The sequence below is a fragment of the Achroia grisella genome, unplaced genomic scaffold (genome assembly GCF_030625045.1).
Source record: "Achroia grisella isolate CSIRO2021 unplaced genomic scaffold, CSIRO_AGI_Agris_v1 utg241, whole genome shotgun sequence".
Lineage (NCBI taxonomy): Eukaryota > Metazoa > Arthropoda > Insecta > Lepidoptera > Pyralidae > Achroia > Achroia grisella.
Genome location: NW_026712734.1, coordinates 2875880 through 3020058, shown reverse-complemented (window position 1 = coordinate 3020058; position 144179 = coordinate 2875880). Strand labels below are relative to the sequence as shown.

At 30.4% G+C, this 144179-nt stretch overlaps 1 protein-coding gene across 1 annotated transcript; it reads left to right on the top strand.

The window, feature by feature from the left end:
• The first annotated feature begins 46004 nt into the window (after positions 1-46004).
• LOC131842643 (voltage-dependent T-type calcium channel subunit alpha-1G-like) lies at positions 46005-103247 on the top strand. The gene is made up of 35 exons (XM_059191214.1): positions 46005-46219; positions 64382-64493; positions 65126-65259; positions 65915-66012; positions 72163-72334; positions 75082-75358; positions 76153-76245; positions 77062-77294; positions 78101-78215; positions 79014-79118; positions 79819-79972; positions 81202-81398; positions 81633-81816; positions 82281-82491; positions 82867-83076; positions 84139-84256; positions 85888-86022; positions 86706-86861; positions 87038-87172; positions 88091-88261; positions 89233-89430; positions 89656-89945; positions 90917-91089; positions 91599-91768; positions 92458-92575; positions 93696-93847; positions 94238-94386; positions 95070-95262; positions 96600-96749; positions 96838-96999; positions 97390-97608; positions 98201-98393; positions 99221-99790; positions 99938-100167; positions 100331-103247. The coding sequence occupies exons 1-35, from the start codon at positions 46005-46007 to the stop codon at positions 101105-101107; spliced, it is 6969 nt and encodes a 2322-aa protein (XP_059047197.1). The 3' UTR covers positions 101108-103247.
• Positions 103248-144179: the final 40932 nt, after the last annotated feature.

Sequence of the window (144179 nt, the reverse complement as noted above, 5' to 3'; positions counted from 1 at the left end):
CCCTTAGGCCTCAAACTTTCATGAGGTACTTTATATGACGTCAAATTACTACATTAAGGACAGTACAAAAAATAAATTTGCTTTATTCTACTAGATACGTAAAATTTTATGACGGATTTCTGCATTCTCTTGAATTTACACCTACATATCTTGGTATTAAACTCCTTATGACACCTGAGACATCTCTACATATATTTTACTAGACGAGTAGACTGCTTCCATCATATTTACAATATAGTTTAGTAGCGGTAAACAAAACATCTGTTAAGTCATATTACTGAGCAAACTCATACTAAATCATATTACTTAGTAAGTAAAACGATTACTTGAATGACAAGCGTGCATGGCGATAGTTGCTCATGCACGGGAATTTCATTTAATGTTAAAATAACTGGCTTTTAAAAATAAATTATATTGTGTATCTTGCCAGTTCTTCTCAATTAGAATCTCAATCAGAATTTGTATACTGAACTGGACGGTAGGAAAAAAATTATAATATAAAAAAATACATTCATAGGCGGCTAAAATGTCCTACATGAATAAATTATTTTTGAATTTGAATTTGTAACAGTTAGAGCACCTAGAAAAGCCAAGAAAAGAACCACAAGCTTTTCTAATTATATCAGTATACTTATCATTTATTAATTCATAATTTAAGAGCTGCGCTATTGTTGGTTTATCTGGAGTCACAATCCCGTAGAAACTGTACCACTTTCAGCAAGTGGTAAAAAGTAATTTGAAAAGTAATACTTATGTTATTTATTCTTTTGTTTCAGATTTGTTTCGTCCCGGTTTTTTGTGAAATATTGAATAAGTTCCAATAAGTGTAGTGTTTGAAAACAATTTTAACATAGAAGACTTTCAAACCACTTAATTTTAAAAGGTAAGATAAATGTAATTTTTTTTTCTTAATTATGAACACTAATTATTAAGTATTATGACTATTTAACAAGTTATTTAAAACTTAATCCATCACATAAATTTAAAGAGTATGTTATGGAAAAGAATTTCATCCTTATATCAGCCAATATATAATATATTGTGTATCAAGAGCTTATAAATAATATTATAGTAAATATCCCGTTTATAGACTGTATTAACCGTAAACCGTCAAATATGTTAAAATGAATATTTCAGTTTACTTTACACTGTAAATACTCGTACATAAATATATTAAGCTATCAATTTATAAATTTGATATTTTCGTATCTGTATTCTTATTTTTATAATCGTGTGTGTTGTTTTTTAATATTGTACTATATTACTTTTATATTTAAAACTGTGAATTCCGTAATCCTTTTGTAATACTTGAAAGTATATTATCACAATTTAAAATAAGCACTTATCAGCAATTATCGCTCGAAGTGACCTTTTAAGTCTTCAACCTAAGATCCATTATCGAGGCTCACCATGGCAACGGAATATAAACAAAAGTCTATTGTTAACAATATAATTGTCAGCGAGATAAGACCCCATCTGTATAGCGACTCTGCCCTAGTTTACACCCTACGTTCCAACAGTATTGTACAATGGTTCTGTCTTGACTAAAATGGCGTTTTAAACATTATGCTTATTTGCAGTGGCTTCAGAGCTAAGTGAAATTTCTTGGAGCAATAAAAATTTCTCCAGTTCTTAACAATGTTGTTAAAAGATGTAGTATGAATTAAGTAATGGTCGCTCATGACTTTGCACTTTCTGTATACTTCTTCCTTAATTTGCTCCTTATAAATAAATATAAATAATAAGCTTGACACGATTATTATTTATAATTATTTATTAAGAATTACAAACAGTTTTACAATGTTTTCCATTGTCACTATTTTACGTAAATATTGATTTCTATTGTGAGCCCAACATAGATAACCACACATTACATTATTAGTTTTACAAATATTTTATATTATAATTTAAATACAGATGTGTATTAAGTACCATTTATTCAAAATACTTCCGATAACATGCAACGTAATCAATAAAGCGCGATGATTATTTGAACTAAAATGTTACTAATGGTAGAAGTATGGGTGTTCAGTTGATTAGAAAAAAAAAGAGTATGAAATCGCAATAGACATGGATAGTAAGAAAAGACTTCACTGTTCTGTGTTACTCATTATTTTATTGTTACTCATACACTCTGTATGAATACCCAGAGAACTCTTTTCTAACTCCTCATATCAGTTTACATGTAATATTAAAGCATCTTCTAGCGTTTAATTCATACTTGTTTTAGTCACATGTTATCAGTGATCCCAGTTAAACTGAAAACAACAGTTGGATAGTACATTATTCTTCACTCTTCTGGAGATGGAACTTAATGGATGATCTGTCGAAGATAATAAAAAATAACTGTAGCCAGTAGAACTTTATTGAAAAGAACTAGTAAGAAACTCAGCTGGTATATCATATTATTATTTTTTTATTATTTTGAATACTACTATATATTAAATTTTATTATGAAAAGATCCGGACCCTAGTAAGTGTTTTGCTGCAACTATAGATATATGATTGTAGACAGATTTTTGTTATTCAGTATTTTTGTTATTTATGCGACTAATTTATAAGGTCATGGCTGAAATGTGGTCTTTAAGTTTGTTTTCAATTGTATATCTTCAAATATATAATGAATAATCCTCAAACCATTCTAAGTAATCCTTATTAATATAGTTAGAGTTGAGTAAACCGATCAATAATAGTCAATAACTTTGAATATACTCATATACGTATAGAGACTGAAACAAACACATATGTCACAGATGTTTGTTCCACGTCCAAAGTTCAAAGCTCGAGTATAGACAGCCGTTCAAAAAATATAGAAAGAAGAAAAACAAGTACACCAATCGAGTGAGTAAATCTGAACGTTTCCGTATATCTGAGTGATAACAAATCGCCAGTGGTGTGTGACCGGAAAGAGTAATCACTATTTGGAATTCTATTTCAGTATCTTTGCTATACGACGCAATGCAAAATATACTACCATATCGATATGCTTCTCATTCTTATGCTACGAATATAAGGAATATTTTCATTCTGCATATTTGTAATGGATGGTATATGCCTTTTATTACATTATTGAAAGTTCATTTTATATAATTCAATAACATACCAGCTGATTCGCCCAACTTTATCTGCATCACACTTTCTTGACATTTAATACTATATTTTACCCAATTTACATTATATTTTTTATAAATTATAGACGCATATAACGCATAGTTATTTTAATGTATAAGCTATATTACTCTGAAGTTTTATCAAAATTTGTTCAGTAGTTTTTGCGCGAAAGAGTAATAAACATCCCCCCATCAATTCATCCATCCATTTATAATACTAATAAAATTAGATTGAATCAATCGCATTCAAGATTTTCTATTTCTAACAAATGTCACTTAAATAATCATCGTGAACAACCATCACAAATGATAGATAGATGAACGATTTATTTGTTTCTTCAGCAAACACAGAATAACAGATTTCAAACAAAAGTCAATAAAACAACAACGAAAAAATAAGGAGCCGGAGTTAACACAAAATATTTAATGGCAAGCAATAAGATTTGCCTTAAAAAGGCAAAACACTGATATTCTGCCATAACTACATAATTAAAATCTTCGGACGTTGCCTAAAGGGACCCCTTTTAATAATATATTTTTTATTTTTTTCATATTATATTTTTTAAGCTTATTAAAATTCAAATCAGATGAGACTACATCGCAAAAGTATTATAAAATTCTTAAAAGACACCAGTCTTAGTTAAGTCTTTTGGATCAGTTCAGTCCTTTTGTTGTGAAGATAGATTGACAGGCAGATTTTTGTATTTGTAATTAAGATTAACATTATCTAAAACATAATAATATTTAGCAACATTGTTCATAAGTACGTAGTAAATATCTTAATCTAAATTATGAAAATTAAACTAATAGACATTTTTCCATTACGCAATAAAACAACGATTTCAATTATTATTGCATTCTAACCCATAATATATATGAACCGTCAATAGAGATGTAATATTTAGTTTATTTTTACAGTAAAAAGCACCATTCTGATATATTTATGGAAGTTTCAACACAATAAATCTAATGATAAGCATGATTCTAAATCGAATCTTTCATTGTTGCATCTAAAAGCTTACGAAACCCAATTGGAGTTAAAATGCTTTTACCGATATTTCGTTTTGGAATCATTGTTATGTCAAATTGAAACATTACAAGTGGTTCATATTGTACATGGTAAAGATATGAAAATAGCTCTTGTATGGTAGGATTTGTACTCGTATATCATGCGATCTGCGCAGTAACAATGTACAGAAAATCTACCCTACAAGTTTCACTAAATATAAGTTTGTTAATGTCATTTGCTGCAAAAATAAATACCTACATAAAAAATATACATTTGTGTTTTATATATATGTAGAATAGTGTAATCGATGTGAAATAGGTGGAATATAAAATATAGACCAAAGGATTATGAAAGATTTCCTGATTTATCCATTATAAAGCAAAAAGAAAATACAATATAGACTTAATTATATTCAATATAATATACTATGAAGTGTTTCATGTGTACATTATGTAACTTGTGTACGTTACCTTCCTTTCTTTACAAATAAATGAAGTAAAGTAAAGTAAAGCAAAGTTCAAAGTTACACAATAGTGTGTGTATAAATTAATTTGTCAACGATCTTTGTCATAAAAGGTTTCATTGTATAGCGCTATCAAAATGTGGTAACATTTACGTTTAATCCAAAAAAGGAAAGATACTGAAAGGAATTATAAAAGGAAGATACACTAAAAATTACATAAATTCTGCTCACCTACGGATGCATCCGCTTGTTATAAAATAATAATACTTTCATACATACCGTTCCGTTTTTCAGATTTTTCTATTCATTATAGCTATAACTCGTGATAAAGGATCTCTGCAGACAATGTGAAACATTTGGAATAAAGCGAAAAGTACTTTTTTCTGGACGCAAAGTGGTCATGAATAAAATTTATTTATAGGATAGAACAGTACCACAGAATATACCTAAAATGCTACCCTGGTAGGTCGAATTACAACGTAAACCAGTACAATAAACTCATTTTATCATACCTACTAGAAATTCAGTTTGCGCCATTATTGTGGTTTTACGTTTGTACATAAAAAAAGACATTGTTTTCTATCTAGTACAATGTCCGGATCACTGACCTGTAAACTAGATTTGGTCTAGACTTCTACTTATTAGTATGTAATATTCTATTTTCTGTGGTATTAAACACCATAAAATCTAAGAAAACGTTACTTTTTATCTTATTTATCTTGATCGATTGACTGAACTATCAATCTAATAAGTAATCCAAAGAAGAATAATCCAAGAAAAATGAATACAAAGGCATCTCGTCCTCACCTAAACTTAGAAGAACTTGAGCTATGGTTATTAGAGTTTATAATGTTTTACAAGAGTCGTCATATGTAACTAAATCTACTGAAGATTGAATCACTGTCACGAAATAAAAATAGATCATTATAGTTTTAGTAGCTATTGTTAGAGACAAAAAACATTCAATGCAGATAACTAACCATCAATTGTAACTGGCTATGTACATTTCCTTATAAGAGATCAAACTGTCTGTATCAATATATGTATATGATAGATGTCTCGCTCTATAAAATTATCATCATTGTATTCTATTGTATTGCATACCAATTTAGACGTATCAATGAAAGCATTAAAATGATTATGCTCTATAAAAAACTGACGTTAATTATGACGAACCTAGCATAAGATCATAACAGGAGTAAAATATATTGTAAGTACAAAACAGAGTAACTTACCAGAGTAAGGATCGTGCTGTAAAAGGTATTTAACATAAAAGTAAATCGATAAATAAGAGAAGTCGACCAAATAAAATACACTAGAAGAGTTACATTCGGCTCAATGACGATATTAGTCAGCCACGATATACGTATTTACAATTAATGTTTATACATAAGTAACTCAGTACCTTACATATTTTTTTTTTAAATATTTTTTTAACTCCGATAGTGGATCTTTAATAATATATTTAGAATAAATTAAAACACAGTATAGTGTAAAATGTATGCTGTAAAGATACGAGAGCTCAAATTGTATACTAAATTATAGTATTTTTTTAAATAAGTCTATAACAGGCAATGTTGAAAATAAAAAAGAATGCGGTTGAATACCCTTTCAAGTCTGCGATGAACGAAGCACCGATGCGTGGTAGTCGATAGAGCGCGAGACGTTTTAATATAGTTATATGTCAAGCAGGACATTGGCGTAACTAGAAAATTTCCTTTCTTTATCGGAAACTTTCGATATCAGAAAATAGGATGATAGTAGGATAATATACTTTTGCGGCAAATAAGCTAATAGTGAACGGTCACAGTTGCCTATATAAATGAAAAACACCATAGAAATTTCGTCGTTATATGACTAACATGACAACGCTCATGCTACTTCATGTCACTTTTAAGCACGCGTTCATAAACAACTACAATGTCCAACATGAATAAATGATATTTGATTTACATTCGTAGCCTATAAATTTGTTTGATATCTCACCATTCTAAGCAGTACATAGCATAGCTTACGAAACAAGTTGCTTGACGGTCGATATAGGTAGGATAAGGGTTAGAGCCTGTTAAATCACCAGTTTTAAAATCTAAAAACTCAGAAACTTCATCTGTTTTGATTTTTCTATTATCTTGTAAGTTTAGTCGAAAATAATAGTCCAAATCGAATTATTCTGAGAGGAAAACATAAACGGACAGACAGGTTCACATTTACAATTGTAATATAAGTAAGAATGGTTCACGCACAATAAAATCAGAAAAGATATTCAACGAGAAGGCGACGACGGAAAACGCATTGTAGCGTTCAAACGTTACACGTGTAATCACGTTTTATGGAGTTGAGACTTCATGCTTGAAATATTTAAATTTAATTTTAAATATCATCATCACATCGAAGTAGACTTTATACAAAGTGGTCTACTTGGTAGGTGGACGTGGTAGCATTCTGTCATATCAAAATAACTTATATTTCTATCACTAAGAAGCTTGCTTTCTTCTGCTTCTTTTTAAGCCGTAAACTGGTTTTTAGATTTGTTTGTTATATAATTTTTATAAAAAAAAATCATTACAGCCCTTTAATGGTTATATTTGCTTGCGTGCTTCCTACCATAAAAAAAAATTACCTACACGACTGAATAAATATTGCAAGATCTTTAAAGATAAATTTTGCTATTTTATCTTCTATATAAATATTATAAAAGTATACAAGGTTAGAAAGCATAATAAACTATAAAATATATGTTTCATAACGCTTGCTATTGAAGCAATTTCAGTAAAAGAATTAGTTTCCTGGAAAGTTGCCATATTATCGACAAATAAATGGGCTGCCTTGCTTCCTAGATTAGTTTGGGAATGTTACATCGTCCTTGTCATAAAAAAGTAACAAAATATGGCTATACTAATAGTAATAAAGTGAAACTTTTCTAATATTTTGTGGGAAATAAACTAGAGAATATTATGACGCCCTTAATTGTTATCATCTTGTAAATTGCATTCCAAATATAAATAATTGCATTCAAGGATGCTTTTTTCAGATATATCTGTTTACCATACTGCCTAATCAGCTGTTGATGGAATGTTCGTTAAATTCTTCTCTTTTTTATTTGATATCAATTTATTCGATATCACCATTAATATGAATAACTATATTACCATGTTCATACATGAAAAATTAATGAACCACAAAGCAAAACATACAGGCACTAAAATTATACAATAGTAATATCTCTTCAACGTTTCGTACTATCGACTGTGTTTGTTATAATTTTGATCTCTATATCCAGTTATTAAAACAAATATTATGAACTGAGTACAGTCCGGGACCTACATAAGTTGAACCCTCGTAGCCTGTAATTTCCATCGTAGAAAAGGTCAGTTAATATACGATAGTGAATGTTTGCATCGACGTAAGCCAAACGGGTATGCATCAATGAATCATTAACTCAGAATAAAATGGACGTAGCATCCGCTATATAGGTGCTACATGACTCGTGAACTTTTGGAACATTATGAAAAATAATTAGGCAGAATAGGCAATATTTTGACAGTCATAGTACATCAGATTTTTTCCAAACATGACTAATTTTAGTATAAAATTTTGCTAATTTACTTATTTACTTATGTTTATACTGTGGAAGTTGAATGCCATTGTCTGCCACATGGCAGTTATAATTATAACGATACCATTTAGACGCATAATATATTGTATATTATTGAACTTTTTCTAAATTTTATTTATATGCTTTAGAATTGAATTAAAGCTATTATAAATATACGAGTGTACATGACAATTTATACCATTAATTGTTTCAAAAACTAAAAACAAATGGATTGAAAGTAGTAAAAAGCATTACCTAGTTATTTCATCATGTTAGAGAGAACTGTATCGTATTATTTTGTGATTAGGTGAAATAACAGAAAATGGGAATATTACGGCCTCACATTTCGATGTGATATGTTTGGTACTCATTATTTATATCGACAGTGATTACCACTTACTATTAGGTCGGCCATTTACTTGTTTGACATTAGTTTTATAAACAAATATATAGGATTAGTACCTATTTTTTCCATATTGTAAGAAAAACATGTCGTACATAATATATGTAACATATATTGCTATGTATACGAGAATAGTACAACGTATTTAGCAGTATCTATGAAAGACTAAAAATAAAATAGACTGGAAAATCTGAAACGTTTGCAAGGAGGGAAACAAAACACGATAAACTGTGGCTACGAGCGGCCGGACTACGGAAACGGTGTAGATAACAGAGCAACCTCTGTTTCTGTCTTAATTGACCTACACGAACAGATAGTGTTTACGTTCAAGCTCAGCAGAGCACATGAGTTTACGTAAACAGGTTAAGCTAAATCTAGCATGCAGCTTAGTATACAAACTAAATTGTATACATAATGTTGATACAGCAATTGACATATAATCTTTATTGTCATAATTTTCACGAAGGTAATTTTGTCAAAACACCTCACCTACATGACAGGCAATTTGCGATAGGCGATGGATTACCACTTCCTTTCAGATAAACTGGTAATCTGACCATCAAAAACCTTTGCTGAATTGCATTATACTAATTTAATTTAGTTACTCTACTATTCATGATGCTTTTCTTGAGAATAGATTTTATATTGATGTACTTTTGTTAAATGTCTGTTTGTCAGATGTTTAATACATGTACGTATTGTACGTATCTTATATTATAATTTTGAATGGTTAATACACTACCTTAAATCTGGTCGCGGGTTAGATTCTTCACATGGTACAAATTTTTGTTATCATGAGTATTATTATATCTATTTATTTATATCAGTCTTAGTACCCATAACATAAGCTAACATAAGCTTGTTTGAGATTAGATAACGCTGTGTGAATTGAGATATTATTATTACTATAATCACACAAATAAACTGTCAACAATTACTTTTTATTTAATTATTTTTTCTTTAGAAATAGTCAGAATTATTGAATTTCAATCACGCATCATGCGTATAGCAAAATTCAAGCTCAATTATAAAAACAATAAATACACACATCACACAGACTTTAATCGATATTTGTCGGAAAATATTTTATTAAGAAATTCATGTACTGATATGTACATCTCTTCTATTTCTTGATTATGTGCACATTTTTATAGAATATACCGTCATTTTCCAGTGGCAAAGTAGACAACGGTGTCATTAGAGAACCAGCAGACATATAAAAGGCGCATACGAGAGGTATGGCCTCATTTCTATGTGCAACTAGAATGATACTTGTATCCCCGCATTAAAAATACATTCTTTATAAAATATATCAAAGAAACGAATAAAATTTGTTGTTAATATATCATATATTTACATACGTAAGAGTTCGAGAACAAATAGTGATGAATTTATATAGAGAATAATATTGGAATCGTGAGAGCGAATTTCAATATGTTGGAAAGTAACGCTGGAACCATTGCACTGATTTAATATATTTTACTGTTTTAAAGGTAGGTATATAACTCCAGAGACATGTAGGTTATATATTATGTTAATATAAACAAAACTTACTAATATGAGTACTCCATCGAATATGGGACGGGTCACTACTATAAAATAGAAATTAGTTAAAAATAATTCTTGACTGTGTTATATTGGATTGAACATGGTCATAAAATTAATATATCTTTTACAAGAAACCAAATCCACCTAAATTAAATAAAATAGCAACAAATAAACAATTAACTTAAGATCATTATTCACAAATTATTCATTAACTATGAATAGCGGACCTAAATGAAACCTCAAGCAATTATACTAAGTTGAAATTCGATTGACGTGGCCACTAAACGTTTAACGAGTTGGGTCATATTCGAGATTCTAGACAACATTGTAAAATTATCTCTACTGAATAGAAGTTATCGGAAACACCTCATCATTTTAGCAATGTTAATTGTCTGTAAATACCAACTGAGATTGTTCCAGCTGTAATAATTTCTATGTCGTCATTTCTGAAAAGCGACATTGTAATAACATTGTAGTTATTACAAATTATGCTATTTGTGTTATATATAATGGAATAATCAATTTTACCATAGTAAGCATGATATAAATTATTGTTTACCTATTGTAATGATAATACGCCCCACAAAAAATATTAGAAACGAAAAAGTCTAATGCAAGTCTCTTGACCAACGTAATTGATTGAACTCGAATCTCCACTTGTTAGACCAAGACATGCTTCATACAAAGTCGTCTATATGTCTTGTACTGTTATACCCCTGTTTCTTCTATATCTGCTATCAACCATTATATTTTGTAAGTTGTGTTAAAATTTGAATGGTGAAGGAGAAGTAAAATTATAAGTTATTGAGATGCCACTGTGTAGCTACATCGAAATCGCAACATATATAGTGAACTACAGGATTTGTCATGACGACTTTATGTCCTGGAGCTGTTAATGTATCTATATACATTAACTATTGAGTTTCATTCAGATGGACCGATGGTTTGAATATACAAGAATTTGAAAGAAAACCCATTATCGTACCTAAAAATGGAACGATAATGGGTCTTAATATTAGATTATTCTATAATATTATGATGCAGGAAACAAAATTGTAATTTATGAATTCTATCACATTGTTTCACCAAATAATTTTAACGATGCCACCGATAGCATCTGTGGACTAAAATATACAGTGAAAGGCCCGAATCCATTAGGCATTTTCCTTGATTATGATTGATTTCATTTCCTTTTAAACTATAATAAGCTGCCACAGCTTTGTCTGTTGACTGCAAAGGTAACCACTTATTTATATTGTTAACTGCATCTTAACACGAATAATTTTATATAGGTATTTAACTCTCTCGACATTTCGACTAAGTTGCATTAGGCATAGTCACGAGCTGACTGGAGTAACAGCAGTCAGTTTTCTTCTACTACCATCACTAGTTGGTCCAATAAAAAATCGCGACTCACAACACTCCGGTATCCATACTCACCTATGGAGTGATGATAGCGAACTTTGTTTGAATACATTTATCACTGTATTCCAAAGATATTATAATTTTTCGGTTGACATTGGATATTTTTTTAATTTTAATCGACCCTGTATCATTTATGGATAATGTTGGCGATTACTAGAGAGAACTATAGACATATATAACCACTTATAATTTTTTTTCTTACATTACAATTTTCGTAATTAATAACGATTACGAAAATATTGATCCCGTCCATATTTGGTCAAAATTATATTCAGTTTTTCTTTTTTGAAACAAAATGCTTCTAATAAATTTGATTGCACCAGTCTAACACTTACTTACAAGTTCATATAATGTTTCGAATATGAGACATGGGTTCAGATTTTATTGTTTGTTTTTCAGCATATAAGAAAAAGTTTTTTAATATTAGTGTACACCAGACTAAAGCAACTCTCTTGAATATAAGACGTTCAATAGTCTGAGTCGGTCCGACTTGTATATTGAAAAATATTTTTGTACAAATATCTAGTATATTTGTTTATTTTTGCTATTCTTTTCAATACTGAAACTCAATAAAACATGAATGTATACCCTTTAAAGCGATTCATTAAGAACCCCATTGAATATAATCATCCATCACTATTTGAAAATACATGAATACAAAGGAAAATAGAAGGTTTGTGATTCCTTTCATGTTTATTCTCAACGGATATCAAGCTCCAATATGGATTAGATTTATTTATTCCCAATTCCCTTTAAGTTTTGTAGAATATTTCGAGTTGTTTTTGATGAAATGATCTCTGATTTGTTTTGTCAGCGTGAACCAAGAATCATTTGGTTATATATTGGCATATTGCTGATAGTTAATAGTTTTTGTTGATTGGCATCAAGCAATAAAGTTACATAATACATAATACCATTTTCTGTTAGATGGGTAATCAGATATCTATAGCTACAAATAATGTTTATATAGTGGTGTACATCATTAATATAACAAATATATTGATAAACTAAGGCAAATAAAAAGTTTTATAAATGCTTATACAATAATTTTGTGAATATATAAATTAGAAAAGTTTTATTTATTATACATTTTGATAAAATCTACAAAAGAAACAATCACAAAAACTTTAGAAAAATATAAAGAGCTGTCTAATCAAGGCAGTGACTGTATATCTAAAATTTTCCAGTACAAGATGCAACGTACAGTTGTAACTGAACGTAAAACGCAATAACTGCCAGTCCTGACTTCTCTCTCTGCTCTGATTGTTGTTTCATTGTCTATGATTTATATAGATTCCGCTTTGCGTCAAGCTTTCATCGAGGCAAAATGTGCACGCAATAAATCAAGCATCATAACAATGGTGGAAGTAGATGATTGTATTAGAAAAAACTACGGCCTTGTCTTGAAATTCCTGTTGGGCTATTTCGATAGTATGATACGAGGTCATACATACAAGACATACATGTATATTCACTGTCATCGTTTGAACACAACTTATTCACCCACCACTGATTTCCAAAGAAGGAGGTTCTCAATTTTACTAATTAAATTTCTTATAAGTATATTGCGTATTTATTGTTTAATTTCAATAATTATTTTGCAATCGATAACTTCATAATTTAACTCATGCTAATTAAACGATTGATGAACGATTCTTTTATTATATTATTACAGATGACATCATTACGAGATACACTTGTAGAACAATTATAAAAATAATAATATAATAAATATTCATACAATAATTGATAATCCGTTATTCCTATATCTGTATATATCTTGATCGATTCGTTAATTCGTATTTCTTAATTTGTAAAAAGCGCAAAGCATTGTATTCTAATTTTAAACATATAACAAACAATTCGGTAATAGTAGATATGTAACTACCGGAAAAACCGTGGCATTCCAAATACAAATGAAAAAACTTCGAATGGCATGAAATTTAATTAGAAAAGTCATTATTTCACTGCTATTTTATTCAAACACAATATCTTGTATAATCCAAGATAATTGATATGTTTAATCTGCCTCTGTCAAACTTGTGTCAGATCATAAGCGTAGAGATGATTTGTATGGCATATAGTAGAACAATACAAACAGGAATATCAAAGTGAACTCCGCTTTAGAACGTATACACCTTCTGTAACTAATGTTTAACCATGAATTTATAATATATACAGGATTTCAATTCTTTTGTGAAGGTTAACACGTGTAGCAAGAAATTGTTCAATGTTACTTTTGATATAATGTCTACTTGTCAACTGACTACAGGAATGCGAGGTTCTCAATATAATAACAATTCATGAACGTGTATATCACGGTATGGGTCTTTCGTTTTCTCTTTAATCATAGTGTTCTTTAGTCAAAAAACTGGTGACATTTATGTTTTAGTACGTGAGTTATGGCAGTGATTTGCCAAGAGGCCGTCGATTGAAATACCGCATCACCAGCAGAATAAATAATTAGAAAAGACTATAGCAAATTTCTTAGGGCGCTTTTTCTGCGCGCAACGAAATCGCGTAGGCGCGGTCGATCGCCCGTAGACTCTGCGGTCAGGGTCATCCGCCAGCAGTTCCCGCGGGCTATTTTATAACTCTATTAGCAACCCGCTAAAGCGATTTTAATTAGCGCCGCTGGTCCAGAACTACAATTACTACGAAATTTACAAATAGAAAGTACTGTATAAAAATTTAAGGTAGCGCTTTTTCTATATACCTACACCGATATGAATCGCGTAGACTTGATAAATCGCTATCATGCTCTGCGGTTAAGGTCAATCGCAAGTAGAGGTATTAGAGATTTACTACAGTTGTACAATCACGGACTCTATTCCTATAAAAAATATATAAAATACTTATGTCACAATGTTAGTGACCATACTCCTTCGAAACGGCTTGACCGATTTTTATATGCATATTCAGTAGATCTCAAAATCGGCTACTACCTGTTTTTCATACCCCTAAATGGTAAGGGTTGTCCACCCATACATTTTAGTTTTTATATTTTTTTTACAAAATTTTATTTTTTTATAATGTGGCATTAAAAAATATATGCAACCCCTAAATTTTGACCCTTCCATCACCAACCCCTATTTTTCAATAGAGATTTTAATTTATATGGCAAAACAACATTTGTGGGTTCAGGTAGTACATAAATAAAAAATGTTTTGTAGCTCTTTTTTCTATGTAATGACGAGAATCGTGTGGGCATGGTCGATCACACGCAGACTCTGCGGCCGGGAGATCCGGGACTGTTTATTAGATTTATAGGGTGGCCCCACCGTTTTACGGATGCAACTATTGTGTTAGTCTGTAATTTAGTTGAAAATAAAATAAATCCTGTAAGTATGATAATCTATCTATAAGTAATGTTTTAAATGGATTAGGTATTTTTTGAGTTTATTCAATACAAAATAAAGGATTTGTTTAATTTGATATCTCTTTGCTAGCTCCTTATGTTATAATTTGGTATTTCAAATAGAAGATAGATTTAACCATAAAATTTTGAAAGCAAATCCAAAACAATATTACATTTAGTACAATTGAATTAAATTATTAATTTACTATAAATATCCTATTATATAGAATCTGGTATAAAGATACGTTTGGTACTATAGAAATAATGGTATTATACAACAAAAGTGGTCAAAAGTAAAATCAAACAATATGAATACCATTGTGCAGATAATCAACAAAGAGCTTTACGGTGAGTGGTTTTATCGAGTTTATCTAAATTCCTTTTATCTATAAAGGAATTAAATTGCACATTGGTTGTAAATATACGTACGATGCAGTTATTGAACTATATACAATATAATAACATAAACTTATGAATATCTATAAATATATCTAGACACATTTTTGCATACATATACATATGATATATGTGACAAGAAAGAAGGGGTTTATAGAAGATTTGATAGAGCGAGGCTGCTGTAAATGAGTAATTAACCAAATCTTTAACATTTTCTTTTTAAATTAAAAAAATAAAAAAACTAAATAAAAGTAGTTAAGTTGCTCGTGACTTTGAAATAGGTAACCTTTTATTAATACTAATATAATAGCGTGTGTACACTAATAATAATAGACCCAATTAAAACATAGACCGTATAAGGAAGTGAATAGTATAATTGCAGAACCATTATCATTTTAGATATATGGAAGGCAAGGGGATGGTAAAATTGTATTACAAAACTATTATTATTAGGTAAGTGTATGGAACTCCCCAATTTAAACGATTGGACAAGTAAATAAAGCTAAAAATTTGTCTCGGGAAGATACCGCTGAGACCATTGCCGTAGTCGAAAAAAAAAATACGATACACCCTCATGTAATGTCTGTGGTACTTCATGTGTTACCATCAAGGGGACTGAGATGTCACGTGCACTCTGTAATTTCACTGCCATAATCTTTGGATTCAACCGAAACCTTCTCAGCCTAAGCCTACAAGCTACTATTAAGATGATTGATGGCTAAATAGGTGAGAGATGTAGACGTAGTACACGATGTTGTAGTGTGAAATGTATATGTCAACTGATTAATTCAGTAATAAGTATGAGATATACTAATTTACAAATGCAAAATAATATTGTATTTTGGATTTACAAATTAGTGTATTTTGGATTTACAAATTAGTTGATACGCACCGAAAACGTTGCAATACGCTTTCACAAACAAATGACATTTCGGTAGCAGATTGTAGGCACAAAGCGAGTGGTACGAACGTCTATTAACTAGCACCACCGCTACACGGCATATTGCCAAATGTGCCGAAACCGTCCAAAGCTACGAAACTTATTTACCATAACTTAAACTGCATTTATTCGTAAAATGTGAGTGCAGTTTTAGTTTGAAATTTGTCCATTGGTATCTGGCTCGCAAAGGGAATGAGTTATACAACTAAAATTCATATGCATTTTGTTTTTTTACAAGCTATCCACCCTGGCTTCGCCCGGGTGTATATATTTTATACATATAAACCTTCCTCTTGAATCACTCTATCTATTAAAAAACGCTTTAAAATCCGTTGCGTAGTTTTAAAGATTTAAGCATACATAGGTACAGACAGCGACAGCGACTTTGTTTTATACTATGTAATGATGATGATAATGAATGCATTACTAATAAATTGCTAATCGATTTTTTTATAAACTGGGGACTTAACACGCCATTATCAGCTACATAATTAAGCAACTAAGTCATCTATATTGAATTAGAATATTATCTAATCAACTCTGAGCTAGCTATAAAAAAAACTTCACAAAATTATTATCAGATATAGAATGTAGGAAATCGTCAATTCTCGGGAATGATAGCTCATGAGACTTATCACTTTCTTATAGAAACCGCATAGCACATTTTTCTTTTTCATAATATATCGCGCCTTGGTCACTCTTTTTCCAGTGGACCACATAAATGTTCTTATTATAAATAATTATTCTTACCAATCAAAACATTTCTTATTTAGTTTCACTTGTGGGTAATTTAAGTAATAAAAAATTTAAATACATATTTTAGTAAGTAGCTTTGATTTGTAGATTGGAAAGCACTCTACGAATCTAATCTAAATATTGAAATATACAAAAATATCGGCAAACAAATGCAAAAATGTCTATCGTAACGAACGTGTTAACGCTAGTCTAGATTCGACCCACGTCTATTTTCGTGTTCTCTCAAACCACTTCATTGATACGTACAGATTATATTCATTTCACTCAGGCATGCAATGCGATTATGTGTTTATAGAATTCCCATCCTGTACAGTTTATAATAAGCTCAAAACATAAACTCTATTTTTGCATGGCGACGATGAAATCATAATTCCATTACATGACAGTGTTGATATTCGCATAACGATTAAATATAATTCTGTATATTGAAAGACAGATAATGTTGCGTAATTACTAATTAAAAAAATGTGTTGATGTGTAGGTATGTTATATAAACAAGAACCAATTAGTTAATTTTAATTTAATCTCTGAAGTGACGCATGCAAATAAATTCCAAGAATCAATTTTAATATTAATTTTGTTTATTTTATTTTATTCAGTAGATTGGTAAACTAAACAAATTTAGATTATATAGGAATCATCAGTATTATAAGTATTCGATTGTCAAATACATTAGAGCATCTACAGATGATTATATTATTATGTTTTACAGTTGAACATGTAGTGTTGAACTAAATTTACTTCCCTATCTACTATATTAGATATCAACTCATAAATATAATGTCTTTTTCTCTAAATGATTAATTTCTTACAGACTTGTAGTAGGGTCGGTAGATATTATTATAAGTAAACAATGAAAACACTAAATAATAATTCAGTATATTATCAATACGCTAACAAAGAAAAAGGAAATATTAATATAATAAGAAAGCGCAGTCAAGATCTTGTACTTTTTGTTGAGTATAATATGATAAATAAAAATATATATTTAAATAGAAATATATAATGCCTATCTCATCTGTAAGCGGCCAGTTTTAATTAAATTCCATTTTATTTTGCCTTATCAATCAAACAAAGAGTTAGTATTTATTAATATTATTATATTATTTACCAAAACATAATAATTTATATTTGAATGATTAACGTGTTTCTAAAATTTTTATTTAATCAAGAATTATAATATGTAAAGCTACTTAACAAAACCGGTTTACAGATAATATTAACAAATATTTTGAAAAGAAAAAAATTAACTCATTTTCTACTTAACCTACAGATTATATAATTGTAATGTAATTTAAATATAAATTAAATGTCTACAATAAAGCAACGCATCTGTGATAAGTCGGGATAGGTTTCCAGTGCAAAATAAACCTCTTTAGGTAACTCGATGTATATAATATTTATATGCATAGAAAACAGTTCCGTTACTGAATATATTGCTGCTATAATAGGCGTTTTTACAAAAGGCAAGCAAGACCGCCACAGAACTGTTCCCGGATCGGTCCATTCGCACCGCGCTGTAAACATTCGTTAACAATGCCCAGATGATGGACAACGAAAATAGAACGTAACGTAAACAATTGCGGACAAAGCGTTGCGGAGTCGGCGCGGTGAGATTAACCAACTCCGAGCGGGCTTTTGATATCCAATGGCAGGGATGGCGGACCCATGTTACGTGTGCTATGAAACCATTGTTGTGGTGAATGATCATTACATCAGTTTAATGAAATCGTATTTCTATTCCGATTTACAGCTGACTTTTTGTTTTAAAGAATGACTTACCGATATTATCGTTAGATTTTACATTCAGTATCCGTATTTGGTTCATAGGATATTTAAAAGTGCCTTCATAGAGTAAATAGCTCTTCGTCTTCTTTTAAAACAATGTTTTCAACTCAAGCGTGAAATCTAAGCCTAAACCTGTAAGGCTGTATAAAAGATGATTATGCGATAAAGAAATTTCCGTTTAGGAAACGAAATTTCATATTTAGACCATAGTTCCCACTAATTCCCGCATTGTCCATCCTACAACAATAAAGCGCCCAATGAATACCACACTAAAGACTAATCTGATAACAGCGGCAGCCACATACGCACCACCTATTGGGAGGTGAATCGATATACTATATCAATACGGGCGTATTGATATAGTATATCGATATCCTTTGTCACTTCTACAAGGAGACTAGAAGTCTAATGCCTTAATAAGCAGTATGTTACATGTAGTGTAAAACATAACAATATAGTCCAGAACATTTTACATAACGCAATCTAATCTCCAACTAAGCAAAGGGGGTACTAAACAAATAGATATGATATAAACATATGAATAGTTTTATCTATTCATGCCTATCTTAATAATATAATAATAATAATATCCCTGCGCAATTCATACAGCGCCATCTAATGCCAAGCTATGCAGAGCAGTTTGTGTTATAAATACTAGACAACTGATACAAAAACTTATATACATTCTTTCTATAAATATATACACAGAAACTACCCAGACCGATACAAACTATCGTACTTATATATACAAATACATATTTGTACCGTGTGAGGCATCGAACCCGCAACCATCTGAAGTAAAGCGGTGTGCTAAATAATAATTGATAAATCCGCTAGATAACCAAGACCATCATTTAAATCATAATTATTATAAAGAATCGCGAATATAAAATCAAATAAATTATAAAAATATATTAACTAAGATGACGAAACATTCTAGCCTTAGTCATTGTTAATTTGAGATAATCAGTCATCTAGCAAACAATGTAGAGTGATTACATACTGCAACTGTCAATTGCAATATACAAGACAGCAGTCATAAACGAAAACTAAGTATGAATCGGCAGTTCGCAGATGGTCAATGTGTAAATATTATGACGGCCATGTTTAAATCCTGACAAGCGAATAATGTTGATGAATCAACAGTCATTGCACTTAGAATGTTCATTCGGTGCATATAAATTTGGTAAATATACAAGATATATTACTGACTCTATTTCGGTAGAGTGTGAATAGAATTGAACTTACTACTTATTGAATATATAAGAATGTCGTGTCGCACTATTCGTTGTAGAACTTCTCTGAAATGGCTTAACCGACTTTTACGAAATATTTTGAAAGTATTTAGTAGGTCTGACAATAGGTAGGGGTAGGGATAGGGATGCTATTTATTAATTCGCAGGTGATAAGGGTGGCGCTGTCTAGAAAATAATTTATATGACAAAACAAGGTTTGCTGGGTCACCTGTTATTAGTATAAGTGTCAAAAAATATGTTTACTTGTAAAGTTTTTGTATATATAAATACTTTACGCTTTTCGTTAGACTTAATTAAGATAGACGAAGAAAATATTATACGCACTTTAGATTAGGATTTTTCTCGTCAATAGATGACTAGTTAGAGTAAATTTGCTAACGGAAATTTATACCCTAGTTATAGACATGACAAACTTAAAATTAGCTTCCCTTTTCGGTTCTGCCTCAATTCCGTTCCATCCACAAAAACCATAAATCTAACACGGATACTTCACACACAATAATTTAGTGAAAAAGAAAGTTCAGGAAACTGGGACACCTTACAAACTTTAAATTTGTTTTCTTACATATCCTGAATTTTTTTTTTAACTGGAATAAAATAAGAATATCAGTACCTACTATTATTATTTATTGCCTTGAAAACTAATTTTTATGACAATGACTATTTTATTAAAAACGGAATAATAGTATTGTTTATGTTTTTATTATTTCTCACAGAGAATTAGTAGTCAAAAGTTGTTACTTATCAAACAGATATGAAAATAATATAAAATTTATTATACAAGTATTAACAAATTATAACTTTAAATAAAACGTATATATATATATATATATATATATACATTTTAGTTTATTTTATATATAAATATATATATAATAAACTAAAAAAATCAACCTGAGATTGTTCTTTTTAATAATGTATCTATCTATAAATAAAATGTAATCTGTGTAATTTTAATTTTCTCAAAATAGGTGCTCACTTATATTTAATGGCTTTGTCTTCTTGTCTGTAATGAGGCAAACAGAGATCAGTAACAATGAGTCCGAAATTCTATTCAGCATTTCGATTAAATTGAAGATTTCAATTTGGAGTAAATGAAAAGTCATCCGGTGTCTAAATTTAAATAATCATTATCTTGATTCTTTTTTTTCTCATTAATTCACAAGATTTTTTACTTTTTTCAACCTATATTTTTAAACAGACATAATTAAGTTTAACAAAATAGTTAATGTGAATATGAATTATTGATAAATTAATTTTCTAATGATTTGATAAATCAGATTTATATATGTATATGTCCTTATTTTATTGTATCTAACAGATGCGCCACCATTATCTCTATTTTTTTAAAAGTTGCGGTGTTAAGGACAACGATACAAAATATGTACTTATGCGTAATTTTGTGATATATTATCATGCTATTACAAGTACCAAAGTTTCTGTTTCAAATTAAACAATTTTAACAGACCAAAAGATAATATGTCGCTAGGTCTAAGTACAGTTTAATTAAGCAAAATTTCTTAAGTCTTAACTCGTGGTCGTACGCAGTCATAAAATATTACTAGTAGTCTATTTTCAAAACTATTATTTCTATGCCTACATATATATACATATATCTAGGTATCCGTAACGCAAACTGTCGCAAATTATACCGCCACTATAGATACTTCCGAAGACCACATTGTCCAATTGAAAACGATGACTTGCACTTTATTATTGTTTCAAAGTACTTTAATTGTTTGTGTCACAAAAGAAGAAGATAAATATCACCGCTGGGAATTTAGGTTGTTTCGCCTAAATTATAGTCGGCGTAAAAGTTTAAAAATAAATAAATTCTCATTACCTTTATACCTGGTCGTTGAAAGGGTGATGTCATTAGCATTATCGTTATATTGTACAAAAAACTTATCTTCCTCGCGTTTTGTCCCAAATCATATTATCCAAAGTTAAAAATATATAAATAATAAATAAATAACCCTGGACAATTGACACAGCGCCATCTGCCCCACCGTAAGCAGAGCTTGTCTTATGGGTACTAAACAACTGATATAAATATTTAGATATTTTTTACATGTAACACTACATACATCATATACATAGAATACACCCAGCTCGATACAAACAATCATACTTATGAATACAAATGCTTGCATCGTGCGAGGAATCGAACCCGGTTCCATATGAAGTAATGCAGTGTGCTAAACATCTAAACCACCGAGGTCATAAAAAAGAAATTATGTTACACCTTAATATAGTTTATCTTTGATGGGGTAGTCAGAGGTATTATCGTATAACGATGTCTTGGTGAATACAACACTTGACATGCCCGCACATCAGTGCATATGTTTGAATATGATTTGGTAGACCTGTTCATGCAGGGATCCTACCACTAACTCTAACAATTATTTAATTTGTTACTGGATATCGTAACCTTTTTCTTCTAAGTTTTATCTATGAACAATCGCAGAATAACATAAAAAAATACATGTCGGGTTAGCTCAGTCACACATTTATTAATAAAAGACCAATTAAGTATATTTAAACTTTTAATGATTATTAGATTAGATATTATTCGTTGTAATATAACTCATTGAAATAATTGTGAAATCTCCCTTTAACAACCGAAGAATGCTTGTAATTATCTTTTATCACGATTACATTACTCAAAGACTTAACGTTTTGTTCCACAAAATAAGTAGACGTTAATGGTGTAAACTTTTCTATACAGTATATTCTAAATTTAAGAAAGGATTAACATAATAATAAATAACAAACAAGTGCATAATCTGTTGGCAAAGATGTTTACAACATTAGAATAGAAAGTACTCTACATCTGTGTCATCATTTTAGCTATTTAAATTTGGAATCGGTAAAGAACTCGAACCTACAAGGGGTTTCATATATATAACTGCTTTCTTTCTAAAAAATCTGTCTATGATTAAAATCTTTTAAAATATATAAATAGTTTTCTCATTCATAGATTAGAATAAATCGACTGGTAAAGCACAGTCTATAAAAGTTACGATGAATATATCGTTTCATTGCTTTAGCAAGATGTCCTAAGTACCCAGTATACTTTATGGTTGTATATACAAATAATAAACTGTTAATATGTCAAGAGTCCGTAAATATAATAATAAAGATGTCTTGATGTTAAGTGTTTACCGGATTCATTCATCAAGGTGGTATACTATTATGTGATTTTTTTTTGGGATAAAATAAACAACAACGCGCAAACGTGATACCGTTAGCGTAGAGGGTGCATAATTTCATCATTGTCCATGAAATAAAACTTCTATTAAGTATAGCAATCACGAGAAGGCTGTGACGTTGAATTTTAATTTCTGCATTATTGCCAGTTCTACTTGTAAACAAACTTATCGTTATTATCAGTCGACCCCTGACCAGGATTTGACGAAACTACACACAAAAAGATAGTCATTCTTCATTAAAACTTGCATTTAACATAACTGCGTTGTATGTTTAAAAGTACTCTATAATATAGTCGATCGCAGTGATGGCTAGCCCATCTGTCATACTCGTGAATGATTGCTGCTTGTGGGGACTGGTCTGCTCTACGTCTACGATATTTAGCTATTTTACATATGTATGTACTTAGCTAGTTTCTTCATTTTATATTTTGACTTTAATGGATTTGTACTAGTCGGTAATTTGCGTATAAATTTACACATTTTAACTTAAAAATGTAAATTAAAACAATTGTTGCTCTTCCCGAAGTTTCCTTCTAGTTCTTCTTGTGTTGAGACAGCTTCCTGATTTAGAGTTAGATTAAAAAAATAATTCACCTACATTTTTTTTTTATTTAAATATACATATATGCATGTAAATAAGTGTAAACAATAGATGTACATACAAAAAAAATTGGTTAGAGTGAATCCAAACCCCAAATATATAATATAAGTAGCCCATCGAAGGAAAAGCACTATCGTGTATTATCTTAATGTACATCTATATATATCTATGTATAATATTCTTATCTAATCTTTCATTCTATAAATATTGAATATTAAAGGAGCACTTCAAGAATATGAGTTTGATATTTCTTGTGCAATATATTGGGTACTTAATACTTAGATAAGTTCGGATCGATTCAAATCCGTTATTACAATACCCGCCCCCTTGATCTTGCTGCCAAGAAGCATTATCTTTATTCCGTCGCCATGCTCCACCTAAAGGCGGAGTTCACTCTGAATCGATATTATATCGGTTCACAACGATCTTAATAAGGGTCAGTGAGATCTTAAAGCTTATTGGTAAGTGGCCTTTGTCTGGGGATTAACTCGACGTCAAAATGTTCAACTTCAATCAATAACTTGCACTGTCGCCGTCGCTACAAATGTATATATACAGTTCCGTGTCACATGGTGGTTTGTTATCGACTTAGCAACAGCGATATCGTGCAGCAGTCGCTTCGATTTTATGTTATAATCATTGTAGTCGGTATATCCAAATGCTATATAGAAATTTACATAAACAAAAAGCACTAACTTGTGCTGTGGTAGTACTAAAAACATCGTCAAACACGAAGCCGTATAAAACAGAGACACGTCTGTCTTTGCTTATTTTTAAACCATTGAATGGATTTTAATACAGGTATTTTACTATAGTTACGTTACTTTTTGGATCTTGTATTTAATTATTATTAATAAGACATATTCTGAAAGTCATATAATCATTAGGAAGTTTGTAATTCAACCCTGGATGAATAAAATAAATATATTCACAATAAAAAAGGCATTAAAAAATTATAATAGTAAAATAATTTTACAATTAATAATAATAAGGTAGATAGTACGTATCTATTATTTTATTATTAGTGTTTAACTTTCAAGATTATCTAATTAATATTATACTTTTGTAAGTTTGCAAAATGTTGGGAAGTTTGAAATTTAGTCTAGCTGAAATGAATTCCAACTAAAGTTTCTACCTTTAGCAGCTGAACACTGTTACCAGGCATAGGCGGGTCGCTATAGATATTGTGGAGTTTTATTATATACCTACCTATAAAAATACAATATATACTACTAAATCTAGTACATAGTTAACATATATGAAACAAAATGGAATTTATTAGATTCACAGATAAGATTATAATAAATAAAATATATACAAAACAAAAAACTTAAAACATTGCAATAATAGCCAAAAAAAAATAGGAGCAATACTGTTACCATTTCGTTTATAGTATTTAAAGTTAAGTACATGCGTGTGTATGTCCCGTGGGCCCGTGTGCGTGGGCGAGTTTGTGTGTGTGTGTGTGTGTGTGTGTGTCAGTATCAAAGCATCCACTAAATAGGTCCGTGCATAATGTTAATACATAGATGATAATAGTAAATCGACATTACAATAAATACGTTAACATTGATAATACCGTCATAACAGCCTATTATCGTCCTACTACTGAGAGCGGATCTCTCTTCGAAAGAGGAAGATTTAGTCCATTATTGGTACAATAAGAAGGCGGTATTAGATGTAATTTGGAGGTTTCCTTCTCTTGGGCTTATGAACTTGTGCTTTGTTCCATTAATCGCTTATTATGAGATCCTTGAAACTAAAACGAGTAATGACGTATGAAACTGTTACTTTGTCCAAACAAATCAAAATACAGAAAATGTGAACACTCTACGTTGAAACATTTTTACTTACTATATATTTTAAAACTTGCACCAACACGTAATTAAAGAGACAGTGAGTCTTTTTCTTTTTATTAATATTCATACATAGTAGAACTACAATAATCTATGAATTGTTTTTTAACATTCTGTGAAAAGCTGATCATCTGAAATTACAAACAGACACTTAAATTATATTTATTTGTACAGATTAACACATACAGATATATTTTTTACCGTTAATAAATTATAAATTATAACGAATTCATTGGAAACCAATTCTACAATATCCAGCAAAAACGATAATAAACCGGAAAAATTCAGATTATAAATTAAAAATAAATAATTAACGCTTACAATGTCTGCTAAGAATAAAATGTTATGTATGTTTATTGTGGATAGGATATGTTTATTCCAAAACTAGTGGTATCCGCGTCATCGTACAATTATTATAATAATTTATATTTGTTAAAGCCATGTTTTAATGTGTAATGGTTATCAAACATCAACAATTAATAAAACATCTACACGACGCTATCTGTGCCATTTGAAACAATAAAAGACAAACAGAGATGAAACTTATAGCCTATGTATTATTCTGATGTATAAGATATATCACTGCAAAGTTTCCTCAAAATCCCTTCGCATTTTTGCGTGAAAGAGTAACAAATATCCATTCATCCAACTATCCACACATATTAACAAAATCTTCCGTTTGTAATATTAGTAAGTTAAAAAATAAAGAAAGAAGAGAAAGAAAATACCACGGCTAAAGGAAGTAAGAACGTGAACATCTATAGTTAAGAAATTATGTTATTAAAAGTGTTACAATAGAGAAAGTACCTAAAATTCATATTACACGGGCATGTTTCCGCACTGAAATGTAACATCTTAATGTAGTTACTGATGTAATGTTCGTTTGAGACATTACACGCAAAAGCTCTCGACGATGGGTACCTTATTTCTTATTTATCAAATCTAAAATTTGACTCAGCAACTAAATTTTGCGTTAATAATATTAGTAAGATAAGAATAAAGATAGAAGATAAAGAAAATACTACGGCAAAAAGTAAGTTAGAACTTGAACGTCTATAGTTAAGAAATTAAATATATTATTAAAAGTCTTATAATAGAGAGAGTACCTAAAATTCGAATAATAGCTAATGTTACAAACATTTTCATATTACACGGGCATGTTCCCGCAATGAAATGTAACATCTTAATGTAGTCACTGATGTAAAGTTCATTTCTGACATTACATGCGAATGCTCTCGCGAAGGGCACCTTATTTCATATTTATCAAATCTAAAATTTGACCCAGCAACATTAATAAAATCTTAAAGATTTAGAAATAGACAAATTCAATTTAAATTGCTATTAAAAACAAAACAGTTTACTGTTGTAAATTATGGATGAAGTATCTAATCATTTTACATAGTTCTTACTACAATTTTTCGACTACAGTCGTTTAAGAAAATAAAAAACTGACCGTTACATGTCACAATTTTATGATAGCTTATAGGGCAGCTTGTTTAGTCGTCTGGTCTGTAAGCCAATTTCAATACAATGAAATTAAAATACGCCGTTTCCCTCGTCTAGGTATATACTCTTGAACTATACATTAGCAACGTTATTAGACGTTATTCCATAATTCGTGGTTCTAGGTATGGCATTGATATTTATTTATTCAGTTAACTGCACGATTATATTTTGAAAGAACAGTACTTAAATAATTTGGATTAAAATGGAGATTACAATCCACAATAGACCTACAACAGATCTATAAATAAATAAAGACATAGAGATTAGTTCGAACACTATCTTTATATAAATTAAAGCTATTATTCCATAAATGTGTGACTTAGAACATTGACTGATGACATCTTAATTTATTTCAGTTTATATTATATCAACATCCAAGAATTTGTAATGAGATGGTAGAATGTAATAAAAACTACCATTTTCTTTGAATTAATTATGTTTTATATACTGTATCTCGTTTTCTATTTTTGTAATTTTGCGCTCTGAATAATGTCGTCTCTCGGTTCTTGTTCGTAGTGCTTGCTACATATATTTTGTACTGTAGCTATACAGTTAACGATTACTGTCACAATAAAGACAGTCATTACCTTCTACTCTAATTACGACCCCAACAACCCTTTCGTACTGCAAGTTGCCTTAAAGATTCGAAAATAATAACGCACTATTTGGTTTCAAACTAGAACTCTATTTACTTCAATACATTTTTACATAGAAACTCAGATCAATATTCATAATTTGATATTAATATCTCACAACGTGATCTGATGAAGGCGGTGTGTTAAACCTATTGGTTGGTGGCGAACCACCAAACCGTCAAATGTCAAAAAATATCTTATATGTGTTTGATATTTCATACACCAATGTATACAGGCAATAGTTACAATCAGCTACATATCTACATATGTATATGAACATGTCAGCTCCTCTAGATATTAAATTCGGCAAATAAAATTGAGCAATTTCAGTTGTATCCCTGAGCATGTATGTGTTACTTCCAACCGAGTTTGCAAATACTCCACTCCGAGAACTGTTAGCATGGCTTGGCAATTAAACTCAGTCGCGTGACAACCGACTAATTTCGCATCGAACCACCGCAATTGTTTATGGTGATTTGCGAATTGTTTACACATTACTCCGTTAATCAAGGACAGCTTTCATTATTTCAGTAATCTTTACTTAATACTTAATTATACATATACCTCGGTATGTACTTTACTACACTTTATTATCTTCACACCTTTGCTCAAGATAAATTATTATTTTGTCTGTTTCCTTAATTATATAATAAAAGAAGTAATAATTAAACTCTATACTGCATGTAGAGATCAAACAGAATAGTTTATTATATTAAAAAATATTTACAGACAGAAAAACGAGAAGTGAAACATTTCATTCAACACTCTTTTCTGAATACGCAAATAAACATATATATAATAAATATTATGATTTTAAAACCACGACACATTTACGATTTCTTAATGCTTATATATTGTTACATAGAGCTCAATTTTCCCTGTATCATACTTTCTGTTCTGCAAAATTAATAATCTCAATATTCCGTTCTTGATGAATATTCTAGAACTCTAAATTCAGAAATGGAGACGGAGATAAATTGCACGAAACCGAAAGTTTTGTTCTCGGAACCCGTATAGCCCGTCTAGTAAGGAAACTGTCGGTGTTTTGGCTATGAAAATAAACTCGACAACTTTGTTATGTTGCAATAACGTCGGGCAAAATTACTGTTTATTCAAAACGTTTGCCGGAAATTAATAAACTTATTTGTAAGGAATTAGCTGTACTTATTTGTACACAAAGAACGATCTCTCATTATGATTTGAACTAATCTTTTGTTTTTGGCAATGTAATTGGTGTAATATTTTTATGAAAGAGTACTCAGACAATATTTAAATATATAACAATGTTAGGGCACACGACAAGACGAACTTATGAATAATATTATAGGTGGAATAATTGTGGTAAAGAGGGGAAGGAGAAGACGACGACACAGCTATATCACAGATAACATAATATTGAATAATCAAGCAGATTAAAGAAAAGTTGGAGTTCATTCGTATCAACAACTAAAGAGATTGTGGAAGATCGTGGAAAATGGCAAGAAGGTCTACCTGCAAATCGTGGCTCTTGAATTATAAATGAATACATACTATATATACATATTCCTATTACTACTCACAAACCGCCATCTAAGCTCAACGACAGCTATTAGTATGAGCTAAGTACTTAACAAAGTAAGAAATACCCCCACATTTTAATAATAACAATAACCCTGGATAATTCACGCCATCTAGTCCTAACCTAAGCAGAGGCTGTTTTATTAGGAGTAATAGACAACTGATAGAAATATTTAATATTATACGGCTATACAGAATTGAATTAAGGGAAGTATCATTGAAAGTGTGTAATATAAGAACTAACATTGGCTGCCTTCTATATCAGAAAAGCAGATGAAGACACGAGTAACAGTCGGTACCTAAAATATGCAGAAAAAGAACACCTAATAACACGAAAAATAGACAAAAATGACCTAGACATTATCCAGTTTAAACCCAGCTATCTTCAGCACTGAAATCCGTCTAATAAAAGCTGACACATGCAAGCTTTAACATGATCACATATATGTAGACCGAAAGATTCTAACGTTTCATTTCCATCAAATCTAACGTCATCTAACCGACAATACTAATATCTAAATTGTTTATTTCTAATGGACTATGAATGAGACACTGAATCCGACAGTACGTACTGAGATTTGTAATCTCTTGTTTTTTTAAGTTTTGTATGGTTATTTTATGCATCCATGCATGAAAACATTACACTTATTAAAAATATAGCTTTATATAGATAATAGAACAGTAATTGCAAAGAAAAGACTTTCTATTAATAATTAAGTGTACAAGCTAAGACTAGAATAGTCTAGAAGTCACAGACGAACAAAAATAACTAACCTATTGTATCCTTTCAATACCACATTGGCATGCAAACAGGGCTGCCACGTCTGAAATTTATTTGTGACAAATATTTCGTTTATGTCTCTAGAGCAGCGAACGTTTGTCGAATAGAGTTTAGAAATGTATAAAATTGATAGAAAAATGGCAGTTACTGATTTTTTCCACGCAATGTTTAATCTTTTATAGTTTAAGAATTTGTTTACATGGTTTTTATTGTGATATTGATATGAACGAGTGACTACAAAAAATAGATGGAGCGTATTAAAGTAGATATGCATGAAAAAATACTAAATTCTAATATCATTACAAATAAAGAACAGCAACACAAACATATATAAGATCACTGATCCCAAACACTACAATAAAGACAAAATACAAATTGAAACTAATAATTAATGAGTTTTACAAATAAAACTATTTACTTTATTATAAATTTATTTATTAAAATCAGTTTCGAATGAAAGAGATTATTGAAAATATTGCCGCATAAAGATACATAGACTGGACATTAGAAATTAGAGATACAATAATCAATAAATAATATCAATCTGTTGCTAATTTATTTTCTGCATTAGTTTTTCTATTATTGAATTTAAAAATATGCAAAAGTACCGTTGACATCCTTGCACAATTCTTTGATCTGATTGCCCTTTACGATCGGTCATCAACAGCATTCTGTCGGTAGGTTTGTGTCTACAATACATCCGCAATTACAATAAAAAAAATTCTCGGAAATGCTTTTCAACTGTTTTGGACGCCCACCTATAGTTTAAGGTCACGAACGATCAAACAAAATTATGTAATTCTGTACATTTCGATAGATTTTACTTCTTGCATTATTTATGAACGTTTCAATTACCATGATATCTTTCTTTCTTTTTCAGAAATAAAAATTCTTTTCATATTCTGTCATTATTTACACTTATATTAAAGAAAAAAGAATAACGGTAAATTGAAAGGTTAACTTTGAATTCCAGATATTTCAAATCTGTAAAAGTATGTTCTCTCAAACACATGAAAACTTAAGTAGAACTGAAAAATATGTTTAAAGCGCAACGATATCTCGTTTTAAATATTAATATTTTTAGAGTTTATTTTTGTGTAGTAAATGAAATAATAATACGAAATATCTTTTAAACGGAACTATGATTAACAATCCTAGTAGTATGAGTAAAAAGTAATTATATAAAAACACTGCTAAAATTAATTTAAAACTATTTTTGGTACAGAGAAAGAATCCAATAATGGTTCACATGAAATAATTAAATGTCTCAGACATACCACAATTTAGAAGTGCTTGCGGACAGGCTTATTTAAATAAATTAAAATGATAAATATTAATAGGATTTTTACCTTCAATATCATTATGATAATTTATTTCTGTTTTCTAATCACAACGACAAATTTATTCAATTATATAATTTCTTTTATGTATAAATAATTTTTTTACAGAATAAAATTGTATTTTGTTTCGAAGTTATAAAAAACATTTCAGAAGTACCTGTGAACAGGCTAATTTTAATATATTATAATAGCAATATTTATTTGACTTTCACCTTTGATGTAATTATGAAAATATTGTTTTGAAATGACAGCGATAAAAAAAGCTTAATATTTTAATTACTTTTTATTAGATTCCGTTATGAATTTTCGTTGCTAAAATTCCTTTGGAGATAAACGACTTTAGCAATTAAGGATGAGACGAACATTTTATGTCTGTCTGACTGAATGCTTGAGAGTAATCGAATGTACTTGATGTGATAATATAGTTAGTATACTCTAGTGTACAGTTCATCATATATTCCTCTATAATTGTTATATATGTATTCTAATTAATTTTATAAAGAGGTAAGATTAATTTAACTGGAAGGATTTACTAAGAGAAACAATATATATATTTTTTAACAATATATAACTAAGAAGATACACCATCAATTTATAATTCTTTTACCTACTGAAAGCTACTTTACCTACCAGTCAATAACATAGGCTCTATTTCACGCTGATAAATTGTTACAGCTTGTCTAAAATAAGTACAAATACCCAAAAAGTATTCCTACACCACTAACATTTTGTCGTAAATGAAATAGTGAATATACTATGAGTACTAGACAACTGATAGACATATTTAAAAATATAAATTGTTTCTCTTAGTAAATACTTAATATATGTACTCATACGAAAGCCATGCTTTTCAATATAAATATTCGTATTGCGTAGGTATAAATTTCGAGACCATTACAAGTTAATGCACTGTTCTGAATTGCAAGGCCACATAATTATATTTATAAAACATAAAATGGTCGATAGTAAGCGAAGGTATTTTTTGTATTTCTTTATATTTATTATATATATTAAAAAGAAAAAGATAACATGTGAAATAAAAACCCGTTATTAGTAGAAATAAAATGGAACAATGTTTGGATTTGTTCAACGTTGAGGATTGTTTATGCCTCAATAGAGATCACAATAAAAACAAGTTGCCATGTCAGTAATGGAATTACAGTAGGGGAAACACTGCGAGTACCTATTACCACAGAAATCTTACTCGTGTGTTGAGTATTACGACATAAAAATCTCACATCCGAATTTATACGTTCACAACAAGATACAAAGTACATTTTTATACTGGAAACAAAACTTTTATTTAAATCTTAGTTATAACCTATTTAGATGTATGGTATAGAAAATAAATTAATTTCTGAATACAAGATGACTAAATGTCTTCTTGTATTCTTAATTTAATCTATGTTTAACTAGACGAACTCAAAATGCAGACAGATTATAAATATAAAAATGTGAGTGGAACTCTACTACTCGTGGAACTCGTCTAGTTATAGATAAATTTATTAAATTTTATAAATTTATCTATAAGTAGATGTATCACACGGCACTGCCTGCATTAAATGTAGGCTGTTACTTGCAAATAATATATATAGTATAGATAATATATATTTAAAAGAACATTTCAATCTATCTTTACTTAACTAACAAATCCATTGCTAACAAACAACCAATAAATTGAACATTTCATCTTTATAATATTGGTATAAATAGCTACATTAGTCAATATCAGTATATGGAATAGTTATTACGGATTCCATAACATGCGTTTAAATATGTACTTTGAAGTGGCTTTTATATTCGCCTTATGATTAGGGTGACATTTATATAGAAACAAACAGTAACAAAACATTTCATTACGCTGTCACACCCATAGGACGAGGTCCCATGAGTTTGATAGACATTATAGACATAGCATATATAACAATACCAGTCATTATCGGTAAGCTAGATGATTCATGTTAAGATTGAGTATGAAATCGTAATAGCGTGTTATTTGCTACTTAAAAACTGGATCTTTCGCGGCTGCGTAGTGAACAAAAAAGTATTTTTACATGTTGAGAAAAAAGTAAGCTCTGTATACTAAATTTCATTCGAATTAATCCAGATATTTCTACTATCGAATTTTATCTAATATTTACAGATGTAAACGCAAATATTATTAAAATTTTAAATAAATAATACTTCTTCTTTTTTTTTGCAGCTTTCGAAACTTTACAAGTAACATATTTCCTGCCAAAGAATTAAAAAGATATTTCATTCAATCAAGAACATACAGCGTTATAATTAAATGTGTATAAACTCCAAAATGATTAAAGAGAAATCTATATCTGCATTAATTTTAAGTTGTTCATTACGCGCTTTCAAAAACTCATAACATTATTAAACTGTACCTACGTTGATTGTATGTATTTATTTTATGGTATGTTATAATTATCTGACGACGACAAAACTTATGTTTTATAATATTGCTATAGAGGATTTATGGGGTTTTTAATAACGGAAATATTAATCCCATTGCCAGCAATTCATCATCATCATGTTCAATCGACTTCCAAGAGCCCTCCTAAAAATATCGTGCTTAAATCTAACTGAATTCATCACAATGAGTTAATTGATCAAACTTCATGATCATCCTATCCTCTATCATCCTTCACTCCTCTGCATATCGTAGTCGGATACACCATACCATTATTATCCATTGAAAAACATATTACTACCTACCTTAATTAAACAATATAACTTATTTATCGTTAATATTCGCATTCCAATTACTAATTTCAAAACATCATGCAGTTTTATTTCACTATTGACTGATTAATATTGGCACATTACCTAGACTATAACTTGTGATTTACAATTCGAACATAAAGCCGCCTCTTTGATGAAGTTGTTCGTTTGTGATAGCTCTAATATAACACAAAGCTATTTATAACAGCACGAATATTAATGAAGGAAACACCTAAATGGCACTTTGGGATAACAGTTTGAGACAATGCGTAGCAGTAAGCTTACGAAGAAATCCATGCATACTTTAGATGTTTTATACAAAGGTCAAGGTAAATACGAGATTGCGAATTTATGTTAAGGAAATTGGAAGTAATTAGTGTTTTTTTATAACACAAGTGAACATCAAGCCTGTGATCTGCAGAATACTATGTAGTCATCACAGTCAACTCGCTAGCATAAGAGGAAGAAAGAAAGCTAGCACGGTAGCAGATGTAACAACTCATGTAAGAAACACCAGAAGAATAGAAGAGAGAGTTGCGTACTGCTTGAGCGATAAGCATATGTTGAAGTTACTAGGCACAGTACTTAAACTTACACGGCACGGCACTTAAATCCATATAATCCAATGTAAACTGAATTACACTCTGAGACTCTTCAGACTATATTATAGAGCTGCAGTATTGATAAATAAATGACGAGTATCCTAATAACAACTTTGTAAGAAGTCGTTATGCAAATTATTAATAACATCAACAATTTAAAAGCTATATCTAAAATAAATTTGTTGCTATATTACGAAAGATTGTATGTATATTTCTTGAAGTTATTTGGAATTAAGTTTTAGAAATATTTCATTTCTGGTGCCTGACGATTCGTCTTCGTGACGTTTACTACAATACTAATAACAATGAATGGCATTTTGCATAATTCGTCCTTGCTTTCATTCGAAGCCTTTTTGTCTAGGTACGTTTCTTAGTTCAAAATTGTTATTCAAAATTGTTTATGGCCTTCTTCAAATACAAAAAGAATACTTATGCCTTTTATTGAAGTCGTGAGTACTTTTATAAATAACTCTTAAATGCAAAACTTCTATTAAAGAAAACTGGTGTAAGTTATAACAAAATCAATGTCCAACCAATACAGAAAATTCATTTATAAATTACAAAAATATTGACCATTATTTGTAACAGCAAACATCATTATGCAGTCGGAACAACATTGTAAACTTCAAACACTGTTTAAAGAGTGAAGCTAAATATGCTCCAAAAATTTGAAATGATGCAGTAAGCATGTTGTTGTGACTGTCAAGTGTTTTCCAGTAGTAATCGTGAAAAAAAGACTAATAAATCGACTAGACAGATTTGTCTGCTCGTAATATTTGTTTACATCCACGGTCATCTTCAATCGACCCGTGACCAAGACGTACAAACATGAGCGTCAGCGTCGAAACATCGAGAACTCATAAACAATATTATCATGGTAAATATGCCGTTTATATCTTCAATATAAAGCACTATACATAAACAATTTTAAGAAGATTTTCTTTTCATATAATTATTAGGTTTAAGAACCCGCCTCATTATTCAGCGTCGCGGCCAGTACATAGCCAAAGCCTTGATATAACAACGCACCGTTTCTCGTTACGCGAAGTGCTTTTGGCAAACACCGTAAAGGTATCGCAATTAACGTTACGGCGCCACTTCCAAGCTAGAAGGCGCCTGGGGTAATACGATCACTTCAATGGCCACCATAAACGTTCGTGCACGAGAGCTCACATGCAAGCATATGCTGTAAAAGTAAGTTTTTTAATTTGAAAGTAAGCCTTTGATAGGTTACTGGTTTATAACTGGTTAAATCTTTAATTATCTTTTTAATTTTTGTGTTATTATTATTTTTTAAGTGCGATGCTATTCACGCAATACTCATATATGTATATGTAGTTTATTACATAAGTTGCATTTCAAGAAGCAATAAGTTCTCAAGTTTGTCGTTGTTCATATGTTTTATATCATTAACAAATCTAAATCCATCTTGATAAGTTTTTGAAATTTAAAGCGTGTTACAGCGTGTAACAGTTATAAATATAATCAAAGTTTATTTCTTCTTCTTAATCTGACTTCAATGAGAACTAGTATGTTAATTACGATAGCAACTACTATTAATGGAATAATTGGTTAATGATTTAATTTATCTTAATCAGTTATTTAATTATTAAAATTTTTATCGTCATAGACAATCCTTGGTAAACATTCGATATACTATATAAAATATTTTAAAACCTCATATGACTTAAATCTCATGTTGGGTGGAATATAGAAAGTTCGAAGTATAACTTAGCCGAGTGTAAATCTCTCAAATCCAGCTTTTGGTGTAGTTGAAAGTACAGTCTAGTAGATACTCGTACTACTATAAACAACATCTTGGTAAATAGTTACGGCTCTGGTTGTGGCATGCTCGAGGCTGTTATAACTTAAATAACAACCTACATTCCAATAAGAAGAAAATATTACTTTATCAAAAATCGTCGTATTGCAATCATTTGCGAAGAATTTGTGTGCATGAAGAGATTGATTCTCATATAAACGAGACATTTTGTAAATTTTTGGTTGAAAACCAAAAATAAACAAAATGTCTCGTTTGTGTCAAAAATAAACAAAATGTTAAATGATATTACAAAGTTCAGTTATAATTGTAGACTGAAACCTGAAATAATATTTTACCCAGATTACACTGTCAGTTTAATGGAAAAGTATATAAATATACATATATACATACTTACATACTTTATTTATGTTATTTAAATTTAAAATTATATACATACTTCATGACACAAGAAATTAACTAATAAAATCCCATTAATATAAATGTTCATAGTGTAAGGCACGAATCTGCAACCAAATGTAAGGCCAAGCCTTCGGTGTTAAATGTGTGGTTCTTTGAACATTAACTATCCATATGTATATTTGAAGGACGAACGTTCAAAAAGAAACCGTGGTTGAACAGCAAGCCAGAATTAATCAATCAATATCATTAATGTACACCTATAAATCATAAATAGTTTTTATATGAATTTTAATGGCAAATATGTCAGCTGCTAATCAAAAAATATTAACCATATCTAGGAATAAGACCATGGAGATCACACAAAATATTGTAATACCTATGTGTTATTTATTAATTATTTAACTAAAAAGGTATACCATTTTTCTAAACAATGATTGAATGAAATAATGATTAATCCTGGCTGACCTACTGTAAATAATTCAAGTGTATGATGATGAAAGAAGGACGAATGTGGAGGAAATAAAATCATGTAGGCCATAATTACATATAATTTATTATATGAGCTTTATTAGAATTTTAATATTTTTTCTATAACTACTGTAATGTGTTATTATTGTAATGTACAACTATTGAGAAAATTTTAAAATATTATACCATTAATTTAAAATAGGTTTAAGAAACGTCTTTTTATTTATTCATATCAAAATTACATGATTAGTGTTGTAAAAACCAGGTACATATTAATTGCAAATAAATAGCCATTCTTTTAATCAACTATCATTTTTAAAGATATATATATATTAGATATATTTTTAAAGATATATATATAAAGGCTTAATATATAATGTAAAAATATTAGTTGAATGTTCTTCAGTGAAATATATCAGAATTTTTGAGTTATAGCCGTAGTTACTGAGAATTATGTGCAGACATCCTCTTAACGCATACCGTAAGTTCACCATACAAAACATTTTTTAAACCAAAATATAAGTGAGAATAAAGTAAACTTAGATATTTTACTTTATTGTCAATACTGCCGGCACATCCCTTCATACTCTCTTTTTACACCTTAATGTACATTATTAGTTTTTATTGTTCAAAACTTCTGTCTTTCCAGGTCTGGCTAGGTAGTCTGTATAAGATTGCTTTAAGCGATAATGCCGGCTTTATAACCTATTGCTAAGCACATCTATGCAGTATTCTTTTGTACTTACATTTTCTGAGTACAATAAAGAGTTGTATATATATAATATATACTTTCAAAGGCTTTCAAAGAGGTTGTGTAAAATCCTGAACGTGTCTCATTTTTTAATAAATTGAATGGTCTCCTGTGATGATTCTATAGTAATTATATTAATATTTAGATTACTTTAATACTTCCTTTATTATCTAGCTACTTATATCTCACATATTATTGAGAAGTATAAAAAAAGCAAAGATACAGTCCTATTCGTGAAGCCAATTTCGTAGTGAGCTCTTGATCTGCGATAACAAATGAATTAATCAAACACGCAAGGAAAACTCATTACGTTAAAAGTATCTTTCATGAATAGGCACATAATTCTTAAAAAGTTGGAAATCCTATTCATTTGTAGGTACGGCAATACTTAAAGTACTTCTTCAGTGTGGAAATAACGAACTTTCTAAAAAAAATATTCGCATTCGTTACTCAGTTTTAACAGGAAATGAACTTAATTGGTTTGAAATTAAAAATATATTCTTTGCTGTATAATACTGTAATTATTATAAAAAAGAAGAAAAGAAGTATTATATTTAGTGATAGGTCATAATTAAGAAGTTTGTACGCTGAATATATTTTCAAAACACTGATTTTAAACATCAGTTAGAAACATTTCTTTATTAAAACTAATACTTTCTTTTTCAAATTAAAAGCATTGCTTTATTTGGTGCCAGAAGTAGTGTGATAGTACAATATTGTGTTATCTGTGATAGTACCCATACCGAGAATTTTGAATAGAGTCTCTTTTAAGTCTGAATCTCATTGGTAGTTGGTGATATCTTCCTACTGTAATGCTTTATGCTTAAATGATACTATTACTTAACATGAACAGTACAGTACAGAATTAAAGCGGAGTAGTATATGGTTTTAAATTCAATTGTTCAATATTCTAATACCTATATTAGGATTGTGAAGTATATAGTTGAAACTCTAACGCGAGTATCAATAAACATTATTCGTATAAGTACGAATATGTCTATTCGTATTCACAAACAAATAAATTTGTAACTTTTCTAAATATCCCCAACAGACTATGAAATATAAGAGAACACTTACGAGTGACAATCGATTCCCAGGGACAAACGGTCCTCTATTGCCTCCGGACGTTTCGCGGTATCCAACTATTTCTATCAACGTAACATAAGGAAAGTATTCCTTCAAAGATATTGAATTCTTGACATTTCATCCGTTTATTCCACACGTTTTTGTTGGAAATGAAATAAATGTGGCATTCATTCAACCGAGGAGAGATGATTTTGTATAGAATATGACAGTGTGATGACATACAAGTTTTACATAAGTAACTACGTATCTGAGTGAGACAAGTTACGACAAATCTTATGAAAAACTTTTTATAAATTATACACGTTCACTTGGCAAATTTTATGACAAATTACTAAAATAAAAATATCTTATAATTACAGTATAGTAAATGATAACGTAATTAAAAAAAGAATTAGACCTGTAATGAAAAAAATTTGAGTTTCGCACGAATTTTTATCAACTTAAATTAGGGAACAACAGATATTAGGGAATGTAGTAAATGTAGTAGTGCAAGCCCATTATTAAAAAAGAAAAAAAAAACTTTTTTATATTTTTATAAGTGAATCTTATCATTAATTTATTTTTCAAACTGTCAGAATCAATATGCAGCACTTATTTGTGACATTATTTTAAGCATTGTATGTACACAGTGGTACACAGAAAACATATTTTCGTTACATTTCACGTAAACGTCGTATATCTCCATTCGGGTCAAGTCATAAGGATCGCCATCTATCACTGAAACTCATGGCAAAAGTGGACACTAAACATTACGTACCAGTTATTGACGGTAATATCTTTATGATCATTAGTATTTTGTTATGATTTTCACCAATAACAAAAGGAAATAGTGGTAACATCTATTACTATGAGGTGGTTACAATACACAGTGTAACAATAATACATTTTAAATGTATTTAGACACTTAATTTGATATTGATTTAATTATTGTATGACTAAATTCAAAATTTTATAAACATGTAATAAGTTGGTGAATTTTTTCGTCAATTTGAATGTAAAATTATATTCTTAAAACGCTACATCAAATTTTCATAAATTATTTCTAAAAGCAATTTCTGTTGTATCTGCATTCAAACAAAAAAAAATGTATTTAAGTCCACCATTTATTTGAAGCTATGCTGTTACAAATAGATACAGATAGGCATACAATGTTTAACACACCTTAAAAACAGCATTCTAACATGTTTCGAAATGTTGCTGTAACACACGTAGGAAAAACAACTTTACGTGAATCAAATAGGATTAATTTTCTTTAGCCTTCCATTGCAGTTTTCACTATGCTCTTATATTAATAAACTAGTATCAGTTTCATAGGCGCGTTCTATAAAACAAATCCCATTATGAATCGTAGATGTTTTTCTTCTCCCGAAGGACGCTTGTAACAACATCAAAATATCTCTTCCCATTCCGTAACCTGAAGATAAATGTATATCTATCTATCTTCAGAAAGGTTGGAAAAAGATTCCCTTTCATAATTCGTCTCAATATGCATTTTGGTTCAGAGAAAGGTTAGATACACGATCATCGGTCGATTTTCTATGTCATCATCGAAGGTTATAGTTCAATATTCCGTTATCTACATTTTCCCGTTTGCATTGTTATAATTATAGTAAATCGAAATTTTTGATTGATGAGGGCTATATCCAATATGTTACTCTGTTAGGTACTAATGAAATGATTGCCGCCATATATATATATATGGTATATATGTACACCATATATACATAATAATATACAGAGTATCCTTATTGACAGAAATAGATAAAATTGTTCAACCAAGATTATTAAAAGAGACTCTAAAGTTTTCATAAATTAATATGTTAATTGTTCTATAATGGATGGATGGAGTGTCATAAGATGTATATCTTATATTAAAAAAAATATTCACTCGGCCTTTTTACAATTATAAATATATATACAAATTGTAAGCAGTAGCTTAATAATTAACAAGATATCTGAGAACACTGTAAATTAACACAACAATTACGGTTTTAAATTATTTAATTTGTAATTACGAGTCATGAGCGAAATAAGCTTTAAATATTTCATTCAAAATGGACGTCGCTTGGGTCATATTTTCGTATTGTCATCGCCGAATTGAATTTCCTACAATTCCGCTTTATTCCCCATCCAACTTGCCGCTATAACTTTTTATTACCGCCATTTTTGTTGTCAATGACTCACAGTTGCTTTCGAGAACACAATTCTATAAAAAACTACAGGCACCAGAAAAAAAAGGTAGTTCAAGACAATTACAATAATATGCAACTAGTAATAAACAACTAATAATTAACATTATCAATATAAAGAAAATAAATATATATACACTACATGAAAAATATAAAAAAAAACAATGAAAGGTAATTTCTATTTTCAGAATTAGTATATAGCATACGCAAAATTCTTATCATTTTTGCATTTTACTCTACTATTGTAGCAGCAACCAACATTCAGTATTTGAACATAGGGCACGATTTACGGATTATTACACGGATCTAGATGCAATTCAACCAATAGTAAATATACATCGTACATAAATACAATGTACCACCACTATATACTATATTAACATTCACAGATCGTTATAGCAGACGTAGATACGTAATAAAGAAAGTCGAGTATATCTATGACGGAGAAGGAAAACTTGAAAGCATACCAATCTTAAGCCCTCTGCCAGACAGTAACTTTAATTTTATATTATTTCTTTAATTACTTATGTGCTGTATTCGAATAACGTAATTTCTCGCGATGAAGGTGTAGGAATACTACCATCACTGTTTTATTTAACCAGGCTATCATAAAATAAAGAAAATTTAACAATAGCAGTAAAATCCCTGTCTATCACAGTAAATTACGTTATTACAGTTTACATATTCTGCATTATATCTTGTTGACCAAAAATATAATGAAATTATATCATATATATTTTTACTTCCCTATGGTTGATTTTCCATCCTGCTATTACAGTAACGTATTCTATTTGAAGGATCGTACTTATATAAAAAAATTGTTTTATGAGGGTCGGCTTCCACTGACGACGGGTACAAATGCTTGAGAGAACCCCGAAAAGCAGGAAATGAGATATGCATAAAAGATAACGCGACATAAATATGGGGTAACACAGAGTTCTGTAATACGACCAAATATCACACCGGGAATTGCTAGTATTCGTAACCCCGGTAAAAACATGATGTATTAAATTTTGAAAATATAGGTACCTGCCTATTACAGTCATTTCTGTCGTTTCAACGTTATATTACCAGACTGTAATAAGTAATGATATTTTGTGGACTGTTAGCCGTAAGTGAAATACAAATTCTACTTTGAAGGTTTGAGTGTTGATTTATGCTAAAAGTACCCTGTTATTTATGTATTGAAATAGCTGGAAATATATATTATAGTTTAGAGTATCTACGCAAGATGACATAAAAATATTTTACATTATAATATTATATATATTAAAACAAAAAATATAGTTTTTTGTCGATTTACTAGTAGAAGTAGGCTTAGTGTAAAGTCTTTCTTTAATTTTAAGCCAATATTTTACACATTACGACATGCTTTGTAAGATATATTTTAGTTGAAGAGTGAAAAAAAAAAGATAAAATAAAATAATCAAACGTACCTATTGTAATCGCACTCAATTGTTGTTCTTGGCATAACTGACAATGAAAATAATAATGTAACCTCTTTACTATTTTTGCATCGATAATACAATATTTACGTACAACTTCCTTCAATCTCCCAAATATACTCTGTTAAGTCTCATTTTGCATACATAAAATATATCTCATTATAGCGTTTTATCGTTTTAGCCACCAGTTTTGTAATTCATAAAATTCGTAATGCGTCGCAATAAACTGGAAACATCAATAAAATGCATGACCGCATATCCTCATAGCGTTTACGGTATTTTAAAGGTCCATAAGAGAAAACCGTAGTAACCGCAATAGACATTTCGCCTATCAGACGATGATATAAACGATCTAATAAGCTCTCAACATCGTTTTAATGAAGATGAAGCGGTAAAGTTTCATGAGCAGCTATTGGCAAAGTTAGAACTCCTGTAAAAGAGACAACTCCATAAGAAAAATGTTATTATGGCGCGGTTTTAATAAAATTTCGCTAACATTTCTTAGAAACATTATAACGTCGAAGTATCGGATTTAAATTTTGTGTACTTTAATTAAGAATGTCTATTTTTAACGTAGCTCTCTCTATATTTTTTTATCTTGTTTTCTATATTTAGCAGCGCCTTTTATAACTTAATGTCCTATATATCTATTTCGTTGCATATGGATGTACTTACATATATAATAATATGCTAATTATTGTACTATGTATCTTTGAAAAAATAAATAAAATGAATACGTAATCATCATTAAATTTTTGTCCTGCCATATGGTGGCAAATAGTATTTAGTTTATTATGCGGAATGAAGAACAGTTTACCATCTTTTACATATTGTTATTATTATAACGTAAAATAAATAAACAAAAGTCTAAATTTTGATAGTATTTTATATTTACTTATTTAAAAGTAACATAATAAGTTTAAAGAAATTATAAACGTGTATTGCTATTATTTACATCATAATTATTTGATAGAGACGTGTTTGAACTTAATTAATTGCCAGTCATAAAAAATTTGTTTGTATCCTTGTACGATTTTGGAATCGTTCAACATCCGTTGCGAGTTTATATTGCATTCTACTGCAAATATTTCACCTCTCTGCATTTTATTTTTCAGCTTGATATTTCAAGGTTTCAGCTACAAAGCTAACCTCGATGTTAAATCAGGCAGTTGACTTTTGCACGCGATCAAATCGAAATCAAATCAAACATCGAAAACGTCAAACGGACTTCTTGAATAGTGTCGATTCATGCTGAAATGTCACAGAAATATAAATAAAGTGTAGAATAGAAAATACTGCAAAATAATGTTATATATTACATGTTATTACAACTTATTTGATTAAAAATAGATCTACGGATTATTTTAATGTGCTTTTTTTTTCGTTAAATGAATTTCTGGTATATTTATATGGCCCATATTAACATATAAATATATGCCCAAATAAATAACAAGATTCTTTATTGTAGCTGTAAAATAATAGTTGTAATTAGAGAGAATGTCTGCAAAGGTAGAAAAGAGATCCCTCTTAAATCCCTTCCATCAACTATGATATTTTAAAGAATACTGATGACCAAACAAAACCCTCTAAAATGAATTACAAGAATCTTTATTGTTGTTCAAAATAATAAAAGTATTTAAATCAATATCTGTAAAGGTAGAAAAGAGATCCTACTTACATCTCTTCCAATCGTCATAGGACAGCGAGATATAGAAAGTAACGAGCAAACAATAATGTAGACAAAAAATAACAGTAAGCAATAGCCTTCATATTGACCTACTGAGAAAAGAAAATCCAACTGGATATCGTTTAGTAAATAGATTCGTATTTTCAGTTCAATTTTGTCACCTACTTAAATACGTAATGCGGATGATTCGGATCATAGTATATAACTACATTATTCGTATATATGAAACAGAGAGTATAAATATATTTAAAATGGAACTATTTAAATACGGTAATGGAATGTCGTTACTATTTTAAGGGTAATGATTTATTTTAATATATTGTTATTTTAGTTTAATTTTTTTTTTCATCCTTTAATTTCCTCATGAAATTTAATGTACCTAACTAGAACCCGGGCATTATTTCTAGGATTAATATTTTCTACAATAATGCAAAATCAAACCTCCTTACATAAGGCATATTTATTTTACACCTATACCTACTTAAAAAGTTCCAACAGTATATCTCACAATATTATTTTTATATTAGATATATTGCTCAGCATAACTCGCGTTGAATACCAACATAGACAAAAAAATTAAAAACTGTCGAGTATTTTCTAACTTTATCTATTACAAACAAATCTATGCTGTTCATAATCTTAGTTAACTATACCAACAGATTTTTACGCAATATAAATATCTAGTTGTAGTACTTGCTATTCTAATATACAAATAAATCACTTCCAATTCATCTAGGCCAAAGCTATTGTTGAGTGTTACGTACACGCGAGAATTCCATGAATATTTTATTATTTCCTTTACACGGCAGGCTTAGGTAATTTTTCTAATAACTACAACATTCTTTCAGAATGTATTCAGCAATTTACTCACGCTTACGGTCATATTTGAAAGAGTGGCAAATGTTTTTTTGATTAATGTTCGTGTTACACTAATGTGATTCTTTTTTAGAAAGTAATTGATTAATTTAGTCTAATGTTTTTTATTAGATTGAGATATGATTTATTTAATTGCATTTGTTTATTTTAATGTACATTATTACTAACAAATTGTGAATAAATACCAGATTAATGATAGTAGACGACACTTGTATATTTCAAACAATTTTATTAACGAAATTGTATTTCGTTGTTTCAGACAAAACGCAGTATTTCAACATTCCTAAATCATGGAGATGCCTTCAAAACTTCTAACACAGTCTAAGCACTGCCAACGAATACAAAGCGATAGCTATGTATACAGTTGAACCAAAGATGGTTAAATAGAATTAAAGACTGTTAAGTGATAAAATGAGCTTATAAGTTAAGTTGATGTCAACAGATAGGGAGAGGATGCCTTACTACGGGTACCGGGAAGGGGACGGGTCGGACTCAAGTGGGGGGTGTTCAGAGTCCGATGGGGGCGAGTCGGACTCTGAAGGGGGGTTGAGTACCGAGAGTACGGCGGGGCAAGGTCTGCCGTACCCCGGGTTCACCCCCGTCGCCCTTCGGTATCTGACGCAAGAGACAAGGCCAAGAAGTTGGTGCTTGAAACTCATCACCAATCCATATCCTTTTCAATACATTGTACATTTTCCGGTATGTATGTATAATTTAAAATAATTGGCAGGTATTCATTACCATTTCTATCATTTAAATTATTATTAATTAAATATTATGCCTTTTTAACTCTTCGTGGCACTGAATTAGTACGAATTAAACACAATAGTTTTTAGTAGGAAAACTCCTTGGAGTCAATAGGAAACATTACGGGCAATGTGGTAGAAGTTCCCATTATTAATCAAATTTATTATTATAAATAATTTTATTATATAATTATTTTAGATATCTCTACCATAATTTTTTGGCAGATAAGATACTCGTAGTATGTGGCATGTCTAATATAAACTATAAATATACTAGAAATTAAGTGCATGGCCTTAAAAGTCATCAAGGAAAAAAAAATATTCCTCTATAGTTAATGTTTTAGGTGTTAATAAATTAATTTCATCTCCATCAGTAGTCATACCATTGTTTTAATTAAACAGTAAACTTTAAAGCAACAATGTACAAGTAACGTTTTGATGACATTCAAATCCGTACTAGAATTTAGACCACGTATCTCTCTACGAAACTGCATCAAGATCTCTCAACATTACGTTTAAAATGTAACGTAAGAGACAGATTTGCATTAATATAGGTAAAGTTTAATTAAGTTTCGACTTCAGACCGATTCTTATCAAAATTAAGGTTATAAGATAATAATAACTGGAAATAACTTAGTAACGTAATATCTTATACCATCTCATTATATAAAGACAACCCAATAGTCTAGTCACTAAGGCATTACGGAATCCATTACTTATTTCACCTACCACATTATTCACGTTGTTACACAAACTCTACCGTGGATAAAAATGTTTTATTTTTTATTCGCAGTTGGAATTTGTATTTATTTATTATTTATGAAATTATACCAACTGCCTGTTTCATAAATTTGTATTACAATATTATAAATTACAGAATACACTTATGATACGGTATTTTTAAAGTATTAAATTGGTAAAACTTTAAATTAAAGTACCCATTAGTTTACGAGAATACTTAGCGGTATCTATGAAGTGGAAAGGTTTTATAAACAATATTTATTGGAATGTATAGTTCATGTTTATATGTTTGTCCAATAACAAGACATGTAGAAAGAGTTTTAGTTAAAATTACGAATATAACGAGTTATTATCATCCTTAGTAAGGTAATGGGTCACACTGGCGATACTTAGATTAGAAATGATATCCACTACTATTTACCGTACTATGATTATTTACATTATGCAACTGACCACATCACTCGATTCCTATTAAATAATTATATACAATTCTGCTCTTACTGAATCAAAGACTAAAAGTAAGCTTATAAATAATTAAATACCTACACGAGTGATGTTGTGTACAACGTACATGCACAGACGATGTTATTTTATTTATGTTTACGTCGGCTAGCTAAAATTATCTTTCAAACTATTTACATAAAATCTGAATGCAAGTCAATCATAGTGTTGATAAATAAATATACTCCTGTGATGTTGAGTCGCGTAGACATTTTTATATTTCGAGATTATGAGCTGACGGTAATTAAAGTAGATATATTAACATAATAATTATTTATTTTATAGTTTGCATTCACGATTACGTCTATCCTAAAGATCATTTAACCATTGGGGAATTTATGTATAATAGAGCGACACTTTTGATAATAGTAATTAGACATAAAAATTCACAAATTGCCATCTACCACCATTTGGTATGGATGGATCTAAAGAAGAGATGCATTTACAAACAGTTACCACACTCACCAGGTAGTATCGAAGCACTTAATTCTGCTTTGTTCCTCAAGTTCCTCTGTTCTCTCTTAAAAACTCACTGTATTTTTAATCTGTTTCTATAGCACTCACGCCTTACTAGAACCGCTAAATTCTATTTGTTATAAAGGAATTAACTAAAGCATGGCCCATTATCTCATTTCCACATGTCTAAGAAAATTTAACACTCATTATGATATTGAAATTACATTGAAATGTGAAACATCTTATCCATGAGTACCATCAAAAATTTTAAGTGAACAACTTGTTCTTTAAGGTAGAAATTAATAAACGTGGAACGAGAATTTCAAATATATCTATACTGCCTGTTATTCTAAGAGAGCCTTTGAAAATTACAATACATTAACATATTTTTTTATTATACCATTTTTATTGCCTTTCTTTATTTTCTCACCCTAAATTCAGTCCACGTTAATATTATAGATAGAAAGGTACATTTCTTATAGTGTACTGAATTTTTCAGAAAATGTATATACCTACATATATATATATATAGTAGTAAGGAAATATGAATACTCAGAATTGTAAATAACTAATAGTGTTTATAATGTTAAAAACGCAAATAGTTTTTGTAAAATCTTACAAAAATGTAATTTTCCGTTGGATTCACGTCCTGGGAAATATTATTCTATGTAGATATTGTAAACCTTTTTACGGTAGGAATAAATCTATCAAAGACTCCACACACACCGAGGCACAGGGTAGGATGTGAGGTATTTTTACCAACAAAAAACCAAACGGTATTCTCGGCGCCTCAGCCGAAGTAAAGCAATCGCGTTAGCATTCTGTCTTATGCGATATTGTAAGCATATTCTTTATTTGTAATTATTTTTACAAATTATCATGGCAGTCATATCAATGTGACAAAGATTGAGTTTGTACGACATGTGAATAATTGAAACTGCAGGCATCAAAGCTTTGACGCTTCTATCAATATGGCATCACTGCGCAGGTCTCTAAATTGCACATGTAAATTTATTAATAGACACCCGCATAATCTGTGTGAATCCAGCAAAGCACAATATTAGAGCTGAAGGCTGGTTTATGATAGTTTAACCTGTAGAATTATGCAAGTATCTTGTGCATACACAGAATTCGATGCTAATATCTGGTTGTACAGTTCATATAGAAGTTTGAGAGTTTCGTCAAATCTAACTTTACCAAGACCAATGTTTTACTTTGTATTATTACTAACATAAATACAAATACTTACATCAGGGTTTATGTATCCAATTTACTAAGTGCCATATATAGTCTGGAATAAAATTATTTTAAAACTCTTGCTACATACTAGCGTCGTAACTCTTCCAGCTATAACCACCATTTCAAGGACTCTCCTAACATTTATAATTTCGTCACATGACTAACATTGCATGCCTTATTCACAAAGAGTCATGCATTATAAACACAAATATTTTTTATATAATTATACTCTGAACTATATTATAAAAATATAGAAAACAAGATTAGCAAACCTCATATGTTCGTATAGAACATGTCTTTATTGCATGAGTGTGACTGAGTACAACCATTTTAATCATATTTGTTACAACATTCTTGTACTTTATATCAAAATAAAACAATCTTTCAAGACAATCAGCTTAAAGCTTACACCATCCATCAGTTTATTGTAATTATGCATCTTACGTTTCACTGTCGTTTGTTTAAATGTTTATCACACTCCGGCAGTAAATTAACAAGATTTACTCCATTTGCACTCCATAAACACATAATTATGCAAATTGAAATGTATAAACGGTCGACAGCACGCGACGTCAACACTGGGATCTAATTTCGTGCAATCTTTACTGTAACAAGAGAAAACTTAGTAAATTGAATGAGGCCTGAAATCGGATTACTTCAATTAAATGCGGCTCCATGACATTTCGCTTCTGGGACAATTATATTTCGTTTAACCAAATTCTGGCATTTATCAATTTAACTTTTATTCGATTACCAGCTATTACTCGCAATTTCGTCTACAATTTTGAAATGACAGATAGACCGTATATATGATAGGACAGATATGCCCGTTGTCGTTATACATACTATATTTTTTTTATTTAATTTCGAATTGATATTAAGCGGAAGCCGTCGCCTATATACATGAACAGCACTACAGATGTCTTGTTATCATGTTAGACTCATTATTTGGCATTCTAGAGGACTAAAATGTTATGCCCCTTATACAACTAAACGTCAAATTTAACGTATACGTAAAATTACGTTATTGTCCATTATAGAATTTAATAATCATCAGGTAATCGACAGGAAGACATACGTACACACTTTTTAATTTATTGTATGGGTATGTATTTGTTTTAACAAATACATTTTTAAAAACAAGGCATTTTTATCATGTATCGGGAGCACTTACATATATCAACTAAGTGATATTCTCACGATAGAAATGTCGAGACCTAGTAGATCTACTACTATCTTCATTTATGAGGATTGAAGTTTATTCGATTATAAATACTCTGGTTTAAATTGAAATATTATGAACATTAAATACTTTTTATCTTAACTACTAAAACTTGTAATTCTCTAATTATGAAAAATATCATGTATGTATATATAGCATTAGGGTAACTGATCACGTTAGACTCGAGTATTCCCGATGATATATAGGCATGTTCAGTGGTATACACCACATTGTAAACAATCAACTAAATAACATCTAATTCTTATTATTAATCTACCTAGTTCACTAGTACATATTATCAGGAGATATTTGAGTATAATTGTAATATAATTTTCATTAGTTATATCAGGTAGAAATACGATAGTATGATATAATATAGCGAAACATGTCTAATTTTCTCCGGATTACAGAATTCTAAACATGCAACATGAACGTCTAATCAAAACCACGTATCGTGATACCATACAATCTTTATTGAGCAATCGAGTCTAGATTACACTCCCACTTCTACTGAAATTGGAAACCGAGGAAGATACGACTATAATGTAGTACATATTTGTATATATGCTCTACACGATCACGTTTCTAATATGTTAGGAGATATGCATGTGGGGATGTGAAAATAGGATTGCTAAAAACATACAATTGAAATTGACTTTTTATACAATACAACCTGTATTCAATAAAGTCTGTCTACAAAGGTAGTCCATATATTCTTCTTGTGGCAATCTGTGTAAACCATTGTAATCATTTTAATACTTTTGAAAGTGGAGTAACTTGAGGTATAAAATATTTATAAATACTATTAAATATAATGAAAACCGAAAGTTGTTCCGAACCCAAAAATAAAGATCAGTTCCTATTATAAATCAAAGGAATTAAAATGCAAACATAACCGGCATAAATTATTTGAATAAAAATTATTGTAAAAATAATATTATATTAAAATTACGATTTTTGACATTCATGTAAGTCTCTGAAATAACAGTGTTACAAATCTACAAAACTTAATTAATACCTCAACAAAAAATTTGCTTAATCAAATATGATATTGACCTTCAAAGAACATAATTATAAATAATATTGTCTACGCCCTTGTCACTTCTTCTAACATCAAACTTCTTTTAACAACTTGTTATAACAAACAAGACACAAAGCGAAATAAGTAGAGGAATGAATGAAGCGTCAACGGTTTATTTAATTTAATTGTAGCAAGTAACTTATGATAAAAATAGAAATACTTGCCAATGTAACAAGCCAGCTGCGACTCGTTAGTATGAAATGGTACTTACTCCGTGAAATAAAATTATATGCGGATTTACCCGTCTCTATCGAAACTCTGGTATGTGTCGAAGCGGTCTACTGATGTGTATATTTTCAATCTTTATATAAGAAACGTTTAAATCTATACATATAAAACATAGTCCTCCGTCGCGTCTGTCTATATGTTTGCGATAATCTTAACGACTACAGATCGATATTAATATGCTTTTTATCTATCAATATAGAACAGCCTGAGAATGGTTTAAATTAATTCAGAAAGATTGTATGTATTATTTTAAATACTCGAGCAAATCCGGGGAAGGGCGCTATTTAATAATATAAAACAAAACGTGTAAGTTAATAATAAAGAACAAAACGCTAGCGGTTCCTTCCTATCATATAAATTATGAAGAGCAACCTGGTTAACATCATCTGACTAACATGTGTGCAATGAAACTAAATTATTTTATACGTTACACCGGTCCAAACGACAAAATATAAGCGGATAATATAATTGGAAACTCCGATAGCTCGTTATCTACTTTTGCTAATAATATCATCTCTATAATCAAATGCACTATATTATGTTACAGAATCACTTCTTTTTCTTCGGTTAGTACAATGAACTGTGACTCAAAAATTTTAGCTACTAACAAATAAATCAATAAAATAATAATAAAAGCTAATTTCAGTAGTTTATAACATTTTTATATTTGTTGTAAATTTATGTAAATTGTACTAACAAGCTGATTGTCCACATAATGAGAAGAGACAACCGTCGCCTGGAGACATGATTCGCACCACATAGTTCCCTTACCCTGTAATTTTCTTTTCTTTTTTTCTTCAGCCGTATAGAAGAATAATATATTTACAAACCCCAGTAATTTCTGCCAATAAATAAATATAGCCACCAATACATGAAATACAAATTTAACTAAAATTTCACAAAAATTAAAGTTTGTAATATAACGGTATTTTCGCATGCATTAATTGATTGTGATATTTTCAGAGAAATGTGGGTGTTTCTAGAATTATCAATATATCATTATATTATCTACTATCTCGAAAGTGATGTGGCGCGGTGTTATTAATATACTATTGTCTAATAACTTAGATAGTAACTCGAAAGTGATATTATACCCGCCAATTCGTCCGCGTGTACATTTGTAGACGACACCAGCATATACAAAACCATCTGTATTTTTTCAATAAATTAATTACCAATTGTAGATGACATTTTTAAGGTATGAAAAAAATCTGAATTATTCTTTCTGTCTATTTTTCTAGTTTCTTATATTGGCCATTAACTATAACAATTTGACCATTTTATTATGTATATGTATACGAAAAATGTATGTAACGCGTGTTACTTATACCACCAACCTTTACTCACCAGCGAAAAAACTAAATCTGTAACCGCATACCTACCACTGATCTGCACACGATAACAAAACAATGTAGTATACCTATACAGTTCAAAGTTTTCTAAAACATACAGTAATATTAAGTGTTACGTAGTTTCACAACTAAAAGAAATCTTATACCATATTTCTTCCCGTCTCAAAATCACATTTTATTTATTTAGCAAATTTAAATTCAATGGAAAACATTTCGGAGTACCTAATAGCTTATTATCATTTTTGTAACATTGCTAAGCTCGTATATTTGTCTCTTGTTGATTATACTATCATTTATTTAATCTAGGTTTTTTAGTGAAAGCATCAACTTAAGTAAATGAACTTGAAACACGAAACATTAATAAAATACAAAATATCACCCAAATATATATTAAATACAAGTTTAATTTTACCAAAAGCAGAATATTTTATCGAACTGTATTAGAATTTTATGATAGATTGTTTAAAATTATTGTAGGATAGGTGGCGTTCCTGCAATATATATAAAAAATAGTGGCTCTCCCAACATAAATTATGTGGCATTAATAACCCAACTATGCAACAAAAACATAAAAAAACGATTATCAACTTAGTCAACAAAGCACATTGGATATAAATAATAAAGTTACAATAAACATTATTTGATAACTTCTAAATCGGCATTGTACGACTATTCTACCTTCTGGCACCATAACATGATAATAAACACGGAACGATTAAATATTATTATCAATAACAACGTCCATAAAATATCTTCGACGAATAAAAATTATATAACGGAAATATCCCTAATATTTTCTACTAAAACATATATAGACGAAATTAAACTAGTGGAAGAACGCAAGAACAGAGAATTCGACAATAGTGTTGATCTAACAAATAAAATATAACAAAAAATAACTCAAAATATTATAGTTAATATACACAAAGGAATAAAGTAGAACAGTATCCTACATCTTCATATTTACTTTTATCAAGCTTACGAAGAGAACAGTTTCATCATTCCTTGAATAAGCTATTAATGAAAAGATCTGACTAAAAACTAAATCGTTTTTATTTGAATTAACTTAATCATAATCAATAAAATTTGAATACTTTGCATTATAAACCACAAATACACTCTCCAGAAAAATTACATAAATATTTGCGATAAACAGCAATCCAAATGAACTGATTTTTATGAATTAAGCATAAAACACGATATATAACTCTTACACGATATATATCTTTAAATAATGTTAAGGCACTAAAAAAGTAATAAAAGTGAAAAATGTACAATCATTGCAATCACTGTAACAAAATAATTTGAAATATGTAGTTTCTATGTGATTAATCAAATGCCAATGTCAACAATCGCATTTTATAATGTATACGCTTTGATTTATGTCTTACTTTATTTTTACACGTCTGGTCTGTCTATAAAATTGTCCATAACAAATAAACACAAACGCCATTGGACGGTGTCCAAGAAAAATCGCCTAACCCTGGCGGGTATCGTTGACGTATTCATAACAATGCCTTCATAGCTTTTATATTGACGTCATTAATGACGTATCCTTCGTTAGCTACCAACATCATCACTGACGTCAGGTGATACAATTTGTATTCGAATTAGATTGCTATTTTATTCATTTGATTAACTCAGCAGCTGTGTTTATTAGAACGGTGAACACAGCTCATTAGAATTTCCAATTTTTTATTCTATGTGTATTCTGACAAAATTTTCCACAGTTTTTAAATAGAGTTTTAATTGATATAGGTATCGAAATAGGTACAGTTGCTCTCACGTGAGGCATGTATAAACAAAAATACGAACAAAAATGTCTAAAACATCATAACGTAACGTCCATTACAATTGTATTGTTCATATTATTCTTTATGTTTACAAGCATTATTTAACAATTTTCATTTAGGTATATTAGTAAATTCTTTGATTATCTTTATGCGATGAATATGTTTTTTGTAATTCAATATTAAATTCAGTTATACGTTATTTTTTACGTTACGTTAAATTCTACAATTGTTGCTCATCCTTATATATTTCCCGTTTGTTTTTATTTCGCAATGAAAAACTTTTTAAACGTTTTATCCTTTATTTGATATACGTAACTAAACTTAGCCAACTCGCTTATCCCCTGACCTGAATTTAAGCTCATATTTCTTGCCAATTCTAAGTTCAACATTAATATTGTTGTCTCAAAACTTGTGTAACAGCTATAAAGTAAAAGTCTACCTATATCCACTATTCGAAACACAAATATGGAAAGTAGTAATAAATTAAATACGTTGGATCTCGGCCATATAGATGATTTGGCGCTTCGGGCAGGTAAATAACAGGTAGGTTAGGTAGTAATAACGACATTGAATAATTCCAAAAAAGCGAAAATATTCGAAGATGAAAACATTAGAATTCAGGACAGTTTTCAATTGAAAACTGAAAACTGGGGAGATGAGGTGAAACTGGGGGAGAGTACAAACAATCATATTCATGAATACAAATGTTGTACTACGAAGAATCGAAACTGTCCCCCTCGGAAGTAAATCCATACCACTAGGTCACCGTCATCAGGTACCTAGATACATATTTTCTTTGATCATAGGAATCAAATCGTCAGTAGATGTTCTTTTATAGTTTGACTAACAAATAATTTCAATGACTGGCTTCTGAGAACGAGTCCCTGCATATAAGAGGCAAATATAGCCTACTAGTAGGCTACTAGTAGGCTATATTGCACTGAAGTGTTTACATATGTCCCGTGTAGGTTTTGAGGCATACATCAAAGGGTTCAAAGTTCAAATATATACATACCGTTCAAATATATCCAGTTTCCACTTAAGCAAGACCAGAATGAGCGAGTACCTTTACTTTAAGCGCACGTGTTTGTAAATCATGTTTGGTAAGGACACTTTCGTTTACCCAACATGTTAAATGTGTGTTATGAAAGTCAATATGTCCAATAACAGTTATCGATCAATCAGGAACCCACTATTTCTTACAACTTTCAAATTATTTTTTTACATAATAGTTAAGCCACTTATGTAAGTAATTTTATTTAATCCTAACAACAAATTCAGTACTTAGCATGGGTTATATAAACCCATGCTATTCCTTCGAATTTCATTTAGTTTGACTCGACATAAATGTTTTTTGTATTGAAGTATATTTTTTAAATCTATCCGATATTTTCGTCTACTGCACTGGATTTGAATTATTAGTTTTGCAATCGACTGTGTTCTATCCAGTATGTTCAACGTACAAACTTTATTCCGATTGAAGTTGGTTATTTTACAGCACAAAATATACGCGTTTACTCTTTTTCAAATATAGCAGTCATATATAAAGAAAAAACTAACATTAAAAGTCCCTTTTAGAACCCTCTTTTATGTAAAAACTCGTATAATGATCCGCACAATTGAAAAGGACTCTTCATTAAAATGTAGGGACAATCCCGGAATAATGTTTTAAAAAAGGTGATCTTATATAGCAAATACATTGTTGTCATTTAACTTTGACATAAGCTTTGACAAAAAAAAATTCCGGTACTATTTATCTGTGCGAAATTTCAGCATTGAAATAATAAATTAAGTATATAATTGCTGTAAAGTACACGGTACCATATCAATTAAAAGATATTCTGAATTTTAAGTAAAACTTTAAACTGTAAAGTTATACAAACCAAAATATATGGAACGTAATATTAGTAACGTAACGGTGAACAACTAATTATCCTTAAACATCTGAAAACACTATGTCATATAATCACAGATGACAACCTCGTTTTAAAACTGTTTATTTCCTTACTGTCTACTATCAACAGCAACATAAATAAAAATTAACCGAAAAGAGCATACCGTGAATAAATAAATTCAGTTATAGCGTTTTCCTTCAAAGCGAACAAAAAACATTTTATTTGAAAGCACTACACGGTTACTAAAATTTTATGTCAACGGATTAAAGTTTATTTTTGTTTGTTATAATATGTAGACAAAGCGTAGAAAGCTCTAGTTCAGTTTGAAAACACGTATGCACAAAGCGTGTCTGGTTGCGAGGTAGTCTGGGCTTTGATATGCTACGAGGAAAATCAAGGTTTTGCTATAGAGGCTTTATTGTTGATTTGTTCTCGTACAGCAACTAATGAGCGGCACCTACTGATGATAATTTTGTAACATTCTCCTAATATTTATATAGTGTATATACAGTTTATACAAAACCAATTACCTTAAAATAATATTGCTTATAATTTGTGTCACTTTTCTCATTAATTTGTAATATGAAAAGTAATTACATTAAATATTAATAAAAAATATTAATTACTTTTAATATTAACATTTCAGCCTACGGAGCCGCCAATTAAATTGATATCTTGTAATCCTTAATAGAAAATTTTATCACTTGTTTTAAATTCATTTTCTACAAGTACGAAATATCTACCGCCCGTTATTGCTTATTTTCATCGCCGTTTTCACTCGAAAAGCTTAAAATTAATTTATTCCGTTATTGCGGTGTACACCATTTGTCAAAGGCATATCTACCTTAAAATGACAAGAGAGAATATTAAAATAATTGTCTCTATCCAATGTTAGCACGCTATTATTGGATTTATTTAAATTTCGTTATAAAAATAAACCTAGCTAGGATTTACTGCTTAATATACAATAAGTGATAAAAATAATGGTGTTGACTTTCCGTTTTTCATTTGAAAAGTATTCATCCAAATGTCAAGCCATTTGTAAAGAATGAAATATTAAAGCTAGAGGCTCGATGATTTGAAATCAGAGACGCTATCGCGATTCTTTCCTTCAAGATAATGCTCCGTTTGAACAATTCTCCTGCTTTCTTTAAAAATATCAAATTATAATATTAAATAATTGCAAATTGTCATAGTGAAATAAAATTGTAACTTAATAAAGATGTATGCTGTAAGAAATAATAATATATATAATAAAGTCGTATATTATAAAAAAAGACCTTTAGATTGTTTATTTAAACTTTTCATAAATCCTTTGTTTCTTTCTCGGTTTCAGTGAAACAAAAAGTAGCCTAAGTAGTCTTAACCTTTGTCAAGCGTTAGCGGTAAAATTCAAGCCCTACAATTATACCTACGGTACAGTTATACAAACATGTATATGTCCACTTTTAATTCGTACTGGATTTAAACAAAACTGTGTTATAATCTGATTGATAAGTTTTCATTGTTTACTTTGCCACAAAGGGTAGTTGTAAGTTCTTAAACCGAGTAACAATCCCTAAGTTGTTTTACTGCATTTAGTATCATGATTGCTATTAGCTTATTTGCCATTTGCAGGAGCATAAAAATATGTACTGCACAATATTATATAGGTTTCTGTTTCAAACCGTATCAAACATTTACAAAATAGCTGAAATATACACACACATTATAAATATATACACACCAGTGAATACTAGTTATAAAAGAAATTTTACATTTCGTACGCTACGTTTTTCTATAGAACTTTTAAGTATCTCGTGTAAAAACATTGAAAACCGCAACGAACAGTTTGAAAATAGATCAAGTAAACAGACGAGTGAATACTGGCGTTTACTATGGGAATGTTTTAAACGAGGCTCCAATGTCGTTCGGTGGAACAATAGATAGCAGCCGGCTGTCTCCCTCGAAATACAAACCTTTTGTAATAACAGACCAGTCCATAATTCTATAAGATTATTCGTTATAATCAGAGAATATCATGATGATGCTCAATAGGTCGTAACGAAATTCAAAGGTCTATTTTCTAAAATTGGAATGACAATAATGGTTCATAAAATTAGTTAATAATATCATAATTGCCTTACCCTTATCTCATTATTTGGTTTTGGCGCACTATGTCATGTTAGTAAAAATTATGTTCAAAAATAATAATCATGTAATATTCTGTTGTCCGATGTAGAATATATATATACACTACAAACATGTATACACACTATGGCAGAAAATCCTGTTATTCCTACAGAATAAAACAATTATATGTTCGACGTAGGACAAGCCGCGGCAAACACTTATAGTTCACCTATAAACCGTCGGAATCATTAACTTTACCACTTATTTAACCACGACAGTAGCTCTACGAGAAACTGCCAATACGTTACCGAATGTATGCACACGCGATTCCAGATATTTTAACGACACTTTTATAGGCGACTGGAGCCGAGGAAACTCAATGTCGGAATCGGTGCACGCCCAACGCAGCCTGATCTCTATATTATAACGTTATTCCTCTGCGTATACCGACTAGTGGGGGTCTTATCGACTGGTTACTAATCACAGGAAAGAGTGGTCGTAAATAACCGATATGCGTTAAACTGTGACCAGTGGAATGGTTAGTATTCAAAAATAAACATTCTGGAACGCTTTTCCAGTATTTTTGATATATCAATACATACATAATCGATAAATAAAATTGAAGTATAAAAGGCTTTTTACCGTAGAATTTCCGTAATGTTACCATTTGAATTATAAAAAATAATTATATACCTAATAATTTAAATAATCTAGGAGTCAAGTTGAAATATACGTATTTTCATTACTCTAGATTATAGGTAGAAACACGACATATTTAAGTTATTAAGTAAAAAAATAGGGCAATCTTTTATAAATGCACGAGAACTGAAAACAGACTGAAACGTAACAAACCCTCACTTTACATACATATTAAATAAAATAATTGTAACTAAGTCACTTATGAATCATATCCTTGATCACGAGCAGTGTTGCATAGTAGAGCAAGCGAAAAATAAAATGTAACATCGCTACATATAATATAATCAATTATAATAAGTACACGTATTCAGCCTTATTACAAATATAGTAACTCACAGATAAAGTTTACAGATTGTCTCGTAAATTACAGAATAGAAATTAAAGAAAATCTTTCAATCAGACCTTTAATAACTTAGCAATTAATAATATCAAATTTTCGACACTTAGACAACTTTACTTCAAGACTGTTTTCTAAATAAATTCTTGGAAATTATAGAATATCTATTTTACTTGGGATTTTATATAATTTAAACATAATTGTAATTTATTCAATTACTTTCCCAATAAGATCTTCAAAACAGATCTAATAATCCGATAACTAATTAAGTAACATTGAAATGCTTTTCTGAATATCTATAATATATTTATAAATTATATTTTCTAAATAAATGAAATTAAATTCATATTATTATTACTATACGACATGTTGACTTGTAAATGTGTATGTTGTACCTGTAACATAATCGCATTTTCTTTCTCCCATTACTTAGCTATCGCGTTATTTATTTTCCAGTTTCTTTTTCCATTGATCCTTATTATCAGCCATCATACCCGAGTTCACTCTTCAAGTATAAATACTTATCATTATTCACACAGTCTATCCATCATTGTTCCCCGTCCTTTATATATTCTTTCATATGTAATACCTGTAAAACATAAGGCCTTCGTGGCTTAGTTGTTTACACACAGACAGCACAACTTTAGACTCCACCACTCATACCTTCGAATATTGTTAAGAGCAAAAATATATAATTCGACTGGTATATATCTGAATAACAAAATAATATTAGTTTGTAAGAAAAGATGGTTTCACTTTCATGTTAAATATAAATGTGAACACGTCAAGTAATGTGATCATCTCACGTCTTCTAGCATTACAGTCGTGAAGGTATATTTAATTTATTTAAAGAAAGCTTTTATGCCCTGTGTAGTTAAAAAAATTCGAATTTACCGCCGCGCCGTATTAGTCAATATGTAGCGCGCTGATTTAAAAACGTAAACCAGTGAGAAAGCAACAGTATAGGTACATCACAGTTGTATCAAAATAAAGTATGTTGAAAAACGTCATATGACATACATGCGTATTTAACACACTCGACTCTAGTAAACCGCATATTATTATGCTGTCGGAACAGATCATTATTCCCAATTTATATACTAATAGCATATATACGAATACAAACATACCGTCATATCATTCAATGTTTTCCCGTGGGTACAATCAATTATTATCAACCTACCTACAAATACATGTATTTATAGCTGCCATACGTATTTGTAGAGCCATACAGAATGTATGTACCATGCTAATTCCCTCGTGTAGAATTTATAAGCATTAGGTACTTATTTTTACTACGCCTACTCGGAAAACGAGTTATTGCTTCTTCGACAACAGAACTCAAGGTAGCATTACTGCCTTTAAGAGACAGAAATGTATGCAAATCCATTATTCCCCCGTTTTGTTTTGCATAATATAATGGAAATGATTACCAAAATTGATATTTTTTTGGATTCTTGAATGTTATTTCTAGGTAGTGAATCAACCCAGCTTGGTTCGAATGCTCTTAACTGTGTGATTTTTTATATATTAACCAAATATACACTCTACAGATAATATACCTTTCAAATAGTAAATAGATTTTTCAATGCTTGTGGTGTTTACTTTCATGGTTTCAAATAATTCGGTCTTTTTTATAATTCCGTTATCGTGCCACGGCAAAACGACTTTAATCGCATTATGAAGATTAATACAGAAAGTACTACTTAGATCTTAATAAGATTTACGATTTATATTTATAATATAATGAAATTGACTATCAAATGTTTTCAATAATATTATTGAAAACATTTGATAGTCAATTTCATTGTTTAATTCTTTCATCAAATGTTTTCATTAATAATTCTTAGTTAATATATGAAAACTATATTGCTATATATGTATGCATATATATGCAATTTAATCACATGCAGATTACCTGATATAAGCCTTATTATCTCTCATTAATTGTATTCCTGAAACCAAACAACTTCCATCACGGGTCGTGGACTGTAATATGAAAATTATTTTCAAAAGCAATATATAACGCCGATAGAGTACATAATTGTGGCAACTGATTAATAGCTTGATCATTTGCAAAGTACAGTTTAAGCTGTATTAAATTGCTAGGGTCATTAGTTCAAAGTCCTCGGATAGTAATTACTAATAGCCTCGATTAGAATTAACAAGCTGTCTTGTGAATACTAATATCTTATTATGGCGAAGATCACCGCTCCTATTCATTCACAGTTTATCGATAAAGCTAATTACGGAAATACACTAAACGGTAGTTGAGTAAAGAAAATTGGATATGAAAGATTATGGAACATTGCCTGGCTAACATAATGGATTACTAAAAGTTAAAATATTATTATTATGTTTATTCATAAAGGTATCCACAGAATACTGGCGTAGTGACACTTTGTCCCGGTATGTGCCGAGTGAAGACCTATTTGATATAACCAACATATTAGTGTTCCAAATTATGTAACAACTTTTATTTTTGTTGGTTGTAGGTGTTGTCAATTACACATATTTCCTTTTTTTGTCTTTCTAAACCAGGTTGTACCATGGGGTAGTCCGAGACATTGTCACTTGCCGACATTGAGGTGTACGTAGCATTGGACATGCTCACATTTTGATTTGTCTATTTTAATCTGATATGCCAGGAGCGAATTTTAACGGCATTTTCTGTACCGGAAAGTTAGTCATAGTTATTTCTAATGAATTAGTCATAATATGCTAAATGAACTAACTTCATCATCATCTTATCGTCGTTCACGAATGCCCCATCACCGTATACCGTTAGTGAATGTTATCATTGTCGTGATATTATTAAGATTGATTTTATAATAAGTCTTCTGGCTATTTGAATTTCAGGCTATTTTTGTAGGTAGATTAGGCAATAAAATTAAGGGATAAGAGGCATGACATCTTTGTCGTCATGAGTGGCAACACAGGAGTATCAAAGGCGTTACATATGGTTACGGTACATATGGCGTATATAAGGTTATACGCATACCATTAAGCACGGACCGTCAACTAGTATGCTATTCCAATTCATTAAAATACATTGTTCATATATCTCTGTAATACATAATTGTATCATTCATTGATAGATATATAAATTTTCTGGAGATACTCAGTGGATATACAGCAATAAGTATAATTTACTGTTGTTTTCCTCATTATCAAGTCACAGTTATATCTTACGTGGAACTGTAAGATGTAACTGTTACTTAGCAACAAGAACACTAATTTCAAAATGAATTATACTTTTTATTCTGCAATCAATGTGCTTAATACAATTATGTAAAAAAGAAACCAAGTACAACATTTCTGTCGTAAAATACAATATATTTTTTATTAATTTTAAAAAGGTTACGAAGCAAAATAAAACCAAGTTAAGTCAGTTTGATTTATGGTATGAACGTATTAATCTCACTCTAAGCTGTGCGTATAAGCAAGTCACGGTATGGTGATTCATAATTAGGTAAATGCATAAATTATTTTAAATATTGTTCTCCGGAATAGCCACGCATAAGAGGTAGGTACTACGGGCATCACATGATGCCATGGTATTCGTAATGCTGTTCAGGCCATTCCATCAAGTGGACCGACAGCTTTTATCCATTCCAGTTATATAAAACAATATACAAATATAGTAATTACCCTAATATTCAGAATAGGTAATGAATATTGCCATATTAAACTGATGTGACAATGATTCCAAGAATTAAGCCGCCTATTATTTCAGGTAGAATAAAAGCGAATCGTTTAGTAAGGCTATTATTTAAAGACCGATGAATACGCTACTTTCTAGCCATTGTTGGTGCAAAATAATATAGTTCTTTTTTATTTGTTCCCCGTGGTTCCTTCATTCATTTTATATTTTCCTGATGTTGGAATCTGAAGTATGAAAACTTTTGTAAGAAAATTTTTATTAACATTATTTATTGTTACTTTTATAAAATAGAAGTCACAATATGAACTAATATAAATAAAAGTAACGCTATTATTTACCAATATTTATTTAAAAACTCGCCTTTCCATAATCTACTAATATTTGTCATTTTGCTAAGATCTCTAGAGTTATTTCCGAAAGAAATGTTAAGCTATTTGTGAAGTATTGAAGACCCTTAAAAGTGAAATAAGAACTGAAAATGAATTCCATCTAAGACCATAAATAAAATGACTGATTTTCACCTAAATGAAACATTAATTAACTGTTTGCTAAATTATTGTTTATAATATCTCATATTCGTATACTAAATTTTCTTTCGAATATTGTTAAAAATGGATCTACGCTAAATATTTTAAACGACTATATATAGAAATTACAACCACGGTTAAATGTATTAGTATATTATGTCTTTTGATAGTATTTGCTTTTTTATTGTTTATTTTTATAAATTTATATGTCAATAATATCCTTAATTATCAGTATACATGGTTCGAGAGGATATCTATGCTGGTAATCCTTCTGAACTGCGTTACCCTAGGCATGTACCAGCCCTGCGTCGACGACCAGTGTGTAACAAACAGATGTAAAATTCTCCAGGTAAGAAATTTTCATTACAACATCAATGTATCATTTTCGGCAGACATATTAATGAAATATGATCGGTCCCAAAAATATCAAATACAATGTTTAATTTCTACACGGATATTCCGAAGGTTCTGTTATATGTATACCTTTCATTATATTAGATACAACAAATTTAAGTTGAGCGCCATTTTGATATCACGTGACCTGCGCAGAAATAATTTCACGTCTACTGCGCAAGTTTCTTTGTCTATGATTTTTATCGAGTAGTTTGCCATGTCATTATAATTAGATATTAATTAATTTATTTTCGTTTATGTAATTATTTAAATATGTTATATGTATTGTATATGTATATTGTAATATATTTCCATTATTTATTGAGTAATAATTTTTCTTTATTATTTAAATTAAATTCAGAATTATTTTGTTTAATTACGACCTCCTTTTAATTGGCACATTACCGGTACTAGCACTTTAAAAATGAAATAGGACTTAAATTCTGGGCGCTAACAATTTTATAGCGTCATAAAAAGTATGTTTGACATTCTTTTGTTTTTAAGCGCCAAAATTTACCACTTACGGTCATTTATTTTTAATTTGTGTACTCAGTTATTTGTTTAATTAATAGATGTTTTCATTTTTAGGTGTTTGATGACATAATATTTGCATTTTTTACACTGGAGATGACAATTAAAATGGTAGCAATGGGTGTGTATGGACATGGCACTTATTTAGCGGATTCATGGAATAGATTAGATTTTTTCATCGTGATGGCTGGGTAAGAAATTATTAAATATAAGCTTAGTCTTACCTATACTAAAGAGAAATGTTTATACATAATAAATAAAAATACAATTAATATTTTTAGTAAATACTACGTTTTTAGGGTTTGAATTTACACATATAAAATTAAAACAGATAGAAATACCACAGACAAATATGTCTGTAGTATTTCTTTCTTTCTTTTTGTTAATTATTATCACATCTACAGAACTTTATAAAGTTCTGTAGATGTAATAATTATGTATTTGTGTAGGTTTTTTAGCGCTGGAGAGCAATACCATTAATTTACCTACTTAATCTAAATTTAATCTTACAATTTGTTTCGTAAAATATAAAATAAAAGAAACTTAATTAAACAATAAGAACTTAATGTACTTTTTATCCAGAAAATTAAATTTTATTCCAACGGGATAATTAAATTCTACGTAAGCCGGTACAAGGATGCCCCGGATGTGTAAAACGTACACTTCTTGAAACTTTTAAACAATTCATTCTATTAATGTAGAATCAGTACTTATAAAAAGAATTGTCTCCATTGACAGTCACTACAAAAGATTTCTTGAAAACTAAATGGGAACTAAAGATGTCGGTTCAGCAGGGATTAAGTCGCAACGAGTATAATAAGTACTTACTTATATATTTTTTCTCAGGGCTTTGGAGTATTCGTTGAACGTGGAAAATATCAACCTATCAGCGATACGGACAATCCGAGTATTACGACCTCTCCGAGCGATCAACAGGATACCTAGTGAGTAACTAATATGCCTTTGCCACAGATAAACACAATATTCTATATATCTCATAAATAAGATTACAATAAACACCATACAAATGTATAATAAATAACACAGAAGAAGAAATAGATAAAAGAGAGAGAGATAACGGATTTTCTTATGGAGAAAGTAAACTCTGCGACGACTACATGAATTTAAGAAAATACTTCGTTTTTTAAAGGATTTTTTAATTTATATGCATATACAAAACTCACGAAATTATGATTGAATAGTCTTTTACTAACTAATATTCTTTAAATATATACGTTCTCAATAAGAACTGAAACGTTTGAAAGGAACTAATATAAAATTCTCTTACTAAATTAGAACACACATAACAATAAAAGTTTAAAACTAGCAATAAAAGTTTGTAAAATATTTATGTTTCGTAACCTTAGTAGTGACTAAGATAAGTGTAAGAAGACATTAGGTGCTGCGCCAATTCCACATGAACAATTTTGCTGGAACAAACAAGTTGCACTGTTGACGCAAACTTTCTCCATTTGCAATGAACTCTGTTGCCTAAAGTCCTAAAACCTTATACATATAACCGTAATGTTTTAGGCCATGAATTTGAACCAACCTAATATAAATGCTAAACAAACCATAAGAAGGTTTGTCATTTTAATATTCAACCTTTTTAGTGATAAGACAGGATTTATGAAAGACAATACCTTCATGATCGTTTTTTCTATTGAAAGTTCTCTTTATATATATTGAATTATATGAGAAATTTACCATATCCGTATCTAAGAACAACTTGTAATTTGAAGCACAAATAAGATATCTACATGAAACATTTCTATAAAGCAACACGGCCAAGTAGTAGTTTAATAAATAACAGTAGAAATAATAATAGCTTAGGACAACAGGCGACCATCGAAAGTAAAGAAATGCAGCGGTATACTAGATCGTTTGGCCACCGAGGCGATGTTTAATATATAAATTAATAATTTATGTAAATGTTTACAACTTCTATCTTTACTACTATTTGCCATAGATAAATAATTATAGGGTATGATTTAAGGCCAAGTATGTTTTGAACCAACAATTATTCTTTTTTTACCTTGAAAGAATGGCAAAATTTAAAATTAAATTCAAGTTTTAATTCAAAATATAACGCAGTATTATGACAAAATTTAATAAAAATATATAAATAGATAAACTAATATATAATCCCTAACATTTTGAACTAAACGAGAATGCATGCTTTAGAGAAATAAGCATTATCCATGTGGCACTTATAAAATGTACATGAAGTAGAATGGAGTGCGGCCGTGGGAGGCCGATCGATCGGAGCAACAAGTGAGCCCGGCCGAGCTCGTTTGCTATATCGTCAGCCGGTTCCCACCCAGTAGGTGCTTCACTGAGATTTGTTTTGACATCCTCTCTCACATTACAAATAACGTGACACACAAATTACTAAAATTAATATCATATGCTAATTTCTTTGATGATGAGAAATGCAAAGACTAGTGTTTTAATCAGTTGAGATTCTTGCCATTTCTTTTCAATTGAAACTATTTAATGAACTATAGGTAGGGAAAAATTAATAACAAATAAAACATGATGTTCCTAAGTGGCTAAAATAACCTATATCAATTAATGATATTGATTTTAGAAATTAACTTTATAATATCACAAAGACATTTAGTTAAAATCTGGCTTTCACCAGAAAGAATTTCATGTTAATACATATTTCTGATTGACTTTCATTGCATGTACCAATAATAGATCAAAATGGATCTAAGAGTGGGCGAAAGGCCTAACCCTTGCCACGTAAAAAGAAAATTACGTGCATTGACAATGCATCTAACTATCCCATTTCTGATAATAGTCCAGAAAATGTATTATTAGTATCGCACATAATATCTAAGTGTGCTATAGAAATACACAAATCTCTATATATGCATAGGATATACAGATTATAATTCAACAATAGAAGGAAAAGACGCGGGTTTGTTCGCTCGAAACTAGTTTTCTCTGGTTTTGGTTGGTATAGTATGAAACTTTTCTAGTGACTGCACACGCCACGTAAGAAATCTTATACAAACTTTCAAGTCTGTTGAATTTATGATTCTGCAAAGTTCATAGCCGCTCCGTAAATGCTGTTTTAGACTTCGTATACAGATGTAAGTTAAAAATACTTTTTTTTACATAAAAACAGAAGAAGCTTCTCATCTATACTACTATGACATTGTCAATACTGTTAGAATGAACAAATACTTTTCGCTAGAACAAAATATTATCAAAGTACAAATTTTCGTATCGTTAATTAAATTCGTCTTCGACACTACATACAGACTATATAACATAAACATATACATAAAATACATGCTTGGATGCATAATATATATTATGCATCCAAGACCCAAACAACTACTACAATTACCTGTTCCGAAACTGTCAACATTAACAGACTAGATAGGTCTTTGTTAATCTCGACATTCAGGGTACACATATTTAAGTTCCTCAAGTCCCATCTAACTCTATTATTAATATAAAATATCTATATATAAAAGAAAATTATATTAATTGATTATGTAAATACTAAATTATAATAATTGTAACTTCTTAGATGAATAGATATCATATAACGTAGGTATAAGATATTATATACTGCTGGAATGAATTACTTACTAGAACATCCTAGAAATGCGTAGGATTTTTAATTTCGAATATTATATTTTTTATCTTTAATGCCTGGTTAAAAATAGCTTGTAAATTATTATTCCCATCCTCTTACGAGGAGTAATATAGTCATAATAATTTTATTCATTGTATTTCTGTCAGAAGTAAATTGCCAAAATTATATCAACAGAATTGTGCTGTATGCATATGATACAAACATTGAAAGTAATAACTACAAGTGACACAGATTTTTATGCACAATGTTAGCTCTTGTACTGCCAAAGGTAGGTCATGGCCACTTATCCCGGAACGATCATTTAATCTTCATTCGCCACGCAGTCTCAGTACGAAGATGGATTGTTGAATTATTTGTGAGGCGTATTAAACACATAGTATACTTTTAAGAGAAAAACTTTATTGTCAATGCAATAAGGTCTATATCAATACCAAAAGTAATCGTCTGTAATAATTACCGCATTTTCACTAATTGTATAAATATTGTATTTGTACCAGTTTGCAAATTCAATCCCTCAATATAGAAGTTCTTTTTGCCCCAGATCACTCTTACCTTTCTAAAATAATCCTAAATAACAGCATGTCTATAACCACAGACAATAAATCTTTTGTCATTTGCACCTTATGACACCGGGCTTAAAAGTCACAATAGAATAAACGGGCTATACAAATTCCCAGACGCCTACTGTTACTCCAGATACCAATCTAAATTAATCAAGGGATATAAACAGACACTAAGGAAACAGGAAATAGGCTAATGAAAGAATGAATTTATCATTTTCCCACAGGCTGTTCTCAGTACAATGTCAGTAATATCATAAGTCATAGGGGTCATGAAATGATTGAAAAAAATAAGATTATTAGGAACCTATTAGGGATTAATACATAATACATATATCCGCCTAACAAATTACTTCTGTACTTTAGTATATACATACATGGGTAGTCTTACACCTGGGTATCTGGGATAAGAGTATCACAGATACCAAATTAATGTTAAAAATCAAATATAAAAATTTGTACAAACGCAATAAAATATTACTAATAAAATATTATCTTACTACTTATAATGTCTATAAATATTACTAAATACAATGCATATTACAATTACAACGAGTTGTATATTTTTGTATCAGTTTATGTAATCTATCATTTTGTGTGTTTTATTTGTCTGGTGCAATAAAGAGTTTAAATAAATAAATAATACATAGATATTGTGCTGATTACTATTTAACATAGACAACATAGATTTAGAAAAGTATTAATTCAAGTGTTTTCCATTTAATACAGTTGTTGTTTTACAGAAATGTGTTCGACATTTCTAGTTTTAAACAAAAAAAAAATACGTTAGTTATTGGCAGCAGTTGATTAGTGGATGAAATAATTCACATACTGATCACAAAGAAAATCCAGACGACTTAGCAAATCGTAAAATTACAAAAAACCGTCTTTCTCCCCAAATTATTCCCCTAAAATTGGATTTATATAATTTGAAAAAGATAGCTTATTAATGTGCCTAGTTATCTTTGTAGTCAGAGTTGTATTATTTTTATTGTACTACTATTAATAAGTTAATACCCCCCACTTGTACCAATATAAATTTTCCTCTATCAGTTCTCCCAAAATTTCTTCTCATTGTGATATCGCCACAATATTTCCCCAAATTTGGGGAGAAAACCCCCATAACATGACTGCGTGAAGTACTCCAACAACTGGAACAATGCAACGAAGCTACAAATTAAATCGGGCTACGCTCGGTTGCGGTTAGACATACATCGGCACTAATTCGCCTCTCCCACAATTTATTGCCCCCACGTGCGTTTTTATTCTGCTAAATTGAAATGGAGCTTTTGATTTATAACTGAATCTGTTGCTTTATCATTATGTTTAGTTTACATGTTCTATTATTTACTTTAACTATTGTATCTATAATTGGTTTATAAATTAAATTTATCACTAGGATGATAGTCTGCGTTCTTAACATAGTATTTTATATTCATTATAGATGAAAGCATATAGAAGTTTTTCTTTAAAGTTTCTCACTAATACACAAAAAATATTTACTTTCCTCATTATAATGAGTATGGATAGAGCATTTTTTTTCAAATTTTATTTAACATCCCTTGCGGTTGGTACTCGCATATATACATATGTCCATAGTTATATATATTTACGTACGTTTTCTCATATTATTTGGTTCAATAACGTCAAAAAATTCAGTGGTTTTCCTCTCAAAATCAAATTATATTTATTTCCTCATTATATTATGAGAAATATGGATATGAAATTGCATTTTTATTCAAATTTTATTTAACATCCCTTGCGGTTGGTACTCGCATATATACATATGTCCATAGTTTATATATATCTATTACTACAGAATGCAATCTAGTGCCCTGCTTATTTAATTGTAATTATTTGTTCATACAAATAATTACAATTGATAACTGTAAATTGTACGCATAGCAATTGAAATCATTAATAGTATACTTTCTCTATATTTATTATTAAAGTTCACATTTAAAATAATAATCAAGTTTTGGTTACAAATAAGTATTCTTTGTAATAGTTTATTTAGTTAGTTGTATAGCCCTAAAGTACAGAAGATAATCTATGATTTAATGAAAGGTATGATTTGAATTAAAAATTTATTATAAGCATACCTTCTAATTATTTCACATGATTACGGTATTACATAGATATATATTGCTTAATAATAATAATGTATCGCTTTCAAATATTCCACTACAACCAAATAACCGCTGTTCCGAATTATTGGCATTGCGTACGTAATTAGAGCATAATGTTCGTTATCAAGCCTGCGGTAGGTATTTTAGAAATGTGTTTGCCGAATTCACTTCTACCTACCTACAACAACAGGCCCGTAACAAATTAATTTCACAACCACCGACCTTATATAACCCGACGATACTATATTATAGATATTAATTGACTGGCGTAAAAAGGATCCATTTTGTTCTTGATATATTTTGTTATTACCTTATAGGTATACACTAAATATCACACTGATTACTTAGGCCCATTATAACTCTAAGAGACCTAAATATCAAGAGGTAACAATCTGGGCGTCGGTGGTTTAGCGGTTTAGCAAACCGCTTTACTTCCGATGGTGGCGGGTTCGATTGCTCGCACAGTGTAAACATTTGTAATCATGTGGATTGCAGTGATCGCCTTGCACATAGTGGGTATGGAGCCGTCAGTCGTATTCCAGACACTTGAAAAGCTTGGTATCAGCCGTATGTTCGTATATCGTAACAACAGATACAACAGTACTTCGTCTGTCGAAGACCAGAAAAGATCGGGACGGCTGCGTGCTGTTAGAACTACAAAGACTGTTAATGCTATTAAAGCCAGAACTCTTCGGAACTCCTTAATAACTAAAAATATACGAAGTAAAATCAACTCTAATAGAATATTCTGCGAATGTCTTAATAATTTTATTTTGTTTGCTTCCCCAGGTATGCGAATATTGGTAATGTTACTGCTGGATACTCTGCCTATGTTGGGCAACGTCTTACTTCTGTGTTTCTTCGTGTTCTTCATATTTGGCATAGTCGGAGTTCAACTTTGGGAAGGAATTCTCAGACAACGATGCGAATTTGTTCTACCACCACACGTATATCGACCCAAGTGAGTAACCATCAATTAACATTAACCCTTGTTATATGCACAATAAGAGACATGCATAAACAAGTCTCTTTTTGTTGCCGCTCGTAGTTCGAACCTAATAGAAGTAAGCGTTAATTAGACAATGAATAAGTAATAAACCAAAATTGGACGACAGAATGAATTTGGCTGGAAATATTTAAAGTTTTTTTGAATTAAATGGCAGCTGAAATGATTTTTTCATTTTGTTCCATTTGCTCGAGAGCGCTCATCTTAGCGGCACGTTCCACTGCTAACGTTGACTGCATGCAATATTTAACGCTTACATTCTACGAGCACATCCATGGCTGCTCTATCATTTGACATTCTACATACATTTGGTGGTTGCATATTATTTTTTTCATTGTAACTAACTTTGTGATTCGCGCATGTCGGAAATTTAATCAGCTTTTCATAATACTGTACAACACCACGTAAATATTGCATTCCGTCAATATTCACCTAAGGACAATGGACAATTAATGATTGATACACGCATGCCGAACCAGTTATTGAAGTAGCAGAAAGAAGTCATTTACTTACATCACATTATCTATTTATATATATTATATATAAATATAATAGGTATTTTTATCATACAATTCGCTACATTAGAAGATTCTGGCCATATCATTCCGACATAGTAGCATTAACATTCCATTATGAAAAAATAATAATAAACAATTCCTAGTATCTTACTAATGTAAATATAGAACTTAACATATAGGTAACTAGAGACATCAAACATAATGATCCAAACATGTGTATAACTGAACAGCAAAATTTCCAATGTTCCTCTTTATTAAGTATTCACATATTTGGATTTATAAATTCTAAACTAAAACTAGACACTTAACACCCATCACCTCTTCCTAAATTTATGTTCCAGAGACCTGTCCGAATGGTACAGAGTGCGCGTCAGAGTGAACTCGTAAGGATTTGCGATCAAAATTAATGTGTTTCTATTATGAACATTGAAAACTGTTGTATCGTGTACCTTCACACATCTGCCGTCCAGATGTGCTTTCGTATTGGCTTCCCATCTACGAACTGGCAGTTTTTATAAATCACAATACTCTAATATCATACAATCATTAATATTTTAATAATTAGCATCATCATGTATCCTATATTGTACGTCATTCAGAACTGCCAGTTTGTTTTGTATCAAATTAAATATGGGTAGTTCTATCAACTTCCTCTAAATTTATCGAATATATGACACTATTATTCTTACAATACAACACCTATCGAAACAATAACTTTTAAATTCTATAAAACTAGAATGCACAACTTACTATTTTATCTATATACACATATAATCATGTATTACTATGCTATCTATTTAGACAACTGTACCATTCTACTTCTAAAGCAACTTCAATACGTAAAACTCGAGACACAAAAACATAATTGCCTAACATATTAACATAACTAAGTATACAATTTGGTATGTATACTGCTTTCATATAAATATTAGCTATGTAAGAACATTGCTTACTTTGTGTTATTTTTTAACATCTCTTATAACAATTCATACATGCATAGCAATCAAAAAGAATATTCATTCCATTTTCAAAATAGGTAGAGATACAAGAAAGAAAATCGAATAGAAAAGCGCAAGTCCGAATAAATATTTATGCTTCGTTGAAATTCTGAAAAGATGTTTTAGAATGAACTGAAAGACCACAATAAAACCCTTATGGGTATCATCAAGGGAACAGACTCCGTAACGAGCGGGTGCCGCAAATGATGTGGGTTACTACCGTTCGTGTGCCGCTGTGTTACGGCCAGTGTCGTTTGTAATAACGACCTTTGGGGCCACCGGCGTTAATCTTGCTGATCCACTAATATTTACCTTGGTTTTCTCAGAAATCTCTATTAATATTCACATCCAATAGATTCGAAATTAAGATAAATTAGCCCTATTCAATCTCCGCTTTCATTTCAGAATGTATGTGCATGTTTTAGTCAATGTGCTAATGAATTGAAATTTGCATGTGTGGCCATTAAAATGCTTAGAATGAGTAACGGTCCTTTAAAGAGACATAATTCTAATTTTATCAGTAATACCTAGTAGATTTATTACATGTAATTACTGTTGCTTTTTATGTTACATTATAGATATAACAATTATGACCATTACATCATCAAACAAACTAATTACTGAACATCTTTTAATATTAACTAATTAGCATCTCTTAATGAGATAACGGAAAGTATTTACTAATAAAAAAGTAAAATTAGTCTTTATATAAAGACTTTCCTGAAAAATATACATATCTGTAAAAATGTTGTTGCGAAGACATTCGAAGTTATGATTATTGTTACAATTACCTTGTCCTTAAATTTCCAAGACCGAATTTGTCTCAACAACTTATTTTATACTAATTGAATAAAATAACAATTACTAAGTGGTTCTTATTTCACTTTCAGTTAGAAATAATTCCTTCTATAATAATTACAAAAAAACGTTACTAATAATGTTAACGTACCTATAAAAAAACTATTTCTTACCCGTGACTTTGTCTTTGTTTTTTTAGATGAAGGATAGCATACGTCCGTGCTCTTGATACAACATATTGCCATCTCAAATTTCATTAATATCCGTACAATTGTTTAGTCATAAAATAACAAAAAGACAGATATATCTTCGAACTTCGAAATATTAGTATGGATGTATCTGTAGATATGACAGTACCTATCCTAAATATATTTAATATTTTACACAGCATATCGTTGTACTACGAGTTCTCGAAAGAGTTGGATTACATATGTACAACGCCAGAAGACAGCGGCATGCACCATTGCGGCAACTTCCCACCCTACCGGTATGGGCAACTAGTCTGCAATGAAACAGCGAAACCCTACTCCCTCAATGCGCCAACAAACACCTCATGTGTTAACTGGAATCAGTATTATACCAACTGCACACAAAGAGGTTCCAATCCATTCCAAGGAACGATATCCTTCGATAATATTGGTCTTGCTTGGGTCGCTATATTCCTGGTAAGTTTCAGTTTAATATTGTATATTTAGTCATTAGTTCGAATATATTTTATTAATAATTAAAAGTATATTATGTATTTAATTATATTAAAATTAATTTTAAATTATAATATGATCTACATATATTATAAATTTTAAAGACATAATATGTTTGTGTCATACATAAACAGAAATGAAAATACGAGTAAAATATAATTTTAATATAAAGTATAAATTTAAGTATAGTGGATATTTTAAATTAAAAGTAATAAATTATGCAAACATCTATCAATTTTCATTATGATTACAGTAGCTATAACTATTTTGTTTAATTCAGAACCATAAGTATTTATTACTATATATGTACTGTATGTAATCAAATAAAATTATAATTTAAGAACTTCCTGGGAAAGTAATATTTATAATTTTTAATAATATTATTTCCGTAATCAGAATTTACACAGAATTTACTACCATTTTGTATAAAATACCTCGTTCTATTTATAGTTTCAGAGTGTATTAGTAAAGAGATATTAAATAAATTTGAGCTCGAAATATAATTAGATGTCTTAAATTGCTACCACGATTTCCTGTGTACCGTGAAACGAAATCTGTGGTTTAACTATGATTTTATCTGTAATCTTTTAATGGCTCGTTTCATATCGAAATGAGTGGTTTTAACCATATGTAGATACGCATAATATATGGATTAACCGAAATAAACTTCCGGAAATACATCGAAATTTATTATCAATTTACATACGAAAATGTTCATTTTAACCTTCACATTCTGTAACCAAGATTACCAATTTTAGGTAATATCACTTGAAGGTTGGACAGATATAATGTACTATGTACAAGACGCACATAGTTTTTGGGACTGGATATACTTCGTATTATTAATTGTCGTAAGTATAACATTTTTATATGTAATTCGAATTGCAAGCAAGCTGACGGCCTACCTGATGGTGAGTGGTAACCGTCGCTAATATACATGAACAACGGACCTTACATTATAATGTGACACCTACTATGTCGTACGTTGCTATTCCAGAGACAAAGGTAACCTCCTCTTATCCAGTAATTTCACGCCTTATCTCACCCTTCAGCCGAAACACAGCTTACAAGGCAAGCTTCTTGGCGGTTGATGGATAAAGGTCGAACAAGCTGAAACTTTTTATAAATTCTGAAATAAATAGTTGTCATATCTAACTCTTACACGGTTATAATATCTAACACGGTCTCTTACAAATGCTTCTTCAAAACCAACATTTTTGTACAAATATGTTAAGGTATAAATTTATTTAAACTTTTGATTTTCATATTGGAACTTGACATACTAATATATAATTTAATAGAATTTGCCAGTCAAAAAGCACATATATAATATGTGCTTTTTGAGCCCATATTATTTTAAAAATAATAATGCACGCAAGTATCAGTCAAATAAACTGACTGTCTGTCTATTTATCTTTCTTAATGCTCCCTTTTTATGTTTTAATTCTCAAATACATAATGCAGCATTTTTATTTTGATTAAATATGTGCCTAAGAAAGTAATAAAAATAATTTGATCAAATTACATATCACCACAACTTACGATAAATCTTTCGATTTGACGGGTACAACGAAGATTGATTTGACCCTATAAGCTACGAAATCTATTAGACATACGTAATATTGCGATACATATTACATAATGTTTTTATTTCTTTTCACATCTAGATTGGATCTTTTTTCATGATCAACCTGTGCTTAGTCGTAATTGCGACTCAATTCAGTGAAACTAAAAAACGCGAGATGGAGAGAATGCGCGCTGAGCGAGCTCGGTTTACATCGTCGTCCACTTTAGCATCGTCCACGAACAATAGTGAACCGGCGACATGTTACGCCGAGATTGTAAAGTACGTCGCCCATTTATGGAGAAGATTCAAAAGGAGAATGGCGAAAAAAATAAGGTACGGTGACAACGATCCATTGTTGAATGTCGTATGATGAATATCACTAACTTAATTAACTTCATTTCCATGTTACCATTTTAATAGTCTAGTAATTGCATTTTTTACGTCACAAACTCAAATTTAACATACAAATACCATATAGAAATTTTACAAGTCATTGTAATCGAAATTTTAATTTGTGATACCAAATAATATGCCAACTTAATAATACCAAATAATATGCCAACCCTACAAACTTATTCAATCTAAAACCTCCTAGAAACCCGCAATAATGAATAATGTTGTGTACATTATTCATTATTGTAGTAGCTATTAATACTTAATAGCTACTACAATAAGTTTATTAGACATTGAGCGTATTAGCCAAATAGAATGTAAATGAAGGTACGACCCATAAATAATTCATTGTAATTTAGGAATAGTTTTTTTTTATTATATTCGGAATATTATCAAGCCGGTACCATAAACTTGTACCATAACCATTAGTTCCATTTAATCTGAGTCTAAATTATTCATTCATATTTTGTATAAGTTGTATAAATTGAAATGTAAATCTACCCACGCAATTGCAACATTTTAATTTTTACCTATTTGTCGCTGGAAGAAAGTAATATCTATGATACATGCTCGACCTAGTATAGATACTACTGGTAAATTCTATGTATGATGCATATTTAATAAAAATGTAATAGTTTATAAGAAGAATAACTAACTGTAACTACTTAAATTGGTGTCAATAAAAATATTATTATTATATAATATTATGTATATTTCGCTAATAAATTCATTACTGTCTGTAACAGAGTATACCGATACCAACGAGCGCAGCTCCGTTGGCGCACCAGTCGGGAAACTCTTCAATTACCAGCGAATAAACCCAAACAACACCATCCCTGCTGCCCCCGTATTCATCCACAGGTATACATCAATTATTTTTTATGTAATTGGAATGATAAACATGATGAGGACTTATCTGATGGAAGATGCCAAACATAGCTAACATGTATAGCTCCAATCAAGTCGTCTTGCGACGCCTATGAACCGCCTCATGTGTTACCATTCTGAAGGACTAAAGTGTGCTCTTCAGTGTACATGGGACATATGGTAATGAAATTATATTGCCATATGTCCCGTTTCAACTGAAACATGGCTTACAAAACAAGTTACCGGTCGGCTCAAATAGGGAAAAAGAGATAGCCATGCTAACGACTTTATACAAAGTTCACCTCGGTCAATTTCTTATTAAGTTTATAAACAATATCGACTGTACGGCTCATGTACTTAAATTTATGTAGCCAAGCTAATCCATTATTATTTTCATGACTACGAAAAGTATGTAGTTGAGCAGACAAGTATTTCGGTATAATGAATTGTTTCATTTAAATTACAAAGACAAAAATTAAATGTAATGCTTACTGAATAAATAACAAAATGTAATGAAAAGAAGACGTGAATCGTCTGAAATTTAATTATCATCTAAATCAAATCATCCTCTCGTGTCATTCTTGTCGAACTTTAAATTGAAACTTTGCCTTATTTTATTATCTTTAGATTTCACTTTTATCTATATTCTTACCGAGTACGACATTAAAATCCAATTTATCATTATTGTAGTAGAATTGGAGGAGTCGAAATTATAATAAAATATTTCTGAAGGTTTTACAAAGATGCTTCCGTGATGTCGGGTTGTATTGTAATTGTTCGACACTGTGACAGGGCAATGGGGGGAAACCTGAGGAGGCGACAGGGGGAGGGGGCGACGAACCCATCAGCAGGCCCAGCCTGTTGCGCGTACCTTCTCTCTCAGCCGCTGATCTTGAGGTAATATTGTCACAAAACAGCACCATAGTTAGATATATTTTACACAATTATGTAAATTGAAATACAATATTTTTTTATGTATTAATGTATAACACATAAAAAATATTAGTAGAGATAGTTTATTCTTTTGTTTTAAAAATAATATCTCTTTAGAATTTATAGAAATGGACCTTTTTTTACTTATAAGTATTATATGGTAAATTGAAATGGTTACATTAATATTTCACTTTTTTTATATTCTACATTGTACTAACAGAAAAACAAAACAGAAGTGGGTTAATTTTTAATACAACCATCGAAACTGTTTTAGCGAAAATATTTGTAATATTTACACAAGAAAATGCCATGTCATGAAAAATATCCGTAGTTAATAGTGTTTTGATGATAGAGAGAGCTCACTTGTGTAGTCTGTATACTTACATATATTGACTACATAGGGAGCACACCAAAAACTTTAGAATAAGGCTGAACTGCCCACTATTACGAATCCCTATAGATATTCTATAACATATTTAAAACCGATTGTATGGTTATTCACATACATAAAGTGCATTAACACAAAAGATTCATTATTTTGGGAAAGCAATTTTAAAGTTTTAAACGTGAAGTGGATATCTATATATATATTTATTGAGTTAACTCAGTTTATTATTAAGCGTGTTATAATATAATTTGTACTAATAATGAAATGTTGGTACAGAACGCATCGAATCTATCGTTGCTGTCGCCGCCATCGCTAGCTCGGCGAAGATCTTCGGTCATGTTCAGCGATACGGTGCTCCTACACGCACCCAATACTCCGCATACAGCGCACCCACACAACGTCTGCTCTTCTGAAAAGATGACGCAAACAGGTACATACAGAGTCAAGTATTATAATATGGGGTATTTTTGTCGTACGATAGTTGATATGATTTATTTTACAAGACTGAAAGATGTGCCTGTATTAAAAATAAAATAATTAAAGTTAAAAAAACTTTGACAACTCTCGACATCATCATTAACGTAATACTTGACATGCTAACATTTCGCTGTGTGTTTGAATTCTACGTAGCAGGAGGCGAGCCTATCGCCGTCTCTCTGTTTAATTTGGATTGTTTGTTACTATTACCGAAGTCAGTAGAAAATATAAATTGGTAGGCTCCTATTTTTTTCGTCTCGGCTAGATTCGAACTCGCGAGCTACGGTTACGAGCTAAGTTGAGTTAGGCCAGTTAGTCGACGACTAGGTACAGGATAGTCTAATAACTTTAATAACTTGTGTGGACAATTAAAATCAAAAAGGTCTATAAATTTATTAAGAAATAATTATTATGCTTTTCATTTATATTCATCACTTTGACATGTACATTATGAATACTAATTACATGTTACTCTAATTTCCGTCAAGACTCCAGAGTTTATCGTTACCACTCGTTACTAAATATTTCATTTATTATTTTAATTTTATATGCATACAAATTCACAGTAAGCTAAATTTTCTAGAGTCCATCTTTAATAAACATCTGTTTCCCTTCTTTCGTAATTTAAACTTAACAAAATATAACAGTTGCAATGAATATTTGTAGATTCATTGTGTCAACGTGACTGGCTTAAGAGCCAAAGCGGTGAGTCTAGAGACGGTAGATCTAGACAAGTATTAGCAAGGCATGAGCAGTCTGGTTTTATATTTCCGCTTTTCTTCCTCTTTAATCTACTCGTGCATTCCTTCAAAAGTCGAATAGGACTCAACGGCACTTCCTAATCTTTATAAACGTTAACTTCTTCAAATTTCTATTCTTCCTTTCATTGCATAGGGTAGAATATTCTTTTATCTGTGTCTACATAAAATCTCTTGATATATTTTGTAATCCTTCTAAAGTATATTTTACTGTTTGAATGTAAAATAAATAATTAGGTACAAACATAAATGTATGCATATAACGTACCTAATATGAAAATCAATTCTTTATTCCAAATAAGATTACAATATATATTAAATTCAATAAAATGCTTTACCGATATTGCCGAACAGTTAGATGCTTTAGAGATATGAACGAGACTGTAAACTATCGTACAATAATGACACTAAATATCGGGCGTAGAATTCGACTTGCCGACAGGCGACACGGCGGAGGAACGTGCCGCAGCTGGTGGAACTATGTCTTGTCAAGAACTGCTGGCACTCTCTGGAGCATTATCGGCAGCATTACCAACTGGACAAGTCGCATTGGATTCCTTTTTCGAAGAACTCACAAAAGGAATCAGCAAAAGAGCTGGTGAAGAAAAAAATGATACTAAGGTATGGAATATTACTCGTTACTCATCTAACCCTTATTCATAGAAATTAAAATAAGTTCATTCAACATTCCAATAGTTAAAATAAATTCATTTTAACTATTGGAAATTCCTTTCTGCCCGAACTAAACATTTCAGTATTTTAATTAGGTTTTTAGCTAATTTAAATTAATACGAATAACCCTAAACATATATTATAGATAATATAAAAACAGAATTAAAATTTGTTTACCTCTAGGCTATAGAAATAGAAGATTATTCATGCTGTGCTGAGTTACTGGCAGCGGAGGCAGCCGCAAAACAATCAAGAAAAAATCGATTCACGAGCGCATGCTCGTTGTTCTGGAAAAAGATATCAAAAGTATTTTCCTGGCAACGGAAACACATCAAAAACATAGTTAATCACAAATACTTCCAACAAGGTATATTTTTGTTGTTAGAAACTTTCATAATTAGTTGCTTTATCTTCTTGTTGCAGAAAGTTATTAATTTTGAGAAACCTGCTCAAATCCTGTAAAGGTTTATTTTAAATAAAAAATATTCAACAAAAATATAAAGATTCCATAGTAATAATATAATGAAATTAATATTATACATACGTATATGTGTAATATAAATTTCATTATTATTAAAAAATATTATATTTCATAGTAATGACATTTAATCTATTACTATTTAATTTATTATTTACGATATTAATAATATATATAAACGATTAAAATGAATGGGAATTTAATTTTGTTTATTAGGAAATAAAACAGACAATTTTAAAATAATATTATAGTTATAATAATATATTGATCATGATATATTAGAAATATTATTTTAGCACTAAAAGAAGTTTATACAGCAAATATTTATAATTCAAAGATTACTTCCCTTTCAGGTATATTATTTGCTATACTCATAAATACATTATCTATGGGTATTGAATATCACAATCAACCGGAAGAGCTTACAGTTATTGTTGAGATCAGTAATATAGTGTTCTCCGCAATATTTGCCGTTGAAATGCTTCTGAAAATAATCGCCGAGGGGCCTTTTAAATACATCTCTAACGGGTTTAACGTCTTTGATGGCGTTATTGTAATATTAAGGTAAGGTTTTTTCGTATAAAATTGCATATTGTATGTGATTTTAGTTTTATTTCGCAAACAATAACAACAACAATAGTCGCAGTCAAATTAGATCTACAAACAATACCTACTATTATATCTTCACTGAAAATATATTACAAAGGTCCACCCTCCACGTATTATGCTTTTGGCCAAGTTTTTACAAAAGTTTATTTTAAGAAATGTTTAAATAATAAAATAGCATTCTGGACAAAATGAACTTAAAAAATAATAAATATCGAATTGCCTTCTTGTTATTACACTTTACCCACATTTTAGAGTTCAGATTTATGTTTAAATCCAATACAAAATTTAGGTACGTAGTTTTAATGTTTATGTTACGTATATTTTGTACAGTGCATTCGAGTTGGCCCAAAGTATGAGAAACGATAAAGATCTGGCTGGGAGTTCAGGTCTTTCTGTGTTGCGTACATTTCGACTCTTGCGCATACTAAAACTGGTTCGATTTATGCCTAACCTCCGGAGACAGCTGTTCGTTATGCTGCGAACAATGGATAATGTTGCCGTCTTTTTCTCCTTATTGGTGCTCTTCATTTTCATTTTCAGGTAATTATTTATTTTAAAGAACTATTCAAGTTCAAATTTGGTGAAAATATTGTAATTGTCAATAAAAATAGATATACATAGATTACAAGTGACTCCTATATTTATGATATAAATAATGTTACGTTTTAATCAAATATACAATGAAAATAAATTGATAATAAATCTATAAAATTAAATTGCATGAATTTAAACAACATTGCAAATGAAAATATTAATCTTTGATTTTATTAAAAAAAACTAAAAAGGAATTATTAATATGAACAAGACTGCACTTTGTGTTATATTTTTTCTGTAATTTCCAGGACTAATTCTCCATTTTTGTTTCTCTTAACTAATCCGATGAAATAAATACGCAATAATACTTGGATCATATTACTGTTTTATTTGGTTTTACGGAACTTTTCGAATTTATCTTTTACTATTACCGTATCACTTACTATACTTATAAGCTATCTGTTTATCTAATTAGGTTCTTAATAGTATATTCCATAATCTATCTTGTGTATATTTCAATTTTTTATTTACCGTAACTTGTGACATTTCATTCGTCCCGTATTGTAGTTACTTTAACCAAGTAGTCACAATGATCCTAAGCAATCTGTCGTTGATTGCTTAATCCAATAAATCATTTTTCCATAGAAAAAAGAAGATCTTATTCGACTCCGTAAACCATAAATTCTGAATGTTTCTACTAACTGTCACACCCGCATCCCCTTAACCCGTGCACTAACTGTGAGTGATTTCTCCTTTTCTTTTCAAACTATTCCCTAAATGTATGTACTACTACTTCTGTCTTTGACATTCCACCCACTACACACTGCCACTATCTACACTCTTACAACTTTTTCTCTTCTATTATATCTTTAGAACTTCACGCTTTTGTGCTTTTCGTCCACTTCAATTTATTTACACCTGCACTTTATCACTTATCATTTTAGATTATATTAACACCTGTAATATATATATTTAAATATACATTATATCATCCTCCTTTATATATTGTATCGAAAGGAATATAGTGTCCGTATTATATCTAATCGTATATTGCGTGATAACGTTCAGCATCCTCGGTATGAACCTCTTCGGGTGCAAATTCTGCGAGAAAGATGAAGAAGGCGACCAAGATTGCGACAGAAAAAACTTTGATACGCTCTTGTGGGCCTTTGTCACGGTGTTTCAGGTATTCAACATTTTAAACTAAAGTACCCTAACAGACAATCCAGAAACAGACTGAACTTGCAACATTACTAAACGCTTACCTACGGGTCGTCAGCAGTCAACACTCACGACAGTATGACAATCCCATTAACAGAAGAATTCTCTTGTGACAGCTAATCGACTAACGACGCGAGTACACAATTGACTTTCCACTTTTCTGCAAGATCATTGGTATATACATAAAATTGAAATTTGAGTGCATTGGTCAAACAGTAAAAGAGCTCTTGCAGTATTGTGACATGTCAAACATGCGTTATATTCGCGTAACCGCTATCCTAGAACCCGCGTAGTGTTACAATAGTATCATCGTAACAAATTGATCCAATCATCTAGTGTCACGATCACCATGTTGTGTCGTACCAGTATTCCCATCAAAAATTGTCAAGAGCACATTATTAGTCAGAGAGCTTAGTTGAGTAGTAGGTTAGCTTGAGGTCGATACAAGCCGAGTCGCGGGTTAGCCTGTTCGTCAGTTCCTCTACTCCCACTACAACCTACAACTGCACTCAGTTTTTACATATTATCTATCACTTTGCATGCTGCTTCTATTATTTAGGTATCTCAAGGCTTGTTACGAATTCAATTAAGTTATTTTAGTAAAGTAACAATTACTATATAGCTATACACAAAATATAAATTTTTATACTTATTGATTTCGTCAACAAGTCCCGCATCTTTATCTTAACTCGGTGATAATCTAATTTTCAATTTCTCCCCCTGTTCTTCAACTTTAACTTTGCTAATATGATTAACTCATTCATCTTATTTTTCTATTTATCTTTTTCCATATGCATTACTCGATATCTATATTTTTATTTAATTTTTGCATTTAATTTGAATGATGATAAATTTGAACACGAGTAATTCTATAGGAAAACGAATGAAATTATCTTTTATGCACTTTTCTTTTGCTTATCTTTTACTTCTACATTATTTTAACTGCATTTTATATTTTATTATAATCATGATACTACGAGGCAGTATATAAAGAATGAATTATAATATATTAATATTAATAATTATATGGAGGAACTTAATTGCACTAAATACTATGATGTTAATTATAATATTATATAATTTTATTATTAACAAACCCGTTGGTGGTAGCGTCCCAATGACGGTAACACTGCTTAATCAATTAGTTCTTTCAGATGTTTAACGTTTTATATGAAATACAAAAATATATTTATAAAAATATACATAAAATTTATTTACAGAAATGAAACTAATTTTACTGCTATATAAACTTAATAAGAAATAATACATGTATTAATAATTGTACATACATAATATTCACGTATTTATATATATTGTGCACTTTTATATTATACCCTTCAATCGTGTGATGTGGTGGCACATTAATATGAGGCACAATTTCCTGCATTATTATTAAATATATCAACACCATATTCTTGTAAGATTAGTTCTATTTCGAATAACCACGGAGGCAGCAGTGTTAACGTCGCGAACGCAACAACATATCGTCAGGATGACTCGGTCGCGGCGTATGCGCATAGCATTTTCTTTTTCTTTCATTTTTTCATCGGCCCCGTGACGCGCAGTATTCTGGGCATGTATCTATTTGGTGGTAAGTTTTGCAAGTATGTGGAAGACAATGGCGCCGAGCGAGATTGTACCTGCCCAGAAATCATCTCGCATCACCCCAAGTGTGAATGCGACAGGAAACATTTTAATAACATCCTCTGGGCTACCGTCACCGTGTTCCAGGTAAGCCTTGAGACCGGTGTTAGACAAGGTACAACATAGTTGGTTTATTTGCGGTCCTATTTAAGTATGTTTTTTTAGAACTAGTATCCGCGTGTTTCTCGTATCGATATCTCATAATAAATTGTTTAGATGACTCTAGAAACATCTTGTCTTATTTGACAACTTCATTGAAGATGTCCGAAAAGACTATTTATAACTAATTGGTCATATACATTACTAAACCTACCACAAACGAGAGATCCGCCAGTTTGACAATCGATATAGTTTAGATTCAACAGTACGTAATGCATTTATATGGAGCGCTCCGTAGTTAGTTGCATCTTGCTTTATAGTGCTTTATTAGTTTTAGTAAATGCTGTAAATTAATGCTTGTGTACTCAAAATCGCCGTCTGTGTTCCCTTCCAATTACCTGACCCTACCTTGTATATTAGTGTACACTAATACAACTACATGACAATTACACTAACACGCTGATTTATTAACAGATTTTTTTATACTTATTTCATTTACGTTAATTTGATCAAATTGATTACAAACACAAAAGGCACTACTTAATACAATATGACAGCACACCTTGCTTATTTTGATTTATTAAGGTGATTCATGATATTTGAAGATATTTGATGTGGTAGATTCGGTTGCTCAAACGAGCAGAGCCCTCACTTTGATGTGAATATTTCAGGTCTTAACTCAAGAAGATTGGAATGTTGTATTGTTCAACGGCATGGAAAAGACGAGTCATTGGGCCGCATTATATTTCGTGGCTCTGATGACTTTTGGCAATTACGTGCTCTTTAATTTGCTAGTAGCTATACTTGTTGAAGGATTCAGCTCAGAGGTATGCTTTTTACGGTAGAAATGTATAAAAATTATAATAACAACTATTTAACCTATATTGTATATACATTTTCTTTATATTTGCCTTTGCTTTCTTTTTGTGGTGAACTGTGTAGGAGGTGTAATATTGTTGTGTTAATGCTTAATAGAAAATACTAAAGTTCTTTTTTCTTTCAGAGAAATGAAAGGAGGGAACGTGAACAACGCGAATTAGCAAAGTCCAAATTGTCAAACGAATGTTTCTCCGACAACAATGAGTTACAGTACGACGATTCTAATTCAGGGTCACATTCCAGCGACAGTTTCTCACAGGTTCGTCTTTTATCTTTTAACGAAGCTTTATTGGACAACTATTTAGGATTGGATTCACAAAAGTATTTCACCAATTACAACGACTACTTTAAATCGTATGTCGTACGATTTTATTTATTGCAAATTCCTACAAAATATCACATATAATAGGTATAAAATTATAGGTATTATAGGTGATATTTATCACAATTACATTTTCGTCTCTATTATCAACTACATTTCTATGTTGAACTATATCCTACATCTAACGTAACATTTTTATGTTATGTCTAGTTATTTATATTTTATTATATATTTTATTATATTTTATGTTATGTCTAGTTTTTACTAGAGAATAAATTATTACGGGTATTTATACACTTTATAATACTGACGTAAATACTCTATTTTCGTCGACTAAAGTGTCGACGTATATATTTTTATCATTTTAATAATTTTATTTTTTATTTGAAACTATAGTCACATAATATTTACCACAATTCAATCTTGTGATGACCTGTAGTATTAGTTATATTTGTTTAATTCCATTACTTTTAATAGACATGCAGCCAACAACCCTTTAACCCATTCTTACTAGAGATCACACCACCTTTACTTAAGATAAACACTTACGTTCCCTAAGATTAGCGCCTATGTACTGTATAACATAGGGTCTCTAAGGACCGATCAATCTATAATACTTACAACTCGAAATAGCTTAAGTGATGTAATGCAAGACACATATCTTAACATATGTACTGATTGATACTAAAGGTCTGGTCATCTAACATTGATGATTCCTCATCTCAATAGATTGGTAGTCACCATTTACTACTAGTACATTCCCAGTTACAGGACCAAACAAACTAGAAATAATAACAATTAAAATATTAATTATCTATCTGTTAACTTATAATAAAGTAACATGTTTTATCACAGAACGAAATTAAAAACTTCTGGAAATCAGCGGACGATGTTCGACGAACTAAAGATGATGTGAATGGACATAAAGACAAAGCATCTAAAGCTCGCAGGAAGGCAAAGTCTTCAGCACACCACCCTACGCTGTGTAAAGACTGTGCACAGTCCAATAAGTGTAATATTCAAAAGGTACTAACATCTTTCCCTTTAACCATGCATAGCATGATAAACCTAACAATTAATGTTCACGTCGAGTTTTCAAAAGGTATATTTCCTTTTGTAAATACTCTTTAAAGTTTACTGGGCCAAACAGCACAATCGGCGTTACTTACAGTATGAAAATACAAACAGAGTGTACGGAACTATACAAATGTTAAACGCAAAGTATCAAAGTTGAGAAACTGGTGTTACGAGTACACAAATGAGTACAAACATTAGATTTGTACTAGCAAAACCACTGCAGAACTCATTATAAAGTCACATCAAACCTCTTTATTAAAGTAACTATTTATGATATAAGTATGTTGAAACATGGTTGTTTGAATAGTAAAATCTGAAATATAGCTATTTATCATTATGACTGTATTAAATTTATTGTAACTCAAGACTGTCACGTTCACGCATACCCTGCGAATCCGCTTAGGGTAATGTTTGTTCTGATTTCGAAGTTAGGGTGTGCGTGGGGGACATTCATGTACGTGACAAATAAGGGCAATAAGAGTATATACGGGCTTCTCGCTTGAACATGAACCGACGACGAAACATTTCTGCCTCGCAATATTAGTTTTTAGTATTGTTACTGTGATTATATTTTCCAAATCTTTTGAAGAGTCTTAAACTAGCGAGGCATACCTTTATATATGATATATTGTAGACTGTCAACTGCAATGTTAAATAACTCTCTATTAAGCGAGCAGTAGTTCACCATTGTAGTGATATATAATAAATTAGCATTTAGAATGTTGATGTAATATTAACTGTGAATAATACCTATCAAAAGATTTATATACAAAATAAAGCAATAACTAATAATTAGGTCATATATATTAATCTAAGTAAATTAACATCGTTGAAATTGTTCAATGCCCGATTAACCAAATTAATACATGCATGAACAGATTAATGATTTTTAGTAATATTATTCCGCTTTGTATATTTAGGAATCAAAAATGTTAGCAAGCAACGCGGGCACAAATGAAAGCACAATAGTACCAATGATTACTCATACAGCCGCCACGCCTCAAGATTCACCATCCACTACATTGGAACCTGGAGCGTCATTCAGAGACTTTACCGTTGCTCTCAGTTTAGAAAGATCTTCAATGCTCTCAAGTTTGGACTCCATTGATCGCACTTCTGTAAATATTTTTATATTTTACTTATAAACTGTGATATATAATATTATCCCAAAAATATAAATTAACATATTAGAATTTTATTGTATTTAACAACATATTTAGTTTAAAAGCAGCTATAGTATTCAATACAGCTCTTCATCTATATTTCTAAGATATTATTCTTGTTATTTAAAATGTTCTTTTTGTGTTTTATTTGTCAAAATATGATTAAAATTAATTTTTCAGTGTACAAGCATACCAGGACTTTTAAAACCTCCGAATAGTTACACTTTAACTCTACATTCAGCCTCTGCTCAACTTGGAGCAGAAAAAGCTCGTCTTCCACCAATGTCTCTCGCTCCACCTCCTTTAACATTAGCTCTGCCACCCATCAAGACCACAAGTTCTTCTACGCCGACGACTCCCAGACCAATGTCATCTCCTGTACCGCCGGAAAAGAATCTACAAATTGTAATAATGAAAGAAGATAATTGTCTAAATACAAGCGACAAGTCTAGTCTCCTCAGTACACAAAAGTAAGTTTCCTAGTACTAACTTTATTCTGTTCATATAAGATACGTTAATGAAGATATAACACATACCATTTTATACCACTATCTCTAAGAGAGTCAAATTGATAAATATTGAATTACTGTATAAATTTAAAATACAATTATTTTTTCTTGTTCTCTAGGGTATCTGTGTCCCTTCAATTTAGAGATAGGCACTAATTTAATATGTCATTAGATTGTACTTAATTCAGTTTAAATATTCCCAGTATATAAAGTAGACACAACTTTTGGGGGTGTGTTACTTTCGAAGAACAAACAAAGAAAATCGAATATTACCAATAATACATTCCGAATTTTTGATGGATTCCCGTAATATTGTATACAAACTTCCTATTCAATATCCTATTATGTTAATATTTTATGCTAATAATTTCAAAGTTTTTCTTTTAATCCGTATAAAACATGCAATATCTTGGATGGAAGAATATAATATTAGCATAAGCACATCTTTCATTTTATAAGGTACTTAATTTATTACTCTTTCTTAGCGATATTAATAACATGCATATATTGAAAGTCGTACCGGTTTAAAACAAGTTTTGTCATACTCTCATAGTTTTTGTTAAAATGTTCAAATCGTTCCACCTTTTTACGATAATAATTTAATAATTTGAACGAACTATTTTCCGAAAGATGGACCATACTTTGTTATAGTAGTTGAATCTACAAAAATACAATATATTCATAGCACATAATTGCTAATATCGAAATATATACTAATATTCTATTTTTAGTTTTACATACACATAGAAAGATAAAGAAAGAGAGCCAAATGTCATAATTTGAGTTCCTATTGCACAGTAGTATTGACATTTAGAAAAATATTTCATGAATATGTTCCATTATAAAAATTGATTTATGGTTAAAAATAATTTATGGTTAAAATTATTATTCTAACGTACTAACAAAAGAGTTACTTTCTTTATTTGTTGTAGGAGTGTAAGTCTAACGAGCCCAGGATCAAATGGAGACGACAAATGCAGGGTTCAACGTGGATACAGTTGGAGACTATCTAGACCGAATTTACGGAAAAAACCTAAGCATAGGACAGGTTCAGATTCTGACGCAGTGATCCTAAACAACGGACGTGATCATACCACTTGTAATGGTAAGACATTTTTCACCCTATGATTATACTTATATATATGTACATTTCTTGTTTTTATAATATACAATAAGAAAAAAATTAAGAATTATAAGACCCTGCAATATCTTTCTATCTACTATCTATATGTATATTACCTAGCTACTTTTAAATTGTGGGATCGATTTACTAAAATTCGATTCGATTCCTAAAAGCTTTGAAAACACGATTGGACCCGATGCCCGCGTGTAGGTAGGACTAGTTTTTCTGAAGGATACGTGAACCGCGAGTACTCATATCATAAAACAAATCAATACTTTGTTTTATGATGTGAGTACTCGCGGATTGTTGTTACTTCTTATATTAAAAATCAATTTGTTTATTTGACAAACTTAGTCAAAAGTGATACGAAGTTTTAATGGAATATATTTTAATTTGAATTATTTAATAAAACTATATCTGTAGTTACTTCTACTAACATCTTATAAAATACTTTCTTAGTACTACTTTTTAAGTAAATAAATTACTTTTAGGTTCAAATCTTCGCAAGAACGAGCTTCTGTTGTCATCATCAATGGTGATCAAAAACGATACGCAATCAGAGTTACCAAACAACCGCACGCGATCACAACTACCAGCCCCCAGGGTACTGGCGCAGCCAGCAAGGAGAGTATCTGCACATACCGCACCACTTCTGCCTGATGTAAGTATTTACCACTATGTATTTGGTGAAGGTTAGTTAGATAGTCAGATTTTTTACTTATATAACTGCAAAATAGTTTAAAAACTAAATTAAATATGCAATTTAAATTTGAAGTAAAATTGTCATCGCAAGATGACATATATTATAAATAATAATTAATGTACCAGAGATAGACTGTAAAAAGTCGTTTGCGTGAGAATCTCATTCTCACCTATTTCAACCGCCGAGCAGCTGGCATTGTTAGCTCATTTGGTTGTAGGATAACAGGTTAGACAGTGAAATTAGCTCACGAGATATGATCTAAGTCCTCTGGAATGACAACTCGGGATTGTACTACGGGTGTCACATGATAACGTGATGTCTGTAGCGGTTTTCATGTATATAGGCGACAGTTACTGATTACCATTAGATGGGCTGTCAATATGTTTACAATTCCAATTATAGACACATTTTCATGTATACTCATGAATATTAATATTAGTACCGTGCGAGGACTCGAACTGCATTCTGAACTGTGTGTAAGGCGGTGTGCTAAACTAGATCGTCACTAGCCGTAAAATAACATATGCTATTTATATTCCAATTAGTTAGCTATTAAGGCGTAAGAACGTCGCTAACACTCACTGTCGCATTCACAACATATATTGTAGAATGTTTTAATATGTTTCCTAAAATTGCAATAACTGTAGGTGTCTTGGAAAGCGCCGGAGGCGGGATTTTCGTCCGACTCTACAGTGCGACTGGAAACTGTAAAGCCTCCACCTCACAGGCTCTCGCTCACCAACGACTACTTAACTAGCACTACAGGTAAATTGCTGATTTTGTTTACGGCTGCATAAGTATCTTGTCAATCCTCAAAATCAAAAGTCAAATTTAACATAATTTATATTTTAGAAGACACTTTCTCTTCACTTGTCAATTGGTCGTTGGACGCTGATGAAAAATTATTGTTTTATTTTAATATCGAGAATATATAGAGTACTGTGATTTTATAATTATTGACACAGAGAAATATGATACATTTTGAAATACTTTCTAGCTTCTACTTAAAATTCGACTAAATTTCCAAAATAGTAAACGTAAACCAAATTATAGATTTGTATTTTATTCTTTTCTGTAATATATATTGTTACGGTATATATTCGTTTATGTTAATTTACAAGTTTTAATATAGGAAAGCCAAAATTTATTAAACACATGAATATTTCGTAGAATCAGTTATATTGTGCTGAACAATACATAAGTTTTATTTAACTTTGTATACGATACGCGTGTGCTTATACACTTTGTTTGTCTTTCAAAAATTGCTGTATAATGCAAATGCAAAAATTGAGTATCGCGTTTACCTAACTCTGGCACAATCAAAATCATACAAATATTTTTGTTAGTCAACGTGAGATTTGTATTTAGGGTAAAACAAATACAAATATATTTATATTGCCCGAAAAACTGTTTACAGGGTGGAGTAATTAATGATTTATAAATCACACACTTCACAAGAATCTAACATGCCAAATTAATAGTATCCAGTTGTTGTTTATATTATAATAGTATATATATTCCGCAGCTTCATTAACAAATACAAGAATAAATTAACGACAAAATAGAGAAGACAGTTTTCTCAGTTCATTGAAAATAACAATACTGTGTTGTACTTTTAATGCAGAATTACAATACTGCTGTAGTTATAGGTTGTAATATGTCCTTGATGTTATGATTATTGTTATTATACACTTAAAAAACCAAATAATTTAGATTTATTTAGAGTAATATATCAATTTATTTTTTTTGTTATATTTATGTTTTCAAATTCAGTACTGTTTAATATAAAATATAATTTTGTTCTAAAACGTAATCTTTCAGGTAACTTACAATAAGTTAAGCTTGGCTCTAATTAACTATTAATTTAACATTGTTAATAATACAGTGACGTCAGTATCGGAAGTAAAAGCAAGCAACCTAACGCCACTTACACCGCAAGTTGCCCAAGTAACCACGAGGACACCCCGCAGTGAACCAACATTGGCCGCCAGACCGAACAACCAATCACTGCCTTTGATCAAACAAATTAACGAAGAGGTATTCCAGATTATAAAAATAACTATGTAATAGGCTTTGCAGTATGGGATAAAGTTAAAATATGAATGATATCCCAAAAATAAATTGAATACTCGCTTATATGATATTATTATTTTACACGAATATGAACTAAAATCTAGGAGTCTCAACGCGATATGTCACGCACGAATCATAATAATTTTTCATTTGTATAACTCACCTGAATAGTATATATTTACTAGTCTATTATTTTTTCTTTACCATAATAGGCTACATTTACCCGGTGTGCCACATAAAGAAGTAAATCTTTATTATATTATAGTTCAGGAAAACGGCTATTCAGACACGCAGAAATTACCAACCACATAATTTATCGCCATAGAAGTTTAAACTATAGTTCATATTTTGCAGGTTGCAATTAACAATAACATTTGCATACTATCAAGACGATTTGATAGAAGACGTTTTAGATTCAAAGATCTTTTCCGATTCATGGAACCAACAGGATGTCTAAAGGAAGTGGAAGATTACTCCCTCTACATGTTTTCTCCGGACAATAAGTGAGTTATTTTAATATGTATATTATATTCGATATTGCCTGATATTAGTGACGTCGATACCGTAAAATATAAGAAGTATATCTCTTATGGGATACTATGTATTCTCTTTTGTAATCCATCATAATAAAAACACAAATAGATATTACATTACTCGCGGAAGCTTTCAGTGATCGATCTTATAAATGTGCCCACGTTTATTTACATTCAACTCGATGTAATTACAAACAACCCAATTTTTCATTATTCATATTTCTAACATACAAACTTTGTCAATCATCAATCTTAATAATAATGTAATACATTACGTTAAAATCTCGAAGCTCTGCAGTTGAAAATGTAGTCCTAATAGACGAATGAATTCATAATATGCATAGTACATTTAATTCAATCATGAATTATATAAGCAGATTTACATTTGCGGCAATCGAATCGAAATGAAATAGTTATTAAATCGAAGTTATATATAATATCATTTACTCATTGTGTAAATGATATTCATTTCATTAATATTTGCCCAAATTTAATTTCATTATGGAAGGTTTATTCAATGTATTCATGATATCAAATGTTTTAGTTCGTATTCTATAATACCATTTAACATACACGTATATATATATATACATATAATACTCCTAATTTAACTTCTGCTTTTATGATAATGTTTTTTATTACTTTTTATTAAGAATGCGGAGATTTTGTACATGGATGGTAACTCGAAGCTGGTTCGACAACATAGTGCTACTGTTTATAGCATTGAACTGCATCACTCTTGCTATGGAACGACCAAATATACCACCAGACTCCAAGGAACGAGCCTTCCTCTCCAGCGCCAATTACGTTTTCACTGCTGTGTTTGCAGTAGAAATGTTTATAAAGGTCAGACTTTTCTTTAATGTTAATAGATTCTAAAAAAATCTATTTATAATTAGTAATCGAATTAAATTGAATGTTAATATTATCTGTTTTAATGTAGTGTAAAGATGAATTGTACAAATATATTTTAATAATTAATTATCACAATAATATTAATAATAAAACCAATACTATTTATTTTAACTATACCTTTGAATATTCTGTAGAAATAATATAGGTATATGTTTTGTAGTATGATAGTATGTTCACAGCTAATAACCATAGATACCATACCAAATATCATAGATTTCCTTAAAAGAGAAATGAGGTAATTTGACTAAATGACTTGATTCTGGATATGAATTTACATATATTCATAATGAATTAAACTTCCCACAAATAATCAAGGTATCAAAACTAAATTCAAAAAAAACAATTTTTTGTCACTTTCTTTCAAATAAAGAAAATATCTGTTACAATAACGACAAAACAATCTAATAGCTAAAATGGTTAACCGTATTACATATAATCTTCAATACAAATTAATCTGTCACTGCACCACTCATAGTTGACTGGTAGATAACGCCGCAAGATGTTAAGTCCGCCGTATGTACACTTTATTTTTGTACACCAAAAGTAAATAAATATAAGAGGACACAAAATTAATCTAAATATAACTACTTTCTCCTAACTCATACCAATAATACATATACTAGCAGTAGTTGCTCAAACACTCAGAAATTAATCAATATGAAGTGACTTACATAATTTATGACGTCAATTCATAGACGGGTAACATGCTGATCATTGCTCGTTAGCTGAAAAGACAGTTTTCGACCCAATGAGCCAGAACACAAACTATAATAAATCAATAAAATTTATTATGTATGGAAACGATTGATGGCGTGAATATTGATATACCATTAGTGGATATTATTCATAATTGCTATGTTGTATGTCATACAGGTGAAGTTGTAAAACTATATAATGTAATAATTAGAATTTCTAACTAGATAATAGGCAAATACCTGCTAATTCTTGTGGGAATGTCAAAACATGAATATCATACAAGTATGATTTTTTTAGCTGTTAAAATAGTGCTTTCTAATCACCAATTGACATAGCTTGATTGTGAAATATATGTAAATTTTTAATTTTATATATTACTAACTTTTATTCACGTCTACTTTATCGAATTGGTTGTTCCGATTCGATCAATTGATTAAAGAATAAAAAGTCACCTGTTCTTTATCCAGTATATCCTTTTCTGTCCCAAATACTACGAGTACATTAAATTTCATTACATCGGCTTAAATTTCAGTAATAAAATTCGAATAAAAATTGTTTTAATACTTTCGTAGGTTGTTGCCTCTGGAATGTTCTACGGCTCTGAAGCATATTTTACGTCGGGTTGGAATATAATGGATGGATCACTAGTCATTATATCCATTATTGATTTGTTAATGTCATTAGTCTCTGAGTCTAGCCCCCGCATTTTCGGAATTCTCAGGGTAAGTTTTTTTTTCAGTGAACGTCGTGATTACTTATTAATTGAGATATAAAGAAGTTTAATCTAAAGTAAATTTATTTTTCATCTAGGTATTTAGACTGTTACGATCTTTGAGACCCTTGAGAGTAATTAACCGGGCTCCAGGATTAAAGTTGGTCGTTCAAACGTTGCTCTCATCGTTACGACCTATCGGAAACATCGTGCTCATCTGCTGTACGTTTTTCATCATATTTGGCATATTGGGAGTTCAGGTAAGATATGTTAATATTTTGACCGACTTAAAAAATGGGGAAGTTTTCTATTAAAGTATTTGTGTGTAACACGCCTATTTATCATATCTTCTGTATAACGAAGAATTCTATAAACGCCTTATATAATCATGATAATTGCATAATAATTTTGTCACAATTAAAGTCAGTTTTCTTTGCCGAATATAATATCTACATTATAACAAGAAATTGTTAAACATTAAACGTTTTTTCATTTTTATGTACCTAATGCATTACATACTACATAATAACTCGACGAGTAACTCTGTCTATCTATAGTATCTATATGTCTAAATCACCTATTTAATAAATAAGAAACGTCCAAAGTTTGTGACAAACTTGAACTTTGACATTAATACTTAACGCTTTCAGTTATTTAAAGGAGCGTTCTTCTATTGCGAAGGGGCTAATATTAAAAATGTCAAGAACAAATCCGACTGTCTAACGATAGAAGGAAATGTATGGGTGAATCGGAAGTACAATTTCGACGACCTCGGTAAAGCACTGATGTCGCTGTTCGTACTGAGTTCTAGGGACGGCTGGGTTAATATAATGTATACAGGATTAGACGCTGTAGGAGTGGATCAACAAGTAAGTTTTATTACCATACATTCATATTCATTAGTAAATATATCAGCAGAAACCTTCCCATAACACAGGAAACATGCATATAACATAAATTACATTATCTTAAATGGTGTTTAAGAACAAACTATATTTCATATACGGATATATTGATTTTTTTAGATAGATTCTTCTTTTAAATTCTTTGTTATGTTTTTGTTGAAGGGTGAAGTTTAAAGATATAGCAATTTCTAGAGGTGCACATAATGATACAATATCCGTAACACTTTTCATGTATACATACATAACGATTGCCACTTGCTATCAAAGCCCTCAGCTCCTTATTCGAGTTACATAAAAACATATATGAATATTTGTTTGTTTTCTCCTCTGTTAATGAAATACATTAATGAAATCTACTTCGTCTTCTCTTAGTGGCAATATAAGCAGAGTACTATAATATTTATATATTACATGCATTATATGTATTATATGAATAATAAATATATTATGGTTTTCTTGGAATTTCACTATATATTCTTCTTATTAGCTTTACTTATTAATGTTTATGTTAATTATGCTCTGTTCAGATAATATGATACTTATTATTGTTTTACAGCCAATAGTGAATTATTCTGAATGGAGGCTCCTATACTTCATTGCATTCATTCTACTGGTCGGATTCTTCGTGTTAAACATGTTCGTAGGAGTAGTGGTAGAGAACTTCCACCGTTGTAGAGAAGAACAGGAGAAAGAAGAAAGGGTCAGGCGAGCGGCGAAAAGAGCGCTCCAAATGGAGAAAAAGCGAAGAAGTTAGTAATATGCAGATTTAAAAAAACTAAAATTAAATAGTAATGCAGTGCGCACGTGAAATTTCTGGTATTTCAGGCGTCCATAGGCTAGGGTAACCGTTTATCATTAGATGGGTTTTAACGTATATGCCATCATCATACCATCGTAATGTAAAAAAAAATAATACAATCTCCTATTATTATTATAACGCTCGGTAATTTGCATAAAGTAATTGGCATCTAAAGATATTCTATGCAGAAGCGAAATAATATAAATAAACATAACTATTAAAATTGTCTAGACCTGAACATTTCGAAAGCACTAAATAAATTTTACTTAGTTCGAGCTAAATTTGCAAACTTACTTGTTTCTTGGTACTTTGATAGTCTCTCAATTTTAAGATGCTCGAGAGAATTCAGTGTTGCAAAAGAGGTGGTTAATAAAAAATGCATATTGTATGGCGTTCCGTTAGGTAAACATTCGAATATTTCGAGTATGGCTCGCTCGATAAAATTTTGTGTTTCATCTTCTAAAGTTGACTGTTATATACCTTAGTTAGATTTAAATTGATATATTTGACTTCTGTTGTAAAATATTTTTTTCTTTTTTTTTTTAAAAAAAAATAATACAATTTTCTTCCATTGTAATGGTAGAGAAAAGTAGGGCGACCACACTAGATTTCCGTAAGTGTGACCTATAGGTCACAGGTACTAATAAAACACCAAATAATCCCTTCAATAAAAAAATGACATTCATAAGATCTTAAAATTTCCTACATGACATATTGCGCTATCTAGTTTCGAAATAAAAATTCACACAGCATATTTATATTGCGTTTTTGTTTCAGAAATGCATCAACGACCATATTATTCCGACTACTCACAGACGCGGCTATTTGTACACAACGTTGTCACGTCGAAATATTTCGACTTAGCAATAGCGGGCGTTATTGGCCTTAACGTAGTTACAATGGCAATAGAATATTATAAAATGCCACCAGCTCTAGAGTATGCTTTGAAAATATTCAATTATTTCTTTACTGCAGTCTTTATACTTGAAGCTATAATGAAACTGGTGGCACTAGGTTTTAAAATATATTTAAAAGACAAATGGAATCAACTAGACGTTATAATTGTTATGTTGTCTATAGTTGGGATAGTTTTAGAAGAGTTAGAGACAAATATAATTCCCATTAATCCGACTATAATGAGGGTTATGCGAGTATTAAGAATAGCTAGAGTGTTAAAATTATTAAAAATGGCAAAAGGTATAAGAGCATTGCTGGATACGGTAATGCAAGCATTACCACAAGTTGGGAACTTAGGTCTTTTGTTTTTTCTACTTTTTTTCATTTTTGCCGCATTAGGCGTAGAGCTATTTGGACGATTGGAGTGCTCTGATGAAATTCCATGTCAAGGTAAGTTCTTACTTCTATGTTAATATTATATTGTTTATATTATTCAATTTTTATTAATTGTGATAAATATTGAAAAATATATATATTAATTCTGTATTATGTACGTTGAAAAATACACACTGAGTTTAACACTAAGATATATTTCAGGTCTTGGTGAACACGCCCACTTTGCGAATTTTGGAATGGCTTTCCTTACATTATTTCGGGTAGCAACTGGAGACAACTGGAATGGTATCATGAAAGACACCCTCAGGGAAGATTGTGACAGTTCCGTAGACTGTGTTCGAAATTGCTGCGTATCCACTATAATCGCACCAATATTTTTTGTGGTGTTTGTTCTAATGGCACAATTTGTGCTTGTCAATGTGGTTGTTGCTGTAAGTATAAAATATTTATACAGTGAAATATTTTATATAACCGTTTTAAAACTAGAATGATGAAAAAATTTCTTTCACAAATGTTAATCTAAATCAATACTGTGGTTTATACAATACCTAATTGCATTACACTTTACGTTACTTAAAATATCTTTTGTTATAGGTTTTAATGAAACACCTAGAAGAATCTCATAAACAAATGGAAGACGAAATAGACATGGATGTAGAATTAGAACGTGAATTAGAGCGAGAAGCTGATGACGAAGAAGATAGAGCTTTGTGCCGAGCTTTGGAAGAATGTGTATCACCACCGCGACCTTTGAATAAGGTACCGTCCCTACCGGCAAATTTTACCTACAGTGAACCAAAACACCAACCAGCACCGTCCCCTACACGCCGCCGGCGCACTCTGCACTCGCACCATGCTTTGTTGCCGACATCGCTACCGCCAAGAAGAGCTTCTTTATCTCCTCATGCATTTGGACGACGTCGACAGGACTCTACCTCAGACCCTCCGGCAGCACTGTACGAAGAAGATGCCAGGTTCATTGATGCTGACGACATCGATGAGTTGGAACCGGGTAGTCCGCCTCGACGAGATTCCTTTGCAAACAATCGCAGACAACGGGTTGACAAAAGAAATTCATTGCGTGGTGAAGAATGTAGACTTTTACGGCCAGCTCCCGTACTTCTTGCAGTTCCATCGTCAAGACAAAGTATTAGGATAAATTCCAAACGAAGACTGTCTACAGAATCAGCAGTAACCAGCGAGGCCACTAATGCATTTCTACGACCACAATCTCATATCAATATCGAATGTGGAGAGCAAATTATTAGTGAAGAAGAGAAAATACGAATAGTAATAGCTGAAAGACGGAAGATTGATGCGGCAAGACCGGAGACGGACGACGTCGTAGAATTATCTGAACGCGGCTCCTAGTCCAGGCGAGGCCGGCCGCAACAACATCATGAAGTTTATATTTAGTGTGTTCGCTGTAAGTGACACCTAAATATTCTTCCCTTCACTAATCCTCTCATCTATAATGTGTGCTCAAAGAACGATAAAGGTTTGAACTCGGTTGCGCAACAGTGATACAGTGACGATTATAATGAACTCATCTTTTGACTATATACTTTAACGTTGCATAAATTTCAACCGACTGAGTGAAAGTATCTGTGACATTTCGATGTGATTGTTTCCTACTTTTTACTTCCAAATCTTCAACCAAGTCTTACTTTTCCAATTGCGGCCGGTTCAACTAAGTTATAAAGAGACTATAATAAATTTATGCTAAGGTGTATAAAATTAGATAGGAATTAGAATTAGTCAATTTGTTGTGGTGGAATATTTTCTACGAGAGCTATTAAGTTCACTTCGTAATTTTATTAAATAATTTATTAGTACGGTGCTTGCTGTTAAAGTTTTATTCGTTATTTATGAATTATAGAAAATAATAGGAGGTACTCTAAGATTTTCCGAAGAACCTCAACGAAATATTGGTTTGTAGTAAGTGATAAATAGTTTCTACTTGTTATAACAATTCAGCTGGATAGAATTGTTATAGTCGTGTGTCATTTTAATGTTAGATTTTATTTATGACTTAAGAACAGGTTTCTAATCATTGAAATTTAGAATTTTATGTAATGTAATCAATCATCCATTGATATGGAAAAGCCTATTGTTGTTTTATTGTGGACATTTATTTGATAATACTTCCAAAGGAATTTGTACTCAACGACTGTGTAGCCTCATAATGATTGTAACTAGCTAGATTTTTGACAATCTTATAGATATCATAAACAGAACCAATCGTTCGTAAATTGAATATTAATCTCTCTCTTAGAATGAAAAATAATATTTTTCTGAATATAAATAAATCGTATTTTCTTACAGTACATGTACGTAATTTAGATGAATAACTGGCAAATACGCACATAAAATTAGACCGTAGAATGACTAGACATGAAAATTACAATAATGCAAAACAGTTTGAACATTATAATTAACTTGGTCGGTAATGGTGGTCTGAGAATTTTAAAATAAGGGAATTTTTATTCATATTTTAGCAGTGTATCGTTAGCCGTGCCAAATCTACAAGTAACTTAAATCTGTAAGTAAATATTAATATTTTCAAAATTGTTCACTTACATGAAACTTTTTTTAACTTGGGCTTAAACTACTTCACTGCGCAGAAACTACAAATGCCAAAGTAGCTATAATGAAAGTTTCTTTTTAAAAGCTAACTGCTAGACTTATTCAGTGAGGCGGGACTACGAGGCCCTAGTTGTGACGATCGAGACCTAGTTAGGGAAGTCAGCAATAAATTTTATACTTCGACTGTGCCTTTCCTATTTCTAACGTATTAGCTTGTGGAGTTGATTGTGGGTAGACTCTTAAATGTATACTGTAGGAGTTGAAGGGTAGATACATGATATAAATCTTGTTGAGACTTTATTAAGTTTTCGTTGTAAGTCATGTGAAAAATTTGTAACGTAAGGTAGTTTCCGAAGGCAATTTGAATTTATGTATTATCATTCCGAGTGGGCAAACTATTCTACTTAGTATTCAATGAACAAGATAAAGTTGGAGCTATAAACTTTGCTTTTGTTACTGCAATTTACTGCTTTTGTGAAGATTTCTGATAAGGTTCATCTGGTATTATTGTATTTAACTTATCCTTCCATTTAGTACTATCTCTTGATTATACAACGTTGTCTTCCACCTTAATCTACTTTTATGAATATTTAAAATGCTTTCATGTTAAACTTCAAATAGCAACAATAAAATGTATTGTATTGCATAATTAGTCAAGAATAACAGTGAATATACATACTTTTATTTCTTAACACTTAAAAGAATTGATTAAAGGGAATTTAGTAAATAATAAGTATAGCATTTTCGTGATAAAAGTAAATCTCGTGATAATGATGAGTAATTGTTTTTCGGTACTGACTGTATGATAATTTTAAGAGGTATGAACAATGTTCATTAGATGAGTACACCTGTTAAACTTAGCTGGTGATCTGTCAAGTTACGAAAGTTACGACAATGTTAGGTTGAAAAATAAATCTAAATTCTATATTTGGCTTTCATTCCGTTACCCTTTGAAGTTATTGAAAATGATCTACGAAGCTATATTTGGAGTAAAGTTGAAAGAAAGCACTGCCCTGGAATAATAAAACAATCAGTGGGTATATGTTTTATCTTTTTGTTTCCTTTGGGGCAATGGACCCTCATACAATTTGCGTCTACAGGTAGGAAGGAATACAAAGGCGAGCAACAGGCGAACTGAATTGAGTTTAGCAACAATCTTTGCAAGCGTCCTATCTTGTTAGCGGGCGCTTACAATCTTATTTGCATAATTCCTCGAAACGAATTTTAATGGGTTCTTTATCGTGTTCAACAACATAATGCCGTTTGCACAAAAACGTGAAGAGGCGCTTGGTCTGGTATAATTGAAAGGGTTTACTTTTAATATGTTCACGACAGACACATCACTCACATTATCAAAACCAACTAAACGTATAAGATTTTCTGCTTACGTTCACGTTACAAACTCAGCCTTGCTCAAATATTCTGTAAAAATTACAGGATTAAGAGAAGGGATATTACTATTAGTAGTACGTCTTACAGTAGTAGTAGTCACATAATATAGAGAAGTGACAATTATCACTCACTGTTTCCAGTTTGCCATAAATAATAAAAAATACTGTTACAAAATGTTACGTAGCACCAAAACAAGTAACATTAAACAGTATTTTCAAATTTACATTCAACGTAGTATTATAAAGGTTACACCTTCCCTCGGTGTTTTAAAGCATTCAAATTGCCCCATATCCAAGAGAGCCGGTATTGCATATCATTATTATACCAACATAACATTGGTGAACTTCCTGAAAATGTTGAGCAGCTGCTGTGTCCGGAAAATTGCAAAATACGTACTCTCTTGGTATTTCTATGAATACCGAACCGAGATTTGTTAGGTAAAAATAATTTTAAACTCACATTTATTTAACCTATATTACAGTGAGGTTGTATCATTTACATGTAATATGTAAACTCCAAATTACAAAATTTATAATAATATATAATGCATTATAATAAGGATATAAGTATAACAATAATACTCATTAAATTCATAATAGTACCATAATAGTACACACTTAAAAACAAATAAGTATTTTTCATCTAAGCATGGTTATTTAAAAATATTTTTTCTATAATATTTGTATACAAAAAAACTATTAACATTTCTTTAAATAAATTTCTATATTATTAGGGACACGATTTACATCATTATTTCATTTCTTAGTTCATGAATAATCTCCTAAGTAAATAACCGTAAACCTTTGTTTTCTTCCTTTATTTACCATTCAAGAAATTACCCCTCATAACAGATTTGTCGAAACTTTTGCATGCCGTCTGCCTGGAGCCAGCGAGACCTAACAAATTCCAATTAGTTGATAATTTCAAAAGCAGAATAAACATAATTGAATGCGATCAAATATTGCTAAAGTTTATCGCTTAACGTAATGAACCAGGAAATTCATAAATTATTTCCTAATTAAACAGTAAATCACTTTCAATTAGACATTTTAAATCTGATGCAGGTCTAATTATTCATAATAATCAACAATCATTATAAACGTAACGTAAATATATTACGGTTTTGATATGAATATACAACTCATATATTTATGTGAATAATTTTACAGTAGTGTCCCATAAAGGGCTTTTAAAATAAAACTATAAAGTCATTTATTTAACAGCCTTTTTTATTATATATAATATCAATGCACATACATGTTGAAAAATACTCTCGTTTGTTATACAAACGAGAGTATTTTTCAACATAGCTCCTCAAAAATGGATGGAGAATTTCAGTTCTACTAGTTTTTTTTATAATATATTACTTACAGTATGTATTGCAACGTACATTTACAGTAATTTTTATAATTACTTTTGCACGGGCTTATACAACACAGACTATGCTACGTATAAAATTATTGAGAATAAACAGGCTTATATCACCTAATTCTATAAACATTAAAACAAAGTTAAAGGTTTAATGTTTTTATGAATAGGGTTAGATGATTAACAAACGTCGACACTGTTACTTACTTCTAACTAAGATGTTACTACTTTATTATTTGTTCTACCTAAACAGCCAGTGTACTACTTGGTACTAGATTCTCATCATCATATAAATTATCTGTAGTAGCAATCCAGAGTAAGATTGTCTTTCAGAATTTCAAAACATAACAACGTATGCGTGGCCGTTTAACTTCTTGTAACTAAGTAGCCACTTAGTTTTATTAGTGTTAACAAAAGACTAAATGAAGACGAACCTGTGTAAAATTTCTATATAACAAGTATGACTATGCACTTGTTAAATGAAAAGTACTCAGCAATTTATATGTAAAATACATGTAGGGTTAATCAAACAAAGATAATAAGTATTTTAATGAGATTCTGAATGCTTGGAGAGTATTCTATGCATTTTACAGTTTCATAGCAGAATAAAGAGAAAAGATGAATGATAATCTTACAAAATCGTAGTCTATATAGTATATATATACTAGTTATGTAAACTTAAAAAATGTTGTAAATCCTCATACATAACATTTTTAAGTAGAAAGTACAACATGTAGCTTTTTTAAATACGTTTAGGTTCAATGTGTTGTTAATATAATTATGAGTCATAAATTATTTCCATTAGCATTTCTAGGCTTACAATCTCTTCTTTAAATAATTTAAGTTCTACATATTGTAATTTCACGAGAACAAGATGGCAAACTACAATGACCTATATAAAAGTAGGGAACTTCTCTTAATGAATACCAAACCGTTTAATTTTTACAAACACAGTTCGCAATAATAAACGTGCTCTACTTTTACATTGCGCAAATAACTTTGTTTTTTTATTCCTGTTCCCTTTGTAAACTGTTGTATTGTAAATAAGTAAAAAAATACATAACCCACATATTTTATTCTATTTAAACAGAGTTTGTAATTCTACTGACCAGTGTTTGTTTTTGTGTATTTTATTGTTGTGGAAACTGATCAATTTCAGCACTAAGTAGCAGTTAAAAAATATTTACAAGATACAGGTGGTTATCTTTCTTATGTTCTCTGCCTTATTAGTTTTATGATACATCCATATTTACTAATCCAATATAGGTAGTTCCTTAATCCTCTACTCATCTAATTATCCTCATGTACGAGCCTCTAATAAAGTAAACAAATTGTCTTACCGATATTACCGTCCTCGTTAGCCTATTCAACCATAAACGATTACTAAATTTCAACTCCACTTAGTATATTTACTTCTACTAAAATCGATTTATCATACAAACTTTATATAGTTTCTGATCAAGACTTGTAGTAGCTAAACATTGAATTAACTTTAGAGCAACAAACCCCACAAAATAAAATCTCCAAACACCTCTCGTACCTCTACTAAGAAGTACCTTAATAGGATTAAATTTTCTTATTCCTCAACTTTATAAAATAAATTATAAATAAAGTTAGCGACAATATTATACAATATTTCCGGAAACTTAGTTCCAATTCTTAGACTTAAAATCTTATAATCGTTACAAGTAAAGAAAATTAATTATTTGTTTGTTCTGTAAAAAGACTGTGTATTATTAATTACCTATCAGAATAGGTAATTCATATTTTTATTGAGATTTTACAATATTATTGTATGTATATACCTATATACTGATTTATATAGTATACCGAGCATATCGTAGGTATTTATAAGTTTTTATTTTTGTAACAATACCAACATTATGATTGTGTTTTAAGAATTGTTTATATTTTTTAAACAATTATCTTATGATCGTAAATTAATTATTCAGTTCTAAAATACATGCTGTTTATAAAATTGTAGGATTCAATGTGTAAGTCATTGGCAGAATAATAATAAAGTAAATTAACTAAATTAAATACAATTGTTCTAATTACGCCTTAAATTTATGAAATTTAATATGTAACAGTGAATTAACCCTATTAATACCGGAAACTATTACATTAATTAGTACAGTAAAAATTGAAAAACTATAGTACATGTCTGGTATACGTAATTCAAAACAATTTCGTACATAAATTTAGGACGATAAATATCTAAGACTTAGGTAATTTAATAACCCACAAAATGAGGAATTCAGACAGAGGAGACAGAGGGTTCAGAAAACATTGCATTATTGATCTTGATTAAACTAATGTAAATTGTAAATTATACCTGATTTATTATGAAAAATGGAAGATTGTTCTTTTAGTAAACCAGAAGCTAATGGGAAATTAGTTCTAAAAGACATACAACGTATAGTCAAAACAAAACAAAGGACACAATATTTAAAATTTTCGAGTATCCGAAATATTCAACAAGCTTTTGTGTAGTGCCTGGTCTATGACTTCAATGTTACAAATTTCTTCCAAAAAATACCCACTCCATCCATCCAATCCATCATACTCATGAATGTAAATGTTTAAATAAATTACAGATATTTGAAATAAGGTATAGTGCTAAACCGCTAGACCACCTAGGCGTCCTGTTTACTTATTCAAAAAAAATCAATACTCAAGGGAAAATTCAAAGCAATAAAACGAAGATCTTCCATTAAATGTTACATGCATAATATAAATAAGCTCTTAGGGTGAATATAAGCTAAACAGTCGAAGTTATATTCTCATAAAATATTATTATTCGCAGTATTTCGCAGCATTCAAGGAGCAATAATGTAAAAAAACAATCTGTTTTCGGATTACGTTTTCTTTGTTTGCCTTCACGAAGCTTGTAAACGTAATATTAATCAAGCTAGACAGAGAACATGTTTATCAAAGAACCCTTGTGCAAATACTTACTGTGCAAAATTGAGTAATAAAAATATGAATTTATACCCTACATTTTTTTATATATTATATTTTATTACATGTGGTAAAATGGCGATTGCATACAGAGCTCCATTACTAATGACCTATATTGTAATATAAAAAATATATACTTAATATGATATGATACACAAAGATAACCAATATAATATATAAACCTATATAAATAATCCTTAACCAACCAACTAACCAACCAATAACCGTCGCCTATATAATTGAAGAACGTCACAAACATCACATCGATATTGATATTCATGGTACCTATAACCTGTATCTATGTTTCCATTCTGGAGGACTACAACATGTTACATCTCCGTCAGGATTAGCTAATTAAAAAACCTACACCTTTGTTTACTGTAACGAACCAACTAACTCTGATTTTAATACGGTATTATTCTAATAACCATGGTTTGGTTTATCATGAATTTATTTTATAATTGTTACAGAAAAAATTGGGTTATAACAGTATGTCATTTCTATGATATATCTCACCCTACAGTCAAAACACTGCTTACAAAGTATACGATTTGGGGCTGACTGAAATGAGTGAGACGTGTGTGTACCGTCAGTGGATACCTCCCACAAGGACGTCTTTGTGCAAAGTATATCTCTGATAAAATTCCTTAATTAATGCTATATATATTAATAAATAAATCCTGTGACAAAGAAAACGAAAGTTTGTTGATTAGTCCGTAACACATAAGCGGGTATATAATATCTACTTATTTCATTAAACATATAGACTTCCTCGTACTTTAGAACAAAGTTTCACAATGTAAGTGTATATTTTCCCCATTCAATATAAACAACATTAAAAGTTCTACCATTTAATCATGTTATTGAGAAGGCTTTGCGTAAATTAATTGATGGAGAAATTCAATCAAGGCGCCTACTTTAAATTAATCCCACACGGATATTTTCAATTTATTATTGGGAATGGATTTTGTTAAAATATTAGCTAATCAATAAAAATACATAGCTACCTCTTTCGTATAGAGTTTTCACCATGTCTACCACATTTTTCTGAGGTAGACTATGTGAAAAATCGTCTCCGCTAAGCTACTAAGATTTCCAACTGTATTACGGTTAAACATTTCGATCAAGCAATTGAACTACAGGATTTCAGTTAGACATCATAGTACTCCCGCGTGACACGCATAATTATTATCACGGGCGTTACATGATAACGTGATGTTTGTAGTGTTATTTTTAAGCATATATAATGAGAATGTTTACCAGTTCAATTACATGCAAATAGAACCTATTGAAACAATTATCAAAGTATGGGCTATTAATGGCTACAACTTGTTTCTAGACATGTACGATTTGACATATGAGACTGCGACGTATGTCCTTTTTATGCTTCTTTATACTGACCAAAGCTTATATAGTAGTATTATATATACCATAGTAACAATAGTAATATAGTACTGTTACTAGACAACACCAGGAAATACCTACCTAATATTATTTTATATAAAGAATACACGTCAGAAAGCTATTGTAGCTGTTATCAAGAAGCATGTATTATCTTTCAGACTATTGTTGTTTATAACACATCCCATACATATTAATATAAAGACAATGTAAAAATAGGGCGACTAAAATGCAACTAAGGTAAAAACATTAGTGAGAAGAAAAACTGTGTATATAACTAGTCTAGTTTAGGCTTAAAAAAGTAATAGATAGAAAGAGTATTTTCAATTTTATAATGTTTCTATATACGTTATTAACAAACTGAAATAATCTAAAAATCATTTATATACATTAAAGAGCTATTTAGTTTTATTACAAACAGCTGTCTGGTCCTTACTTTAGTACATTATATATAGGTAGATATATGGATTCCCCAACCAAATGGTGCCTTGGTCTGGTCCCTTCCGACATCTATAACTATGAAGTATAACATTGCTTACATAATCCCACCCTCCTATTAACTAATGGAAGATAAACCTAACATATTATTATATCCATTTAATTTCAACATGAATTTCATAGAGTCATCAGTTATATGTTATTTCTGATAAAGCTAAGAAATAAAAAGAAGCGCAGGTCCACAGCCATGAACAAATTTTTAGTGAAAGCACAATTAAATAGTAAGTATCACTAATTAAATTTTATTATAAAAATATAAGAACATATATTTATCGACTAGATCATTGAAAGAAGAGGCACATCACAATTTAAAAATATTTTTTATGTTACAACTGAAGTATGAAATGTCAAAACAATATTCTAAGATCATAGAAAACTTAATAATAATTTGTTTTGTCTTAGAAGTGTCAATTGTGTAGTTTATTAAATTAAACTTTTGTAAAAAGTGAAAATCAAAACCTTTATATTGTTCTATCTCAGAACATGCAGATATTACCTAAGTAGGATGAAATTTATCACTACCTTTTAGTTGACTTGGTTACCAACACAGTCAACTGAATACGAGTAGTATTGATTAATTTCCGTTTCCTACGATATTACCAGTATGGAAGCCCTATAATCAATAATCGATTTTTTTATATAATGAGCTATAATATTGTTCCACGAGTTAAAATGTCAAAGTCCATTTCAATGATATTTCTTGAAACTTAATGTTAAACTATTTTATATATAGAGGTATACCTACTAGTGTAAATAAACGAAAACAAAAAATAAAACATAGAAATGGTTCATTAATCAGCAAAGACAACATTCCCACTACAGTATTCCCACAAATTCGGCGTATGATTTGTCTAGAATATATACAAATGGACATGAAATTTGTATGTGTGTGTTTCTGCGTTTATATGACTTTGACTGATACACAAATGTGGACTAATACTCATACACACTCCTGCACAAACATATACATACTTCTATGATATCTGTATATCTACATATATTCTAACTAACTTCCATGTACTGGCTAATTAACCATGATTTTCCTAATACAAGTTTCATTCTCTTACTTAGCAATTCCATGTACAAATAGTCATTGTATATAAATAGTAATGTAAATACCCATAAAGAACTGCCTGATATAGTTATAAAATATAAAGCAAATTAATTTCCATACATAAAATGTAAATCCTGAATGAAGTTGTAGCGATTAATACGGCAGGAATTATTTATAATATCGATATTTTATTCTTTAAAGTTGATATTTCAATATTTTTATAATAAACTTTAAAAGGTTATCAAATATAATAATATATTATATATTTGAATTTAAATAGACCATGAAATTTCTATCATATCTACACTTTGTTTGAAACCGTTGAAACGTAGATTTAATTACAAAAGTCAAACAAAAATGTAAAAGAGGGCCCGTGGCATTCGCAACAAAATTCATTATTATGTTTGACCTCTCGAGGCCAGAAAGAAATGAGACATAATTCAACTAGAGGTAGTCATAACGAACTGACTTTATTGAAAACCTGTAAAATAAGAAGCATCGTATTTCAGTGACGTTTCGTGCCTATTTCGTTTCTCAGAATGAAAGAAATATCAAGACTCAGTTGAATTTTGCTGACGTTTTCTCATTGAATCTCGGCTCAGAGCTATCCACAATAAGGATTTGTAGATGGTTAGTAACAAAATACTCCTCTTACAGATAATGTAGCACATTTATGTATCAAAATAACTTAATCGTTGGATATTTAATACCTTTCATTTTTTACATGACACAAAATTTGTTTATGAGCTTTTAATATTAAATCGTTTACATTACGCTGTAATTTTTGTGTATCACCCGCAAAACCATGAATTTAATTGGGTAGATCTACTAAAAAATAAAAGATAGATTTGGACGATCTCAGTCGCGGGTTCGATTCCTCGCACAGCACAAATATTTGTATTGATAAGTATAATTGTTATTTTAGGTGTCAGTGTTTTCTATATATATTGTATACATATTTACTATAAAAAAATATTTGTATCAGTTAACTAGTACCCATAACACAAGCTCTGCTTCGCCTGGAACTAGATGGCACTACGTGAATTGTGCTGAAATATTATTATATTATACCTCTCAAGTATAGCAGAATATATTTTTTAAATAAGCGAGTAAATACAAAATTCCTACTCATAAAAAATATAGCTGTATAAAAGAAACTATTACCGGCATTTCAATGAAACTTTTTAAGCTTCCACACATTTTATCTCTGAACATTCTTCGGAAATTAAAAAGATCGTCAAGTGAAAGAAAGCCATTCTTTATTCTTATCACACGACAGCGCCCTCGCCAACTTACGGGTTGGAAAGTAAAAAATATAATAAGTAACTTCTATTTTATAAAGGTCGAGTGAGGCACTTTGGTGTTCAGATCGGATCACACAATGATCAGGGCTCTTGAGATCTAGCTTAGTACAGCATAATTAATTAATTAATAGTCCTGTGAATTTAAATCAAGAGAATATTTAATAAAAATTATATAAATATTAATATTTGTCCTGTACTTAAGACCATATTCTGTGAAAATACCACCATGGTTTTTATCACACAAATAGACAATCAGACTGTATTCATAACGTCCCGATTTATTATATAAAAAATGTTGTTAATCTTAATTTTATCTGAATAAAGCTATTAAGCAGCGGAAAAATCCACTCAGAATTAATCTGCAGGTCCTTATCCAGACAGAAGTACGTATGCGTATAAAAAATTACCACGATTGAAATCGCGCGGAACAAATTTACAGTGCAAATGGGCTCTTAAACCAATTATAGATTATTGATTTGACGTGATTTGCTTTGTACAGAATATTATTTTTTATGTTATTGACGATAAAACTTAAAACATAAACACATTTTAATTTGAATTTCTATTAAATTTGATGTCATAGATTCAAGTACTAGATATAAATTACAAATGAACTAAAACAGACAAACTATTACAAAGCAAAATATTATATATGTATATGCTGTAGTGCTTCTTGATACCATTTTTACGTCTGTATTATAACTTTGTAATGGTAGTTTTTTAATATATTCTGTTATTACCCATTACATTCACGTCGTAAAGTCTCTTGTACTTATTTTTTATATTTCTTCATAAAACCCTCACAACCGCTTCATATACCAACGCCTAAATTGATGAATATCCTATCTAATACGGTTACTATAGTCTACGAACCGACAATGTAGAAGCTTATTTGTCGCCGTGGCTTATGGTGAGTAAGGTTCAGTTAAAATGGCATAAAACGTCGATCACCATTAAGCCAAGTCGAGCGGAAAGCACAACTCATGTCGTCTGATAAATTCAAGGAAGTAAATACACGTAGGTACCTGGAAAAGCCTGCATATCCTTTAAAAGATTAAAGTTACTCAAAAGCATGAAGTTCCACGACCGTTATTAAAAAAGATAAAATTTTAATGAGGTTCCGTTGCCGTTATTAATTTTAAGTGAATCTTTTTATCGCCTCTGTATGTAATGGAATAACCTTTGTTTTCTCTTTATAAACCATATAAAGACGATTTATATATTCCTAAGTGGTTTAATATTTGAAATAGCAACGTACTGTGAATGTATTAATTTGTTTCATATAGTTTTTAATTATCATCTTTTCATATACTTCGTCCTATTAATATCGCTTTGTACTAGTCTACAAAATAACAATGAAAATAAATATAGTATCTGCGTGTATATAAAATGGGAAGTTAGGTATAGAAGTTACATCCATGTGACTTTTAGCATCAACAATCTACATTTTTGACAAGTTTTAGCTTGGTATTCGAAATTCTACAGCGATTCACAGATTGGTTTTATACTACATAGTGATTTCAAAATCTATCTATTTTCGATACGTAATCGGGTGTCTTATATGAAAAATAACAGATTGATTTTAATATTTGGTCCTTGCTTACTTCACATTTTTTCTAAAAGTTAATCCTATTGGATACAATTTAGGTAAATAAAGGCTGTATTCTAAACATTTAACGGAATGGACGTATTTATCTCAGCTTCTACACATATATATAGTAATATACAATTACAAATCATAAAAACGGTCCAACTAAGACCTGAAACTAAGAGCTGTAGGAATGGAAAATATAATCAATTATTGTATTCCATTATGGCTTCATTCCAGTGAGGGCAGAATTGTTAAGAATCACGGAAGTATCAATTACAAATATTCATCATCACAATCGATTCAGAATTCGCGACAACATCGCGTAACATAAACAAAAAAAATACGATAGAATTGATTTCTTCTATTGATTGATCATTCTTTTTGAAGGTTGAAAATGTGAAACTATATTCTACCTATTTATACCTATAAAGCTATATATGTAACAGTCTATAAGACTTTCAGTCAAGACGGCAGCCAAGACGTTGTCTGTGAAAGTTTAACTCTGGTGCTGATAAACTTTCAAACCACAGAGCGTGAATGTGACATGCGACTCACTTGTTCTGTATATGAATATATCTTTCTATTTTCAAATATTCTATTTATTCTTTGACATTTTACCAAATATTATTATTATTATAATGTAGATATATGACCTATATTATTCGGAACTTAGAAGACAAAGAAACAAACCATTAAAACTAGATATATATAATGGATATGACGAAAATATTTCTAAAGGAAAAGAAGTGGCGATTTATTAAAAGAACTTGAAGCGAAAGGTATGTCTTCAGCTAGAACTACAGCTTCAGAAGAGCTTTATCTCATGTCATCAAAACGTTCAATAAATCATACAATGCTGATATATACATATATGAATGAGCAATTTACTATATTTGACCAAAAACATATTCTCTCTTGATTCAAGTTCAGATTCCCACTGTGGTGTTAACGAATAAAATATAATTTAATAATAAACTTAAATACATCTTTGTATCTAATCACAGTCACTATCCATTTAAATATGAGTTATTTGTACTGTACCTATTTCGATATCAATAAATTCCTTTATTTTATTTATGCCAATTACCAATACAAGGATACAAGGATATAATGTTTATTTAATCAAAATTATGAATAAAAAGACTCACTGATTTCATATAGCTAAAATATATGTGTTTACTGTGCGGTATTATATCACAGTTTTGAATATGAGTCAAGATTAAGTTAATAAAAATGCACGCGGAAGAACTTCTGACATAACATTTTCTATGTCACTAGTCCATGACATAGAGAATCTCATTAAGTTGATCGGGATGCAAATTGGAGATTTGGCTGAGTATCAGATGTTCCAACGGAATCTATTACCGATCGCGCCTTCGATCCGGAAATTATAACTCGTTACTCCATCAAAGTACGCTTCACAGGAGCGCTAAATGATGATGACGGCTAGGATTTTAGTTCGAACAATTTGGAAGGAAATTACGTTTTCTTTGCCCTATAAGTTTAACTAAGTTGTTTAATTTACTAATTGATTTTTTATTGTAATTATTACTTATTTACTGAATTTTGACAAATACTATAGAACATATTTTATAAGAAATAAAACAAAATATCTTTATTCATGTTATTGATAAGTTGAATCTATGATCAATTCGTTCAGTTGTTCTTAGTAACGTACTGTAAAGAAAACATGGCTCTTATTATTTTCAAATGAGGTTGCTGTACAAGTCTACCTAATAACAAGAAAAACAGATTAGATATTTAATAATTAGATATATAAAAACATATCGATACATACAGATTACTGAGCATATAACACAGTAATCTATGTTAATGGATATGTCTATATTTTATTCCTCTCACGCCATGGCAACTAGAAAATTAAATTTTCTGACTCATCCCTAAAAAAAGTCAAATTTATAACCTCTATGAATATGATTACAACTCGTACTGAATACAAATCTTTGTTAATAAACAGATTTATTTATTCACATTATAACTTATTCAGCTCATTCCGCAGTGAAAGAGAGGGGCTTATTCAAAATGTATGTAACGACCTACCCATCCACCAATAGTGCCCTTCCGCCCTTCACAGACTCTAATAAAAAATACAACGGTCTCTGTATAAGGAAACTATCTTTGTGTGCTTTTGGATATTGTTCTAAAGTTATCTACATAATAATAGCGTATTTTTTATGTACTATATCTGTAGTAGGTACAGCCTTGAACAAAAAAGAATATTCATATTTAAAAAAAGTGAGAGTAATGCAAAACACATTATAATCGGAATATTTGTTACGTCGATAGAAAATAAGAATAACTCAACTATAACTAAAAAAATAAAAAATCCGACATTCTCAACTGGTACATCATAAGATATGATTATATTCCTTTTGCTTCGTGATACCCTCAACTATTACCATCGATATTAAGCTTCATTCTCCCCTAAGTCAGAGTTACACTACAAATTATGTAATGAAATAAGCCCTCACACACATCACAATTCCAGAATATCTAAAAAATACCCAGAACATCCACGGCCAATTTCATTGAACGAAAAAATAACTAAAAAAATTCCCTGAGCTTACTTAGAATACTTACATCAAATAATACATTTTGTACCGGTCACTAACCATATATATATGCGGCAATAATTTAAAAATGATGGAATAACGGAATACAGATCCACAACACCATAGTCCTCCGGGCGTGACATCACAGGACGACTGGACGTCCTTGGTGCTGTTACAGTTGCCACTTACCATTTTATAGGGCTGACAGTATGTTTTCTACCTAAAAAAATATACTAATACTTCTTTGTACTAAACTCAATTAAGATGATTTCTAATATAATAAATAAGCCTAAGTGGCCTAAGCAATGACTCACTAACACATTTAAAAAAGGCAGGTACCTTAGAAAGGGATTATTGCAAAATAAATAACAGCTAAAATTATATGTATAATAATAAAAATCCACATTTTATAGGGAATATACAATTATTGTCTTCTATTCTGTTGCAGATATTTTATTGTACAGGAAGGTAATAAAATACAAGCCTGTTTATTATTACGCAGAATTCCAAGGCTTAAGGGGCAGCAAGATTACATAACGCGAAATTATGCAGAGTTGAGTGGCTCCAGTCGTATCATTAAAGCTGAGAGTCACTATAACGAAACAGAGGACACTCCATAGTAGGTACCTACCCAACTACTATGCGGTTAGGAAAGTATATAATTAACTCCAAACAATGTCTCTAGCGGTGACGAAATATGTGCATACTCGGTCACCTGTAGCGGTATGATAATCTACATGATATAGTCAAATAAATGTTCTATTTTGTTTTGTAGAAAAACATCCAAAAGCCAATGCTTAAAATCCCATTAACATCCCTCTAGGCGGTAAAAATAAAAGGGCCTATTATTTTATTAAAGTAAACACTATTGATAGTATAGTATACATAGTATACATACCTACACAATATATACTCATTTATATACATATGTATATTATAACCGTACTTATAATTTTTATTATCTATGGGAGTAAGTAGTAGTAACCAAAGGAAAACTCCTTATTTCTTTATAGCAATTACAGATCCATTTAAATGATTAAAATGGTTTATATTTCTTCTTGAATTTAAGAAATAGTTCGATATATTCATTATTTCGTCGTTTATTATATTTTTACTTCTTCTTCTTTCTTCTTATTTTTACTGAGATGGACTTAATCGCATGCATAGTTAGGTGTCACATAGATTTGTATAACCTACTTCAGTCGCCAAGCTGTTTGCTTTGTAAACTACATTTCGGTTGAAGGATGATATACATCACTGAAATTACATTTTGAGGTATGACAACGTTATCATTCGCAATGGCAACGTATATGAGTCGAGGGAAGAGGATTGTTAGAATAAACCCATTGCTAACAATGTACCATTGATTGACCTCCACTGGAAACCATCTTGATAAATTCCTGGTAAATTTGCCACGATAGGCTAATTCACCTAACTTAATGTTTATCTTACCATCCTCCACAGGTGCCCCGCCGGTGTAAATCGTTAGCGCAGACGGATACCATTCCATTATAATCATTTAAAAAAAACACGTATTAACCGATAGAAGTCACATGATATATCACCACTTTCATTACTTGGCTGTCAGTTTGTTTTGCATTTCAATTGTAAATGTATATAACGGTAACCTATTACATTATAAAATCATTCAAATCTCATACCAATTGATTTCCATATACCGATGATAACAAAATAAATTGATACAACATTTGATTTTGTTACATAATGATAAGCAAATTCTCCAATACAATATTAACAATCAGAATACGAATTGTATGTATTTGCATTGTAATCCATTCAGAACCCGACCTGTTACGTGTCTAACGATGTTTGCAACAAACCGGGGTATGGTTTGCCCAATTATTGGCGCACAGCATCAGTGTACTGCAAATCCCAAAAAGGCTCAAGGAAAATGTTAACGACAGATTGCCTCGGATAAACGTATTTTGTGAACAAAATTTACCAACCGAACAGGCAAAGGGAATCTATAAATTCTTCTTCAAAAGAAACCTTGTAAATAGTATTTGGAAATGTGACCAAATATTATCTAAATACATAAATATTTAGATATTAAAATTACTGAGTAATATATTAATAATTATTTTTTCGTCAGTATTACAAGTTAGTAACAATACAAGTACTATAAAAACAGTGTTTACTTGTGTTATTATAACAAAATCTATATCTTTTCGTTTTTCTTTAAATTTAAGAAAAGACAAAGTTCATTTGTCTATTTGTATGATTATGTGAGAAGATTTCACTTAAAAACGGCAAACTAAAATATAATACAATTTTCATAGAGTATGTTGCTGAACGTGATTAAACACATACGCTAAAGAAATCTTAGAATATAAAGGGGTAGTGTTTTTAATTAATATTGTATAGGGAGTTACTGTTCTTAATTAAATAATAAATGGCGTTGTATAAATGATTTGAATTTTGTCAATAGATTTAGTCTACAAATATATTATATATAGACGGACAAAATCGCGAGTAACACTAGTTATATATTAATAACGGATTTTGGAAAATCCTAGGAGAACGAAGAAGAATAAGTTAAAGAAAAAGTAGAAGAATAAATTGATTTGCTAGAAACAGCTATTAAGTAATAGATATAAGTATTTCTTCGAATTAATTTCATATAGTAACCCTTCTTCTCTTATCTTTTATGTAAAGCAAACAGGTATGCTGGCATACCTAAATCTCTACGGAAAACATCATAATATGAATATTTAATCTAAATTATACCGAATAAAATTCCCTTGTGAATTTATTACATATTACCTTGGTAAAACTAGGCAATGTTTAATAAATAAATAATTGGCTTTAATAATAGCTAATAACGAATTATTTAAAACAGGCTACAGTTGCAAGTTATTACATTGGATTCATTTTCAGTATCTACTAAAAAAGTAAGTACATACAATACCAAAATTTTATAGGCAGGACTTATAATGGACGTTCAAGGTTCAAGATTACATAGTAAATAACATGTTGTCTAACAAACCGTCAAGATAACTCAAGTTCTCCTCCTTAAAAGTGTTGGAAATTTCTGTTCGCTTATTGGTCATATCAATCAATCATGTCATGGTCATGTCAGTCATTTGCCACCAAGTGTAGACAAATTAATTAAAATTTTAAACTGAAAGCTGTCAATTTTTTGTAAATAAAATAACGGATCATTTTGACGGATTAATAGAAACAAATCACTTAACTTGACAATTTTGAAAGTAAACCTTATTCAGTAAGAATATTTGATTTTTATTTCAGACTTTCGTAAAATTCTTGTCACGTCGCTACGTACTCGTCAAAATTTCAGGTCCATCAGGAAACTACATAAAAATTCCAGTTGCTACATATGTATGTACGACAAAACGTGACAACCTGTATATATTTTTATTATGACCTCGTATTACTGAGCATACATTTGGAATAACTTATATACTAGCAAAGTTTTCAAAATTAAGTTACCCTTACCTAAGTATTCCCAAAGTAAATATGTACTTATATATTCATGCAGTAATCCCTTAAGATAGTCAGCAAATTTTCCACACCAAGCTATTATAACTGCAACAAATCTAGTATTTTTAAATTGTTTATAATCGTATTAAAATATCGTCTACAGGCGAACAAATATTCAGACAGTACATTATCTATTGTTACACCAGACTAACATGTATGTATGAATGTTTTTAACACAGTATTACCATAAGTTATCTCAAATAATAAATAGTATGTCGTCTAAATAATGTACGAATAGATAGAACATATACATGTATGTGTTACAAAACAAATCATTATTAATACTACAGATAAGAGAATATAATACCAATGCTTTGGACCAAACAGAAATAAAAAAGAATTTATACCGAAATAGAAAACTACTTAGCGCCCCTATCTGCTAAAATAAAACTAGAGACCACTGACAAATCGACGAAGATATTAATAGTGCGGCAAATAGTACAAAAACACAATCGTTACCAACAAATGTATTGGCTGTTTACAAATACTGTGGGTGATTAACAAGCAGTGTAATTTGTGGCAAAGATGGCTGGACATTAGATGGTACGTGATGCAGAAAGCACGGGTGGCATGGTAACATAAATGAAATATGTTGGCAGATAAATCTAGCAGTTGTAAAATGTTATGTTCGTACTTAAACATTTCATCAAATGTGTAATATGATAAAATAAATTAATGAATGCTGATTTTAATATGAATATCGGAACTTGCACATTTTTAAAGTCTGGAAACAATTATGCAGTAATATCTAAATTAGTATGTATAAGCAATTTTTTTCTATATAGTTGTAATGACCAACATACTGAGGGCCCACCTGATGGTAAACGGTAACCGTCACATAGGCGACGGTTACCTACAGGGACATACCACGTACTACGTATATCACGTTATGTGACACCCGCGATACCACTCAGGTTAATACACAAAATTTTTATTATATAAATGGTCCAGTTTTTCCATTGCTGTATTGGCTCATCAGCATCGGTAGAAAATGAGTAAAAAATTTTAATAAGTGTAACCAAATTTTAAAATGAACAGGTAACTCTACTAGAAAAATATGATTAATTCATGAGAATCGATCGATTAAATCCTATATGATACGGTTTCCTTTCTACATTGCTTAAAATAAAATCGCATAAAACTTTTAACCAAAAGTGATTATAAATTGAACTCCGTTTTCCAAATTATCATTATTTTCCAAATTATCATTATTTTTATTATTTATTAAGGAAAATGAACACTTTTTTTAATTATGTTATTTTCCATAAGACCAAATATAAACTAAAAAAGTAACACAGCCGTAAATAAATTACAACCCTATGTCAGAATATAGTGGAAGAATTGCTGTACATTTGTACTACGAGATAATGATAATGTGGTAACTAGAGAAATGGCTGTGGAGAAGCATTCTCGCCAGGTACTAATAACAATTTGCACACGCATTAATGTGTGATAAAACCAAGTACGTACTACGTGAGGTATAATGAATGAGAGTGAACATCTACGTGTTGCTATTAAACCGCTCCATTGAACCATTCTCTTTGATCAAATAGTACTTTATTAAGACATGTGTGTACTTGTAAGTACGTATATAAAAAGACTTATTTTTATTTAAAATATGCCCATATTTTTAGTAATTGAAACTAAAGCTGACCATAGCTAAATAAAGATAGGATAACATTGTAATTTGAAAGTTATCAGTATAATGAAATACTTTTATTTATTAGTTAGGTACATACTACATTCACTCCACTTTGTTACTTTACTTGAAGTATGTTGAAGTAGTGAAAAGGTTTGTAGAATTTATTTTGTTTATTATTTTAATTTGCGAATTTTAACTGTGGTATGACAATCTCTCAAACATAAGACCACATGAGGCACTTATAAATTTCAAAATCCAGTCTAATGCTTTAGAGTAGATCATCAAATATTCGAAATTTTAGCCATCTCTATACTGTAAGTAGTTTAATTTATAGCCTACTAGCTGTGTCCTGCAGTTGCACCAACAATGATATGTAAAAAATAGCGGTGGGTCGCTATATTACATTGCCTGCCTGCTCTAATACTCTGTTTTCGCTAAGTACTTCTTTTAACTTTTTACTCGGCTTCTGATGATTGTAGCATGATCTTAAATATCCTATATCAATCCTCAAGCATTGTCCTACAAATTAGGAATATATAATAATATGTTTAAATCTGATATTTTCAAAGATTTGCACGTTCAAACAAACAAGCACTTCTGATTAATAATCTTGATCGATTATATAAGATGTTGCCGTCACGCGTCGACTTAACCAAGCCGATATAGATATCAGAAAGCGATTATGTCGCCCTTAGCGACGGTGAAACCGGATAATGCGCTTATGTTATACCAGAGCCTCTAATTTCGTCCCAATAATCTGACATAGCCTTTCAATTGATTTGGTATTGCCACAAACATAGTAAGACCTTCTGTAGCTAAATATCTTTTAAATATGTCTAGATACTTCTGTTTTATATTTATAGCACTGTTGTCAACTACTTGAATGTATTGAAAGAACAATATCTATTTCCATTTTTCTGTCTTCTCCTTTGTAACTTTCTCTAGAGAATTAATGATTAACAGAATATTTCATGCCATTACATTTACACTAGACTATATTTATCATTTTGTACTGCTTTTTTATAATATCTAATTTGATATTAAAATGGCAAAACACACTGAAGTTTCGGCGTTTAACTGTGTTATGAACTGTGTTTTTTGGTAGTCAGAATCTGACAGGAATTGCATGCGTTAACATCTATGTTATTTGTATATATTAAAAAAAAACAAAATGTACTATATGTATAAACATAAATATAATGGAATACCATAGTTTTTCTGTTACATAACATTTACATCATTCGTGTACACTATTTTGCATTTATCAAATGAGTAATTCCATACCTATTAAATTATGCTCACATCCTATAATAAATAAGTTTTGAAATCATCATTCCAAATTTAAAGTAACTTATAAAGAAAAGACATTAAAATGAGTAACTAAGTAATTATCCTAAACCATTACTAGCTAGATAAGTTAATAAATTCATTAAACATAGTAAGATTTAAATCAAAATGAAATCTAATTATCTTAAGTATAGTGCTTTCAGGGTTGGTATCCGAGACCGACTTACACTTGAGTGGTGTTTTAATTTAATGTTAGAACTTTAGATAAGTAAGTATTATACGTACGTGTTATATATTATAGTATTAGTAGCTGTCCCGGAAAACGTAGTTTTGTCACATTAATTAAAATCGCTATTAAAAAATAGGGGTTGATGTTAGAAGGTTGAAAATTTAAGGTCAAAAAATAAAAAAATAATTATAGGGGTAGATAATCCTTATTACTTAGGGGTATGAAAAATAGATAGTAGCCGATTCTCAGACCTACTAGATATGCATATAAAATTTCATAAAAATCTGTCAAGCCGTTTCGGAGGTACTCCTCCGAAACTAAGGTAAGGTAACTAACATTGTGACACGAGAATTTTATATATAAGAAGATACTTACGTATTATTTAGTATATTAAAGATAGACCTGCTTACCTAAAGTTATACCAAATCTTTTGTCTAGCCATATACAATAGGAGGTAATAAACCTGCTATGAACATCCTGGGGGTGAAAATATTATAGGCTCGCTTACTTTGTCAGAAGCAGACGCTTAAAATTGAACTCATTTAAATTAGAGATGCATACACTTACACAGACGACTCAATTATACCTAAAATTAAAATTTATCTTAACGTTTCACTATAAACATTAAAGAGCCAATATCAAATTCTCACCAAAATACATTTCTAATGTTTAAAAAAAAAATTAAATGTATATCTTAAATAAATAAATAATTCTGGACAATAAACATAGCGCCGTCTAGTCTCACGATAAGCAAAGCTTGTGTTACAAGCACTAGATAACTGATAATAAATACTTCTTATTTGTAAATACATACATACATAATATACATAGAAAACTCCCCTACCTATACAAACAATCTTACTCATGAATACAAATATTTACACCGTGCGAGGAATCGACCCCTCAACCATTGGAAGAAAAGTGGTGTGCTAAACCCTAGTAGACCTTTTTTTTTTCTTGGGGAAATCCGTTATGGAGACCCGCCCGCTCCAGGGGTAACGAGCGGGTACTGCCGGACTCCTACCGGCTAAAACCCCAAGGTGTACCTCTACTGCTTATTGCCGGAGCTCCGGGTGTGCGCGAGCATTCTTCCGCAGCTCCGATGGCGGGGACCTATCTCAGTAGACGAGTCACTACTATTCTTCAGGAGAAGTAGCGCGGGTACACGTGCACACCTTCTCAAGGCGGCGATGTCGACGGGGAAACAGCCGCCCCCACGGCCGCCGTCCCTGGCCCTTGCGGAGGGAGAGGAACAACACCCCTCCTCCGTCTAGTTCGTCTCCGACGAGTTGGGTCGGCGTCGGAAGAACTTTCACGTCCTCTCTCTGCCGCCTCTTTTGACTCGCAATATGCGACGACGGCTGATCAGGATCTCTCCTTACTCACCATCTCACGTATAACTGCTGGCAACGAGAGGTCAAACCCTAGTAGACCTAGCTTAACCTCCGAGGCCGCCATCTCATATACCTACATTTCTAAAATAATCACAATATTTTAATTATTACATAGTATCTACAGTTTTCCAAATATATTATTAGGTAGAGAGAGAATGCTTAGTAATATATTAATTTAAGACAAACCACAAACAAAGTTCCACCTCGTCACGCGCGAAAACTCAGGATACCTTATTTTGGTAGAAAAACAGAAGTCATTTTATTTAGTCGTCCCCGAGCTCGCGGCCGGGTCCATAAATCACTTGGCACCGCTGTTTCTGAGCACCTATTTAAAGTAATAACTGGCTACAATATTATTAAAATAAGGTCGCACAACGCTGATATTAGATACATAAAAGTCTATATTACAGCGCTAATGCAACGTTGTTCCTTTTTCAAATATGTACTATTCCTCATAAAAGTCTACTTTTAAATTAAAACAATGTAGAACAATGCTAGGCTTACGTCACGTTGTTGAAACTGTGATTTAGCAAGTAAGGTTTTGTCCTCATAACCTTACTTGTAAATATGGACATGAGGATAATTCGCCTTACTGACAACAAAAGATATTTTTTATGTAAAACCTTGCCAGCTCTTCATTTTTAAAGTATTACAGCTTATACATACATACAATTTAGACTTTGCACTGACTTGCTACTGTAATAAGGGCGGTTCCAGCTCTTATAAAACACTTATAATCTTTTGCAAATTAGTTATTTATATATTAAATAATGGGTTTCAAATAAAACAGTAGCCTACATTCTAGATATATACCATTATTTTGTAAATTAGACGTGACAGATCTTATACCTGTTTTGTATACAAATTTAAATTTAAATTAGCTCAAACAAAAAGGTGCCTCATCTGTTTACTTTTATTTAAACAGGCAAAGGAAAATCTAAACTCCACAAATTATTTCATATAATTAGGTAAGGCGCTTAGCATGGTGGAAGGGCGCCATTTAAATTTCACTGAAGCTTCAATGACCCTGCAGTATTAATTAGGTAAACACTTCTTTAACACAAATTAGAAATTTGTCGACTAGGTTTTGGGTGTTGAATATAAACAAGTTTTTTAAAAGAAATAAAATTAACTTTTATTCATATTGTAATAATATGATTGTTATTTACACTTAAAATTACTTTTAAAATATAATTTAACACCAGTACCAGCCCGAATGTACTAAATAAAAACAATATGTAGCTTTAAGACTTTGTAAAAAGTCGTCTATATGGGTACGTCTATGTTAATTATTTAAGTTGCCCAACAGATTGCTTTATAAGCTATATTTCGGTTGAAGGATGAGGCAAAAAGCACTGAAATTACAGGATATGAAGCAATGACTTCTAAATTTCCGGAATGACAATGCATGAGTGATATCTCGGTTATTCGGCGAAATCATGTATGTATTAGCCAGTTTCAGTCATTTTGATTACAATCAGCTATCCTTTTAAAAATACAATATAATTTCGTAATAGTATTTTTAAAAATAACATATTTTTTAAAAAAAATTAAATCTTTTGTTATAAGTATATAGATAAATTATGGATTAACCAAATTGTACTGTAAATCAATATGTAAGAACCGCCCACACCTCCATGACGTCAGTATCTAAGTTAGATATACAGTATTATTCACAATTTATTAGGGAGCATTAAAGAGTAAACTAAACTCGGCATAGGGTCGGATTTAAAAGGCGAAGAGGGCACAAACAAATATTGATTCACGGCCTATAACTTCTGGGACCTCTGTAAACAGGCCACGGGTTGGGAGATCAACGTACAGGTTTTGCGAGTTATCGCTGGCTAGTAATATGTATATCTTCGTATACTATGTGTATCAGGCAAGAATCATAAATTACAGTATCCATATTCAAATCAATCAAACAATATAAACAGATATAATGAACATATGGATGTATGATATGATAACATGTGATTCTATATAATGTTTCTCTATTAACTTATCCGGAGACTACAACAATATATTGTGTTTACTGTTCTGCCCAATGTTCTTGATGTATATTGCTTTCATCGGACTACAGAGGGAGATTAAAAATGAAAGTTACCAACGAAGAAAAACGTAGGTAAAATACTCTATTATCTATGGTAAAGGTAGTAAATCGCGAAATTATGCCCCTTATTTATAAAAACTATCAATTATTACTTACTTTCAATTGTTAGACACAAATCCCTTTTAAATAATTAAAAGTAGACAGTGTATAGACAAAGTGATAATTAAATAATATGAAAGGACACAGTTTAATAACTTACGTAGGTTTATAAGACGCTTGACGTTGTCTTCCTTAAATCCTTAACATTATCTTTTTTTATTCTTCACATATAATTATATCGTTAAATCGTGACGAGTTGAAAGCTGCATGTGTGTGTTAATGTTTTACGTGATAAGGGCCAGCCCTTATATCCAGATATATTATAATATAGGCAACACGAATGTACACGCTAAAGAGAGTTTGGAAAATACCAACAAAGAGAATTTTGATTTTGTGAACACTCACTACGGCATCCACAATTTCATTAGTTCTGTAATTAAATAATAGATGGCGTTGTGTATATATTTTATTTATTGTTTTCATTTGTTCACCATCACTATATGGCCAGTTACAGATTTACTAACACACGTACAAACTCGCAGGTACCACTAATGAGTGAATATGGGATTAAATCTTCAAACTTGTAACAGTTTGAAATCATAATACCTAGTAATACATACACAACTTTAACCTCGCTCGGATGTAAATTCGTAACTTGTCCATTATGAAAATGAGCCGAGAAACTTCCCATTTCCACTCCTTTATTAACAAGTTCGCATTCGGTTTTAAGAACTCGGAAGTTTAAGGAACATCTTTCAGGCCGTATGTAGATATGTATAAAATGTTTACAATCCTGGAATAAATTTTACTTGTACAATATCTACTAAAGACTTTTGTCTTTATAATAATTAAATATTACTAGACATAGGGTGATTACCGACCTCGTGTTACATTCTATCTTGCCTATCTCTGCCAAATTTCTTTAAGGTCCGTTCAGTTCAATTGTATAAGAGTAATAAATAAACAAACAGACAGACTTTCAAATCTTTAATATTATCTGATATGGATTGAAGATTCCGAATTTAAATTATTTCATCAGCAAATAAATTACAATTTGCAATAAATAAATTTAAAAGAGGCAGTCTGATAAAAACGTTCGAAATCCAAAAACATTTCCATGTTGATAAACACGTTTTTCCATTAAGTCTGCAAACTTGACAAGAAAACCTTTTATTGGTTTAATAGGCGCTAAAAATATTTGTACACTTGATAAATAATAAATTAATGAAGTTAATTATAATGAAAACCTTATAATAATAAATATGTATTAATATATAATATAATAATAATGTATTATGTAGTAAGAAAAAATACTTTATAGTTATTATTAATAAACAACAAACACGAGACAATTTGTTAAATCTAATGTGAAAATATCATATCTATTTCATATATACCGAAGTAGATTTTGTAAGAAGTCGTCAACTTAGTACCCTAGTCTCATCTATTTCAAAAATTAACCAACTCGCTTTGTAAGCTGTTAATTAAAGTGTGAAATAAAACAATAAAATTACGGAATCATGGCCTTAGTCCACCGGAATGGAAACGTATGAGTGGTATCATGGACATAACAGATAACATGCTGCACGTAAATATAGTCGTCGGTTACCTCATACCATCAGATGGGCCGCCGGCTTGTTATTCAGTTGCATAAAAAATACAACATTTACACTTATTTTATATCAGCTATTACTCGCAACTTCATCCACGTGAAGTTTAACATTATCTATCTGCCAGTAAAATTGCCGTCAAATCGTCTAGCTCTTTCAGAGATTAGGAAGAACAAACAAACATACAGACAAAAGTTTTTAATATATTTTTTTATGTAACCTATATATTTTTAAAATATATATTTTTATAATCATTTAGTGAAAGCTGTTTATTTTAAATTCAGACACTTCAATTTTATTTATTTGTACAAATGTAATCAACTTCAATAGTGCAATTAATCACATGGACGATTCCGAAAATTAAAGATGGGTACTAATATAAAGCTGGGTCTTTACCTTATGGCAGTATACGGCAATAGCTGCCGCCCTATCGCCATAAAAAAAGTAGTAAAGTTGTATTAACGCCACCAAGTGGCTATACAATTCTACGAGATTGTTAGCAAACTACATCCCCTAAATATGCCGGGCCAATTGCCATTTTTATGAATTGAAAACTATTGCTTTATCATAAAACTATTTAAACTACTAACTACTACTATTTAATACTGATGTCAAATGTTATTTATTCAATTGAATGACGAGACTGATCCGAAATTTAAATAGGTTAAAATCTTCCTTTAAAATTATTTTTATTTTTTGTATATTATTTAAACAAGAATTAATTTACCGTGTTACTACTATTTAAATACCCAGAAATTGTATATTTTGAGGACAAATATACACATGTAATTAAATAAGCAAATAAATAGTTTAATTATGTCTTAGAATTTAACACACAAATGTTCACAATTTACATATTAATATATGTATTTTCGAATATTTTCCATAGCATCTCAATTTCGAATATTTCTTAACCTCACTCACAGTGTACTGTTTTTAATAATACCTTACTTCACAATCACTTGTAGATTTAGAAATCTTATTTATCAACATTTCTCATGAGTTGTTATTTCTATATATCATAAAATAAATATCAAATTCTGATACAAATGATCAATAACACTTCGGGTATGTCTAGCTGAATAGACAATTTCCATTTTGCTTTATGTTTAAGTTTTTCTGAACATGTTCATGATTTAAATTTTGAAACCTAACTTTCTAACATATATCACAAATATATTAAAATATTTCTTACGAAATAAATAAGTATTTCTAAAGCTTTGTCGTCTAAGAAACGCCTAAGTGACATTGACAATGACTGTTCCTTGACAACTTCCATTAAATTTCGTAGATACTGATACTGGATATAAGAAATCTATAGGTTCCTATTAGTTATATATTTTTAATATAAAATATTTTTATAGCGTACGTAACAACTTCTGAATTTCTAATGAAACGCAATACCACTGAAATACTAAGATAAAAAACTGTATATCATAAATGCAGTACCCGGTAATTCGAAGTTTTAGAGATAAAAGAAAGCATGTACTATCTCGTGATATATTACTCTCGTCTTTCATAAATTTTTTTTCTGTAGTATTCAGCCATTTCGTCATGAAAAGTTAACACTTCATATTTATTATGTTAATTTGAATTGCATGCGATAACGCATAGTTGCATATAAAATGAATTATTATTATAGTTTAGGTATTTACAAGTACCTACCTATAGAGCATAACCTGAAACCAGCGTAGTCCATGAAGTGTTTGGAGCGCGCGAAAGTTTCTAATGCTTTCGACCCATTTGGTGGTTGCGTGCCTACTGCTTTTATGTGGTAGACCGTAAAAGTTATTCCTAAAACATAGAACGTACATTTTCAGACAAAAAATTGATACTGTGATTGAACAGCTGGAGCAGTATATGTAATGTGTACTTACGTAAGTGTTAAATTTGCTGTACGATATTAGAAGAGTGAATGGAAATTTCTCTGCCTATTTCTGAAGTAAGTCGTCAGTAAGGTCAGTAAGGCCAATATCAGAAAAGTTCGATGGAAAGTTAAGGGAATTTTATAAATGATATAAATTCAAATTTAGAACCATGGCTAATGTTGTCGATAAAACGTTAAGAATACTTTTAAGCAAAAATATCTGAGTAATTTTTCACAACATATAATTAAATAATGAATGTTTCTTCTTCTGACTATACCAAGCAATGAACACTAGTATTGTGTTAATTATTTAATATATTTTGAAATTTACTTCTAAAATCACGGGACATTACCAAGTTCTAATTATTTTTAATTCAAAAATTAATAAAAATTGTTTAGATCCCATAATTATTCCTTATTGTAAATATAAATAATGACAGTGTATAAAAACATATTTTTAGCACAAAATATAACTGACTCCTCAGCATAGAAAAAGTATTTCTGTTTTTATTTTTTCTGTGGTATCCGTATTATTACATAAATAAATATATATGAAGAGAACTTTACAAAAAAAGCTGTCCGCGTAGGTAGGCTCAATCTCACGCAGCTTGCTGTGTTCCGGTTTCATAGATGAGATATGACAGTGAATTGTAGGGTACGTAGACTGTAGGCGTTAGAATTTTTTAATGCCCGCGGTGTTACTACGTATATAGATAACACTTACCATTTTTCATCGGGTGAGCTATTTATATGATCTTTTTATCCCATCTAAAATTATATGAAAATGTTTATATATTTTATTATGTTCCAAAATCGTGTAAATAGTGAGAGCACAAATAAATCCAAACTTCTTATATTAATATAAGAAAAACTAATTAACTCCGGAGTCCGGACTTTTATTATCAAACTAATAAAAACTTTATCATGAATTCGATTTAGGACTCGATATTTATTGTGTTAGGTATAGGTGTCTATACTTATTATTAACGCGCCGGTATTACGGGATAGCATGACAACGATGGCATTACGATTTTTACGGTCAAAACGTGACGAGCACCTTGGCCAGAGAAATATAATGGCCCTATTAACTTGAATCTGATGCCTTCAGAAAGACGTGAACTGCTTAAAACTTCCAAAAGCAATAACATTAATTGGTAGTCTGAGCTTTACTAAAACAACGTACCTATCCTTCGGAAAGTTGACCGTTGAGTAAATGTTTTCACGGCGAAAAAAAACTTTAGGCTGTGTGGTTAATGTAGTGTTTAACGGGTAAGGGACTAACGTAAATGTAGTATGAAACTGGAAATGCTACAAGCTCGGAATCTGTTTATTATGGTAACAGTAGTTACATCATTCCGCACCGAAAAAAATCTAAAGATCATGAGTTATACGGAATTTTTTGTCATGTACTTCAACATATTGACAGCCTCAGCCAGTATTTATACTCCAGTGACCGTCTATTCCCTAAAAGTACAAATTTAATCATGTAAATTTTATAATTAAAGTATACAAATGTAGAGATCTGCAAAATAATTCTATACACCTCCACTTTATACTGAAATTTTTGTTTGAAAATTTCTATATAAAATGTTTAAGATTCTCTGAAAACAGATCGGGTATAAAAACTTCAAACTGTAATAATATGCAAATGACAAATAAGAGCTAACACTTTAATAAAGTAAGAAGTGTCCCTAATTATGATATTTTATCAACAACAGGCGAATTTTAATGTGGTCACATTTTGTTCGCTTACATCCAGTGGACAGGCAATAAATCATGTCGTGAGAGGCACTAACGAGCGGTACATCTCAGATACACCCACTGTAAATGACCATACTGATGGAGAAATTCAGTGGATACACAGCAGTTAATATAATTTATTCTTAGTTACATCACATCGCATTATAGTTGTATGTATACATATATCATTACTGTTGCTAAGGAACAGTAGAACAGTACTAATGTGATGGATTTATGCAGGGCGGCATATGCTCGGTTATAGCAATTAGTATTGTAGTAGGTAATATTTATTTTAACAAAGATAATTTAGATAATAGATATTTTTGCTACTAATGTTTAGTGTTCTTTTATTGTCATATATAATGTATATCACTTAAGTATATGATTAAAATACAACGAATTAAGATATACCATCTAATACAAAATCATTATGCAGTAGATTAGTCCTAACTTTTTTTAATCTAAGAGGTGTGTCAAAAAGTGCATATATGCCCATTATTTATGAAAAAAGAAAGTTCAAACAACGCTATCGCTGAAATTTTTAATCAATCTTATATTAGATATAATTTGATCACAAATTTGGTATAAAGTAATACAAATTAAACAATTATAATGTGTAATGAAACTGTTGCTTAGGGGACAGCAAAACAGTACCACAGATAACATAGTACTAATTTGTTGAATTAAACTTTTTCATTTATACCAATGTTCCTAATACCATCTATCTGTACAATAACATAATATTATTGTAAATGTACTATGTTTGAGAAATCTGTACTTTACTGTATAATTGTCGGTTAATAATACAGTTTAGCTAACCAACTTATTTTCAATGTCAGCAATTTTTCATGTTGTGAAATACAAATAATTGAATGAGTGATTCTTTACTACTCTCTATATTTTCTATGTGCACACACATATATTTATATATAATATATTAGAATATACCAATTTTTAGTTTAATATTTCAACATTGGTCTAATACTCAGAACATAAGATGTACTTGTGTGTGAATGTGTTAATTTTAATGGATTTTGTTCTCGATTTACCGAAAAAAAATATTGTTTGTAAATTGTTTGAAGAGTAAGTACGAGTAGGATGTTACAGATTCATCTGTGGCCACATTGGGTACCCGCGGTATGGACCGACCCGGAAACTTTTAATGAGCGTTGCACACATTCCCTTAACTATAGTAAAAATAGCAAATAGTAGTAAACTTTTTCAAATTTCATTAACTGATTTACTACTGGTAGTAACGAAAAAATATTTTATTTGAGTTTCGCGACAATTCTTCTCTGCTGATTTAATAAGCTATATGCTATAAGCAGCGCAGGACCGATCGTTGTGGAGATCTTTGGGGGAGGCCCATAGGCCTGGACATATCCAGCAGTGGACTTCTTCCGGGCTGCGATGATGATGATGATGCTTAAATATGCAGATGCCTTAAATGCTTGACGGCATTTTAATGGCATCTTCATATAAAATTTTAGATAGGTAGGTACTATTTTTAACATTTTTAATGTTATGTCTATAGTACGCGTAGGCAGCAATATTTTTAGAATAATATTTCTATAACCAAGTTCGTTGAACATTTCCAAAATGGCTGTCGGAACTTTATTAACGAGGACGCAAACAAACTTATTTTAATTAGCAAACTTATTTGATGGTTGATTAGATGAAGTAGAAAATTTTAACTCCAGTTTAAGCTTTTCTTCTTTTCTATTTGAGGTTGCTAGTAAACAAGCTGATAGAGCACCTGATACCTGAGTAAGTGACCAGTAGCATACATACATATATACACTTGTATATACATCCATGAACAGCACCATGAAAATCACTTCACTATGTGACGCCTGTGGAACTCTTCTTGCATTTCCATTGCGAAACACTGCCTCCATACTTTATAATTCCTCTTGTCTTATATATTGTTATACATATATGTTTATATACCTTATATCAATTCTTTATATACCTTATATTAATCTTCACAAAGTATAAAAATGTATATATGCTCAGATCTTTTAAATTATGTAACAGATATTAATGCTGATTTCAGCAATAGATAGTGATTCAAAGGGAAGATTCATATATATAATACTTACATGAATATTATATTATAGAAAAACCGAGAAATTCATAGATTTGTAATAAAGCCGAAGCGGTTTCGTACGGTCACTAGTATATACATATATATAATCATATAATAAAAAATCACATATATAAAATCAAAATATTAAACAAAATTATGTTACTATCAATATAGGTGAAATGACCTGAAATTAATAAAATAAATTCACCTCCAGTAAGGATAAGACCATATACAGTAATTGGACGATATTATCAGTTATTATAGTAATTACGAATGTGTTTTTACAATGTATTTAATTAAATAAATACCTATACATGTAATATCATGTTATTTGCGCCTATACTGTTTGTTTGGATATGCGAAAAATCTGTCAATACACAGTTAAACATTACGTTACGTAATAGGATTAATGGATTTTATAGAATGGGTCCTGTCAGATTTGTCTTCATTATAGGACTGATATAGGTTACATGATGACAGGATCAAATCAATATGGCGGTTTTATAACTTGTGCCATTAACGCCAATTACACCTATTAATCCTACCAATAATTATAAATGTGAGTTTGTAAATTGTTTGAATACTTCTTATTTAATCCCGCTTGGATATTTGGAGGGATTTGGTTACTATGTGTGCATATATTTTTTACCCTTTTTTACGGATGTGAAGGCTAGATGCAGGCTAGACCCTGCTGTATTTTGTGAAATGTACTGTAACCAGGATCACAGAACGTATATGTCTTCCTGCACCTCTAGTATTACTCGTATATACCTATGCAAAGTATATAAATCTAATAATCTACTTATTATGTTGATATAAATCTAAATAATGTTAAACGGTCCTGTCACAGTCGCCAGTTTGTGATGGATAATATTATTAATTAGTATTTTATATGTCTGTTATGTATATAATTTGCAGGTTATTTATTATATTTTCTGAGAACTATTGCATCCAGACGAATAAAGGAAATAATAAATCGAACTCAACAGATTTCTCTAAAAAAAAGTAAAAAACAAATTAAGTTCCATATTCAAAATATTTGCTAGAAAAGCAGAGTCAGATAACTGTGTAAACATATTTATGGTGTAGGTACCAAATGCTAGTTGAATATTCAAACAAATTTACAACGAGAGTTGTAGAGATTGGGCAGTACATAAACCACTTGTCTAATCTGCTTACAAAAAGCTCGCTAAAGAGATTACGGTCTTAGCTGTGGAAATGTTGAAGTTAATGATGTTAACTACAAGAGCCTGTAGCGCGAGTAATTTATGACTACTTCAAAGTTAACCGACGACTCGCTAACGAGTCTGTTTTAATGATTAAGCTATTCGTTTTGTACAAATGCTAATTTGTAGTTCACCTTAAACGTGAGAATGAAAATTAGGATTTAGTTGTTTTAGAAATATAAGTCGATACGCGCTTTTTAATGAAGCTATGCATACTACCTAACGTGAATAGATTATCAAATTTATTCTTGTTTTGTAAGAGTCGTACGAAGGAATTTAACTTTTAATTTAAACAATATTTTTAAGGAAATATGGTGGTTCGCGAGGAGAGTTATAAATTTTTTTATATAATATTTTTTTTTTCTGTTTAGACTGAGTTACAGAGTTTTTGTAGAATATTAATATTCTACCAAAACTAAGTCAAACTAAACAGAAAAAATAATGTTATGTAATAAAATTTATTATTTTACTAAGATAATTCAAGTATAATATATTTTAAAATTTTGAATATTAACTCGAGTTTTACTATGCATAAAGAAGTAGTGATTATTTGCTCCACACACACACATATAATAAATACATTTTGTAAGGGCTATAAAATAACAACTTTAGTTCTAAAACTGAAGGAGTGTCCTATGTTAAAAAAAGTATATTCTCTATAACTAAGTTTCGTATTTTGCATTTTTTTAAATAGAAATGTATCTAGATAATTATGTAAAATGCGAATTAATTAAGCATGCTTTATCTCATAATTATTCAGCAGGCATCAAACATGCTAATATTTTAAGTAGAACGTAGTCAGTCTATGTCTATACCTAAAGATACTCATTTAAATTGCATAGCATACTGCCAGCATTAAAACAATACATACAGTAAACATTTAATACAGAATTTTTCTCTTGTATACTAATAAATATTCATTTTATTGCACATTGAACAAGCAGCTGTCAATATCCTTAACGTTGTTGAACTGTTCAGTACAGACTCATTCGATAACATTTTGGTCTGCCTCGTAGCGAAAGGTTTTGTAATTTTTTGAACTATATTTTACCTTTAAACTAAGTTCTAACTACGTTAGTTACTAGCTCTAACGATGTAGTTTTTTAATATTTCAAACACATAATGTGTTTTGAATGATTTAATTAAAAGTTTATCTATATTCTTCTGTAATACTTAAGAGCATAAATAATATAATTCTTACTAATATCGTTTAGCACAACACATAGCAGTTACTTGTAATGGTGACGGCATCAATTCCTCGCATATATCGTTCTGGGTGTTTTTCTATATCTATTACGTATTTATTTACAATAGAATGTATTTATATATTTGTATCAGTCGTCTAGTACTTATAACACAAGCTCTGTTTAGCTTGGGACTAGATAGCGCTAGGTGAATTGTTATGATATATTATTATTGTTATTATATTATTCCACATAAGCTTTTATAAAGTATAAGAAAAAGCACTAACAGCTAGACCTATATACATAAACACACATCTTAAATCATAAGTATGTTTTTAATTAACAATTCCATACAAAGTGTCCATAGCGGTCATGTAACATAAACACGTACATAATATGTAAAGTTTTAATGAAAACGGAATATCTCAGCCATTTCCAAATATATCTCCACAATGAGTATAAGATAAAATGGCACATAGCTTCTACTGAAATGAGACGGGAAATTAAATAATAGGAGCTCAACTTTGTCAAATGTGATGACGGAACTTCGTCAATTTCATGCACCGAAGTGCTTGGGATCAAGATTACGCAAATGTTATTATTTCAAGGCAATACCGCCTTAATATATTACAGCATATGTTTTAAACTACTCTTGCAGACATTTGTATGATTTTATCTGTTATCTATGATATTATTTGTGACTTTAGACCAATAACTTATTATAATAGAAAAGAAGATAGTTTCATCGTTCTTTTTTTTTTAATAAATATATTATAAACTAGTTCCTAGGCATTTTTAATGAACATTTTTGACCATATTTTACAAATTATGTTAAAAAAAATTATACTCATTCAATGGCGTGAAACCTCAGATAAATACACATATTTCGCGTCATAATTTTTCTAAATAAAATACTTAAAAATACTTGAATTTTAAAGCGTCTTAGCTTAGTAGCTTAGTATCTCAACTAGGTATATAGATATAAAAAATCATAAGATCGACCGGTCATAAGACCAAAGAAGTAAGAAAAAATTATGTCAATTTCAACTTCTGACTAACATTTGGTGATGGAAAATACCGATAACAGACTAAATTAATACGAGGGACGGCGTAAAAGTAGCCTACAGTATGGCCACAATATATACGAATATTCTCGACTAAATGTGAAAATGTCAAATTACTAACCCAACTGGGATATAACATTAAATAATTACAGCTAAAGCTGCATATATACTTTCCTCGTAAAACAGATATCAGGCCAAAAGCTAGTTATAGCAGTCATCAAACTGACCTTCCCAAATGATCAAAGAGAAAAATTGAAAATAGTTTTTCAACCTGCATACAAACTCGCCACGTGATCAGTTTTTATTGAAACGTTCAAAATTTATTTTAATAATCCACGGGTGCAGTGAAGAGGAGTGTTGACATACGTCGGCAATAGGCCCTTTTAACCTACACCCAGGTCCCAAGTCCCGGGAAATGCTCGGAATTTCCCTCTCTGCCACACGATGGACTCGGCTTCCGCACGGTGACTCCATGGAATTCTAAGGAGATCGTCTCCTTTGTTTCATGGTGAAAATGATTTTCTACAATGACAACATTCTGACAATGGTTATTCTTTACGGTTAGACTACATAACCGTTCCTTACATAAAAACAAAAAATCAGTCAGGTACGTAATATGTGTATATAATATTTAGGTATATCTTTAATTTAAAAGAAACGGAAATGTATTTTCTCGTAAACGATTTAGGTATCAACATAATTCTATAAAAAAAATTAAATTAAACCTCCTGAGCGGTAACGACCGTCATTATAAAGATAAAAAGGCAAGATTATGGCAACCCCATTAAATGACTGTCATTAAGTTTGCTGTACGTACAAATACTGACCTACAATTCGGTATCATAAAATATTTGTGATTATTTATGAGTTACGAAGGGACTACTACGTTGAAAGTTGGTTATGTTAGCATATATAAAATAAATGAATATTTAATAATTGTAGGGTCAAAATATTGTATACACTTTGTACCTCATCATAATAATTCATTTTAATATTAATTGTATCATACGGCGTTGCCCGCGTGAATTCAATAAAGAAATATTCTATATGCTAATCTAAGATAGTGTGTAGCAAATTTTATTCGAATTCATCTAGTACCTTGTTTATTATAGGAACAAAGATCTCTTTCATCTATCCAAACAAACAGTCACAAACTGTCTTGTCATAGAGACAAAGATGTCATTGTGACAAAGTACTAAAATGTTTACTCATCCATCTACACTGTACAGTCCACCGTAGCACTTTCGTAGCAACCACGTAGAAATATAGGTTAAGTATGCTTAAAACTGTCAATAACTCAGGCTTACTATATATAAGAATCGAGCACAGATTACAGATACGTTTCTAGATTCTATTTAAATATTGCGCAGAGACTAAAATATATATAGTTAATATAGGTCCTATGCTATAATAATTAAAATATAAAAATAAAAAAGTGTTGCAAGATTTTTATCATTAGGTACTTCGTACTTATTTTACAAGTGTAGTGCTAATAATTCTATTACATGAAAATTGTTATTAAAAGCGATATACATTTCGAATATTTGTGGTTTCTCAATAAAGTGATTTGTACATATTGTTTAGGCTAATTCGCTATAAACATGTAGAAACAAAACTTGAAGAAGCCTTAAACATCCTTTACTTAATTAGTTATTAATATTATATAATATACTGCTCAATTAGTAAAGAAAATCAATATTATCCAATTAAAATATTAACTACAGTAATATATGAATATCGAGAACTAACTGCTGGCCGCGATTTCGTCTGCATTTAACATAAAACATAACCAATAACCGATCCTTGTAAATAAAATCTTTCATTCATACATATACATATTCGTCTACCTTCACATGTCTTTGTTTGTTGCTACTATTGAAAATCACTCGATATTTATCTCGGCAAACTATACTCACAGTATCTTTACGTACACTTACATAATACACTTTCTGATCGCTGAATTTTATTTTTGTTTAATTGTATCTTCACTTTGTAGTTTTAAAGATCTAAAGGTATAGACAGCAAAAGCGAGTTTTTAACTACGTAATGATATAAAGGGTAATACTTCAAACTTAACACATGGTGCAAAATCCTGTAATAATTAATTTGCATTCGCAATCACTCACGATATAAGACAAAATAATAAGTGAAACGTGCCCGATGTTGGCACGTCCAAATTATTACGGCGAGCTCGCCGCATTTAGATTCACGTCATGCGACTGTTAATACAATATCTGTTGGGGGAAAATTACCTGACTTTTGGCGAAGTGTTGTCGTGTACGAATCAAATAACATTTACAGTTATGTGAAATTGAATTCGTGTTCAGTTTGATAACTTGGTAAGTGACAATGTCAAAACAATAGGTATTCGTACCTTAATTCGTATGCTTTACCATGAATCATCTTCATGATAAAGCCTGAAGGTAGACTTGCTCTCTGCGTTAGTACTTCTATTTTTAATGAGAACATTGTTGATGTAGCGGGATAGGTATAGCACACTTCTTTACAACCTTAGATACTTATTTATTTATTTGTGTTCATGAGTATAATAGTTTGAATTGGGTTGGCTAAAAGTTTAGGTCCCTCTACCAATCGGTTTAATATCCATAGGACAAGATTAGCTTAGATTGAAACTTGATGGTATTATGTGAATTTTCCTAGTTATCAGATTATATGTAATTATTTCAGCAACCTAGCAGCTTAGAAGTGGGATATGGCATTATGGTATTCGACTTTTATGGTGTACTAGCTTGGCCTGCGGTTACATCCGCATGGAATTTATAGCCTATGATAACACATAGACTATAAGTTATATTACTGTAAAGTTTAATCAAAATCCGTTCAATAGTTCTTGCGTGAAAACTCACGCAAAAACTATTGAACTACTGATATAGATGACACAAAAACTTTCGCGTTTATAATATATTAGTGAGATTTAAATGTAGACAAGTATAAAAGCCCCTCTGTTCAGGCAAACGACGTCGCCTCCGGAAAAATGTATCACTCTCCCTCTAGATGCACTAAAATGTACCCACATAAAGTTTCAGCACATATGCTGGAGAGTACTCACTTTATGCTTAAAACATTTTATTATTTTGTTAACGGAGAGATCATATACAACATGACTTTAGTTTAGTAAATCCTAACTAAATAAATGTGGATGTAAATTTGTTTATATCATTTTCACTACCATAGTCAATCATAAGCTAGTACATATAATAAAATGACGATTAATTTTTGATGATAATAAACTGGTGAGAGACGTTTTTATTGAAAAACATTTGTTATAAATAAAACTGATGTCAATATACAAATTTAGAAAATTATAGTTAACCATGACGTCGGCTTTTGTGATCATGTTCCTCCTCGTTATACAAACTAATTTCACTTTAAATTTAATTGAAATCTATTCAGCAATTTAGTCTTGAAAAGATAACCGTCAGACGCACATTTTCGTATTTATATATAGAATGAACGAGAATTCCCAAAATACAATGATTAAACATTAATATCTCTCTATTCTAGAATATTCTGAGTTGACTGTTGACATTACAAAATATCGTAACGAGTGTTACACTGTTTCAAGTAGTTGCACTATTTATTTGGTAACACCATCTGACGTAAGGACGCAGTAAAGTTTATAGTACACTATACATTATACTTACAGTACTTTACAGTCTTACGAGAAGCCACACTGGCTTCTTCTTGTAAGACTGTAGTACAGGCATACCAACCGTATATAAAACGTAGTGTAGATACGAGATGTCCTTCGGTACGAGGTCATTTTCATCCTCGAATATTGTCTATTTCGTCGGGAATAAGTCAAAATGCGATAAAGGGGTTAAAATGCGAAAATAAGACATTTTTACTACTTCATTCGAATATATCTAAATGTTTTAAGATTGGCAACACCGTTATAGTACATGCATAATAGCAAATTTGTTATTGAATAATTATTATCTTATTACATGGTCAGTTCCTCATGAATTCGTCACGATGGGCTAACTGACCTACCTTCAGAGTGACCCTATCATCCTCCACTACAGTAACCATGGCCACCATTCCATTATCTGCCATAAAAACCATTTGCTAGACACAAGGCTAAAAAGACAACAACTATAATGAATTCTGCTAAAATATATATAATAAATAATTATTTATCCGTAATATTGACAGCTAAGGATATTATCAAATCATTTGAAAAATTCAACTTATTTTTTAACGTCTCTAACGTCGAAACAACGTCTCATAAAATTCCATCACAACTAAACGGTGCTGAAAGAAGAATTAAAGTTCTTAATACGATAAAGGTTCACAGAGGAAAATTATTATTTTGCGCTAAAATTATCAGTTAAATTCTTAATGAAATACTGTATTTTCATAATTAATAAAAGCAGTAGGGATAAATTTAATTTAATAGGCGCTCAGTAAAGTTTTACTAATTCAATAAATACGACTAAGTAGTGATTTTCCACTTTTTATAAAATAAATAACGTCTATCTTCAACAGAATATCAAGTGCCTACGTAATACTATTAATCTAACTTAACTAACTTCCATCCGACCAAATTAAATAAATAATAAATAATTAAGCGCAATCATAAAGAAAAATAAAACAAAAAGAATAATCAAGATACATTCGTAATTATAATCGTATATATCGTAATTATACCTGTTCAGGCCATGATAACTAAAAACTACTGGTCGGTTCTTGATGATAATATGGACTACAGAATAAAATTTAAGAAGAAAGGAATCATCAATACTAACGGAGTATAAGGTTGTGACGTAACACATATAAAAATATATGGTCAGTTGAAAGCAAATACAATTAGGTAGTTCTAGTTTAAATTCGGTAAATTGTATTGGGTGTGAGGATGGCCACTTGATTTTTAATAAATGCCTAATAAAGGCGGACGGGGCCTTTACTTGAGAATCGGAAACGGACGTCAACATTAAGGAGTAATACAAGCACAGAGATAAAAAAATAATTAAATTACTTTTTCTAAATATCTGGGCACTCTAATACTTAATAATTACGTATTTTCATTTCCACACTACTCTGTTATACACGCGTAATGTAGTTATATATATTATAAAAGAAAGCTATGTTCCAAACTTTAGCTTTGCAAACTTAATTTTTTAGCACGTACTATTATTTTTAGAAAGATAAACAACGTGGTATGTAAAATTAAAATTAATAATACATACTAAGTAATATACGTATTTCATAATGTACTTAGGGCTGAAGTAGTCGAGCCAAGCTTGTAACACGATCCTCACCTGTAGCATCCATTATCGAATTAATGAAGCACGCAAACCTCTAGGGGAAATTATTACAGCACAGTAAATAAAAACGATATTATTTGTCTTTTGTAAATACTGTTCCTAATAATACAATTTTCTATAGGTATTCTATCATAGAATAACAATATAAAATATGTTAAAACTCGTAATGTTGTCTCTAAATCGATCACAATTTCGGAGCAGGTGCCCTACCTATGTCTATTCTTGGATCACCTCGTGAGTAGACAAATCATCTAACTGACTCATTCATTCTTAACATAACTTAACTAACTTAACTAAAGCTACTAACGGATGTTAGTTTTTCAGAAGCATTCATTATGAATGACCCTTATTTCGTCCAGTAGACAATAAGTAGATATCTGAAACGACAATGATGCATTAAAATCTAAAATTCTGTTATACATACACCAAAATAGGTGTTGTATAAATTCTCAATTTTATCCCAAAACATTACACAGTGCTAGATTTATTGGTTATAAAATATTTCTCACATAAAATATTTTATAACCAAAAACTCTCATGGAAATAAATAACTAAAAGGGTCATTTTGTGTGTGATACTAAAACACGGGAATGTATAAAGGACGTGTACTTGCATTAACGCGCTCCGGATAATTATTCGATACAATCCAGGCACCTAATAGCTGTACCTAATTATTTTTATGTGACCCAAACATTTAGGTTTCGGGAGAAGGGACTGTCCGTAAATGTACCCATTGCTTGATTTTTTTTTATTTGAGTGGAATAGCAAATAAGCTGACGGCACATTTAAAGGAAAATTATAATCGTCGCCTATATAGTTGTACATAAGTTACAAGGACATTATATTGCCATTGATGCCCTCGGTACCTGTAGTGCCATTTCGTACTAAGGTGTTTTTTATTTGTAATCGATGGTAATGAAATTATGTAACAACTTACGCAGGCGAGGCACCTGTGGAGGATGTTAAGATGAGCATGACTCATGCTCATCTTTACATCCTCCATCCTCATGCTGCATAAGTTAGTTCAGGTCAAGTCAAGTCAGCGCATCGTGGCAAATTCACCAGGAATTTAACACAGGTGGATATTTGTGGAGATCAACCTACCATTGAATTAGTTAAATTAATTTTATTATTTTGCAATTTCCCAATATGTCATTTAAGTAGATTACACAAAAATGTAATAAAATGATTGTCGATTGATGGATACTTGTATATAATAGTAATTAATATCCACTTCCCCCATGACTAAGGTGTTATGTCTCCACAGCCTGTTACTTCACTGCCATGTGAGATCCTTCAAAATTAGAAGCTACTTGGCGCCAGAAATAAGTAAACCCAAACATACATGATGACGCATATGTACAAAATTTATCTCTTTAATAATTTCAATAGTGTTAAACTATGGTTTGAATGGATGTCGT

Bases quoted from the DNA above. Each gene is read 5' to 3' on its own strand.
- LOC131842643 (XM_059191214.1), top strand. From the start codon at position 46,005: ATGCCTTACTACGGGTACCGGGAAGGGGACGGGTCGGACTCAAGTGGG. The intron at 92,576-93,695 runs GTAAATTGCTGA...TTAATAATACAG, and splicing joins CTACTTAACTAGCACTACAG to TGACGTCAGTATCGGAAGTA. The intron at 96,750-96,837 runs GTAAGTTTTTTT...TTTTTCATCTAG, and splicing joins GCATTTTCGGAATTCTCAGG to GTATTTAGACTGTTACGATC.